The following is a 144,179-nucleotide window of genomic DNA, read 5'->3' as shown; positions in this document are numbered from 1 at the left end:
AGTCTACGATGCCTAGTGTAGAGTATTGAAAGTAACAAACGAAAATATTGTGATTTATATTTGGACATGGGATTCACTGAGTTTGCTGATGAACGTCCACAGTGTGTGATATGTAACAAAGTTTTTCCAATAGTTCTATGTTCCCTGCCAAGCTTAGACGGCATTTCTCAATTCAAAAATTCACAAATGAAACTGCAGACTACTTCGAAAGAAAAAGTGACGAACTCCATGCAGTTCAGACAAAATTTTACCTCGTGTAAAGCAAACAACGAGAAAGCACTGAAAATGTCGTACTTGGTTAGACATGACCAGGCTCTTGCTGGTAAACCTCACTCTTGCTGAAACTCTTATAAAACCACTATTAGTGAAGGTAGTGAAGTACATGGTGGACGAGAAAACTGCAAACTTGATTTCCAGTGTGCCCTTATCAAATAACAATGTGCATGATCGAATCCAGAATCTATGAAAAGACGTAAAAATATCATGATTTCCCGTATCAGTTAAACGAAATTTTCTTTACAACTTGACAAATCTACGGTCGTTGTCGGATGAGCTATGTTAATGATGTTTGTGCGGTATGAATTTTCAGGTTCTTTCATGAAATATTTTGTTCTGCAGCCATTGCCATCCTCTACAAGTGGTACTGAAATTTTGACTTCTTCATTGAAAACTCGATACCATGGGACAATTCCATTGACGTGTGCACAGATGGCGCAAAGGCCATGATAGGTCCTGTTGCTGGCGGTGTTACAAGGATCAAGAAAGTTTTAAAAACTGAACAAGTAGTCACTGTGTACTACACCAACATGCCCTCGCAACGAAAAAATGCCAGCGTTATTAAAGCAGGTACTAGACAACGCCGTCAAAATTATCAACTTTGTTAAGGCACGACCTTCGCAGTGTAGGCTACTTAAAATCCTGTGTGAGATATGGGAAGTTTACACAAGTCATTGTTAGTAATATTACACACAGAAGTGCGATGGTTGTCGCGCGGTAAAGCGTTGTCCCGATTACATGAACTTCGAACGAAAATTTCTTCACTTTTGAATTACCAGAACAGTTTACTAGCAGATTATTTGAATGATCAGGAATGGTTGTATAAATTATATTACTTGGCAGACATTTTTCAAAATTGAATTTAGCACATACATACATACAAAGTAAACGGAAGACTTTCGATGCTGATGACAAAATTGTCGCACTGAAGAAAAAGATAGCGTTCTACATAGAAAGCGTCGACAATAAGGATCTTACGTTTATCATTGACTTCAAACTTCATAGAAGAAAATAACATAACAATGAATCTCTCATTCATAGGAATAATGAAAGAGCACCTTGACAATTTGCTTCAAAATATGAATTCATACTTTCCAAGGGACACTCAGGAATCGATTCTAAAGAAATATGAGTGGATTGTAGATCAATTTCTAGAGATGTCAAAACTAGCAGCCCTCACTGCTTCAGATATGAGGTCCTTATAGACATGGTTTCGAACAGCCACTGTCAGGCATCATTTAAAAGCAAACCATTTCTCGAATTTTTGGGCTAAGTTAGGGGAGGATCTTTTGATATTAAGTTTAAAAGTTAAATTTCTCTCACTGCCTTTGGGTACTGTGTACCTCAGTGAAACGACCTATTCGAGGTACACGGCTACAAAAACAAAATATCGAACTTCTTTGGACACAGAAGAAGATATAAGTCTTCAACTGACTTCTATGACACCGGACATTGAGAAACTCTGTCGCAAGAAACAGGCACATTCTTCACATTAACTTCGAGTGTACATGTAACAGTGTAACATTTTTTTTAAATATCTTAACTACTGTTAATATCATTTTGTAGATTTAAATAAATTATATCCAGTACTTTTTTACTATTGCTTTATATATATATATATATATATATATATATATATATATATATTCATACTTTCCAAGGGAAAGTGTGAAATATGCTTCATAGAACGTAGACAGATAAAACTAAAAAGTAAACATTTCTTGGGGCTCCACCAGAAACTTAAACTTTTGCTTCAAAAAGGGCTCCGTGGCTGAAAAAGTTTGGGAACCGCTACTCTACACATTTCTCCCATCTCCGTTTTCTAGGCGTACAGCCACCTGCGCACGACTGATTTCACTTCTTCATCCGAACCAAAACATTGGTCTCCTAGGAATTTCTTCATTGGTCCGAAGAGGTGAAAGTTGGACGATGTGAAATCTGGACTGTAGGGTTGATGAATGCCGCCTATTCGGTGGTGTTGCAGCGTGTTGCAGCGGTCACTGGTCGGACGAAACGTGCTTCGTCGGCGGCCCTCTTCGAAGAACCTACACCACCTGGAGATGTTGCTATTGTCCAGACAATCAGCACCATACTATAGCCTACACTTTCAATATTTCCCTGTGGATTTCTCTCGGACTTTTTCGTATTGTCCATAAAAACAGATTACACAAGTAGGCGATTATAGCACACACGCTCTCTTTACTCAGTAGTTACCGCTCGTCCCGCCAGAGTGACACCTGATCAAGCCACTGCTGTCAGTAGCGCGTGATTCAAACAACTATCTGTCAACTTCGAATGTCCTAACCGAAATAGTATTCCATAAAAAAATTGTTGTGCGTTACTTTTAGATCCTCCCTCGTATTAGACTTATTTTAAAATTTAATTCCAATTAATTTGAATTTTAGCAATGTTCTAAATTCCTAAAGTACAAACATTATCATCCCTATTTCCTCCACCTCCTGCCCGCGATTCTGTTTTCATTCTGTTATTCAGTCGTTACCTGCAGAACATACACATTCAGTGGTGAGCAGTTTACAGAATATTTGAAAATAGCACTATTTCCAGTACCAAGATACAGCTTCACTGGGGAATGGGAATATGATTATTTTGTTGTTGAAGGAGATAATAAAGTAAATTGCCTATTATGTTCCGTTAAATTTCATTACATGTGAAATTATGATTTAAGACGTAATTTCACAATGCTGCCCATGGTAAAGATTATGAGAAAAACAAACTTACAGTTACTAATTATGTAAAATTGTTGCGTTGCTTATTTTATGGGATTTTGTTTTTATTTGGAATTTTTTAATTTCATAAATAACAAAATGGTTAAACCATTTTTTGCCAACAGTTTCATAAAAAACATTATGGAAAAGTATATACTAGTTGTTGACAATATAAATGTATCTTAATGTGAAACATTTTTGCAGTTCGTAGAACTGCAATGTCTGTGTCAACATATTTTAAGTGAATCAGTGTAACCTAAATCAGCTGCACGCTCGAGGTTGAATGACTATAATCTTGTCTTTGTCCTGCATCTTGTACTAACACAATCTTGTGTGCGGACTTAGCAATCTTATCCTAATTTATGTTTAGAGTGGTGATTGTTTTTACAGCATGAGTTTATGTACTACCCGCCACTGAAGCAAGTTTTTGATTGAGAGCAATGCATGGACGTCAATCGTGTCTAAAAGCTTTGGAATGAGATTGACATATTACTTTCTCCTCCAACTGAGTTCGACATGCCTGTTCTAAATCACAACGTCATTATATTAATGCTGGAATTTGGCTCTTGCCTATATATCACAATCGGTGGTAAGAATAAACATGAGTATATAGTATATAATGGACTTTTTTTTAGTATATACTCTTGTTAGTAAGAATAAAAACATTTGAGTACCTACTCATTTTTGATTACATACTATAACATGGAAGCTTGATAAGAATAAAAGCTAGTATATTCTCATATTTATAAGTTCGTTCTCATGTTATTCTGAGTATGGTTTGTAGCAGGCTCAATTATGAGTATTTGTTGGTTTGTGTTCAGTTTAAAGTTAAATTAAAAAGAAATGGCATAATTTATGAACGATGTAGTGCCTCATGGAAAAATATAGAACTTCAGAAGCTTTTAACGCTTCACAAAAGTGAATGTGAAATTGGTTAAACACGTATTTGTTCTTCATAAAAACATAACCTATAAGAATATGAATGGCTACCAAATTATAAGATTAGATTGTATTGTTAAATATAATTAACAATTACAGTTTATTTTGTAAAATTTGAATTGCAAAATGCAATTATTTGTAACTTTAAAATTATATATAACTGCTCCATAATAAAAAATACAATTAGCATTACTGGAATTCTAGAAATGGATTGAAATGTCTATCCAACAGCCCCTAATGACGAATTCCCAGTAGTATTTTCTTGCTTCCTGAGTTATTAACGTCACTTATCTGATTCACTCTCTCTTTCATATTTATTTATTTATATATTTATTTATTTTATTTATTTTATTTTATTTACTTATTTATTTATCTCTTTATTTATTTAATTTACTTATTTATTTCATTTACTTAATTTATTTAATTATTTATTTATTTACTTAATTTATTTTATTTATTTTTTTATTTAATTACTTATATACTTATTTATTTATTTTATTTATGTATTAATACATTTATTTATTTATTTATTTATTTATTTATGTATCTATTTACTAAATTTATTTAATTAATTAAATACTTTAATTATTTAATTAATTTATTTTATTATTTATTTAATGATTCATTTATTTATTTATTTATCCATTATTAAAATTTACAAAAAAAAAACATAAACCACTACAACATGCAGATAGCACGTGAAAGTCTAGAAAAAAACTGAGCATCACGGTGCAATGTGGTCAAAGAGGATAGGTAACATGAGTATATACTAACTTTTAAACAATTAAGAAGGCTGTAGAGATAAGTATATATTCGCGTTAGGTAGAATGTCTTTATTCTTACGAAAATGAGTATGTTCTAGTGGTTACGAGTATATAATCACAGGAAGTGCTCATACTCAAAAGTATAAACCTTGAGAAAGTACTTGAGCTTTATTCTTACTACCCAATATGTTAATTTCTTCACTTGACTCGCTTGCTATTGTCTATAATGTTCGGCTGAGTCACTTAAAACTACCGCCGTGAATATCTCTTAAAGAGACATGCTAGTGACGTGCTGTTTTCATAAAATATAAGAATAGAGGGGGGCCTCGTACACACAGACTGCGACAATGATTAGGAAGTGTATCTTTTATCAAAAAAATTGTATTCTTTAATGTATACTGGCTTGGCAAAACTAAAAGAGATGAAATTAGAATGGCAATGGCATTTTATTCATACCTCCAGTTAATAGTTAACGCGATATCGCCATTTGAAAAGTCACCGTTCAGGTGTAACTAAAGCTTCGCTATTGACAAGATCACACGATGCATGTATGGTCAAGTGACCATTGTAAAGGATATTAACTGCAAGCAGAACACTTTTGGAATTTGAGTGTTTTTACTTTTAAATTAATGTGTTTTCACTTCTAACATAAATCAGCATTAACTTAAGAACTCATGACAATGGTAACAGAAAACAAAATATTTAGTGAACACAGCAAACACGCATCTTGATTACGAAAGAAAAATTGGCTTACTCACAAATACTGTCCAGAATGATGGTCATTAGCTAAGATACTACAACTTTTCAGTCTTTGATGCAGGGATTGCTAAACATGATGTAGTGCAAATTTCACTGTCACTACTAGGGTATGTACCGTAGATTACTGTCTACCTCGGCCGTAAGTTTGCGTTTATGTTCACATGTTTTGTTCAAAATTATGGTCATTAGCTACAGTAAAAGCTTCCAGTCTTTCACACAAAGATCGCTGCACATGATATAGCATTTCAAGAGAAAATGCAGTACAGGCTGTTCAATTCTGTTTTTCATGTCCTTGTAGACAATTTATTGTAGTTTTCCCCAACAAAAAGAAAATCTAGTGGTGTCAAACCCGGGGAATCGGCCGGCCATCTCAGGTCCTTCGCCCATTTCAAAGATCATGGAACATCTGGACCAGACAAGTTGTATTACATCTTGGATTATGAGCTGGGCATCTATCATGCTGATACCAGATGTCCCTCCTAGTTTGCAACGGGATGTCGTCTAACATCGGTGGAACTTCATGTGTTAGGGAGTTGACATATCTGTTGGATTCGATGGCCCTATAAGATGATGACCTACTATTCCGCATCACATGTTTACACTCCATGGACATTGACGAAATCAATGGGAATTGTTTACTACCCAATTGTGCATGTTTCTAAGGTTGACTTGGCCATGATTTGTTAGTAAACAAGATGCATGGAAAATCATGTGTATCATGTCTTAATTCTCATTCACAAAAATTAACACGATTCTGAAAATCGTTTCCATGTTGCTTCTTGATGAAGAGAGACACGATATGGACGATGCAGAATACGCAGTACACTTGCCTGACTCATGCTATTTACCCTTGCAATATGCCGGGAGCTAATGTGAACAGTAGCTAGGACATTAATTTCACGCTCTTTTCTAGTCACTTTTTTGTTTTGAGATGTTACACTTCCCGTTTCCCTTAGTTGATTAAAGAGTCGCAATTGGCGTCTAGATTGTTGACGTCTGTCTGGATATCTCTCAGTGTACATATTGCAAGAAAGCATGACCTTCTTTCTACATTCTCCATATACTATTAACATAACCCTTTCAGCATTTTAAATAGGCCTACTGTCTTCTCTAGCAACAGTATGAGTTACATGAAATACCACAAAGTACTGACTAGAAGTTTCAACATAATCCGCAATACACCCATAAATATAAACAATAGTTTTTATTTTCTTGTAGTGTAAATAAGCATTATGGGTCATTTGCAGAATTTGTATAACAAATGATGTCCATCAATTCATACCTTCCCATTATTGCATTTATAACGATAGAGTTATAAATTCCTAACAGTGAGTAGTTTCAATACTAATGTAGTAAACGTCACAATAATTATTTCCTTGATGTGAAATATTTCGCGAGAATAAAATAAAATTCTCATAGTAACAGCTAAAATGCTGTGTCCATACTAGTTAAGTTTCTAAAATGGAGCATGATTATGTTCAGATAAAGGTTTGTTTAATAATGTAATTGAGGAAAAAATTAAAGAAACATTTAATATTATCAAAACTTTTTCATTTGTCTCTGAGTTTATATTCCCTTAACTAAGATTGCATAATTACTCTAGTCCAGTAAGTCAGTCAGGTCTGTTACACCATTCTGTTCCTATGGATACACAGTTGAAAAAGAAATCCCACAGATGTCAGCACAAGCCAAGATGATGCACAAAGACCCATTTTACTTTACACTTCTGTTATAAGATCTCAAATGACCTATGGCTGCGAAATCTGGAGCAATGCAAAATTCCAAATTATCAGACGTCTTCATGCTATACAGAGAAAAGTATCCCTAACTATCACTGGTGCAGACTATAGAACCACCAATAAACAACTACAAGACATGCTTGAAATAGAATCATTCTACGACATTATACAGAAATTTACAGAAAACTTTCATAAGGACTTGCTGTACCACCCCAATCCTCTGATAAGAGCCCTGGCAACAAGAGTATAAAATAACAACTACCGTCAAGATCGGTCACCTCAATTAAAAATATGAATGTTCCTGCTTGTTAACCATGTCTGTTAAAGTAAAAGCCTTTTAAGGCTGACACTTATGTACCATACGTGTTCCTGTTAATAAAAAAAAGACCCAATTTGATTGTACTGCTATGTTCACCCATTTTGATTTGGCGAGTTTGTGTGTCATACTCTTGCTTTGTGTTTTAGTCTAAGCGTGCATTTTTACTCTGTCAGATCTGTTTGTGTTGTGTTTTCCACAAATAACAACATATAAAGTCAAGATCAAGAGGACATAATAGTGCACGTGTGCAGTAGTTAAGTTGCTATTTTGAAGATTTTTAAACAAAAAAATTTTAGGTTCGCACAAGCTTGTTTGCTTTGTCATGTCTGTTACCTGTCAGATCTGTTACTCCGTCATGTCTGTTACATCGTTCAAAACAGTGCTGTAAAGCCAGGTGAGTGTACAGTGGCTGATTACTATGGCAGAGACATTGCACTACATTAATACATGCAGAATATGCACTAAATAGTACTTTAATTTTGACGTTCTCAATCGTCCATTTGTTATACAAATTTTGCAAATGACCCTAATATGTTATTATTGAAAACCTTAACTTAGTGCTAGAAACACACTTTCCGATCGCTGTTGAAATCTCTGTATGGGCTACGTTTGTATTTCCATTCTGTGGGAAAAGAGAATCAATTGCACCTCTCGTTTCGGCAATATTCGAGGTGGCAGTTTTACGTGATTCACCAGGTACAGATTGCTTCATTTGACTTGCTCGTCTGTTGATCACAATATGTTGACTTGCTTGTTATGCCACATGTAGACTATGTTTGTGTTTATCCACAACTCGGAACCAGGCTCAGACGGGACTACAGAAGAAACTGTTAAAATAATGACGACTGGGGTATCTCATGATTAGGGCTGGAAATTCGTACACCGAACCTATGAAGTTAACTATGTCGCGTGTTATGCAAATAGTGTTGTGGTACAGAGCATTGTTATGCTTGAACCAAAACATTTTCCAGTATAGTCAGCTGACTAAAACAAATAGGGTGTAACACACATTTCCGAAAGCGACTCTCATTCTCTTCTTTGTAGAAAATGGTGATCCATTTCAAATAAAAATGAATGGTGTACTTAAGTGTCACTAATTTTGTTGCAATGTACAACTGTGTACATTTGGAAATTGTCAAATACGAGTACAAACCAGTTTCCATTGCCATTCAAACAAGAGACTGTTCTTTCGATATTACACAATATTACTGGTGCGCATTTGAAATAGTTTCTATTATAATATACGTACCTATGTTGGAAAGAGTGGATGAAGAAAGAATGATGCTGAAACTGATCAGAAAGAGGAAAAGGAATTGACTGGGTCGCTGGTTGAGAAGAAACTATCTTCTGAAGGATGCACTGGTAGAAATGGTGAACGGGAGAAGAGTTCGGGACAGAAGAAGATGTCAGATGATAGACGACATTACGATATATGGATCATATGAGGAGACAAAGAGGAAGGCAGAAAATAGAAAAGACTGGAGAATGCTGTGTTTGCAGTGAAAGGCCTGTTCTTGGGCAGAGCACTATGAATGAATGTTGTGTCTGTTCATTATTCAGTTCATATTGCACTTCACAGTTTTTTCAAGAATACTCTTCAGCTGTCCACACCTGTGGAGTAACGGCTAGCGCGTCTGGCCGCGAAACCAGGTGGCCCGGGTTCGATTCCCGGTCGGGGCAAGTTACCTGGTTGTGGTTTTTTCCGGGGTTTTCCCTCAACCCAATATGAGCAAATGCTGGGTAACTTTCGGTGTTGGAACCCGGACTCATTTTACCGGCATTATCACCTTCATCTCATTCAGACGCTAAATAACCTTAGATGTTGATAAAGCGTCGTAAAATAACCTACTAAAAAAAACTCTTCAGCTTTGTTTTAACTCTGTTATTGTTACCAACAGAATTTAGAGTTTTTTCATAACACGAGGGTAAGTGTTGGAGTCTGCAATTTCCTAGACATATACTTTTCAATGGAGTGTTTAAAATGTGGATTCTCAAGTTCAGATCAGCATCAGGCGCAAGTCAATAATAAAAAATAGAGTGAACCGAAATCGAATCACTAAACAACTTCAGATGTTCGATGTGTCTTAAGAGTCACAATATTTTTGTAAATCACGACGCTTATTAACTTTTATGTTTAAATTACACACTTTACACCATAATATATTTTCGTCTTTGACTGAAAAATAATCATCTCCGAAACCTTTCACAAGCACAAAGTTGCAGATTTTATTGGCGGCATTTTAATACACCTTCACTGAATCACAGATGAACTCTTTACGAAAGTTTTACTTTTTAAACAGAAAAGAGGCTTGCTGTGTCGAAACAACCTGTTAGAATGCAGTGAACAATACAAAACCCGTAGGCTACCCATTAATCTTCGAATGAACAGAGCGCCCTTCAAGCGACGTCTTGCATACGAACCTGAAGATACAATTAACGCCATCCTATAGCCAGTGTGCCTTAAACCTATATCGGCCTCTAGACAATGTTTGGAGTCCAAGCTTCTTTCCCTACTTATGATATTGAGTGCAATAAAAGGTTTCTTTTACATATATTTTATTGTATTATTTATTTATTTATTTAACCTGATAGAGATAAGACCATCAGGCCTTCTCTTCCCCTCTACCAGGGGATTACAACTACAATATTAAGAATACAATTACAATTATAATTACAATTAATATTAAATTTACAAATACAATAAAAATCAAAGTACTAAAAGATTAACTGATTAATAAAAGCTAGACAGTTTATTGTAAAAGTTAAGAAGAGAGAAACATTTCTTTTATTGATTAAGTAAAAATTAAACCTACTCTACGCAGTAAGAAAAGGCTTAATAAGCTTGCTTTTGAACGCTACTAAATTCCGACAGTCTCTGATGTCACTGGGTAGGATATTCCACAAGCGCGAGAGCGAGATTGTGTATGATGATTAATACGATGATGTCTTACGTGTTGGTATGGCTAGTATGCGGCTATTTTGCGTACGTGTGAAGAGATTATGATATGATGACAGGTAACTGAAACGGGAGGCAAGGTAGGTAGGTGTAGAAGTGTGAAGGACTTGGAAAAGGAGAACAAGGGAATGAAAATTTCTACGTTCGTTAAGCCGTAGCCAGTTTAGAGTTTGTAAGGATGGGTTAATGTGGTCAGCGCGACGGACATCGCAGACGAAGCGAACACAAGACTTATGAACACGTTGTACAGTATATATTACAAAAATTAAATGAAAAGCATATTTTGAAATAATGTTTAATTCTAAATACTATATTAATATTGAATAACAATTTAATAGACGATATCACCAATCGATATCTTGTCGATTCAAACAGTTTGACGAGCTAGCGACTATCTACACAAAAACAAATTAACAATCTGAAAATAGGCAAATTTTCATTTGACGCTAATGCAAACATAATAATTGATTCTTCTATTATGAAATTATTATTATTCTTATTATTATTATTATTATTATTATTATTATTATTATTATTATTATCAACCTGAAGGTGGGGGTCGAATCCTAGTGTTACGTTCATCCTAGGAAACTATTACGCTGAAACCCAGCTAGGCGCATTTCCAATCCTTACCAGCTGACTATGCTAAGATTCACTGAATATCCACGTTTCCAAGCAGCTAACACCGCCCATCCTTGGACCAACCCTCTCCGCGTGTCACCAGCTATGGAATGATGATGGACATGAGATCGGATGCAATAACGCTCATGCCTAACGTGGGGAAACTGGAGAACCCAGAGTAAACCCAACAACGACCTTGCCCGCTACAAGAGTCACTAGGTACGGATTTTTCAGTGAACTCGGGACTCGATCCCGGATCGCCTACGTGACTGATGACGTAGTCACCTCAGGGATGAGATATGAAAAAAAAAAAAAATATATATACACATATACAGAGTAATTCAAAACCTCTGCGACAAGCTCTGAGGGGCGATAGATCTAACAATAAGGAACTCTTTTTGTTAAACAACCTATGTCTTTTGACGCGTCGTTTCGAAGTTACCGTTGAAAATGTTTTTGCGCGGGCGTACGTCAATGTACGCGAATGTGTGCACCCCTGTTTGTTTGTTTGTTTGTTTGTTTGTTTGTTGAGATGTTTCTAAGAGACGAGAAGGGTTGTTGTTGTTGTTGTTTGTTTCTTTGTTTCTTTGTTTGTTTGTTTGTTTGTTTAAGTTTAAGTTTAATGTTCAATACTTTTTCCTTTCAGTTCAGTTTAATCATCAATTGAGAATGGCTATCTACGCGGTCTTCCATCAATGCGCCGGGGACGAAGAGACCCATCGTCTCGATGGCGCTGATAAAGACGAGCAAACATTGTGTGGTGAGGGTGATTTCTGTTTTGAAACTGTTGTTGGTACATTGGAGAGCTCTTCTTCCGTTTCCGCGAGCCTCCCCATATCACATTACCATGTCTGCTAACTCGGGAAAAGTGTAGAGATCCATTCTCAATTGATGATTAGACTAAACTGAAAGGAAAAGGTATTGAACATTAAACGTAAACAAACAACAACAACCCCTCTCGTCTCTTACAAACATCTCAACAAACAAATAGGGGTGCACACATTCGCATACATTGACATTCGCCCGCGCAAAAACATTTTCAACGGTAACTTCGAAACGACGCGTCAAAAGACATAGCTTGTTAACAAAAAGGGTTCCTTCTTGTTAGATCTATCACTCCTCAGAGTTTGTCGCAGAGATTTTGAATCACCCTGTGTACGGGTTCTATCTTATTTCAGAAGTAGTTCTCGTAACCTAACATTAAACAAACGACGAGACTCCCGTGACATGAGGTTAGCACGACACAAGACATCACATTAACAACGGACAAACATGTATGTCCTACACAGATTCGAACCAGGGATCGTAGCCTTCCCGTACTGTCAGAACACTGTTCCTTAATCACTGCAGCTCAACACAGATCAAAATAACTGTATGCTTTAGAGCAGGCATGTCCAAACCCTGCACACTGTGCAGTCGCGCACATTGTGCACTGGTCTGCGTGCAACGTGCAGTTACTATTCCCCTACCTGGAGGGAGTGAATCGGCTTGGAGGGCTGTACAGTACCTATAGTAGCAGTCTAGCTCTGACAGCCGTTGCAGTAGGACGTGTCCAGCATCGCGTCGGGTCTGAGCAGGCAAGCAGCTAACATTAAGTGGTTGCAGCATACACGATGTTGTATATTTCTGTGTGTGTGTACATATACGCATAGTAAGTTAACATGGCAACAAAAGTTATTCGGCAGCATACAATCAAAGCAACATTTAACAAGGATCAGCAACGTCCGAGTGTTATGGAAATTCATCAATGGATAGCAGTCGAGTTAAATGTACAAGAAGACGACCTACAAACAATTCAACTCGTAAGTAAACAACATGCTGTTTATTTGAAATTTAAAACGTCTACAGTGTATGAGAATTACCTGAAACGTTACGAAGGGTCATCAACCTTAACCTTACAGAGTGGAGCTAGAGTTGACGTTACGCTTTCCCCAGCGGAAGAAGAAAGTACTGTCGTAAGAGTGTTAAATATCCCCCCTGAGGTGCCCAATGAACGATTACATAATGTTTTCCAAAATTATGGGAAAGTAAAACAAATAGATAGTGAAAAATGGTCGTCGCGATATCGATTTCATGTAGATGTAAATATAGTTATTAACAAACCGATCCCATCCACCATTATAGTAGCTACATACGAGGCGTATGTGACGTATCCAGGCCAGGAACAATCATGCTTCATCTGTGGCGGATTATCCCATCTGCGGAACACATGTCCTAACAGAAACCTAAAAGCGAAAGTCACTGTTGCCCCTAGAACTGTCTTTACTATGAGTGACTTGTTTAAAAATGCCGAATCGGCGTCGAGATCAACAGTTTCGCTCAGAAGTCATACTAGTCAACAAAAGGAAAATGACGCATCCGATAACCTTAATGGGAATGATGACGTCATATCACGTCCATCTGACATTATGGAGACGGAACACCAAATTGACAAACACAAGAAGTCTCGAGGGGCGGGAGCTAATGGGTTAACAACTGAACAACATCGGGAACATAATACTCGCGACCATGAAAAGGCAGAGCAAAATCCAGGGACGACACCTCTTCCGGTGAATTCTGAAACTGATTCTGCAGATGAAATTGAAGGAACCCGTGTAGATTCCGATCAACAAAAGGCAGATGACGGCGCGCGTGTTCAATCTGAGTTGAATTCTGACTGCGGTAACGAACGTAAGTCATCAAGTAGTAATCAGTCAGCTGTTAAGAACGACTTACAAGGCGGTAGTACATCATTTCCATTAGAGAAGCAATCTAGTGCACATATACCTACACAACTTGAAGCGGAGCAGACGTGGAGTGAAATGATGGACGCAGACGACACCAGCCACAGGCCCACTTCTACTCAACACAAGGACATAGCCGCGCAGAAGACAAGCAAAGGGGGCAACAGAGCGGGTAGGTTACACCCATATAAGCATGAAGGCAGCAAGTTGGGGTTTCCTCCTCTGCGAGTAACAGATTAATATCTTGCACTTAAGTTATCATATTGACATACCTAAGATACAAGTTTACCCAGTTCGACATATTTCACCATGCCCCATTATAACCCATTCTGGTTTAAGAAAGCTCATTCCTTAGGATTATTAAACATAATTCTCCTTTCCTTAATCCCTTTCTATATTTATTTCTCATTCATGACGGATTTCATTAATATTCTTACCTTAAATGTCAATAATATCTCCTCTCCCCGTAAAATTAAGTTATTATCACAAGGCCTTCGCAATATGGACATCCAGATTGGTTTACTGCAGGAGGTCGGGACTTCCGACCTTAATAGCATATTTGGTTATAATATAGAATCCAACGTTCTACCCGAAGAGAGAGGAACAGCTGTAATGATTCAAGATCACATTCCATATACAGACGTAATTAAACTTCCCGATGGAAGGGGAATAGCACTTAGAGTAGCTAATATCCATATTGTGAATGTGTATGCGCCCTCAGGCTCTCAGAAACGGCGTGAACGTCAGAAGTTTTTTACGACTGATATAACACCACTTTTAGCATGTAAAAATGAACAATTAGTATTAGGAGGTGATTTTAACTGTGTCTTGCAGGCCTCCGACACTACCGGAGAATATCATCCTTGCCCGGAACTCCAAAATATAATCGATGGTTTAAAACTATTGGACTCATGGAATTCACAGACACACCAAAACTCCCTTTATACATATAAAAGTCATAATTGTGCTTCAAGGCTAGATAGAATATATATAACACGGAACCTGAAGTCCAATCTTCGAGGTACAGACATATGCCCGGTCGCTTTCTCTGATCATTGTGGTTATATAATAACTCTACGAATTCCACGCCTACCCACTCCATTTGGCAGAGGAATATGGAAGCTTAACACAAGCATATTGAAGGAAGAGGATTTCAAAGATGCTTTTGAACACAAGTGGAAAATATATCAAAGCCAGAAGTCGAGGTATTCAAATATTTTAGATTGGTGGGTCAACACGAAACAAAAATTAGGAAAATGGATGAAATACTATAGCATTCTTCGACAACAGGAAATAAAAGGACATGAAGAATATTTGTATGGATTACTGCGAGACATATATGCTTCGTCCTCAACAGAACTTCGATTAACTACTTTACTGAAAAAAAGTTAAAGCAAGTATCCTCAAAATTCAACATGATCGTGATAGAGGTACACAGATACGAGCCCGGTCCAACAGTTTGCCAGAGGAGTCGACTTCCATGTATGATGTCATTCGAGAGACGAAGAGGGGGAAAAGAAAATATATTAACCTGATTACTACTGCTGATGGAGTAGCACACACAGCACAACCATCAATACGTTCCGTTTTGTACGAGTATTACAAGAATTTATATACCGAACCGGTTGTTGCGCCAAGTATCAATATACAAGCCAGTCAGAATAACCCGCCGTCAGCTACACTCACAACACGTTTAACCACACAAAATATTTTGGCAGCTATTAAAGCTAGTCCATTGAATAAGTCACCAGGAGCGGATGGAATTCCAGTCGAGTTCTACATTGCTTTTTGGAGTATAATCGAGCGGGAAATGGTAGAAATAATGAATGCTATGATGACATCTCCTGCTATTCCCAGTGATATCTGTTTGGGAATAATGCTACTTATACCTAAGATTGTGTGCCCAAAGACAGCTCTAGACTACCGTCCCATTACTCTCCTGAACAGTGACTACAAGATATTTATGAGGTGTATGAAGACACGTTTGAGTACAATTTTTCCGCATATAATAGGACCTCATCAACAATGTTTAGTAGCTGGCCGAAACATTCTCAACGCTACATGTGCAATTCGTGATAGCATCAGTGTCGCAAAACAAAATCAACGAAGTCATATACTCATATCCCTTGATTTTGACCATGCTTTTGATAGAGTACGGCATAATTATCTACTACAACGAATGATGGAGTTAAACATAGACCCAGTTTTCATAGCTTGCTTACGCAATATAATGGCTGTTAGCAATTCAAAACTTTTAATAAATGGACATCTTACACAAGCCTTCCCTGTGGAAAGATCGGTGCGGCAAGGTTGCCCTCTCTCTCTATGCATCTCTTTGCTCTCACCTTGGATCCTTTATTACAGAATTTTTCCTCGATTTACCCTACGAACACATACTATTATTCGAGCTTATGCGGATGATGTCACTATAGTTGCAGTTGACGCCACCATTTTGCCAATAATGTATCAATGTATACAACAGTATAGTCAAGAAACGGGAGCTCAATTAAATGAAAAGAAAACGAAGGCTATGTACATCGGAAAAGAAGACAAGATCCCACTTCCCAGTTGGCTTAGCATTCAGTCGTCCATCAAAATCCTAGGCGTCACTTTCTTCAACGATCTTAGTCAAACAATAAGATATAACTGGAATTCGGTCACTAATGCTATTCGCCACGTCCTGTCTGCACAAAAATTCCGATTCGCCGACTTAGTGAAGCGAGCACAATATATCAATACATACGCTTTGTCGAAAGCTTGGTATATTGCGCAAATTTTACCCATTCCAAGTCTAATTGGAAAGAAATTGCGCTCTGCTACAGGTTGGTTCCTGTGGAACCGACAGATCCTTCGAGTACCAAGGGATCAGATAACTCTGGCAAAAAATCAAGGAGGTTTAGGAGTTTTTTACCCTTATACTAAAGCACTCAGTCTTTTCATCTACCGGAATCTTCTTCACGTCCAAGGACAGGGAGATGACTTTTCCTTCACATTTTTCTCCAAATGGGTATCCATAACCAAATTAGAGCATCCACCGGATTTACGATATCTCCCAAGTTATGCACCACAAATACGGACTTTTAAACAGGAAATCAGTTACATACCACAAAACATTCCAGCTTCTGTCACTGCTAAATATATTTATAAGTATATGAATAGAAGATTGCCAGCTCCTAAAATTGTGTGCAGTTTTCCTGTGTATAATTGGAAACGGATCTGGAAGAATATACGAAACAGTGTTTTGACCTTTAAACAGCAAGACCTATGGTTTCGAGTGGTCAATGATATATTTCCATCAAACAGCAAATTATACCATATCAGATTAGCCCGAACATCACTTTGCCCCTATTGTCAGGAAGAGGACAATCTTCAACATCGCTTTCTTGGGTGTCCGAGGACTAAACAATACTGGGAAACTACAATTCAGGATATTAGTGACATGGCGCATATCCCTGTGACATATATAGATTTAAACTTTGTACTCAAGCCAATTTTTATTATAAACCGAAGACAACACAGGCAACTATTGTGAAGCGATTAGCACTTTGTATGGAAACAATATTGGATTAAAATGTTAAAGCAATGTCGATACACATATATAGCAATAATATAATAAAAGTAAGAATATATAAAATTGCAATATGTAAAAAAAAAATAGTAGCAGATCAGCTTTGGTTTCAGTAACACAGATCAGTACGGGTGCTCATTGAGCTGTGATTGTGAATACGTTATGGAAAATAAAGTGAGGAGTCCACAGATATAACGAAGAAGAGAAATCACGAATCATATAACATAACTGTTACGATGTTTTCCTCAGCCAACAGTAATTATTTTAAAATGAAAGGCTTTCATCATATCATGTGGACCTAATAGTGATATGAGAATTTAAATCAAAAATGTTATGTTTTATTTAACGACGCTTGCAACTGCAGAGGTTATATCAGCGTCGCCGGATGTACCGGAATTTTGTCCCGCAGGAGTTCTTTTACATGCCAGTAAATCTACTGACATGAGCCTGTCGCATTTAAGCACACTTAAATGCCATCGACCTGGCCCGGGATCGAACCCGCAACCTTGGGCATAGAAGGCCAGCGCTATACCAACTCGCCAACCAGGTCGACGAAATTTAAATCATATTAGTAAAGTTCTCAAAATATGATATTCGCCAGCTCTTATTTCTTAATTAGTACTCTCACGGCAAGACAAACCTGACAATGATGTTGTTTTGGAGTCTGTACTAACACAACCATCAATGGTTAGACGACTTACAACTTTTACTCGATAAGCTGAGAAGTGATGAGAATATAGTGAGTAATACATGTGAGGGTCTTGAGGTTGTAAGGGAAGGAAGAAAGCAACTATTTGTAAGGCGGAAAAATGTTCTGGAAAAATAATACATAATGGCAATTTTCCACCTCACGTTACTATATTATCTTATATACTTACGTTAATAAATCTTTAAACCTAACATAAAGAAAATGTCCTCGCTTCACGAAGTACTCTTTTAACTCAATTCAGTAACGCTCCCAACTTGCTAATACTTGCTCTCAACGTTTTCCAAATAAACTATATATAAATTTAAATTCAAGCTTAATTTATCCAATTTATTAATAATAATGTGAATTTATATTAATATACAGCAAGGAAATGATTCCAGTGTAAAAGCCTCTCAATGTCCTATTGCATGTAATTGCGAGTAAAATATTTTCTTTCTTAGCATTTGTGCACCAATGGTCCCAATAATGCTTGAGGAACAATGAAAGAGTATTACTTTGAAATAATCAGTACCTACTACGTAAAATAAAAATATTGTGTTCGTTTTTTGTTGTTTCGAAATTACTGCAATATTTATATTTTCTTCAAATACTGTATAAAAATCATGTAAATAAATTATTCTTTACAAACGACTGCTTTGTGAATTATAACTGAGTGTCTATTGTTTATTGTGTTACAATTATTGTCAAATATAGACACTGACAATAATTGTGTCTTTTCCTTCTGCTAAGTATGTTTATAATGTCCAAATGTCAATTTAATTGAACACTAGAAGCGCAGAATAGATTCTTGTACATCCCTCCGGCTAAGAACTGGTATGAGCAACACATGAATGACGCAATCTGCACAAACCGGCGTTCCGCGCACATACACTGCACTTTCAGTGTCTGATTTTTGACATGCCTGCTTTAGAGCGTGGCTGCAACATAACAAACACCCTTTAAATGATTGTGTTATTATCACTATGAATATCAATATTAAAACGAAGAAGGAATAATTTGAGAAAATAAATTCCGATCGTAGCTGTTAGGAAATGTGCTGACGTCCAGAGCCAGCATCGCATTTACCTACTGCGGATATAAACTTGAACTGTGTACTAATATTTGTACCGATATCGACCACAGTACGTCAGTCACACTGACAGTAGGGTTAAATATGAATCATGCACTGTAACGTCACAGCATCCATTATGATGATGCCATACAACCTAACGCATCTACTCGTAACTATAACCTACATTATTCTTAGACACGGTTCAAGTACACAAGACATTGCAACAGAATATACAAGTACTTTGAGTTTGCATTAAGTTTGATATCAGCAACTGACAACTTCACTCCTTGTTTAGTCTAAACTTTTACCGGTACCTGCAAACGAGCAACATCTTCCAGTTATTGCCAGTGAGAAAACAAGTGAAGTATGCACTGAAAAATGTGTTACGAAGAAACATACTTTCTCGTTATACAGAGTGTTTCAAAAATACGGGGCATAATTTCAGATATGTATTTCCCACATGTAGACAATCAAAATAGTTCATTACAACATGTGTCCGGAAATGCTTTATTTCCGAGTTATGGCCTTCACAACATTGAAATTCACCGGAACGTTTTTCTTTCCGCAGGTCGTTGCCGTCAAAGGAGACATTAAGAGAGAACTCTGACAGTTCATTCCCAGGCGAAGGTTACATTCAGTGTTGTGTAGGCGTTAGACTGTGCGACATGTATTCAAATCAAGAGCTGGCAGATATACACTTCATGTACGGTAAGGCGGACGGCAATGCTGCGCTGGCTCGTCGTTTGTACCAGGAGAGGTACCCACAGCGACAATGTCCAGATCGGAAGACATTTGTACGTCTCCATTACCGTCTGTGCGATTATGGAAAACTTAACTCTCCTGGTTTGGGAAGGGGACGACCAAGATCTACAACTCCAGAAGTACAGGAGGAGATTCTGGAGGCTGTGAACATAACTCCATCTATCAGCACACGAAGGGTAGCGTTGCAAGTCAATGTTCCTCATACGACTGTCTGGAGACTGTTGAAAGAGTATCAATTGTATCCTTATCATTTGCAACGTGTACAGGCCCTGTCACCAGCAGATTACCCTGCACGAGTTAGGTTCTGTCAGTGGTTCTTGCAGCAGTGTGGTGTAAATCCGAACTTTCCTGCCTTAGTATTATTTACAGATGAAGCACAGTTCACACGAGATGGCATAACAAATTTCCACAATCAGCATGTATGGGCGTATGAAAACCTACGTGCAACTGTTCCATCTCATCACCAGGTGCGGTTCTCCCTCAACATGTGGGCCGGTATCATTGGTGATCGATTAGTTGGACCCCATGTACGTACTTGTAAACAGACTTACGGGGCAGGCTTACACAAACTTCCTGGAAAACACCATACCTCATGTTTCAGAAGACACTCCACTGATCAATCGTCAACACATTCACTTCTTGCATGATGGCGCTCTTGCACACTTCAGTCGTACGGCTCGCCGGTACTTGGATCGAAGGTTTCCTGATCGATGGATAGGTAGAGGTGGCCCAATTGCTTGGCCTCCACGCTCACCTGATCTGAACCCTCTCGATTTCTACTTGTGAGGCCATTTAAAATCATTGGTTTATTCGTCTCCGGTGCTTGATTTGGAATCCCTTCGGAATCGAATTTTGGCATGTTCTGAGGGCATACGCAATACTCCTGGAGATTGGGATCGTGTTCGCAGGTCAATGAGACATCGATGTGAGGTCTGTATTCAAGCAGGAGGTGGAAATTTTGAACATCTTCTGTAATGACAACGAACTGTGGAAAGAAAAACGTTCCGGTGAATTTCAATGTTGTGAAGGCCATAACTCGGAAATGAAGCATTTCCGGACACATGTTGTAATGAACTATTTTGATTGTCTACATGTGAGAAGTACATATCTGAAATTATGCCCCGTATTTTTAAACACCCTGTATACAGGGTGATTCAGACCACCCGTAAGTCATTTATTTCGGAAACTAGTGCATTAAAAATTTCGAGAAAAAATATTTATCACTAAACCATATATGATCTATCACTTGAGCTTAATTTAATCAGTCAGCTCTTACAGGAAGTAGGGTCAGTGGCGTATCACTTTAAAATTTCAAATGGGAGTCTGGGTCAAATAGGATATCATTTGATAGAGCTCTTCAAAACAAACAACTTTCATAGGAAACGTTTTTATTAATTCATATTCTTTCAATGAGAAAACGTACGAAAACGCAATGGGTGATTCGGACCACACGTAAGTCGTTTATTTCGGAATCTAGAGCATTAAAACTTTCGAGAAAAGAAATATTTATAACTAAACCACATGTGAACTTTCATTTGAGCTTGATTTCATTAATCAGCTCTAACAGGAAGTAGGGTCAGTGGCGTATCACTTTAAAATTTCAAATAGGAATCGGGGTCAAATAAGGTACCATTAGATAGAGCTCTTCAAAACAAACAACTTTCATAGGAAACGTTTTTACCAATTCCTACTCTTTCAATGAGAAAACGTACAAAAAGATAATGCCATCAATTTTCAGAAATGTTGCAAGACGAAAATGTAAACAAAACCATTAATGTTGACATTTTACTGAAAGACTGGACAATTCCATTAATTTTTATAAATGTTCAAACTGTCTGCCGTTCTGAGCAGCACACACCCGTACTCTTCTTCTAACACTGTCAGTGACTCGTAACACTTCGGCGTGGTCAAGTGACTGGCAGTTCTTCCGGATTCGCTGTTTTATGTCACCTCTTAATGTGGGACAGTCTTGATAAACGATATTTTTTAATCGTCCCCAAAAATAGAATATTGTCAGGTAAAATTCGACGGTTTCATCGCTGTATTCTTTGCACAGATGAAGCGATATTCAAGAGCAATGGTGATGTCAATATCCATAATGTTCACTACTGGTCTCAAGTCAGACCTCTCTGACTGAGAGAAGTGGTACAACCAGCATAGATGGAGTGTTAATGTCTCATGTGGCATCTTCGGACACCGAATGATTGGACCTTATTTCTTTGAAGGTGCTCTGAATAGTGTCATGTATGTTGACTTCCTGAAGAACATCCTCAACCAACTTTGGAGGACGTACCACTGGCAACACGAGTAGTAATGTGGCTTCAGCAGGATGGTTGACCAGCTCATTTCTCTTTGGTGGCACGTGATATAGCCAATCAGCTCTTCTCTGGGTGATGGATTGGGAGCTGCGGTTCTGTGGCATGGCCAGCACTATCTCCTGACTTCAATCCTTTGGATTTCTATTCTTGGGGACGGTTAAAAAATATCGTCTATCAAGATTGTCCCACAATAAGAGATGACATAAAACAGCGAATTCGGGAGAACTGCCAGTCACTTGACCACGCCGAAGTGTTACGAGTCACTGACAGTGTTAGAAGAAGAGTACGGGTGTGTGCTGCTCAGAACGGCAGACAGTTTGAACATTTATAAAAATTAATGGAATTGTCCAGTCTTTCAGTAAAATGTCAACATTAATTGTCTTGTTTACATTTTCGTCTTGCAACATTTCTGAATATTGATGGCATTATCTTTTCGTACGTTTTCTCATTGAAAGAGTAGGAATTGGTAAAAACGTTTCCTATGAAAGTTGTTTGTTTTGAAGAGCTCTATTAAATGGTACCTTATTTGACCCCGACTCCCATTTGAAATTTTAAAGTGATACGCCACTGACCCTACTTCTTGTTAGAGCTGATTAATGAAATCAAGCTCAAATGAAATTTCACATGTGGTTTAGTTATAAATATTTTTTTCTCGAAAGTTTTAATGCTCTAGATTCCGAAATAAACGACTTACGTGTGGTCCGAATCACCCATTGCGTTTTCGTACGTTTTCTCATTGAAGGAATATGAATTAATAAAAAAGTTTCCTATGAAAGTTGTTTGTTTTGAAGAGCTCTATCAAATGATATCCTATTTGATCCAGAGTCTCATTTGAAATTTTAAAGTTATACGCCACTGACCCTACTTACTGTTAGAGCTGACTGATGAAATTAAGCTCAAGTGATAGTTCACATGTGGTTTAGTGATAAATATTTTTTCCTCGAAAATTTTAATGGACTAATTTCCGAAATAAATGACTTACGGGTGGTCTGAATCACCCTGTATTTAACGAGCGTCTTAATAATTCAGTTCCATTATTATGCTCGAACCATAATACTGTTTATAGTATATTTTCTTGAATTGTTATTCAAAAGACATAGGCCTACGTCATTGAAATCATTCAAATGCATCCAGATAATATCAACTTCTGTTTTCTTAATTAGCAAGGGAACCTAAGTTAATGAAATCATATAATATGCATCCAGATAAGATCAACTTCCGTTTTCTTAATTAGCAAAGGAACCTACGTAATTTAAATCATTCAATATACATCGAGATAAGATCAACTTCCGTTTTCTTAATTAGCAAGGGAACCTACGTTAATGAAATCATTCAATATGCATCCAGATAAGATCAACTTCCGTTTTCTTAATTACCAAGGGAACCTACGTTAATGAAATCATTCAATATGCATCCAGATAAGATCAACTTCCGTTTTCTTAATTAGCAAGGGAACCAACGTTAATGAAATCATATAATATGCATCCAAATAAGATCAACTTCCGTTTTCTTTAATTAGCAAAGGAACCTACGTCATTGAAATCATTCAATATGCATCCAGATAAGATCAACTTCCGTTTTCTTAATTAGCAAAGGAACCTACGTTAATGAAATCATTCAATATGCATCCAGATGAGATCAACTTCCGTTTTATTAATTAGCAAAGGAACCTACGTTAATGAAATTATATAAAATGCATCCAGATAAGATCAACTTCCGTTTTCTTAATTAGAAAAGGAACCTACGTCATTGAAATCATTCAATATGCATCCAGATAAGATCAACTTCCGTTTTCTTTAATTAGCAGAGGAACCTACGTCATTGAAATCATATAATATGCATCCAGATAAGATCAACTTCCGTTTTCTTAATTAGCAAAGGAACCTACTTTAATGAAATCATTCAATATGCATCCAGATAAGATCAAGTTCCGTTTTCTTTAATTAGCAAAGGAACCTACGTTAATGAAATCATTCAATATGAATCCAGATAAGATCAACTTTTGTTTTCTTAATTAGCAAAGGAACCTACGTTAATGAAATCATTCAATATGCATCCAGATAAGATCGAGTGAGTGAGTGAGTGAGTGAGTGAGTGAGTGAGTGAGTGAGTGAGTGAGTGAGTGAGTGAGTGAGTGAGTGAGTGAGTGAGTGAGTGTACATCTACAAATAAAATTTCGGTTCGTCAGGTTACTGGGTCGAATCCAGCAAGCTCAGATTGTAATCAAAATATGGCAATACAAAATTTAGAATTAAATTCTTTTTAGATTTAGCAATAAATAATTTACATTTTAACTGCCTCATCCTTTCGAGAGAATATATGTGATTCTTACATATTATATGTCTCTGTAAATGCCTCCAGAGTATGAATAGGCAAGTATTACCGTAGGAAAACATGACCTTGATGAAATTATGGTGATGTGCTGTGCAGCCTACATAAACAAAAATGATTATATAATTTTCCATTGCCTGTCTATCAGATCCAGATCTCTTGGACTGGAAAGAGACATGAAAACAGTTCCTCCACTGAAGCGATACCACCAGTCGACAAGTCGTCCTAGGTTGAATTCTCTCTCCCTCCCATTTATCGACTAGGAATATCTTTCCTCTGTAAAGCAGTTTACAATGGTCCCCAAGGACTGCTTCCGCCGAAGCCACATGTGTTTCCAACATTACAAATACTGCAAGAAGTGCCTGAATTCATTTCGCCACGCATCTACACCTATTTTCTTTCCTGAAAAATGTAACTGAAACTTGTTGCATGCAGACGCGAAAAGGAGTATTGCGTTTCCATTATTTAGAGTCCTCTGTGACCTGTAAACAGGGGTCGTTGCATCATTATAAACTTCTTGTTTACGGACACCGTTATATAAGATATTTATACAAATTTTAAAACGCCAGTGCTTCTGCATCACAAAATGTTTTATATCCTTCCTTACAAGTTTAATTGACGAAGTACTTAAACAGAAAAGCATTTCTTAATCTTTACAATACAGTCATTCTCTAAAGCAGTGTTCCGCAACCTTTTTATACTCACGGCACACCCTAGATGTGCTTAGACTCAACACGGCACACCAAAATATTAATTCCCTCAGAAACATATGATGTGACTCTCTTAATATAATTACGTAATGTAATGTTGTTGTTATTATTATTATTATTATTATTATTATTATTATTATTATTATTATTATTATTATTATTATTGTTATTGTTATTATAAAACAGAAATCGACTCTTGCATTTCTCAAGAATTCATGAACTTTAATTCACTGTAGAAAATACGCATTTTTATTACTAGTATTAAAGTAAATAACTTTACTCATATCTTCAATGTGATTCTTCGGCCTGCTTAGCTGCACACAGGTGGCTGATCCGTGGCGGAATCGTTAACAGTGCAAGCCTCATTTCTTATCGATGGATTTGAGTCTCTCCCTCTTTGATGTTTTAATTTTCAGTTAACGTCGAGAAGCCCAGTTCACAAACTTATGTAGTTGAAAATGGCAATAACATATTAACTGTCGTCTCGAAGATAGCCGGGTATTCAGTCCTTATTGACAACTAAAATGTTTCCAAAGGCACTTCGAGAAGTTTTAATTTCAATATTCTGTCTGCTTTTAAATCTGCTAGTTCCTCTTGTACACGTATATTATTCAGAAGATGTTTTGAATTCACAACGAATGAATCACGAACCCAGTAAAAATCTTGAACAATCTCTCCGAAATAATTCTTGAACTTCTGCTGCAAGATTACTAAATGTTCTTTAAGTCCATCAACACTTTATTACCGTCAGCAAGGGGCCATACAGTTCGGAACATCTCAAACGACCCATTTTCAGGTATTAACAAGTTTCAGCTGTTATGTGTGATTTTTTTTTCGGAATATGTATGTTAAGTAGTTCTTGTGTTAAATTTTAACGTACCTTGTTAACATGTTCGACCTATTTTGGGTCATCTTCGGAACTGGTCGTTGTTGGTGTTGGCGCCTCTTGTTTCCTGTGTGGGTGCGTTCGTGGTGTAGAGTCAAAGAGTGTATGTGTTCTGAAATTGAGTTGTGTGTTGAGAATTTCGTTGGGTTGTGTTTTCGTGTGTCTGTATATTTCATATTGTTCTAGTGTGTTGAGTTTCTGGCTTTTTGGTTGAATGTGCATTATTTCCATGTCTGTGTTGATGTCTCTGTAGGTGTGGTTGGCATTTGTGATGTGTTCTGCATATGTGGAGGTGTTTTGTAATTTTGTTATGGCTGTGATGTGTTCTTTGTAACGTGTTTGAAATGATCTGCCTGTCTGTCCTATGTAGAAGTTGTTGCAGGTGTTACATTTGAGTTTGTATATGCCTGTGTGGTTGTATTTGTTTGTTTGTGTTGTTTGTGTGTTGAGATGTTTTTGTAGAGTGTTATTTGTTCTGTATGCGATGTTGTAATTTAATTTCTTGAATGAGGTTGCAATTTTATGTGTGTTTTTGTTTTCGTTTGTTAGTGTGATGTATTTTTTGTGTTCTTGTGTTTGTGTTGTATTCTTCTGTTTTTTTTTTGTGGTTTTGTTTTGTCTTACGTATTATGTTGTCTATTATGTTGGGGTTGTATCCGTTTTCTTGTGCTATGTATTTGATTGTGTTTAGTTCTTCGTTGTAATCCTGTTGGTTCATTGATATATTTTCTTTTTTTCTTTTAACGATAAGTACTTTTTTTTTAACCTGTACAGACATCGTCATGAGCGTCACTTGTTTTTTTTTTTCTTCCAACAACCGACGATAATAATATAGGCTACATCTTTGTTTGACAGAAAAGAATGTTTTGTTACCAAATGTCGTTTAATTTACTGGGAACCATAGCAGCATTACTGAGATTTTCAACACACACAACACACTCGGGGATTGGGCATGTTTTGTCAACACACCATTTCGCGTCACACCTTTCATCTTGTGAAGGCACACCAGTGTGCCGCGGCACATCGGTTGCTCTAAAGCAGTGATTCCCGAAGTGGGGGTCATGCAAAGAGTTGCAACATAATTTACAAAATAAAATAAACACGCGTTATTAATAAGTTATATTTATGAATATAAATATAAACAACGCTAAAAATAAATCTAAAATAATGTTTCAGCATTTATCAAATAAAAAGTAATGCGATAAATGTGCCTGTGTTTCAGAAAGTCTGGACTCGACACACAGCGATATTCACGTTCCAGGAGATTTCTCGCTTTTCTTTTCATGATAATCATAGACGAGAAACTTATTTTGTTTAAACACAAAGTTACAAATATCAAAAACTTAAGAGCTTCTTGCATTCTTTTAATCCAAATCGGTCAACGCTCTACAAGTGTTTCTTCGTCACACTCTTTTTTTAATTTCAGCTAGTTGAACGCAACCACCCAGAAATAGATTCAGTGGCTGTCCTAATTGTTTTCAGTTTATTCTGGAAATACTCAAAAGGCTGTTGTTTGAAACTGTGCAAACTGTGACGCGCGTATCGGATCGCAAGAAAGTGGAAGGGCAATGCCCTAAATGGGAACCTAGTTACATTAAAAAAATTTACATTAATATCATAAATAACTAGTGATAATTTACACAGTAACAAAAACACAACAAGACTAGTAAAAATAACATAACACAGAGAGAGGGCACTTTTCCCCAACACCGAGGAGGCGGATAACATGTAAACACTAAAACCGTACTAAAAATATTTCCGTCCTCTTAAGAGCGGAAGGAAAGGCAAAACTTAACACCTAAAAAAAGAGTGGCCTAAAATGTTACACGAAACCCAAATGTCGACGTCACCAAACCCCATAATAACGTAGTAAGAGCTATTCCATATGAAATCGATCAGTAAAAAACTTCGCATTTTTTTAATACTCTAATTTTTTCCCTACTTATACAAGGTGCTGAGGGGAGTGCATTTTCAAAAATATACTATCGAAATTCAAACGGTTTTCGTATTATTGAGCGACAAATTTAGCGTATTTTATAAAAACAAGCCTCTTTCAGCGCTCAGAACTCTGGAACCGTTTACTGCAGAACATTGAACGAGAGCTTATTTTGAAGCTGACATTTGGTAGGTTATGATAAGAAGTAATCCTTATTTTTATTGTATACAGAGAGAAAGGTAATCTGATTTTACTTACTTTTAGGCTTTTTGGCCATATGTAAAAATGTAAAAAAAAATATTGAGAAAAAACCTTGCATTATTAAGAGGGATTCGGCATTCTTTGCTTAGTGGTATGGCAATAAGTTTCGAGGGTATTAAATAGATTATTAAATAGATTGCGCCTAGACTTGAACGGCGCAGTACCGCATGCACTGACCGAGAGCTGAAGATAAGCGAGCGTTGGGCGTCATTTTACTTCTGTGTTTATGAAAACTTGTGATAAAGCTAGTCCAGCTATGCGCTACTAAACGAAACATCACGTGTTTATGTCTTCTGACCTTGCTTGCGTAGGCTAGCTCCCGCCTCACAGTCAGCTGGTTAGCTCACACGCTTACTATTCATTTTCTTTATTTGATTTTTCAATACTTTCTTATCAACGGTGCACCAGTAAAAAATATGTGTTTATTTGTACTTTCAATGCGGAATCTAACCATATATTTTAAACATATTTTTTCGTGGCCAAAGGCGTCTTAATGAAGAAAAACCTAAATTTCTCCATTTCCATAAACAGTAAGAAAAACTGTTTACATGTCAATATAAACTTTAACTTCTCAGCATCAAAATAAAGCATGATTTTGATCATTGCGTGAAAGGGTTTCGGAGCCACAACAGTTTAAAGTTGCTAATTTTATGAAAATACGATAAATTTAAATATTATTAATTTAAACACTATGAAATTCTGATGCCTCAAACTTTGCACAAAGCATTGTATCACAGTTGTCTACGGACAGAAAAAGTTTCATTGTATTTTAAAATTGCAAGGTCAATTTTCTCTATATTTCGGTCGATTTGAGATGGAATAGTCCGTAAGTATGATACATCAAATATGGCGTCGGACAATGGAAATAAAGTCTTCACTATGTGGAATAATTATTAGTCCTCACACACCCGGTAAAGGGTACCCAATGTAAAATAGATGGCGTGACTTGTTCCAACAATCTTACGAGTTTCCAGAGAAGTTCCATACGACACACGGCTGCATGATGTTGCCGTCCGCTGCAGTGAAGCACGTCTCTCACAGAAAACGCGTGTTGTCGTTCTTTGGATGATACACACTGATTTTAACTAAAATTACCTTTGTTTTCGATTTTACAGGAATTTGTATTTTTGGAATGGGGTTAAATACCGGCACGGAAGTGAAGGGTCGTAAATATAAGTCTCGCCCAACATTAGGTCGCGCCTTCAAAAAGCAGGGGAACCACTGCTCTAAAGAAACACTTGAATATACCCGATTCAGCTCCAAGTATTATTAACATCAATAACAAAAACTACCTCTGATCGAAGTTCTGGCTGATATGTACACCAAATACAGGGACATCATTTTATTTTTACTAACATTTCTAATATTAACCTGGCTATACCTTGGGATTTGAGAACCGGAAACACCGTTTGCTACCCCCTTCCACGACTGGAGTTCGATGATACTGGCGTAAAATACAAACAACTCACTTCACTAGGTATAGGAGGGAAGAAAAGTAGTTCGTCCATTTACGTAAACTAGGAAATATCGCGATTTTGAGTTTGATAATTTTCATTAGGTTTTTGTTTAATGAAAATACAGTACAGTATTAACAATGAGTGTTTTTATTCACGAACTGAGCTTTCCATGCCAACGTATTCATAATGCAGTGTATAATATACTGTCTACAGCACATTAGCTTACAATAAAGAGAATGAAGTTAAATTGAAAAATAATCATAATATGGATATTTAAACACATTTTTGAAAATAGTAGCCGTTCATTTCGATACAGGCTTCAGTTCTTTTGTGTATATTATCGCATTACAGACTAATGTACCTAATTCCAATTAGGCCTACCAGTTTCGTCCTTCGTACTAGTAACTCATGTTGAAATAATTTTGTATCTACTCTACAAAAGAGTACCTTACGTACTGTAAATTCAATCTTCACTTCTGCCCGATCCGAAAAGATAAAATTACTCAGACATGCTATCTACTGTCCGTCCAAGTGATTTTGTCGCAGAGTCGTAGAAAGGGAGGAAATCACGTGACAGTTAATTACTTAACGAGGCCCTTTTATTCAAGTTATTTTAAACAGTAGTATAATATTACGTAGACATCCAATTCCTAACAGAAATTAAAGTTTTCAGAAAAGAACAAAGACAGCCCAGTCACTAGCCGAGCAGAAGTGGGTGAGGGAAAACGGGATGCGACGTAAGCAAACGGACGACAGTACCTGTGCGAAAATATCGTTCAATATTGAAAGTTCTTTCGTCACTGGAAAACGCGAACGTATTTCTGGAACGTACTATACTCACTAACTCAGTACTGCTTACTTTGACTGCGTACGCGGCCTTGGTTCTGTGTGGAGTACGATTGGAAGTTTACTAGTAGAAGAGGTGGGAGTGAAGTACATTCAAAAACTCAGGTACAATAAAAATTGAAGTAAAAATAAAATGATGTCCCTGTATATTAGGCAATACAGTACATCTCACTTGACGATATGTCAGAGGAAGAACAATTTTATTGCTTTTATAATCTGAAATCTGATTAGTGTCACATGTAAGTAGTCAGCGATGTATCCAATGGAGGGGGAAAGGAACTGACCACCCTATCCCATTATCCCTTGGCCTAGTTGCCTCCTGAGTGATGCCTTGTTAGTGTTACTTGTGGGGTCCAGATCTGTCTTCGGACAGTTCATTAAACAAAACAACAAGAACTAGAAATAAATACACTGTAAATTGTGCTTTTTTTTTCAGAAAATTACCCACTATCTAATGTGAAACACTACTTCAAATTGAATAATAATAATAATAATAATAATAATAATAATAATAATAATAATAATAATCGTTTCTTTACTCTGAGGACGTTTTACTCAATTATGATACAGAGAGTCAAAATCATAATACTGACTGCAGTGATGAGATTTCTCAGAAAAGTTACAAGCTGCACAAGGAGAGATGATATAAAAAAAGAGATTTACATAGCTTGAGAGAGGAGGAGGAAGGGAAATAATACTTACTTACAAATGGCTTTTAAGGAACCCGCAGGTTCATTGCTGCCCTCACATAAGCCCGCCATCGGTCCCTATCCTGAGCAAGATTAATCCAGTCTCTATCATCATATCTCACCTCCCTCAAATCCATTTTAATATTATCTTCCCATCTACGTCTCGGCCTCCCCAAAGGTCTTTTTTCCTTCCGGCCTTCCAACTAACACTCTATATACATTTCTGCATTCGCCCATACATGCTACATGCCCTGCCCATCTCAAACGTCTGGATTTAATGTTCCTAATTATGTCAGGTGAAGAATACAATACGTGCAGTTCTGTGTTGTGTAACTTTCTCCATTCTCCTGTAACTTCATCCCTCTTAGCCCCAAATATTTTCCTAAGCACCTTATTCTCAAACACTCTTAATCTCTGTTCCTCTCTCAAAGCGAGAATCCAAGTTTCACAACCATACAGAATAACAGGTAATATAACTGTTTTATAAAGTCTAACTTTCAGATTTTTTGACAGCAGACTGGATGACATTTATATTTGTTACTGTTGCTCCAAGATATTTGAATTTTTCAACCTCTTGGAAGGATAAATCTCCAATTTTTATATTTTCATTTCGTACAATATTCTGGTCGCGAGACATAATCATATACTTTGTCTTTTCGGGGTTTACTTCCAAACCAATCTCTTTACTTGCTTCCAGTAAAATTCCCGTGTTTTCCCTAATCGTTTGTGGATTTTCTCCTAACATATTCACGTCATCCGCATAGACAAGCAGCTGATGTAACCCGTTGAATTCCAAACCCTCTCTGTTATCCTGGACTTTCCTAATGGCATACTCTAGAGCAAAGCTAAAAAGTAAAGATGATAGTGCATCTCCTTGCTTTAGTCCGCAGTGAATTGGAAACGCATCAGATAGAAGCTGGCCTGTACGGACTCTGCTGTAAGTTTCATTAAGACACATTTTAATTAATCGAACTAGTTTCTTGGGAAAACCAAATTCAATAAGAATGTTATATAAAACGTCTCTCTTAACCGAGTCATATGCCTTTTTTAAATCTATGAATAACTGATGTACTGTACCCTTATACTCCCATTTTTTCTCCAATATCTGTCGAATACAAAAATAGGGAAATAATATGAATGATAAAATAGAGGAACACAGAAACGTTGCAGGCAAATCACAACCGAAAGCTAAAAATATACCACTAATAACATTGTATTATTCGGTTTAGAAGATTTCGTCATCCAGTCTGCTTTCAAAAAGATGAAAGTTAGGATTTATAAAATAGTTATATTACCGGTTGTTCTATATGGTTGTGAAAATTGAACTTTGACTTTGGGAGGGACATAGAGGTTAGGAAAATATATGGGGCTAAGAGGGAAACTTGACCAGCTTGCCTTCGTGGCAGCTGGCAGGTACAGTATGCTTTCTCCCTCTCCCTTCTGCATGACGGTACATATTCCGATATACTTCTTACCCGTTACCCATTTCAGCGAGTGCTGACGACCACTGCTTCAGACGGTCATCTGCGATGCTTCTTGCAAACAGGAGCGGATATCCTGACATTGAAATGACACGGTATGTGGAAGTACAGTAGGTCTACTGTCGCTGAAGGGTATGTGGAGGAATCCCTAGAATTCAAGAAATCTTATCCTAAGGGGAGGAGAGAAGAATTCTGTGGAATATGTTGCTGATTCGTCCGTAGATTCTGGAGTCTTCCATAATTCAACCCATGCAGATGTGAGTTCATCTAATGTCCCTAATGTGAGCATACAAAATTGCAGTAATTGCAATGTTTCAATAACATTTCGTTAAAAAGCTTCATTAGTTTTATTCTGGTACATAGAAAAGGGTGTTATAAAAGTATTGCATAAAATAACTTACTTCATAACGTTGCTTACGAGATTATACAAGCTTGCGCATAGCGCTTGAAATACGGGTCTGAAGTGGTTCCCTCGTAATGCCAATTCCGCCGCTCGGTGCGCTGTTCTATACTAATATTCATAGCAGAACACTTAAATGGCATTGACATTTGGGGCATTTAAAGGACTCGCCATTGCTTATTAAATGCTTCGTACAATATTTTATGGATAATAGACGTAATTTCCAAACTTCTACGTCTCAATTATATTACAATAAAAGGCTGTCATTCTTGATATTAAAAGATATTACATACCGTATTATAAACTAAGGTACTACCTTTCTATTGTTTAATTCATACACCTTACCTTTTCGGAAATAATGAAAGAAACTTAATACATTTTACATGAACACTGTAGTCTACCCTTTTCACGTATTCATTTATTATTATTATTATTATTATTATTATTATTATTATTATTATTATTACAATGAATTATGGTACTTTATTATCTTCCATTTACCTGACTTCATAATTTAATCATTTGTAAGTAGGCCTAACTTATCTCTTTCTTTTTTTTTTTTAATATATTGACGTTGAAGTGTTATGATTTTTACTAAAGCAAACAACAGTCACAATACATGATTAGTACAAATGTACGATTTTTCTTTCACAACTTGCAGCGGTGAAATAAATATCTGCTGATTAACCTGTTACTTACAAATGGCTTTTAAGGAACCCGCAGGTTCATTGCCGCCCTCACATAAGCCCGCCACCATCGGTCCCTATCCTGTGCAAGATTAATCCAGTAGTAGGTAGCAATAGCAAATGCTATGATATTTTAGTGTGTGTAAACAGTTTTTAAATTAGGAGTTAGAATTAAATTAATTAGGAAGTTAGACTGCAATGAGGTAAAGTACCCAAATAAGAGACAGGGCCCTAATAAGAGATACCTTGTTATCTTCTCCGGTATAATTTGCCATCTCTCGACAACTATGGTAAATCAATATTTGTGCTTCTAAGGCATCGTGTTCTTTGTCTAACCTCAGTTGAAAGTAAGCAACGAAGCTGAGAACAAGAAAAGTAATTTTTCATACTTTGAACTTTTTACTGGTTTTTGTTAAGGAAGAAAACAGCAGGTAATGTAAGCTATAACAAATTTATTATTAATTTTATAAAATTGCTAGCAAAAAGTTGCATATAATAAGGTAGATTGATAATAAGGAAGATAATAACTTATGACCTTGGGTAGCTATTTAATTTTTATTTACTCCGTTCCCTAAGATACTTAGGGGTCCTATTAAGAGATAGTATCTCTTATTTAGAACCTTTATTTGGTATTATTATGATGCTCACCTTTGAGAGTTTATGAAAAGCGTAATGCTTCTAGTCGTGTCAGTTTGTCTCCCAGCAACTACATAAGAATCAATGAAAGATTAATTGAACTATTAATTAAAATGAATTAGGTCATTCATTAATTATCCATTGTCCTCAATTATTCATTACAAAAATTACCAATTGAAATGATTAAGTTATCATTATTAATGACTAAAATTAATTATTCATTGAGATGACAATAATATCAATAGCTAAAGTCAATTAAAATCAGCTAGTTCGACAATATTTACCTTACTTGAAGATCAAAACATAAGTGCTTAATTCGTAAAATATTTTCTATACATTTCAAATAAAAATCTTGTATAATTATTAAAACTATTAAATTTACTTGTAATTCCTGATTTCGAAAATTTCGTTGGACATGTGTAAATATCGCCACTACAGCCAGTGCCAGCGTTTGTGGCGCGTGTTATTGAGTAAAAAGCCAGTCAGTGAGCACTTGTTGCCAGTGTAGCTGAGAACGGTAACACCCAACACGTCACGTAAGCAATCTGCCAATCACAGTTTCAGTCTTGTTGCCCATTGACTGTGTCAAAGGCAAGACACTCGCACTTTGCGTTTCTGGGATGTGTCTTTGAGTACACTGACCAGTCCACTGACTGGTCAGTGTGCTCAAATATCTGTGGCATCTGTTGCCACTTCGGCCGAGAGTGGTACCACCTCCTAAACAGATGTGACGTAAGCAATCTGCGAATCACAGTTGTGAGCTTTAATGCCCACAGAGTATGGCAAAGATAAGTTACTCGCTTTCAGCGTTCCTATTACTTTTTTCACGCGCCAGAAACGGTGACTTTGGTTATACCACAGTTAGGCCTACAGAAGCAGCAGCAGCAGCAACCACCACCTCAAGAGCCGTAAGCTTCAACCAGTGGGTAGTCGCATGTAAGGTCATCCAGGGCAGGAAAAGGAGCTATCATAATATCAGTTCTGATAAGAAAAAAATGAGAGAGAGTTTAGATAAGGAAAATCAAAGAAAATACGGAGCTCGCAAGAAGTTGTTCGAAAAACTACAAAAATCACATAAAAACTCAGTCCAAGAAGCACTGCTTGAGTTCGTCCAGTGATGAAGAATCCGTTGTGGTATTGGAATTAATTAACTCTAGTGACTCAGAATATGGAGAAAATTATGATGATGGAGAGTGCTTGTTTTGCACTAAATTTTTTTCAGAGGACATCTGTTGCCACTTCGGCCGAGAGTGGTACCACCTCCTAAACAGATGTGACGTAAGCAATCTGCGAATCACAGTTGTGAGCTTTAATGCCCACAGAGTATGGCAAAGATAAGTTACTCGCTTTCAGCGTTCCTATTACTTTTTTCACGCGCCAGAAACGGTGACTTTGGTTATACCACAGTTAGGCCTACAGAAGCAGCAGCAGCAGCAACCACCACCTCAAGAGCCGTAAGCTTCAACCAGTGGGTAGTCGCATGTAAGGTCATCCAGGGCAGGAAAAGGAGCTATCATAATATCAGTTCTGATAAGAAAAAAATGAGAGAGAGTTTAGATAAGGAAAATCAAAGAAAATACGGAGCTCGCAAGAAGTTGTTCGAAAAACTACAAAAATCACATAAAAACTCAGTCCAAGAAGCACTGCTTGAGTTCGTCCAGTGATGAAGAATCCGTTGTGGTATTGGAATTAATTAACTCTAGTGACTCAGAATATGGAGAAAATTATGATGATGGAGAGTGCTTGTTTTGCACTAAATTTTTTTCAGAGGACACCAGGGCTCAGGGGGGGGGGGGGAGAAATAGATTCAGTGTTCAAAATGTCGTCGTTGGGCACACGAAGACTGCAGGACTGATGATGAACTTTTCGTTTGTCTAACTTGCTCAATACAGCGAAATAAGAATTGTGTCAATTAAAGGGATCGGCAAAATAAGTGCAATCAACTTAAAATTAAAATATAGAGATCGAAATTTAATATTCTATCATTTTTCTTTCTCTAGCAAAATATTAACGTTAGCTATAGTAGCCTAAATAAGATTAGTACATTCATGTCCGATTTGACCGACTTTGTGTTCTTTTCGTTTATTTTATTTTATTGGGTTATTTTACGACGCTGTATCAACTTCTGAGGTTATTTAGCGTCTGAATGATATGAAGGTGATAATGTCAGTGAAATGAGTCCGGAGTCCAACACCGAAAGTTACCCAGCATTTGCTCGTATTGGGTTGAGGGCAAACCCCGGAAAAAATCTCAACCAGGTAACTTGCCCCGACCAGGATCCGAACCCGGGCCACCTGGTTTCGCAGCCAGACGCGCTGACCGTTACTCCACAGGTGTGGACGTGTTCTTTTCGTAAACCATCTTAATTTCACTTGGAAAAATGACAAATAACAGAATTTCTGTTGAGAGGAGTTAGGTCACTGTTGCACTGACCTCTTCAATTTTAAAATGTTCCTGGATTTATTAAAGTATCTGCAGGACTTCAAAATGTTATATATTGCTTCAATTTTCAGTCAAATGATGATAATTTTTGTCCATGTTCAAAAATAATCTTAAATAACACAAGTATCTCTTATTTGGAATCCTTTTTCAAAACATCAGTATTTCCCAGTTTTATTTTTTTTTTTTTTATAATTTAAAATAATAATAAAAACTGACTAAAATTTGTATTGTCAATTCTAAAAATAGACGAAATGCTGTATGTATTCCCCTCATTCAGATTAAAAATGTCTATTCCCATCCTCATTTATAAGCAGTTAAAAAAAGTGTATCTTATTTAGGTACTTTACCTTATATGTGATTAGAAATGGTTTTCGAATTTGACCATTTCCCAAAACATAAATAAATATCTCAGGAATCTCAGTGACAATATTTTTTAGAATTTGCCACCCATAGGCACATGCGCATCTGCTCTCCCCGATCCCCATTTCATTTTTAGTAATGTCTGAATCTCGCTCCCCTGAGCTGTTTTCTGTCGTCACTCATGACTTGTCAATTTAATGAAAACATAAAGTAAAATTTTCGATACACCAAGCAGTGATAATTGTACTTTATCACAACGAATAATTGTAGTAATTATTATTTATTTATTTATTTATTTATTTATTTATTTATTTATTTCTTGTAATGACGTAATAATATTTGATTTGGCTTGGAGGATGAGGGGAGTACGTTACACTAAACTCGGCATGCTCAACATTAAAATCGCATTGCTGCGTATGTTGTATCCAGTGACGTCGTCAGGATCAGAGCAAGCGGTATGCGGACGGGTGCGAGATTTAAAAATGGGGTGCGAGCTGTAAAAATGTGGTACATAAAAAATCCAAAATGTTCTTTCATGCACTTGCGCGCATACTATACATCTGTTTATTAATATTATTATTATTATTATTATTATTATTATTATTATTATTATTGTTGTTGCTCATTACATCCATTACGATACACTATGGGACGTAGTTTTTTTTCCCCTTCTAAGAAATTGTTTGTTTTAGTTCTTCAAAATAATTTATGCCTAGTATTTTGTTAATAAATTGCCCTTTGGGGTGCGGAAAGGGGTGCTCCGATTTTTATGGGGTGCTTGCGCACCCTTTCGCACCCCCCTAGCGACGTCCCTGGTTGTATCCTAAATAATGCAAATCGTATATGTGTCAATATTCAGCAGTAATAATTAACCATTGTCGTGGAATATTTCGCCACTATAAATGATGATGGTAAATCATACTCTTTTCCTCGAATAACGCTACTGATTGCCTTAAGGCATGACAAGCTAAGACCCATATTAATTTGATTTTGATGATGATGATGATAATAATAATAATAATAATAATAATAATAATAATAATAATAATAATAATAATAATAATAATAGTCTGAAAGTAGCAAAGCCGGTAGTTCACTTTCAGCAATTATAACAAATTAGAGAGAACGAAATCTGAAGGAAAAACACGGAACTGAAAACAATCAACTTGCCAAAGTAAATGAACCATATGAATAATGTAGTTTGGAAGTAAAATTTTTAATTCAACAAATTCAGACTTTCGGGAAACAAAATTGTAAATTTCATTAAATGACGCTGAAAATCTGCATACTGATATTTAACAAGTCATCAATAAATCTCAAATAAGACTGTAATATGCTTGGCATATTTATAATTTTCGTACTCGATCAATAATGCACAATTAATCAAACTATTTTCACGATACACAATGCTTAGTAATGGAACTATTCATCATTTCTTAGTGCAGCGAGGCGAACCTAGTGGCAGAAATTGTCATGACTCTCAGAGACCTACTCTCGATCGTGCTATGCGCCAGCTTGTAAGCTTTCGTAAGCAACGCAACGCTTCATAATATGTATTATGTTGCTATGGAATCTTACAATCTATACTAATAATAAATCTGTAGCCGAAATTTTTCTGGTAATTTTCGATTTTCCAAAAATAATTGGTCCTAACATATACAATTAACCACCCTGAAACCGAAAATCGCTTTTTTGAAAATTTTGTTTGTATGTCTGTCTGTCTGTCTGTCTGTCTGTCTGTCTGTCTGTCTGTTTGTTACCTTTTCACGCGATAATGGCTGAACGGATTTCGATGAAAATTGGAATATAAATTAAGTTCGTTGTAACTTAGATTTTAGGCTATATGGCATTCAAAATACATTATTTAAAAGGGGGGTTATAAGGGGGCCTGAATTAAATAAATCGAAATATCTCGCTTATTATTGATTTTTGTGAAAAATGTTACATAACAAAAGTTTCTTTAAAAATAATTTCCGATAAGTTTTATTCCTTGAAAAATTTTGATAGGACTGATATTTAATGAGATAAATGAGTTTTAAAATTAAAATAACTGCCATCTAAGGCCGTGTATTGAATTAAAAAACAAATGGCTTCGTCTATAAGGGGCCTTGGACAGCAACAATCGAAAGCTATGAAAGATAGCCTACAGATAATGTTTCTGTGTTTGTATGAAGTAATATCAGAAGCTAAATTAACCGATTTGTATAATTAATTATTAATTCACCATTGGAAAGTGTAGTTTCTCTAGATGGACATAATGCAATAATGTTATTACAGTAACTTCTGAGTGAATCGAGGACAGGTAAGATTAAAATAGCTTCTTATGCACAGAAAACTTGATAGGCTATTCTGTACATTCGTTTCCTGTATTTCCTAAAATAATTTTTATGACCAAATGAGTGGTCTCTGGATCAAAATGATCGCATTTTAATTATGCAAATACAATTTAAATTAAGTAACATAATAAACGATTTATCCTTATATCAAACACGAATGTTCCCTGAATCAAATGTCCTATTTTAATTATGTAATTACTTTATATTTATTTCTAACGGGTGCAGCGGAGCGCACGGGTACGGCTAGTAGAACAATAAAGTCAAACTTTTGCAATGTAAAATTGCCAACTGAAGTTCTTCTTTTGTAACATTAGTAGATAATAAAACAAATGAAGTAGGTTTCTGTAATTATATACGAGTAAATAATTCCCTGTGCATACTCGTAAGTAAATGAAAATGTAGATATACAATTTACCGAAAATGCCTTAGTTCCCGGGTACTCAAAAAAAAACTGTTTTGCTTATTTGGTTATTTAACGCTGTATCAACTACTAGGGTATTTAGCGTCGACGGAATATTCTATGATAGTGAGATGGAATTCAGCGAAATGAATCCGAGGATTCGCCATGCTATCACCTGACATTCGCTTTATAATTGGGAAAAAAACTACTGAAAAAAACCTAACCAGGGATGAAACTTCGGTTTCCTCCCATTCCTGTACCTCATATCACTTAAATAATCCCCTCAATTAACCCACTAACCTTGTGTGATGTGGGGCGATATTGAAGACTGGCCCAACTAGGTAATCAACCCAGGGTTACATTAATTTTACAAAGCAGTTCATGTAGATATCCTTAAGCCCCGACATTTGTATCTCATCAAGTCTTCAGCTAGAAACGTAATTCATTAGACAGTAATTTTTATAAATGGTAGACATACCTTAATTTTACAAACTAAATTCCACAAATATCTTAACTCCTGAATCGTTTGCCTAAATAATCCGATTGAAAGTATAAATAATTATTTTAAAGCATTTTTGGAGATACAATGTCTATACCATTTCACTTATCACATGAACTTTTATAAGTATACAAACGAACTCGATAAGAAAATCATTCCATCCCATTTGGATTGAATTGCCATTTAATTATTTTAATATAAAGATACGTTTTACCAAAATAATTATACTTCATATATATTTCCGGATGAATTGGTTCATTTATACTGAATACAGACGTGGACAAATTATTAACAAAATTGACGATTTTTATGATAATTCTGTGTACAAAATTTGACTTTTAATTTAGACTACAGTTAACAATTTTGCAGATTTCTATCATTACAATAGATAGAAATATGCAAAAATGTCAACTGTAGTTTAAATTGAAGAGTCAAATTTTGTAAAAATATATAATAAAAATCTTCATATTTTGCTAATAATTTGTAAATATGCAAAAATGTCAACTGCAGTTTAAATTGAAGAGTGAAATTTTGTAAAAGTATAAAATAAAAATCTTCAGTATTGCTAATAATTTTGAAATATCCAAAATGTAAACTGTAGTCCAAATTGAAGAGTCAAATTTTGTAAAAATATATAATAAAAATCTTCAGTTTTGCTAATAATTTGTAAATATGCAAAAATATCAAATGTAGTTCAAATTGAAGAGTCAAATTTTGTAAAAAAATTATGCAATACAAATCTTCAATTTTGCTAATAATTTAGAAATACGCAAAAATATCAACTGTAGTCTAAGCTGAAGAAACATATTTTGTAAAAATATGTAATAAAAATCTTCAATTTTGCTAATAATTTGTCCACGTCTGTATGTAGGAAATACGAGTACGTCCAATATTTTAAGATAAATGGACAGACAGACAGACAAACAGCATGCAAAAAACACTTTCTGGGTGTCTGAAGAAACCAAAAACGTATATTTCTATAAATCGACTCCGGTAATTTCCTAGTACCCGGTACTCGTTACATAGGCCAGTTTTACACCAATCCTAAACATATTTAGTATAACTTCTTGCTTGTGGGCCATCCCAAATCCCGACCTAAGGGCGCCAGTCCTTATATACCCGTCAGTCAAGGCCTCCTGACAAATAAAAGCAATTGACAATAGATATCTCAGTCGTGACCTCATAAAATATCCTATCAATTGAATAATTAATCTTGCTACGCACAACATTATTATATTATCCATTTCAGCGAGTACTGACGACCACTGCAAAATACGACAATTTGGTCCAGGGAGCATTCTCTTTTGGCACAAGGATGATTTATGTAACATGTTTCTAAATTAGTCTTTTAAATACCGGTACATTCCTTAATAAATCACTGAAAAAAGAAATGTGAATATAGGAAGTGGAGAGAGTATGAAATTATTATTTTTTGGCACATCATTTTTACGTAAATAACGACAAATAAAAAGGGATTTTTAGCAAGTACGTGCACTGAGTTTGTGAAATGCGCATCACCATGCTTTCCAAAAGGCACTTTTCAGTGCCTGACACCCCGACTTATATTTTATGTGTTCTTTCTTGCTTTAGGGGGCTCCGCCCCCTAAAACCCCTCTTGGGGACTTGGCCCCCAAACCTTCATGCAATTAATTTATAGTCATTAACCGGTCCATCACATTTGAGTTGAAGGTACGAATTACATTTTATAATGTGTTCTTTCTTGTTTTAGGGGGCGGAGCCCCCTAAAAACCGCTGTTGGGGGACTTAGTCCTCAAACCCTCATGCAATTAATTTATAGTAGCCTAATAAACCGGTCCATCACCTTTGGGTTGAAGGTACGACTTATATTTTATGATGTGTTCTTTCTTGTTTTAGGGGGCTTCCCCCTGTTGGGGACTTGGCCCCCAAACCTTCATGCAATTAATTTATAGTAATTAACCGGTCCATCACCTTTGAGTTGAAGGTACGAGTTACATTTTATAATGTGTTCCTTCCTATTTTAGTAAAAACCCCTGTTGGAGACTAGGCCCCCAAACCTTCATGCAATTAATTTATAGTAGCCTAATTAACCGGTCCATCACCTTTGGGTTGAAGGTATGAGTTACATTTTATAATGTGTTCTTTCTTGTTTTAGGGGGCTCTGCCCCCTAAAAACCCCTGTTGGGGACTTGGTCACCAAACCCTCATACAATTAATTTATAGTAGCCTAATTAATCGGTCCATCACCTTTGGGTTGAAGGTACGAGTTATATTTTATGTGTTCTTTCTTGCTTTAGGGGGCTAACGCCTATTGGGGAATTTGCCAACTTATACCCAACTTGGCGTTTACTTACCTGTATCTGTGTAACCGATCCGTCATCACAAAAAAAGTATTATCACATCATACGTTACCATGACGATCACATCAGTTAGGCCAAAACTGACGTAAGTAACGAGTACCGGGTACTAGGAAAATACCCAAAAAATAAAACCAACATTTCAGGGTAAATTCGTCACAAAGAAGATTCGTTATAAATATAAATTCAGAAATCTGCTAAAATAAAATAGTGCACTTACTTTTCTGCTTCTGAAAGCAAGAAGTAAATTGTTGGCAGCACCGTAAAACGAAAATTTAATGTCGATTTCGTCCCGTGTTGCAGCTAAACGTCTCTTCATAAACAACTCAACTCGCCCCTATTCCTACAAGTTGAAACCAACATCTTATCCCAAGTCCTGTGATGTCAAATACGTTCGCGGAAACATTATAAACTCCACATACAGTTTATATATTTCACGAAAAAGCGCTATTTTCTCAATTTCAGTCAATAAACAAACGATAAAATACTAATATAGTTCACACGGCACTTCATTACTAGGAATACCGTCGCACACGCTGCTCTTCAACTTCCGTTCTGAAAACCAATTATTTTATTGGTTGATTCCTAACGATCCCTAGCGGAAGAATCCGAACAGTTACATTTCCTTACAGACACATAAAAACAATACAGTTCAGCGATCTTAATCACTCCTCGATCACAAGACCAGGGACCAACTTGTGTGACGTCATACAAGTGTCTTGGGTAACGTTGACATTCAGTCAAACAGTATAACAATCCTCTGCTTTAAAATTATTTGTAAAAATAATGCTGTCAAAATCAACTTAAGACTTAAGGAATCACCTACAAGACTCGCAATGTTTTTAAGTCCTCACTTCCTCAGCACATGGCATGTACTATACGTATTCCATTCACTGCCATGCAGTGGCGGACGGTGGGTTTGAAAGTTGAGGAGATCAAGACGTGACTGATGAGAGTTTGCATTACATGTATTAAAATTATAAGGCCTGTGACGTACCTCATTACCAAGCGCAGAATTTAAAGATTTTAAGAAACTAAAATTAGGTTTTCCACTCTGTGTTTTAGGACTTATTTAGGATTTTAAATCTTATGTTTAAGAATTTGTATGATTTTACGGGGGAAAAAATAAACAACATACTGTTAATATATTACAATATTCTTAGAGTTACATCCAAATATCCGTTATTATAGGCCTAAGATTGTAAATCTAAAAAGTAGCCTGATGATTCACTTGATGATGGAATGTTTTATGGAACTATTTACCAATATTATTACACATTAATAGTCTATTATGTTACAACAATGTATCTTTATTAAATTATTACACCCTCAAACCAGTCATTTAAGTAGTGTTCCTGATATGAATTACGTATCTTTAGGCCATTTTAAGTCATAACCTATGAATTTGGTCTTTTTAGGTCATATTAAATTTGAGAATGTTACTCGTTGCTACATAAAACGAATAAGGAAAGCAATATTTCGAGAGTAACGAGATAGCAACAAGATTACATAGCCTACTCGTACAGCAAATTCACTCGACGATCCTCTTCCTTCGCAAACCGATCAATTAGGTCACAAGATACTGAACAGCTGCTACTAAAAAAAGCTAGAGACAAATCTGCATTGTTTAAATAAATATATCTCGTAACATAAAATAAAAAATAACAGGAACACCCACAAACAACAGAAAAATCTACGAACATAAAATAATTTTTTTACGCACGGAGAGAAAACTAACAACACGTGACTCAGTTTTATAAAACCAAGAAGAAAGAAAGATAGAGAGAGAGAGAGAGAGAGAGAGAGAGAGAGCTTGCCAATACAGCCGAAAGCAGCCGTGACTAGCAGCTATACTATAGTCCCGACGCTGTTATTTCCGGCGTCACACCGCCTCTTTGCTTACGTCTTAGAAAGTGAAGGCTCTATAAAGTCTAGGTAGGTAGTATCGTTCGCAATTTTTGTTCTTACGTTGCCGAGCTACCATACGAGGGATCTATTTGCCACACCGTTAAACATTATCATATCGTAGCTCCTATGATCAAACGCAGTGTAATTCAGCAAATAATTGAGCGGCAAATAACGTCTTCGTGTGCTTTCTGCGAACGCCAACGAAAGAGCTAAAATGACGGGCGATTATATTAAGTATTTATCGAGCCTTAAGAAATTAATCAGCGAATCACAAGACGCACACGTTTAAATGTAGCCGACCTGCAACGCGATTGGCTGCCGGAAATTAGAGCGACGGGACTATAACAGTACAGTTGTTAGCGATGGGTAGGCCGTCTCCAATTCGGCTCCCCTCGCGCGTTCTAGTTAAGTTTAAACACTCGCCTAACCAGCTATCTTATTGGTTGAACTGCTGTTGTCATGGTTACCGGGGAGCAGCGTGATGTAGCTGTCTCCTCTCGCATAGACACAGCAGGCTGCTAGATGTCGACTATAAAGGTTACAGCGCTGTTATTTTTCGGTACGAATTATGTGTACTATCTATAGCGAGCGGGCAACACCAACTGGATGTGGTCGACTTGACGTAACTTACATCTTAGTCATAATGAATAGTAAAATTAATTTAAAAGGAAAAATGTCCGTCATTTGCTATAACTTATTGATCTTAATTCAGCTGGGATTTATACTGTCATATTGTATTCTGGTAAAATATTAGGGGAGGCACGGCCTCCCTTGCCTCCCCTGAAAATCCGCCGCTGCTGCCATGACGTGTGCTAAGTCAGCGACTCAGCGTGTTTAACTACGAATGTAGGGAATCCAGGTTCCTGCTGTGGTAGTAAGTTGCTCGGTCAAGTTCCTCCGAAGCGTTTACTGTACTCGGAGACAGATACAGAGAAAACACTTATTTCTTCATTAATTCGGATTCATTTCGCAGTCATTATGACCATCTTCAACCTAATAATAATAATAATAATAATAATAATAATAATAATAATAATAATAATAATAATAATAATAATTTTGGCATTTTTACGACGCTGTATCAACATCTGGGTTATTTAGCGTCTGAATGAAATGAAGGTGATAATACCGGTGAAATGAGTCCGGGGTCCAGCACCGAAAGTTACCCAGCATTTGCTCGTATTGGGTTGAGGGAAAACCCCGGAAAAAAATAAGAGTTTTATTTGACCCGGCAGAGTTATGACGATAGGGCCTTCTCTAGTGCCCAACAAGGAGTAAAATGTCAATACAAAGAACATTACAAATATACGAAATAAAATACGTAAAACTATAAAGAGATCGCCATAAAACAATGTAAATAATAAGTCAAGATAAATGACACATATATAACATATAGAAAGAAAAAAGCAGAATAAAATGTAAACAGTAAAAGAGAAATTCGACCTTTTTAGGTCTAAATACACACACTCACGGAGGTCTTAAAATATCCTAGTCCCCACCATCATCAAAACTATTACGACTGTTACAACTATAAATAGAAAATTCGTCTGTTCGTGTTGTTTCAGTCAATTTACGAGTAGACCTAATAGGCCTACATGAGGTCAGTACGACCAAACATACAAACCAAACAAATATTTCTGCGCTAATAGTATTCACATCTCGATTTGAGGGCAAAACATAATACTGTGCCTACAGGACATAATAGGCGGGTACTTTGTTTCAACTTTCCGTGGCAGAAATGGATATTCAAATTCTTACAAATCTTCCCATGATAGTGATGGTGGTGGTGATGATTTCTTTAGTTAGTTATTTAACGACGCTGTATCTACTATTCGGTTATTTAACATCGATGGGATTGGTGATAGCGAGATGGTATTTGGCGAGATGAGGCTGAGAATTCGCCATAGATTACGTCACATTCACCTTACGGTTCGGAAAAACCCAACTATGTAATTTGCTCAAGCGGGAATCTAACCCACGCCCGAGCGCAACCTCGGATCGGCAGGCGAACGTCTCAGCCGGCTGAGTTACGCCGGTGGCTATGATAATGATCTGGTATGTCCAATCGCGGGCCGCATGGGTCCCTCAACCAGATCACTCATGGTCAGTTGCCGAATTTGTAATTATTTAAAAAAAAATAACACAAGACCTCGATCTTATCACACGCGGCATGTAGCCAAATTTGTAGGTAGGTAATTAAAAAGATGAAGTATTAAAATAATATAATTCTGTTAAAATTGCATCTTTCCAAAGCCCTCTCCCCACATTTATCTCCTCAAACGGTCTGAGTTGTAAGCCCCCCCTTCCGTCTCCTCAACGGTCTGAGGTGTAAGCCCCCCTCCACCGTCGAGAGGGGAGTGAGTTCCGTTGCTTGACATATCCATGGAGGCCGGCCGAGAAAGTCAGCAGCTTCGGACAGCCGCCGCGGGCGCGATCTGAAAACCAAATAGGACAACCAGAAATGAAGAGGAGAGGATGGTATGGAAGAAAAGAAGTGGCGAGAATGAATGGGGTTTCATACGCCTGATAAAGTTACCTGATATTCATCCACAGGAGTCAGGGAAAAACGCCGAAAAAACCTCACCCAGGCAACTTGTCCTAAGCGACGAATCGAACCCCGCCACGCTAAGTTCGGGAGCTAAGACGCTACCACGAGACCACAGTGTTGCTCTTCCAAACTAAGGGGCAGTTGACTGCTGAATAAACTCCAGACCGCAGTCCTCCCTTTCATTTTTTCCAAACCACTAAAATAAGTTCCGGCGCCCATAATTAAGTTATGTCTGATCTCCCTACTTCTTTAAAGTCACTTACAAGCGTGACCAATCATACTTTGAGTTAGATATTTTCAAACGTGCGTGTACAAAAATTTAATATTCCGAATTTCACTTTTCGACGCTGAGGGAAGAATTAAGCTTCGCCTGTAAATTAAAATGTGACAAGTAAAATCACAGCTTATTTAGCAGAAAATTGTGTGACGTGTTTTAAACAGAATATTAACCAATCTTATTAACAGGTGGGGATTATGGCCTCTATTTGTTGATGCAAAAGTTTGTGCAAAAATAGTTGTGTGGAAATGAAATAATTTTATTCATCTGTACACTTTATTTAAGTGTGTTTATCTGTACATCTTACGCATACTGTATTCACCTGACGTTGTTTACGTTGTCTACTTACAGTATTCCATTCACTGCGCTGTCTGAGGGATGGGGACAGGAAACTACACTAAATCAATGCAGACAGCGTAATGTGTAACGGACATGGTCGGTCCTGATATGCACGTCTGTAGACAGCAGTGTATGTGTACAAGTTGCAGTGTCCAGTCGATCAGTCCTAGTGAAATGGAGTACACGAGAGCGGAATAAGCAGACCTGATTTTCGAATACGGATGAGCCAATGGGAACAGTAGACAAGCTCACAGATTGTATCGGTGCAAGTAACCACGTAGGAGACATCCGGCCCATACCATCTTTCCACGACTGTTGCAAAGGTTAAGGGAAGGAGGGCACGTGGTGCCAAATTACAATTACATTTCCACACAACTATTTTTGCTTATAACTTTCGACTCAGTCATTTCCGGACCAGGTTCCTTATCTCAAATTGATACATGTGCCCTTCCCCATCATCCCTGAAAGTTTGTAAAACCAGCCTGGAAACACCCTTATATAAGATCTCGCGCTCAGAGGGGTGGAGTTTGGGGTTTGAGATGGCCTACAAACCACAAGTCATGCTAGAGAAGTTTGTTTGTTAATTATTCAATATGGAGTATTGTGGACTACATAGAACTGTTACCTATTGAGTATACATTACCGTTGCTCACCCAAATACGTAATTAAGCAATAAAATATGTACTGTTATGTTACTGAATAATTAATACCGGTACTTAATATGTGCTGCGTGTATATTTGTAAAATTATTTCATCTCTGACTTTCATTCTTTCATAAAAAAAACGCAACGCAAATCAGACACCAAATTTCAGTACGGTACCTCCAAATAGCATTAAATTTAACTGCAGTACACAGTTAATTATCAGTTTCGACAGTATATAAAATAGATTCCTGAGATTGCCTCATACAAATACACATACACTCTCTTTATAATATAATAATATTTAGTATATTATAAACACATATTTTATCATCCGTATATTAATCCGATTGTTGTCCAAGGACTCCAAGACCGCCTTAAATAAATGCAGTCATTTGTTTTATCTTTATTACTCGTATTTTAATCTGACCCGGCCATAAAAAGCAATGTTATTTTAAAAGGGTAATGCCATATGGTAATGCAGAATTCCTGAACGGAAATCTTTTTTTAGTAGGTTATTTTACGACGCTTTATCAACATTTTAGGTTACTTAGCGTCTGAATGAGATGAAGGTGGTAATGCCAGTGAAATGAGTCCGAGGTCCAACACCGAAAGTTACCCAGCATTTGCTCATATTGGGTTGAGGGAAAACACCGGAAAAACCTCAACCAGGTAACTTTCCCCGACCGGGAATCGAACCCGGGCCACCTGGTTTCGCGGCCAGACGCGCTAGCCGTTACTCCACAATTGTGGACATGAAAATATTATTTACTTCGGTACATCATAGTAATATTAATCCTACCAAAATTTTGCATAGAATAAAACTAATCGGAAATCGTTTTTAAAGAAACTTTTGTTATGTAATATTTTTCATGAAAATCAATAATAAGCGAGATATTTCGATTTATTTACTTAAGGCCCCCTTATAACTCCCTTTTAAATAAAGTATTTTGAATGCCATATATCTAAGTTACAACGAACTTAATTTATATTCCAATTTTCATATAAATCGGTTCACCCATTATAGCGTAAAAAGGTAACAAACATCCAGACAGACATACATGCAAACAAAAATTTCAAAAAAGCGATTTTTCGTTTCAGAATGATTAATTATACATGCTGACACCAATTATTTTTGGAAAATCGAAAATTATCAGAAAAATTTCGGTTACAGATTTATTATTAGTACAGATTATATAAAAAAAAAAAGTATGTTGGTAACGGATGTACTCCGATAAGTAAGTTTTTAATTTGTTGTGGGGGCTCTTGAATCTCAGGAGGAACAACTTTTACAACAGCAACATAATCTGCTTGGCTCATTACCCAATGTTTTTGCATTGCATTGACTGCATACTAGCCATACCCGTGCGCTCCGTTGCACTGGTTAGAAATAAATATAAAGTAATTACATAATTAAAATAAGACATTTGGTTCAGGGAACATTCGTGTTTGATAGAAGGATAAACCGTTTAATATGTTACTTAATTTAAATTGTATTCAAATAATTAAAATGCGATCATTTTGGCCTAGAGACCACTCATATAGTGCAATGATAATTCCTTTAACATGTTTCTTATTATTTGTTATTACATCCAAATAATTAAAATATGATCATTTGATTCAGAGAACATCCATTTTTGGTGCAAGGATAATTCGTTTAACATTTTTCTAAATTAGTCTTGAATGCATCCTTTAATAAATCACTGCAAATTAAGAGTGTGGATTGTGTACGAAGGTAATTTTTATGTTGACCTCACTGTGCATCTTTTTTTTTTTTGTTAAGTTTATTTTATTAACGCCTTAACATCTATGGTCAAGTCGCGTGTTTAGAATATGTGGGTATATCAGTAGGCCGTTTTTACTCTTGTTGAGTTTCTGTTTCTATTGTGTGTTGTAGATGGCTTATTTTCTGTGTTGTAGATGGCTTATTTTCATGTAACTGATTATAGAGTTTGATTAATGTTTTTGGTATTGGTAATTAAGGCGGCAATGAATCATGGCATGTATCTTTCCAATCCGGCAAGGGAAATCATGAAAAACCCCACAATCAGATTAGTGAGCCACGGGGTTTGAACCCGGAACCTCCCAAATGCGTGTATAAACGCTCCCGTCTGAGCCAACTCGCTCGGTTGTATATCACTGTTTATGCAAATAAAAAAATGAGGTACCCTACATAAATATTAGTTTAAGAAACACAGAAAACTAATATAGGTAAATTATTAGCGCAGGAATGCCATTTCATGACACCTTTTAAAATAACTCAGCTCCAGTGAGCTCTATGCTAAAATGCTTATTTAGGCCTATTATGGGTTATATTTTTGGTCCAGTAAAATACTCAGCTTTACGACAAAACTCTTAACTATTATGTTCTGTGAACAAAAATAAACTGAAGTGTATAAAATTAAGAGTATTTATGTGGACCAAATAAAGTTGCAATAATCAAGTTATACAATATTTCGATAGAATATAAAGTTTTCTGTGCATAAGAATATATTTTAATCTTACCTTTCCTCGATTCACTCAGAAGTTACTGTAATAACATTATAGCATTATGTCCATTTAGAGAAACTGCACTTTCTAATGGTGAAATAATAATTATAGACCTATAAATCGGTTAATTAGCTTCCGATATTACTTCATGCAAACACAGAAACATTCTCTGTATACTAATAGCTTCCGTTTGTTGTTGTCGTCCAAGGCCCCTTACAGACGAAGTCATTTGTTTTTATTTCATTACAGCCTGTTAGGTGGCAATAATAAACGCATTGTTATTTTAAAACTCATTTATCTCATTAAATATCAGTTCTATCAAAATTTTGCATAGAATAAAACTCATCGGAAATCATTTTTAAAGAAACTTTTGTTATGTAACATTTTTCATGAAAATCAATATTAAGGAAGATATTTCGATTTATTTAATTCAAGCCCCCTTATAACCCCCCTTTTAAATAAAGTATTTTGAATGTCATATAGCCTAAAATTTGAGTTACAACGAACTTAATTTATATTCCAATTTTCATATAAATCGGTTCAGCCACTATCGCGTAAAAAGGTAACAAACATCCAGACAGACAGATATACATACTTACTTACTGGCTTTTAAGGAACCCGGAGGTTCATTGCCGCCCTCACATAAGCCCGCCACTGGTCCCTATCCTCAGCAAGATTAATCCAGTCTCTATCATCATATCTCACCTACCTCAAATCCATATTAATATTATCTTCCCATCTAAGACAGATATACATACAAACAAAAATTTCAAAAAAGCCATTTTCGGTTTCAGGATGGTTAATTATACATGTTAACACCAATTATTTTTGGAAAATCGAAAATTACCAGAAAAATTTTGGCTACAGATTTGTTATAAGTAATTATTATTATTATTATTATTATTATTATTATTATTATTATTATTATTATTAGTATTTAAACAGGCTGCTAGTAACTGGAATGAATTTTTGAAGATGGTAGGCCGGAAAACCACTAAAAAGGCAAAGTCTGAAATATCAGTGTAAGCAGTGATTTTTATCTAGAGAAAAAGGTGAAACTCTGTAAAAATTATTAGAGCGGACGGGGGACAACCAACACTGTCCAGTGCACAGGAAAATCAAGACCTAAACAGAGTTCAGAAAAAAAATCATGTTAAAACATAAACATAGGATGAAGTTTAAAAAAATGGTCAGAAAACCAATTTTCGGCTTTTTATGCGAAAATATTCCTTGGGCACTTAGGGAGTTGATAGTAAGAGGTTTTATGATTCTACGTCTTCTTTGATTTTTATATGGCTCTGTTCCTGTTCAGTATTGTATCCCTTTGTCGCAACTACATTTTTAGATGTCTGTCCATGCGCATGCAGTTTTCACCAAATTCAGTGAAAATATTCGTACGTGTCCATCCATATACTATCTAAGATCTAACATTAAGAAATCTTAAGTATTTTAAGAATTAGGAGTTAAAAAATTATTATGTAAATCAGAAACAGAAGTTAAATGTTTTTTTTTTTTTAACTTATTGTGCCTCAAATAACCGAGATATCGTAAATTTCTCAAAGTTATAATATTACCTGTGAATCAGGGTCCTTATGAAAAAAATATGAACTTGCTGTATTTAAATATACTTGCATAAAACATTTTGATTATATTACTTATTTTGCATAATTAAAACAAAATTGCTTCGATACTAGCCGTTCGATTGAGCTGAAAATTTGCATACACCTCATACTTCATCAATCTAACAAACAGTTTAAAAATGAAATAAATTGAATTAAAATTGTAAAAGTTTCAGGACTCAGTTCTAGTGTCCATTAACCCTTATTTATTTTCAAATCATAATGCAACTGTCAGAATAAAAACACATTAAATCTATGTTCATATAAACTGTCTCAATTTGAATTAACAAAATAAAAATTGGTTTGCAACAAAACATTTACGAAACTACATACAGGTAACCAAAGTTTTCCGTAGCATAGCCATTTCTTCAATATTTTGTCCTTTCTCGTTACGCTCTTCCTTATGATGTCTGTTGCAGTTTGACGGCCTTTTACCAACCAAGATTTAATTTACGGCAAGATATTCGAACATTTCTCTGTTCCATGATGAGAAATATAACAAAGAAAGGCCAGAAAAAAGCATTGACTGTAAGATAAATTATATGAAGAAAAACTTCTTGAGGTAATATAAAATAGGAAGCTAATGTGGTAAGAACACCTAAATATGTGAATTCACAGTAAAAACTTAAGTTTGTCATGTAGAAGAAAAAAGGAGAGAAAAAAGATCAAAGGAGCAATAGATGGCTGGATGGATGGATAATGAGGTTAGACAAAGTATGGCTTACCATGGTTGCTGAGGGAATTGTGAAGAATGAAAAATATTATTTATCTTCGAATGAAGGAAACTTGGTGAATTGTACAAATTTCTTAATAAAAATGTAATATAGACCTATTATGTAGCCTAACATAATATTACATTATATTAGTATAAAAATACAAGAGTATTTATTCAAAAGCATGCATAATTATTTCCTAATGACGATATAAACTTCTATCTCAGTGTGAATTTGTCATGCAGTTACTCATGTGAACAATAATAGAACATAAGTAGGCCCAGTATAATCTCTTTCAGTCCTGGTTTCCTTAGGCTGGTTCCACTGTTAAAAAATCCTCAAGAGTTCCCTTTTCCTCTTCATCCCCTATTTTCATTTACTGTCCTTTTTCTTTTCTTTCATCAGATGTATACGAAAGGTTATGAACCCACACAAGCATTGAAGTCTCCGTCATTCTTAATAAAATGCTGTTCCGATAACACAGAATTACACAAAGTTGTCATATAATAAGATTAAAGTTTCTTCATGTACAGAATCAGTGTTTTACATATTGTGTATGTATTTCATTCTTAGGTTAGCATGTACGTAGCTCGTTCATTCTGAAAAATAGTGACCATTATAATTATTTTGACCTAAATTACTAAGAACGACTGACTTTCAACAAGCAAAAGACTGTTCTAAACAAACGAGTCTTGCTACTCGTGATGTTAGCAGGTTCAAGCCTGGCCTGCAATGTTGCCGAGCGGGATTACTGCAAGACCTTGTGTCACTGTGAGACCCCTAAGTCGATTTGGCATCGCTGCCAATCATGCTGGTTGGCTTCACTTAAATATTCCGTGCCTTATAGCAGATTACACCACTCAGCTTCATTTGTAAAGTAGCTTGTATTCCTATATTCTTTTCTCTCTTGTAACATTGTGATACATAACCACTGGTTGATTACTTCAGACTATTTTTCATGGGGTTAAGAGGTGGGGAGACTGGATAAAGTTAATAAACAACATATCTTTTTCTTTTTGCGGTAATGCTTTCCACTTTAATTCAGACATTATTACTATCGATATTATTATTTCTGCGAAATGACTCCAAGAATAGGCTTAGTTGAGAAGAACTGTGATTTTATTAATTCATATTTCAGACACAAAGACCTTGATGTCCTGTTTTTATCCAAAGTCTTTAAAAGATTGTACAACCTGTCAATCTTTCATAGATAATGTCAGCATTCGTATTCCTCCGAAAGATATGAAACTAACAACTTTCTTTCTACAATAAAAATTCTAAAAATCTTACCGCATGCATTAAAACTGCTAACTTGTATGGTGATGCATTTTATCGATTTATTTTATGAATTTAGAATTTGCATTAACTGTAAATTTTTTATCGTATTATTATTATTATTAATATTATTATTATTATTACTATTATTATCATCACCATCATCATAATCATCATATTTTTGTACATTATATAACTCTTCTGCTAACTTTTTATTCACTAATCATTGTTGGATGGCACAGGCCTATTACTACAAATAAATGCAGTATACAACCTAATAATAAATAATAATTTTAATTGGTTATTTTCCGACGCTTTACCAATTGCTATGGTTATCTAGCATCCGAGTAAAATGAAGGTGATAGTGCAAGTGAAATAAGTCCAGAATCCAGTGCTAAGTTATCCAGCATTTGCTCTTGATAGGTTAGGGGAAAACCCCGAAAAAATCTCAACCAGGTAACTTGTCCCAGCCAGAATTTGAATCTGGGCCCGCTTGTTTCACGGTCAGGCATGCTAACCGTTACTCCACAGCAGTGAACAATAAATAATAATAATACTTACGGCTTTTAAGGAACCCGAAGCTTCATTAATGCCCTCACATAAGCCCGCCATTGGTCCCTATCCTGTGCAAGATTAATTCAGTCTCTAAAATCATATCCCACATCTCTCAAGTTCATTTTCATATTATCCTCCCATCTACGTCTCGGCCTCCCCAAAGGTCTTTTTCCCTCCAGCCTTCCAACTAACACTCTATATGCATTTCTGGATTCGCCCATACGTGCTACATGCCCTGCCCATCTCAAATGTCTGGATTTAATGTTCCTAATTATGTCAGGTGAAGAATACAATGCGTGCAGTTCTGTGTTGTGTAACTTTCTCCATTCTCCTGTAACTTCATCCCTCTTAGCTCCAAATATTTTCCTAAGAACTTTATTCTCAAACACCCTTAATCTCTGTTCCTCTCTCAAAGTGAGAGTCCAAGTTTCACAACCATAAAGAACAACCAGTAATATAACTGTTTTATAAATTCTAACTTTCAGATTTTTCGACAGCACACTGGACGACAGAAGCTTCTCAACCGAATAATAACAGGCATTTCCCATATTTATTCTGTGTTTAATTTCCTCCCGAGTATCATTTATATTTATTACTGTTGCTCCAAGATATTTGAATTTTTCCACCTCTATGAAGGATAAATCTCCAATTTTTATATTTCCATTTCATACAATATTCTGGTCACGAGACATAATCATATACTTTGTCTTTCCAGGATTTACTTCCAAACCTATCTCTTTACTTGCTGTAAGTAAAATTCCCGTGTTTTCCCTAATACAGTGCGTTTGTAGCTCGGCCGGATTGTTTCGTGGCGGCCTTGGACTGGGTGAAGATTGGCGTGCCTGCCGCCAGAGTTACACGTAAACGACCGGCAAATCATGGGTAACAGACTTTGCTACTCTTCTGCAAAAATCACATCAATACGAGCAGGTTGAATTGTTGTTTTATTTGATCTGTAATGTTCTCATTTTGGAAATTTAGAAAATGAATTGTTACATAGGCCTACAGCTAGAAGGCACTAATTTAACAATCTCTGCATCTGTAAATGGCTTAATTTCTGCCACATTATAGGATGCTTTATATTATTATTATTATTATTATTATTATTATTATTATTATTATTATTATTACTATTATTATTATTATTATCACTGTATTTTACTGTTATTGTTATGAAATCATGAACTGAGAAAGCAAAATAATTTTTATCACTACAACTCAAATGTTCCAAAAAATATGGTTTTACATTATCATGATTTTTACAAGTGTTAGCAGTATGACATGTTGACTTGTATAATATAACTTGCACATGTCTGAAATGCTTGCAATTTTTTGTTCTATAGTTCTTTTTGCAGGAACATTTCATCCGTGGCAACTACCAACAAAAGTTATCCTCACCAAATTTGTCAAGTTTCTATATTTTCTGGAACATCTTTTTCTGTCACTTTGGACAAAAATAAGTGATTTGGTTTGTTCTGGCTTTCCGTATGCATTAAATATATGCTTTTTGATAGGTACATAGATAGAATGCGGGTTTTCGTAAGGTCGAGGATCAATGACTGGTTAGGTTTGGTTTGTTCAGGGTTTTATTAGGCTTTCACATACACTTTCTGATAGGTAAATAGGTTTGCTCTGGACTGTAGTGAACTACAGATTGATAACCAGGGCGCAGAATTTTATGTGCTAAAAATGTGGAAATTATTTGTTTTTATGTGCTATAAATCTAAAAATATGTACCAAAAGCTCGAAAATATGTGCTACAAATTTTCTTCAATTTTATTAAACTCTACATCTTACCGGCATTGCAGTGTGTAATGAACACCATTCTCAAATTCTCACTTGTACAGGAATGTCTATTATCACGAAACAAGGTCTTGTAGCGTGAAAATGTTCTTTCCACATCGCATGTTGTGAGCTTGGCGTATTTTAATGAAGCCAGTTGCAGTCAACATTTGGAAACACAGTACATATTGTCTCGTAAATACGATGCAAGCAATGAACCACATACACATGTATCAGGTTGGGGTAACTCACACTCCCATTGCAGCTTTCTTCATGTATGCCGCTCCAATGGTAAGAAAGAGAAGAGCACGTTATCGTAGTTAATTCCACCTGGCCATATCAACTCCATCATTTCATTAAATAATCTAGCTAAGGAGGTACATGGTTAGCAGCACTCATTTCTTGGCAGTTGAGAAGGAAAGACAAAGAAATCGCGAAAATATGTGACTTTTATTTGTTTCAAAATATTTGGTTTTATGAAATTTCATTGACAATATGTGATGTAACGACAAAGAAATCCCGAAAATATGTGAGTTTTAACTATTTATTTCAAAATATTTGGTTTTGTGAAATTTCATTGACAATATGTGATGTAAAGACAAAGAAATCCCGAAAATATGTGAGTTTTATATCTTTATTTCAAAATATTTGGTTTTATGAAATTTCATTGACAATATGTGATTTAAAGACACAATATGTGATACTCTTAGGGGAGAGTCGGGTAGTATCGGACATCGGGTAATATCGAATAGTGAGTTTCTTTCGTCTACCACACGATGATAGTACCTGATTGACATGGTTACGTTTCAGTAATGTCGCATAGAGAAACATAACCATGTCATTCAGGTACTACCATATGGCGGTAGATGAAAAAAACGCACTGTCCGATACTACCCGATGTCCGATACTACCCGACTCTCCCCTATACTTTACAATAGTAATAATGTAACACACGAAGACATTCTTAAAAGTTTCAATAACCTGCATTCCAACTTAAAATTTACATGTGAGACAGAGTATAATAGATCTATAAATTTTTTGGATTTGAATATAGCCATTAAAGGATCTAAATTTTGCTACAACATTTATAGGAAACCTACAACTACTAATCATTCCATTCAATTTAATTCTAACCATCCCTACACACATAAGATTAGTAATTTCCGCTTTCTAATAGACCAGTTACTTAAAGTCCCATTAAACAAAAAGAATTATCAGGCTGAATACCAATACATTTTAAATTTAGCAAACATCAATGGCTTCAATAAGAAACACATTACCAATTTGATAAGGAAACGTAAGAATAAACTTAAACCAAAAACAAAAACTAATAGTACTTTAATAAGTTCTAACAAAAAGGTTAAAACCACCAACTGGAAACCCATGATATTCTTTGGAAATGTTTCATACAAATTAGGTAACCTTTTTAAAAAGGAGAAGATTAACGTGTCCTTCCGTACCAATAACAAATTGAATAATATTATTCCCAACAACCTACAAAACCACAATAAATTTGCCAATAGTGCGATCTACTTATTGCAATTTAAAAATTGTCCCAGCAAATACGTAGGCCTAGGCCAAACTAAAAGGAACTTTCGCACTCGCTACAGAGAACACGTCTCGGACTTTAAATTCAATAGGAATAACTCAAAATTTGCCTCACATCTTATCAATCAAAATCACGATCTCATGGGCATAGAAGATGCTTTGCAGGTTCTAAAAATTATCAATGATCACAATTACATGAATGCTGCTGAAGAATTATATATTAGCACTCACTCTAATAATAACAATAGCCACCTGCTTAATGAACAATATCCAAATTCAAATAACCCGCTGTTTAAGATTATACAGAATTAACTTCTGATCATCTACTAGTCTTGTCGGGTATGCAGTTTTCTTTGTAAGCTACTTCTTAATGTAAAGGTCAGTCGTGCCGCCGCTCTAATCAACTCCAGCCAACTCTTTCAACTCTTGTAAGTAACGTTCTATACGATCTTAAATAATACTTTCAAACAATTTTGTTCATACCATCCTTGCTAATTACAAGGTTTTATCCTGTCACCATTACTCAGCAAAATGACCGCCCTATTAGTAGCATCTTTAATCTGATTTCCAAACTGCTACCGCAATACTAGAAGAGGTTTTGCCGTCCCCCTCATCATATATGCTTTCTACTATACATAATTTTCTACATACAACTTGATGGCTGCATCACTCAATTTTATTAACTGTTTTAATTTTATATCCTACTTTTAACATTATTTTAACTAGTTAAGACCAAGTGTTCATTTTGTTAACATGTTTCGTTCGACCTGAAGATGACAATATAATTGGCAAAAACGTTTGTCGATAAAATATACGTAATGTTAATTTTGTCATAACATAAATGTTATTGTATTTCTTACTGTTAAGTATTGACTGAATTACATTCTTCTTTCATTTAAAATATATTAAAGTCACTGGGGTAATAAATCAAGATTTTAAACCATTACGAATACATAAACACTACACTTACTTACTTACTTGTGGCTTTTAAGGAATCTGGACATTCATTGCCGCCCTCACACAAGCTCGCCATTGGTCCCTACCCTGAGCAACATTAATCCAGTCTCTAAAATAATATCCCCCCACCCTCAAATCCATTTTAATATTATCCTCCCATCTACGTTTCGGCCTCCCCAAAGGTCTTTTTCCCTCTGGCCTCCCAACTAACACTCTATATGCATTTCTGGATTCGCCCATATGTGCTACATGCCCTGCCCATCTCAAATGTATGGATTTAATGTTCCTAATTATGTCAGGTGAAGAATACAATGCATGCAGTTCTGCATTGTGTAATTTTCTCCATTCTCCTGTAACTTCATCCGTCTTAGCCCCAAATATTTTCCTAAGCACCTTATTCTCAAACTCCCTTAACCTCTGTTCCTCTCTCAATGTGACAGTCCAAGTTTCACAGCCATATAGAACAACCGGTAATATAATTGTTTTATAAATTCTAACTTTCAGCTCTTTTGAGAGCAGAATGGATGACAAAAGCTTCTTAACCGAATAATAACACGCATTTCCCATATTTATTCTGCGTTTAATTTCCTCCTGAGAGTCATTTATATTGTTACTGTTGCTCCAAGATATTTGAATTTTTCCATCTCTTCAAAGGATAAATTTCCATAAACACTCTACAAGATTCTTGCCAGACATATTCTAACATGGGATAGTGAGGCATGGACCATAAGGAAAACAAATGAGAAATGTTTGACAGCGGTGGAGATGAAGTTCATGAGGAGAACCACAGAGGAGACATCAACATGGAGGTTTAGTACATTCAACATTCGAATTGGAAATCCCACATAGAACAGATGCCCCCGAGCAGAATACCTAAATATATTCTGTCCTATGCTCCACGAGATCACAGGAAATAGGGACGTCCTATGAAATGTTGGCAGGAGACCGTAACGGATCCACTAGGTCTAACTAATACTTGATCTGCAAATGATAATGATATAATATGACATCAAAGACAACATTTGGATTCGATAGTGAAGCACAATAAAAAACATAAATAGCGCTTAAAAAAAAGTCCAATCAAGTTAAGTTTTACAACAAGATTTACCATCAAAATAGCGATGACACAAAGAAAACAAATGTATAATACCGTGCCGAAATTGGCATAGAATTAAACTGACTAGAAAACGTGGTAGGAGTCATTCAAAAAATCTATGAAAGTACCTCTTAGAACGAAGTTAATAATATAGGCTTCAGAAGAGAAGAGGCATCACGATAAAGGTAAGGAGGAAGAGAAGAAGGAGGAGTGAAGAGAAGGAAAATGGGAATAGTTCAGCAACTAGTTTTACTACAAAATTCCCATTAAGTTTAATAATCATACTAAAATGATCATAATCTTCACCTCACAGAAATGTTTTGTATGTTGCTTGTTTATTTAAGGCATCTGTTGTTTCGTATTTCCCAATGTCACTTTCTTGTGTTTCCCAAATCCTAACATAATTATAATGAAATAGCTACACTTACTGAGTACCTAGACAGAATTCCAAACTCATTTTCATAGTGAAACATAGTGGAACACTTATTGTCAGCAAATAGCTGGATACACTACGAAGATAGACAGATTTAGCAGTTTATAAGTTTTTTAAGTGAATAGAAAGCTTAAACAATCCTTTACTTACTTACAACAAATGGCTTTTAAGAAACCCAGAGGTTCATTGCTGCCCTCACATAAACCCTCCATCGGTCCCCATCCTGTGCAAGATTAATCCAGTCTCTATCATCATATCCTACCTCACTCAAATCCATTTTAATATTATCCTCCCATCTACATCTCGGCCTCCCCAAAGGTCTTTTTCCCTCCAGTCTCCCAACTAACATTCTATATGCATTTCTGGATTCGCCCAAACATGCTACATGCCTTGCCCATCTCAAACGTCTAGATTTAATATTCCTAATTATGTCAGGTGAAGAAAACAATGCGTGCAGTTCTGCGTTGTGTAACTTTCTCCATTCTCCTGTAACTTCATCCCTCTTAGCCCCAAATAATTTCCTAAAAACCTTATTCTCAAACACCCTTAATCTCTGTTCCTCTCTCAAAGTGAGAGTCCAAGTTTCACAACCATACAGAACAACCGGTAATAGAATTGTTTTATAAATTCTAACTTTCACATTTTTTGACAGCAGACTAGATGACAAAAGCTTCTCAAACGAATAATAACAGGCATTTCCCATATTTATTCTGTGTTTCCTCCCGAGTGTCATTTATATTTATTACTGTTGCTCCAAGATATTTGAATTTTTCAACCTCTTCGAAGGATAAATCTCCAATTTTTATGTTTCCATTTCATACAATATTGTGGTCACGAGACATAATCATATACTTTGTCTTTTCGGGATTTACTTCCAAGCCTATCACTTTACTTGCTTCAAGTAAAATTTTCGTGTTTTCCCTAATTTTCTCCTAACATATTCACGTCATCCGCATAGACAAGCAGCTGATGTAACCCGTCCAATTCCAAACCCTGTCTGTTATCCTGAACTTTCCTAATGGCATACTCTAGAGCAGCGTTTCTCAAAGTGTGTTCCCCGGAACCCCGGGGTTCCGTGAGCAACTCTTAGGGGTTCCGCACAATTCCTTATGTGAAATTATTTACTTTTTAATCTCTAAAATATAATGTTATAAAAAAACATGAAAAAGAATAAGAACAGAACTATAACTGTTTATTCAGCCATTCTATTGACTATAATCAGACAACAATGGGTACCGTTTACGGCAATTTAATCATTAATGCACATTGTTGAAATAATAATAATAACTTAAGTGTCTGCAGCTAACACATTTTTCAACAATAATGCACAGGTGTAAATTGTATACGAAATTAATTGAAAGTTCTGTGAAGGATATTTCGCAGATTTGTTTTGACGTTCCTTCAAGAAAGCACAGGAAATTTCTTTTGGAGAAGAAAGAACATTATTTTGAAGTTCAAGGTGAGTTATGTGTTAATTTTGTGTCTCAACGTTTATTTAGTAATATTCGAAAAAGGCAAATGTTTTAAAGAAAAATTGTGCGAGTTTTGTCATCTCTCTTCAGGATTGTGTAAATAGAGGGCAAGACCGATTATTGCGCTCTACGTCATCGTATTTTTAATACAGAGTGATACTGATCCTAACTCTACTTTTTTAAATACAGAGTGACACTGAATCATGGATCGGTGGCTTAAAACAGGATCATTAAAACAATCAACATCCAAGTGTGCCATTATAACTTCAACAATCCCTAAACAAGTATGTGGGTCTGATGAAGGCGAAATGGAAACACCAGGTTTACAAAATAGCTTCTCGTCACCTGAAAATGTGAAGGAGCCAATATCAAAAACATAACATGAACCTGTAATTAAAAAACGTAAACATAATGAGAGTTACTTAGCCTTGGACTTCATGGATGCTAAAAATTGCCCTCAGTGTGTAATATGTGGCAGAATTTTACCTAATAATTCGATGGCACCTTCAAAATTACGTCGCCATTTTGAAACAAACCATACTCAGTTTCATGACAAGAATATTGATTTCTCTGATAGAAAACGTCGGAGTTACTAAATTCACAAAAGTTCTTAGCTCAGTCATCTTATAGTACAAATATCATCTTATAGTACAAATGAAAAAGCAACAGAGGCATCTTTCATTATAAGCTACAGAGTGGCTCAGGCAGATGAGTCCCACAAAATAGCCGAAAAATTAATAACACCCTGCGCAATTGACATGGTTAAGTGCATGATCAATGAGAAGGACGCTAAACAATTATCTTCCATGCCGCTTTCAAATGACACAGTGGCTCGTCGCATTCAAGATATGGCAGCTTACGTCAAGGAAGAATTAAACCGTCGGCTGAGATCATGTCAATTTGCACTAGAGATAGATGAGTCAAGTGATGTAGCAGATCTGGCAGTTGTACTAGTGTTTGTCCGTTAACAATATGGAGGTGCTATTGAAGAAGATATGCTAATACGTAAACCGCTGCCAGCTAATGCAACAGGATCTGAAATTTTCAGACTTGTTAGTGAGTACTTTGAAGAAAATCATATACCCTGGGACAATTGCGTTCATGTCTGCACGGATGGTGCAAAGGCAATGGTTGGGAAAACAGTTGGTGCAGTATCATGCAAAAAGTCAGTTGCAAAAAATTGCAAAATCAGTCCTTATATTTTGCACCGTCAAGCTTTGGCCATATAAAAAATTCCAGTGTCCCCCAAAAATATTCTTAAAGAAGCAGTAAAAATCGTTAATTTTATCAAGTCCAGAAAACTAAATTCAAGACTCTTCAAAATAATTTGTGACGACATGGGAAGCCTTCATAAATCTCTGCTTCTCTATACAGAAGTGAGATAAGTTTCTCGTAGAAAAACTTTAAGTAGACTCTTCGAACTTAAAGCTGAGGTGATGGCTTTCTTCATTGATCACCATTTCGAGTTGGACGATCGTTTGAGTGACAGTCAATGGCTCTTGAGATTTGCCTACTTAGCATAATTTTTGTGCTAATATATTAAATGCAGAAAATAAAATCAGAACTTTCAAGAAAAAATTGCAGCTCTGGATGAGAACTCTAGCCGGCCGTGAATTTGAGAGCTACCCTGCTTTGAAAGATTTCCGTGAGGAGAACGAAGAAACTCTTCGAGAACTTGATGAAATCAATGAAGAATTTGTAAAGCATTGGGAGAATATGCGCGACAATGTAGAGCAGTATTTTCCAGAACAGGAAAGTGAAAACAATTCTCAAAACTTGAGTCAAAAATCCATTTGATATCAAAGAAAAACCCTTCTTCCCTCGCTTCTGAAGGATATGAAGCATTACTGGAAGTGACGTCTGATTCATCCCTGCAACCTCGGTTTAAGAATCTCCCTGTGGTGAATTTTCGGCACAGCCTGAGAAGAGAGTACTCAGTTTTATCAAAGAAAGCTATCACAATTCTACTTCCTGTTGTAAGCATTTACCTATGTGAAACTGGGTTTTCAGTGTAAACGTCTATCAAAACTAAATACCGAAACAGACTGCATGCAGAACCAGACATGAGACTTTAGCTTTCCAACATTAAACCCGGTATTAAAGAAATATGCAGGCATAAACAACAAAAACATTCGTCTCTCTGATCTATTTAAATAGGTGTTTCTTCTGAAAAAAAAAAAAAATTAAGTACCTGAATTTTAGTGTGAATTTCAAAACAGTGTTAACAATGCAAGCGGATTTAATTTAATTTATACTTGTTATATATTTACTGACAAAAACATGTTTAATGTTTAATGTTAGTGGTAAAACTAAACCAGGATTACTAATCTTTGTAATAACAGCAAATATAGTTCAACAATATTATTTATAATTTTTAAATATGTATAATATGTGACATCAATAAAAATGTGTAATGTTAGTGGTAAAAATACATTTTGTAATTTAATATATATATATTATATAATATATATATATATATATATATATATATATATATATCACTAATATTCCACTGGGTTCCACAGTTCTATTTTAGCTTTAAAAGGGTTCCGTAGAAAGAAAAGTTTGAGAAACGTTGCTCTAGAGCGAAGTTAAAAAGTAAAGGTGATAGTGCATCTCCCTGCTTTAGCCCACAATGAATTGGGAAAGCATCATATAGAAACTGACCTATACAGACTCTGCTGTAAGTTTCACTGAGACACATTATAATTAATCGAACTAGTTTCTTGGGAATACCAAATTCAATAAGAATATTAAATAAAACTTCTCTCTTAACAGAGTCATATGCCTTTTTGAAATCTATGAATAACTGATGTACTGTACCCTTATACTCCCGTTTTTTCTCCAATATCTGTCGAATACAAAAAATCTGATCAACAGTAGATTTATTACACCTAAAACCACACTGACGATCCCCAATAATTTAATCTACATACAGAGTTAATCTTCTCAAAAGAATATTGGACAAAATTTTGTACAATGTCAACAAAAGTGATATTCCTCGAAAGTTACTAGTTAGTCTTGTCCCCCTTCTTAAAGATAGGTACGATTATGGACTTCTTCCATTGTTCTGGTACAATTTCCTTTTCCCAAATAGCAAGTACAAGTTTATAAATTTCGCTAGATAATGCGCTTCCACCCTCTTGTATTAATTCTGTTGGAATTTGATCGATACCTGGAGACTTGTACTTTTTCAGATTTTCTATCGCAATTTCGACTTCTGAAAGTGTGGGTTCGGGTATAAATGGCTCAACAATTTGTATTTGAATTTCATCCTGATCATTTCTTAATCTTAAACAATCTTTAGGATCAGAAATTTCCTTTGCACACATTATTGAAAACGTTCATACCTTGATTCTATGTCATGAAAAGAATACATTTCTTTCCTAACCAAAAGAAGACTTGCTGACAATAGAAAGGTACTTTATTTCGTAATAAATTCCAACCATTAAAAAATTAAGATACACTTCATATCATACCAAAGATTCCATTCTTAACTCAAAATGTAATTAACAGTATTAAAACTCGTATTAACACGCCTATAAAATGCCTCTTTAACAGAAACTGTTCAACACACACACCTGCATCATTTCACACCATGTACAAGTTATGTGCTAAATTTCATTAATAAACAGAATAATGAACAGAGACAGAGCTCTCAAATCTGAAACTGCTTAAGTATATGTTAATCTTTTTTTTAACATTTAACTTTTCCATATACACAAATTATTCAGTGATTCAAAATGTTATGGAAATCGGCAGTTCATTTGATACTTCTTGTTAAGAAAACATTAAATGGGTTTAGGTTTTTAACAAATACACGTAATTGGCAAATATAACCACTCAAAGTGAAATTAAGCAGCAAGTATTGATGTTCGTTTCAGCCTCTCTAACTGCAAACTTACGAAACAAACGCACTAAGTCTCTTCACATATATGCTTTTGATTCAATGTACAGAGTGGAGCATTTATTGAGATCCGAGATAGAGGTCTGCCATCTGGCTGAGGAGTGGCTAGTCACTAGTGCGAGGCAGGGGCGTACACACACGGACACATTACGTCACATCTTTGCTATCTACTCGTATGTCAGTAATCAACATTTTCAATTATAAATAGCTGTTCCAACTCCTCAAATTGTGACATCGGTACTGCTGAATTGCACAACTAGTGTGTTGAAGTAAAATCCAAGTTTTTCACTGCTGTGGTTTCTGATCAAGTCATGGATGGAAAAATGAGGATCTTTGTGAATAACAATTTCATAAAAAGATGTGAACAATTTATTGCAGTGAATGGTGGACATTTTGAGCAACGAATATGGGCTAGATAAGTACAAATTCTACAACTCTTACTGTAAGTGTTGTATCAGTGCTGGGGATATATGGAGGGGACTGGCACCGCCTATCTCCGATCACGATAAATGCGTCTCACTGTACATCGGTATGACATGCGGTGAGTATGATACAATTACCAACATCTGCCCTTATCACCAGTCAGAAATATAATATTCTACCAACCTCACCTTTAATGTCATTTTAAGTAAACGATTTCAAAAGATAACATCGTGAACACTACTAGACAATTACAGGCTCCATTTGGTCCATAGCGAATTTTCTCTTGACTACATGTATCTTCTTATTAGACAGACAGATTACGTAGCAGTGGTCATCATACACAACTGTAACAAGAGAAATAACGTGACTTCATAAAAAGACTTGGAGAACTCTATGACTTCCTACAAATTATTTTTCACTGCATTTATAAATATAACAGGGTCATTCCATAGTGACACACCTAACATTTTTCAAGTAACTAACTCACAGGATATTTAATTAAATACTTAGTAGTTCATGAAAAAGACATTATTGTCTTTTAACATAAGTATTCCTAAATATGAACACAAATTCTTAATGAAAACGAATAATTAATAATGTAAAAAATATGAAATATTGTATGGTGTGACACATGAACATTCTCTTGCCACTTGATTTATTACCAAAATGGAAAATGTTCATATTATTGTGTCAAATGACATAAATGCATTCAGTTGTTTTTCAAACAATTAAGACATTTGTGTAGTACATGTAACTGCTAAATCACAAACTTGACAAAAATTAACAGTATCATTAAGAAATAAAATATTGCAAATATGTTGTGACACACGAACATTTCTATAATGTTATTACTAATTGTTTTAAGTGCACTATAATACATAATTTCTTATGAAAGACTTACACAATATGCCTACAGTTCTTATTATATTAAACAACACTAGATTACATTAAAATACACTTTTAAGTTTAAAATATCCATGGTTGTTTACAACCATATGTGGTGATATTTCCTGTGTAATGTCATGTGACGAATACACCAATATGTTAGCCATTTGTAGTACTTCCCTTCCTTGGACATCACAGACACTTTAAATTCTTCGCCACCACAAGCTTTTGTAACTTCACCCGTATATTTGACGTCATTTTTTTTACTTGGTCATTTAATGACACTGTATCAACGACTAGGTTATTTAGTGCCAATGGGATTGGTGATAGCGAAATGGTATTTGGCGAGATGAGGTCGAGGATTCGCCATAGATTACCTGACATTCTCCTTACGGTTGGAGAAAATCTCGGAAAAAACCCAACCAAGTAATCAGCCCAACTTAAATTCTTGAAAATACTATTAAAAAATGTTCAAAATGTATTAACATTTATATCAATAGAACAACTAATACAGATTTAAAAAGGCCTACGTTATAGAATTGCTAAATGATACCCAGGGTAAGTTAATTAATGTTATTAAATAAAACGATTTTAAATTAATATCAGAAATTTAGTACCATTTACCTAATGTGCAAATAATTACGCAAATTTATTTATACATAGGCCTAGTATGGTGGTTACCTACTTACCATAAAAATATACTGTATAAGCTTGTTTTTTTATATGAAATGAATTAACATAAACCAAATTTTGTAAGTTTTTAATTCAAGGAATTAAAAAATAATAAATATTTTATACAAACTTTAGGCATAAATTAAATGTTTTATGCTAATTTTAGGCCTACACACTATATTTTTACAACAATTGTTATTTAGTCAACTGTCCAAAGACAGGTGTGAACCTCACAAGTGATACCAAGGAGGCATCACTTATGAGACAACTAGGCCAGGAGATAATGGGGTAGCGTGGCCAGTTCCTTTCCTCCTCACAACAGTTAAGGAACACATATTTTCAGAGTGTTTAACCTACAGTATATGTACACTGAAAAAAAAAAAAACGCACACATGCACGCATAAAGTCCAGTTGCAAAACATTTCTCTGTCAGTTGTTCACACACTCCTCCTAATAGGTGCTTGTAGTGAATCTCTTTTTGTTACAGTACGGGAGTTTTAAAAACATTCAGTGGTAGCATTTATAAGTGTACCGGTACTTAAATTGTGTACATAAAGTTGGCTTAAGCATTTATAAGTTGCAATTGTGGTTAGGAAAATAGCTCATTTCAAAATTAAACAAGGATTTCTAGTGTCGGTATCAAAGGAACATTGCCTAATAATGATGCACACCAGAGGTGAACAGGGTTCGTACCCAATGTCCTACTAATTTGGAAAGCTCAGCAGAGATCTGGGGATTATCATTCTCAAATAAACCAAATTATTATTACAAATGCATTCGAGAGAACTTGATTCCAAATTTGGCCTCGAATTCTGTTCTATTTGATAGCATTAGTTAACCGTAATGTTGCGTGAAATTGAACCACCAATTAAAAACCTGTAGTGAAGGAACGCCTTTAAAAAGAAAGGCATTCCTTATAGTGATATCTTGAAACCAATGTTATACATACAAACTTACACAAATGCACAAACTTTTGTTTGTCAAATATTATGTAGGCGCCATTCTTGAAAGTGCCAGGCATATTTTACTTAGACTTCCCTTCTATCATCCTGAATTAAACCCAATCGAGAACATTCGGTCCCTAGTAAAAATATAAATTGTAAATTAAATTCAGTGACAGAAATTTAACAGTATGACTGAAGTAGATTGGTGTCCTGCATGTGAAAATTTTAAAAAATTTGAAAAGGATTATATGAAACGTGAGTTATTGTTCAATGATGTCATAGCTCCCATTATCATAAACCTCGGTCGTCATAAACCTCTGTCGTATCAGTGATGATGATGATGATGATGATGATGATGATGATGATGATGATGATGATCCAGCTGTGACAGGATAGCAGAGCTTGAGGACTCAGAGTAGCAGCTCAAGTTAAGAGGTCAATGTTTTCAATTAGATGTTTAGCACGCACTTGCTGCTGTTTGCACTCTATCCTCCCTCCTCCCAAATGACGTAATCAGGCTTTCATATCTTCCGCGTGAGCTGTACTTTAACTGTCTTTATGTCATCAATGAGTTTTCTAAATTATCCGGATTGTGCCTGGTCCTGTTTGAGCCAAATAAACGGGGTTCTACTGCAGTTATTGTCATCGTCGTCATCATGTCAGCATTTAGACAAATAAAGCATCTGTTCAAACTCTAAAGTATAGTTATTACTGTTACTCAGGAGAAGCAGGAATGTAACCTTTATGACCAAACTGCCGATTATGGTAAACATTCCAGTAGCCAGGTTATTACTGTACTACTCATGCCGAAAACATTATTTCCAATAAGTGTAAGGAAATTGAAGGATATTATTATTATTATTTTAATAAAGAAACTATTAATAACTGCTTATTATGTCTCGTGACGAGAATATTGTACGAAATGGAAATATAAAAATTGGAAATTTATCTTTTGAAGAGATGGAGAAGTTCAAATAGCTTGGAGCAACAGTAAGAAATATAAATGATACTCGGGAGGAAATTAAACACAGAATAAATATGGGAAATGCCTGTTATTATTCGGTTGAGAAGCTTTCATCATCCAGTCTGCTCTCAAGAAATCTGAAAGTTAGAATTTATAAAACAGTTATATTAAGCTTACCGGTTGTTCTGTATGGCTGTGAAACTTGGACTCTCACTTTGAGAGAGGAACATAGGTTAAGGGTATTTGAGAATAAGGTGCTTAGGAAAATATTTGGGGCTAAGAGGGATGAAGTTACAGGAGAATGGAGAAAGTTACACAACGCAGAACTGCACGCATTGTATTCTTCACCTGACATAATTAGGAACATTAAATCCAGACATTTGAGATGGGCAGGGCATGTAGCACGTATGGGCGAATCCAGAAATGCATATAGAATGTTAGTTGGGAGGCTGGAGGGAAAAAGACCTTTAGGGAGGCCGAGACGTAGATGGGAAGATAATATTAAAATGGATTTGAGGGAGGTGGGATATGATGATAGAGAATGGATTAATCTTGCTCAGGATAGGGACCAATGGCGGGCTTATGTGAGGACGGCAATGAACCTCCGGGTTCCTTAAAAGCCAGTAAGTATTAATAACTGCTTAATCTTGTACGAAGTGTAATTAATAGCTTAACTTCTTACTTCCTAAGAACAAGAGCAATAACCAGCAACTGACGAAGTTTGCATATCTTTTAGTTAACAGTATCATTAACGCATCACGTAATGTAAGCATTCATATCACCAACATATTTCCCCTTGCCATTTTACCCTGCACTCTTCTTCATAAGCCATAGATCCATCTTCTTACAGACTTTCACTGCTTCCATAGTTCAACACGCTAATATGAAAACACAAGCCCCTGCCTCTACTCAAGTCTTATCATACCCCCACCCTTTTCTTACCTCTTCACTTCCTTAGAAGCAAGCAGATTATCAGCAGCAGACGTACACTTGTGTGTAGGATACTGTATTTCGAAGTTTCTCTTTCAAAAGAGAAAACAAATTTTAAGAAGCATGGGAGGAACAGTTTTTCTTCCTTGATGGCGAAAATATGAGGTGCTTAATTCGTTGTAAAATGTTAAATAGAGTATAAAACGGCAATGTACAATATGATATTATTATTCTTCTTGACATAGAGAGCACCACGCCCTTACCTGTAAGCTGAATATTTTTTAATAAACAAACTATAAAAAAGCATCAGCTTCTATGTCTTAGTCAGGGTAAAATGCTTCGGTGCTTCTTTGACCACTGTAGCATATTTTCACACTTCATGAACAACCAGGTACGTTTTTGGGATTTCAAAAGTGTACTGACGTAAAGTGCATGTTTTCTTTCATGGTGAATAAGAAAATATATATTCTTTTATTAATACTACAATAATAATATGTCACAAAACTAACATAATTCAATTTAAATCCTGTCCAAATTCAACCTCGCAAATTTCTAGCGTAATAATTAACAACAGATCCCTATTAGAAACAACAACCAAATTTCTTGGCTTAAAAATCGATAATGTGTTAAATTGGAAAAATCATATAAAAGAAATTACCCCCAAACTAAATTCAGCTTGTTTTGCTATTAGATCTATGCAAAAGATAGTAAATATCAATACCTTAAAAACAATATACTTTGCATACTTCCACTCGGTAATGAGTTTTGGAATAATATTCTGGGGAAATTCCACAGATAGTAACAGTATATTTCTATTACAAAAAAGAGTAATTAGAATAATGGTAGGTGCCAAATCTAGGGAATCTTGTAGGACTATTTTCAAAAAACTACAAATAATGCCCATGGCTTGTCAGTATATATTTTCATTAATAATCTTCCTCGTATGTAATCGTGAAAACTTTGTAACTAATTCAACAGTTCATAGCATAAATACATGTCAAAAAATTGACTTTCATACTCCATCGGCAAGTCTATCGTGCTATCAAAAAGGAGTGCGTTATATGGCACTAAAAATTTTTAATAGCCTTCCTATGGATATAAAAAATGAAACTCAAAACATAAGATTATTTAGGGCCAAATTAAAGAAGTACCTAATTTCTCACGCCTTCTATTCTGTAGGTGAATTCATGACATTCAATAACGCTTCATGAAATTGATACTAAAACTATGTGTTGTACTAGTAGACTATATTGTAAACCTTGTCTGTATATATTTCATCTAGATTGTGACTATAAATTAAGACTTTATAATAGTATTAAGGTTTTTTGACTTGTTCCATATTCTAGCTGTAAGCAATGTATGAATACCATGGAATGTTAATAAATAAAATACAATACAATAACGAATAAATTGGGTAAAAGTTAACACGGATGAAGTGTATGTAGCTAATATTATATTGTTTTTGTTTTCCATCTCTGCACCTCCATTCTCTGCATTATCTGAGGAGGTACTCACTCCACCATTCTCACTGAGATAGTCATATGCGGGTTGCATTTCTATTACGACATATTTCGTGACATTTGGCAACCACTGCACTATGGGACATGTTATCGTCATTCACTCTACAGTTGTGCCCATACCATTTCCCTCTACATAATTCTATACTCTGACCTCTGCTTTCAAAGTTCAACACATTACGGGATATGCTATCGTCATTCACTCTACAGTTGTGCCCATACCATTTCCCTCTACATAATTCTATACTCTGACCTCTGCTTTCAAAGTTCAACACACTACAGGATATGCTATCATCATTCACTCTACAATTGTGCCCAGACCATTTCCCTCTACATAATTCTATACTCTGCTTTCAAAGTTCAACACACTACGGGATATGCTATCGTCATTCACTCTACAGTTGTGCCCATACCATTTCCCTCTACATAATTCTATACTCTGACCTCTGCTTTCAAAGTTCAACACACTACGGGATATGCTATCGTCATTCACTCTACAGTTGTGCCCATATCATTTCCCTCTACATAATTCTATACTCTGATCTCTGCTTTTAAAGTTCAACACACTACGGGATATGCTATCGTCATTCACTCTACAGTTGTGCCCATACCATTTCCCTCTACATAATTCTATACTCTGACCTCTGCTTTCAAAGTTCAACACACTACGGGATATGCTATCGTCATTCACTCTACAGTTGTGCCCATACCATTTCCCTCTACATAATTCTATACTCTGACCTCTGCTTTCAAAGTTCAACACACTACGGGATATGCTATCATCATTCACTCTACAATTGTGCCCAGACCATTTCCCTCTACATAATTCTATACTCTGACCTCTGCTTTCAAAGTTCAACACACTACGGGATATGCTATCATCATTCACTCTGCAACTGTGCCCAGACCATTTCCCTCTACATAATTCTATACTCTGACCTCTGCTTTCAAAGTTCAACACACTACGGGATATGCTATCATCATTCACTCTACAACTGTGCCCAGACCATTTCCCTCTACATAATTCTATACTCTGACCTCTGCTTTCAAAGTTCAACACACTACGGGATATGCTATCATCATTCACTCTACAATTGTGCCCAGACCATTTCCCTCTACATAATTCTATACTCTGACCTCTGCTTTCAAAGTTCAACACACTACGGGATATGCTATCATCATTCACTCTACAGTTGTGTCCAGACCATTTCCCTCTATATAGTTCTACTTTATTGATAAGTTTCAATACTCTTAGTTCTTCACGAGTTCCTAACTTAATTTCTTCATTTATTCATCATAATGTAATCTGCACCAACTCTGAAGAATTTCATTTCTGCCATTTTCAATATTCTCATTGAATCTTTATTTGGAGCCCAACATTTGGAATCATATAACACAGCTACCATCACTTCATAGAATTTAAGTAGGGTTTCCTCACATTCTTTCCTTGCTAATGTTCTCTTGATTATACTACATGAGTGTTGAAATAGATTTATTTTGTTATTCATAACATTTGGAATCATATAACACAGCTACCATCACTTCATAGAATTTAAGTAGGGTTTCCTTACATTCTTTCCTTGCTAATGTTCTCTTGATTATACTATATGAGTGTTGAAATAGATTTATTTTGTTATTCATAACTTTCTATCATTATCTATGAAAGCATCTAAATAATTAAAACTGATTACTTATTCAATATAAATATTACTCAGAAGTATTTTTGTTTTTACTGAATCTTTTCCATAAAATGTCACAATTTTCATTTTCTGTGATGATAATTATTACCAAGTTATATTCGGCAATTACTTTGCTAAAGTGATGAATAGTTCTGTATTTACTGTACACTACTTGGTGTTTTGCCACTACTCCATATCTCGTCTCACAAGAATTAAGAGCTGTGACACAGATAGTAATATGATTTATTTTATCTGAGAAATTTGAATGTATTCAGTCATTCTGACATCATGTTACTTAGTTACTTACTTACTGGCTTTTAAGGAACCTGCAGGTTCATTGCTGCCCTCACATAAGACCGCCATTGGTCCCTATCCTGAGCAAGATTAATCCAGCCCCTACCATCATATCCCAACTCCCTCAAATCCATTTTAATATTATCCGCCCACCTACGTCTCGGCCTCCCCAAAGGTCTTATTCCCTCCAGCCTCCCAACTAACACTCTATATATATTTTTGGATTCACCCATACATGCTACATGCCCTGCCCATCTCAAACGTCTGGATTTAATGTTCCTAATTATGTCAAGTGAAGAATAAAATTCATGCAGTTCTGCATTGTGTAACTTTCTCCATTCTCCTGTAACTTCATCCCTCTTAACCCCAAATATTTTCCTAAGCACCTTATTCTCAAACACCCTTAACCTCTGTTCCTCTCTCAAAGTAAGAGTCCAAGTTTCACAACCATACAGAACAACCGGTAATATAACTGTTTTATAAATTCTAACTTTCAGATTTCTTGAGAGCAGTCTGGATGATAAAAGCTTCTCAACCAAATAGTAACACATTTCCCATATTTATTCTGCATTTAATTTCCTGCCGAGTATCCAAGATATTTGAATTTTTCTACCTCTTCAAAGAATAAACTTCCAATTTTTATATTTCTATTTCGTACAATATTCTGGTCACGAGACACAATCATGTACTTTGTGTTTTCGGGATGTACTTCCAAACCTATCTCTGACATGTTACATCCACAAATAATGCTAAATAAATGCATGTCCCTCAGTGTGGCTCCAAGTACGAGTAGTAGCATACAATGGACTGGGTTACATTTCCAACTGACAAATGAAGATTTGTGTCTAAAAGCACTGACCTTGAGCCATGCTGACCACTATGTCTAATGTTGTTTCAGGGGGTCTAAATGAAATGCTAAATTCAAGTGGATGATATATTCACTTCATTTTCATGAACTTGATTAACTATATCACTAACTACAAATTATACCTTACTCATACATTTCAACCAACCATGTGATATCATATAGAGAGACTTTTCTTACGCGAATTAACTCTTCCATTTGGCATAATGGACTCTACAGAGTCGCTTACGCTTCCTAGGTGACTAATGTTAAGTTACAATTTCAATATATATGACATGGTGCCATTACCTACAATTGGTGAAGATTTACCTTTGTTCAAAGTCAGAGCTATCCTGGCACAATGAACACAGAGTAAGCAACCCTTTTAGGTGACTTGCAATGAGTGTATTATATGTAGGAAACGTACTGTGTTACCTATATCCCGAAAGATGCAACCACAGTAAAGACCTTACCTTACAGCACTGATATTTTATACTTAGCAAAAATGTATTACATTAATTTCTGAAATACATTTCTTGTTCTTCAATACAAAACGTGATCGGGCACAAAATACTATGTATTTAAAAACAACAACTGGAATTAATTTATTAACTTAGCCTACATTGATTAGAATTACAATACATATTATAAGATTACTGCAATATCGTGTGTAACTAGTTAGCGATGCATCCAATGGAGGGAGAAAAGAAAACTGGCCACCCTACCCCATTATTTCTTGGCCTAGTTGCCTCATGAGTGATGTCTTGTTAGTGTCACTTGTGGGGTCCAGAACCGTCTTCAGACAGTTGACTGAACAATAACATGTTAAACAGGTGTGAGAAAAATAATAATTGAGAATTGGCTGCTTCACTAAACATCATCAGAGGAAAGAATTAATTGTAGGTTGGTCTCCAATGTCTTCAGATGTAGTGAGCATCTAGAACCTTGTTGAGCCCTGCTAGAGTGGTAATATCCACTTCCGTTTCTGGGATAAAGATAGTTGTAAGAAGGAATCCATTTTTCCAATAACAGGATGGTGATGTTAAAGTAGAATTTCGACATGGGAGAGATATGGCCTGTAAATGTTGTATAGAGCCGTCTTATTCACACACAGCGTACTATTACAGGCTATCAATCAACACTGCAGGACTCTCGACTTCATTTGCCTGCTGCAGGGAGCGATACTAAGGATTTTATTGCCTTTAGAACACCCATCGCCCTTTTCTCAGGTTTGAATCCATGAAGCTCTGACCCAATAAGAAACATGGCAACCTCTCACTATCAAGAATTATCAGTAAATAACTATATTACCTTACTTACACGCAGGAATTTAATAAGACAAATAATTAAAAATAAATAATAAAAAAGGTAATTTGTTCAACTTTCACTTCCATTAAGAGTGGAATGAATTCCGAGCAAATGTAATATTTCCATGTTTAATTTAACATTAGAAGTAAAAGCAGTGGCTTAGTTGAACCAGAATACACTGGAATGTCATTCCAGAAAATGAAAATGTTTGCATGTCGGAAACATGATGATGCCAGTATTTCTAAATTGGTAGGGTGAGTTGCTGTAAATATTTTTTTTGTAATTAAATCAACGAGTAAAAGTATTAATATTAATATTGCTGTGAAACTGAAAACACTTTGTTCCCATCGTATGTAAAAAAGGCCTCAAAATTAGTATGACTGTTAAATTCAGATTATAATTGGGTTCAAAGGGTAAGTTTTCATACACATCAGCATGTTGGCTTCTGGTACATCTCTTGACACCTAACACTGTTAATAAAGGTCTGCACCTTCCTTTCAAAAGTCCCTCAGAGACTTCGCGACAAGTTAGGAACTGATTTCTGCTTTCTTGATTCGAACATCAGAGCCACTTCAGTTCATGTGCTTCCATATAAACAAGGAAATTTGTGTGAGAAAAGGCTACAGTACTCTTTTACCTGAAATCCTCTCCTTCATGAATAGCATTCGTTTACACGTCAGTGCGCAACATAGGGCCTTCAGCTTTGCTTCCTTTTCAAAGGAAACAATACAGAGAATATTTCATCACCTTTAAAAATCCAATGGCAATGGCCAGGTCTAAACTGAACAAGAATGTACCTACTAGACTATGAATGTACAATCGTAACTGCCTGATGTTTTAATACAATATACCTGAAATTCGTTTGAAACCCTCCTCTTGCATAGTTGTGTCAACTTTATCAGTCAAAGTGATCAGACCATAAATGATATTTGCTACTCTCTCATCATTCTCCAGTTCTCCACCAGACTGTAACATGAAAGACAAAGTGACCAATTTTTAACAACGTATACAAATAAAGTTAGTTCTGTTTCCTGCAGAATGATACAAATACACATCTACAGTAGTCTGCAGGAAGCTCTGTGCTCCATCTCAATGCGACCAGTAAAATTGCTGCTAATATCACACATAAAATAAAGACTCTAGAGTTATACCTATTGTTCTAATCATAGGTGCCGAATACAAGGGTGCTCCAGGGCTCAAGCACCCAACAGATATATTTAATGATTTTTGAACTGAAATTAATTTCGATTTTAATCTTCATGCCACAATGGGATGAAAAAATAATTTTCATGGATGGGCTTCACAAAATAATATAATCTATTCAATTTACACAATGCAATTTTAAAAAATCTGCGTTAGCTATTGATAGAGTTCTTTTCCAGGGAAGATTAACTACCCTACCACCAATGCACCAGTGTTAAATTTGCTTATTTAATGAACCATTATCTCTAGAACTACTCAAGATATATTACGACGTTTATAGGATAAAGATACATGCTTCACATTATCAAGAAATATAATTAGTAAAAAAATTAGAATAGTTTAAATAATGCTGATTTCACTGTTATTTTGTATGCAAATTCCCAATTTTCTCAGAAACTATAAATGACAAAAGAATGAAATTTTAAACACATGTTGACGACAATACAAGAATGAAATGGCCGCACAATAAGAGAAGTATATCTATTAGTTTGTTCATAATAAATAAAATAAAATCAACATTAAAATTTTTTTACACATGCGTTTTTTTTTTACAGATCTGCGTCCATTTGTCCTTGTACCTTTATCCTGTAAAAATTCAGCAGTTCCTGAGATAATGGGTCACTAAATAAGCAAATTCAATATTGGCAGTATAGGGTAGTTAATCTTTCCTTCACCGCAGTGTACAGTAGCATTCATTAGTATTCTCAGTTGAAGTCATTATCGACTTACATTATCATCTTATTACTCTCTTAGAGATTGCTCTAGAAACTAATCCAAAATTTGCAACTCTTTTCTATTGCGTACCAAAGAGCTACAAAAACGTTTTGTTACAGAAGGGGTTTCTTCCTATTAAATGATTTGAAATACACTAAAGGAGCTCCTTGCTTAGGCATGTATCATGGTGTGTTCCTTTGCTGACAAGGAGTTAATGTTGCAGCTTCTATATCCAGTAGTAAGCTGAACGAAATGCAGGCGCCAAGAATTTATTTTTACCGATTTATATCAGTGCTACAGCGTGTGCATCTATTGAAAAAATTAAAAATCAGCACCTATGGTTCTAATGTATGTACAGTAGCGGACACCGCCGGGGAAAAATTAAATGTCCGTTATTGAGAAGTGTCCGCTATTTAGAAAATCGTTAGTATGTACTGTATACAGTATATTAAAATTTCTCATACATATTCAACATTATATTTTACAGTACAGTACAGTACAGTACAGTACAGTAGACAGTGAGATTGTTTACAGTATTCATCCAGAGAGAAATCGTACCAGTAAATGTTTTGTAAATGAAATAAACATCAGTCACTGTACCACTTCACCTCACACAAATAAATCTAGAATTGTTGACTTTAAAATAACATCCTTGTCTTTCAAAATTTCACTAACTGAGTTTTTCCCACATTAAACTTTGTGGCCAGCTCACGAACACTTCATTTCTCCTTCTCACTATGCTTTACAATATCCACTTTCTCTACTAGTGACAAACGTTTACGTTTTTGTGACATTTTTAATGTGACTGTACTTCCGAACACTCAACTTGACAAACTAAGAAAGTACGGACTGCTCACGTACAGTATCACAACTAACAACTGTGCTGCTTACCTTCAATAAAGTACAAGAACGTTCAAATGCACGATAATGATTGTTGCAAAGAATTCAGTTAGAATTCCGTTTAATTTACAACCGTCTTTTTCTTCTTTTTTTTTTTTTCTTTCACGCTGTCCGTTATTTGGAAGTTTTAATTGTTGTTGGGAGATACATTTCAGTGTCTGCATCCGTTATTGAGAATGTCCGCTATTTGGAAGAATTTTATCATAAGGATCAATGTTATTTTGCAGGGGAATTTTTAAATGTCCGCTAGTGAGAGGAGTCCGTTAAGGGAAGTTTCACTGTACTACAAATTTATGTACCTATTTTAACAAAGATATTGTGTATAAATAAATGTTTATTCAAAATTAATGGCATTTAAAGGACCGAATCCATTAAGTAAGACAGTCATCAACAACAAAACAATATAACAAGTGAATACATTCAAATATTTAGGAAATTTGATTTCATATGTGGCAGAAGAAGATAAATCTGCCATAAATTAAACAATTATTTGAATATAACAGGCATAATAAACAATAATTCTTTGTTGTTTGCTAATGCTCTGAATTTGGGATTTCTTCCATTTTCCATCTAGCATCCCAAACGTACTTCATTAATACTACTAGGTTCAAAAAGTTCCCGGAATTTTACTACCATTTTTCGTATTAATATATAACAAGGGATATTATACATTTGTTTTGTTGGTAACATTCATGATGTCATTTCCTTAAAGTTCGTTGATAATGGCAACTATTGGTTTTGAGTTGTAGGCATTTGTTTATCATAGTGTTTTGTTTGTTCGTCGCATTTTGTAATTATGTCCACAGAGCAAAGTACAAACATCAAGTTCTGTGTTTTGCTGGGGACATGATCAGTATGGCTGATGAAGATGGTGATTTCTTAAACAAAATGAAACTGGTGCTACTTGTACGACCCAGTCCCAAAACGACAGTCATCTGAGTGGAAATCGAAAACATCTCCTCGGAAGCAAAAATTTCCTAGGGACACTTCCAAAGGCAAAGTTATTTTAAATGTTATGTTTTATTTAACGACGCTCGCAACTGCAGAGGTTATATCAGCATCGCCGGATGTGCCGGAATTTTGTCACGCAGGAGTTCTTTCACATGCCAGTAAATCTACTGACATGAGCCTGTCGCATTTAAGCACACTTAAAGCAAAGATATTTTGGAAGTTTTCTTCGACTCTCAGGGTCTCATGCACCATGAGTTCATTCCAGAAGGTCGTACTGTAACGAAAGAATTGTACGTAGAAACCCTCCGTCGCCTCTGGGACGCAGTGAGAAGGAAACGTCCAGAAAAGTGGGTAGAAAACAACTGGTTCCTTATGCATGACAATGCACCTGCTCATCGCGCAATTATTGTAAAGAATTTTCTTGCCAGGCACAACATAACTGCTTTGGATCACCCACCATACTCTCCTGATCTCTCACCACCTGATTACTTTCTGTTTCCCCGTCTGAAAAGTCATCTGAAAGGACGGAGATTCAATGCTGAAGAGGTTATCGCAAACGCGACGAGAGCACTAAGACGGGTTTCACAAAATGGCTTCCAGGCCTGCTTCCAGGAACTCTACACGCGTTGGCAAAAGTGTGTTGTTGCGGAAGGCAACTATTTTGAAGGGAATGCTGTAGAATAGTGTTTAAGGTACGTTGTTTCTATGATGCTAGCAAATTCCGGGAACTTTTTGAACCTAGTATGTATATCTCCTTGGACTTCAGTTACTGCTTGATTTATAGTAGATGTTCTCCATTTGTTACAGTATCTGGTTGTTTGCAGATGGTGCACTGGAGTGAGGTGTAGATGTAGCATCTATTAATTATCTTTAGGCACTATACAGGTGATTGACAAAGTCAATATAAAAAAGGCAGTAAATAGTACATTGTTAAAAAATAAATTACATATTGACATTACATGAATTAAAATTTTAAAATTCATCAATTGAATAAAAAGAATGCTTTACTAACCATGTGATTACTCTAGTTTTATAAAGCTTTACTATTTAAATGTTTTAAATTTTCAGTCAATTTATTATAAAATTTAGGTACAAAGTACAAGTAACTATTCTGGGTCCCCTAATTAAGATCTTAACTTCGGATGCTAGGAGTATAGGTAACTGAAGTAAAATGTACTACATCATAATAAAATAGATAGGCCTAGATATTAACCATTCAGGAAGCCCTTGTTACCAAAGAAGCAGTACGTTTAAACCACAGAAAATCAGACTATTGGAATTATACAATATACTTGCTAACTCCACACTTTTATATTATGGTAGTGAAAACTGGACAATCAGGACAGAAAATGTTTCAATAGGTCTACTCGTGAAAATTCAAATAAGATATACGTCTTAAATTAAATTTTATAAACATAATTCCTTTAATGGACTTCAGACATAGACATTCTCTCTTTGGTACACGAGAGAGAAAAGCAGAACATTTTCTAATTTTCTACAATGCCCTGCAAAACCCAGAAGTCTGGTAACCCTATTAGCTACATCTCTGGAGGAACAGCTCTGGTGCCCAGCATACCATAACTATACTTATTAAATTTACTGAAACGAATTTAACTTTCTATTGCCTCCAGATTGGTAACTGTAATTTTCCCACACTTTCTGCTACATGCATGCTCATTCGGAAATGTTATATAAATTCATTATTGTACCTATGCCTATGTACAGTATTTTCAAAATAGTTTTCAATTTTAGGCCTCTCACTTTATTTAAATAATTCTAATATAAGTAATTCATCATCACTGGATAAATATTCCATGTCATCACTCGAACTCCTCATACCAGACATCTGTGAAAGCAGAAATATAGAGCAAAAATGATGATTATATAGTAAACAGCTTAATTAAAATTTTAGAAGTACTATGCAGAAATATAATTATGGCATTACAGGAGGGAGGGGGGGGGGGGGGAATTCTGAAGCCTGTGACAATTCAATTCCCAAATTGCATCCTATGGTCCCTAAAAACTGGTAACATCCAGTGCCGGATTTACGCCTAGGCAACCTAGGCAGCTGTCTAGAGCGGCATTTTCTCTTCCTTCTATATATATATATATATTTGTTTTTAAAATACCGTACTTGTTGTGAATCTTTTCGGAAGTTTGTTCTTGAACAACTTGTGGAAGTCGGATATAGTTTTGTTATCGCATTGTCGTGGTGAGAGTAAAAGGAAAGTCTGCACCTGCATAATTATGTATATTGTAATGCCAGTATCACGTTATTGTACTATGAAACTGCCTGTATAAACAAGAATGCATTGCTGCAAATCAAATTGGATGTGTGTTTATTATATTACTTACTTACTGGCTTTTAAGGAACCCGGAGGTTCATTGCCGCCCTCACATAAGCCCACCATTGGTACCTATCCTGAGCAAGATTAATACAGTCTCTACCATCATATCCTACCTCCCTCAAATCCATTTTAATATTATCTTCCCATCTACGTCTCGGCCTCCCTAAAGGTCTTTTTCCCTCCGGCCTCCCAACTAACACTCTATATGCATTCCTGGATTCGCCCATACGTGCTACATACCCTGCCCATCTCAAACGTCTGGATTTAATGTTCCTAATTATGTCAGGTGAAGAATACAATGCGTGCAGTTCTGTGTTGTGTAACTTTCTCCATTCTCCTGTAACTTCATCCCTCTTAGCCCCAAATATTTTCCTAAGAACCTTATTCTCAAACACCCTTAATCTCTGTTCCTCTCTCAAAGTGAGAGTCCAAGTTTCACAGCCATACAGAACAACCGGTAAGCTTAATATAACTGTTTTATAAAGTCTAACTTTCAGATTTTTTGACAGCAGACTGGATGACAAAAGCTTCTCAACTGAATAATAACAGGCATTTCCCATATTTATTCTGCGTTTAATTTCCCAATTTATTATATTATCGCTATGAATAGTAACCAGAACTGTCAGTTACATTTACAATATAATATATCGTCCACAATACTATTTAACCACTTTCCAGCATGTGCACTATATAATTCGATATGAAAGTTTCATTCTACAAAAAGTTGGAGTTTATTTTTCAATTTACTTTATATTTCCTATCGAAGTAAGAAATACTCGTAATAATTATACCACCAACAAAACACCAATGCTTAAAAATAAAGCACAGTTTGCCTTTCACAAATCAATTTTGTTTCAACAGTGATAAGGTTTGAACATATTTCTTTGCATCAAGTCTGCTATGCTTTGTCAGATCGACTTTGATGACATCATGAATGCTTTCTCTGGGAAGAAAGTGAGAAGGAAATATTTATAATTCAGAAGTTAGAAGCATGTATTTTGATTCCAGTAATTTATTGTTTTCTGAATTGTAACATTTCATTTAAAACTAATTTAAACTAAACATGACCTATATAATAGCTGCTTATAAATTGTTTGCGAAGGTTGGGGGGGGGGGGGGGGGGGGCAAATTTTAGCACTGCCTAAGGGCGGCACTATACCTAAATCGGGCCCTGGTAACATCAATATCTCTGCATAATATGTCTGTATTTATATTATGACAGACATTTGAAAAGAAAAGACCATTAAACAAACACAAAGTAAGTTAGGCCTAAAACCAATTTTTATTACATTTAAACTTTAACTGCAACCTTTATTTATAATCACCACGAAAATCAGGCATTTATCATAGCGTGGCACGAGCTTATGAATGAATGCCTTTATTAAAGTAACCTACTGCCAACGAAGATTGCAAATTCTTCACTGCTATTTTTGGCTATCACTAATGAAATGCCTATGCTATTCACTGAGATCAAGATTGGGACTGTATTTTGGAAGGTTGAATATACTCTAAGCAGCTCAAGAACATCACTTGAGAGACAAGTCTTTTGTTTTTTGTTTGTTTTTTTTATAACGACTGTCTACATTTTGGTAGGATGTCATAGTTACCTTAAACATTAAATGTGATTCTTTGCTCCAACAATCAAATGGAAACACTTTTGCTACCTGAAGCCAAAAATCCACAAACTTTGGGTTACAAATGACTGACAATTTCTTTTTATTTAGGGAGAAACATTAGATCTGTAAGCCTTGTATAACTGGTGATGAATTTCTGTGACAAGAAGATTCTTTTGTATGAAGCTGGTAGGATTTTCAACCAGCAACAAATAATCAAACGAGCTCTTAGAGTGGCACATAATTTTAAGAGTTGTGCATACATAATCCTATTCGGAACTCTCGATTATTGGTAAATGACTAATGGTAAAGGTAAAGGTATCCCCGTAACATGCCATGAAGGCACTTGGGGGCATGGAGGTAGAGCACCATGCTTTCCATGACCTCGGCACTAGAATGAGGTGGTGTGGTCAGCACCACGCTCTGACCGCCTTTTACCCCCAGGAAAGACCCGGTACTCAATTTTATAGGAGGCTGAGTGAACCTCGGGGCCATTCTGAAAGTTTGGCAACGAGAAAAAATCCTGTCACCACCCGGGATCGAACCCCGGACCTTCCAGTCCGTAGCCAGCTGCTCTACCAACTGAGCTACCCGGCCGCCTGTAAATGACTGATACGGACATATTTTCCAAATGAGTGAATATGAATAACATGCAACAACTTTCAGAAATGACTCAGAGAACCTACTGTATACAAGTACTTTGAGATAGCGAATGTATAAGGCCAATCGAAGTCACTTCAAAATGTAAAGTGTTATAAATATTATAATAATATTTGAGGTAGGAAAAAAACATCACTGTGCTGAACAAACAATAGAGTATTTCATTTGTCACATTTTGTAATTTTTTCCACAGTTACTGTTTTGTTAATTAAAACATAAATTATTTTATTAGTAGGCTATTGATACAAGAATTCTGAAATTTCAAGCCATAGTTCTATCATTAAATGTTAGAATACAGCTCGGCCAATACTATTATGAAAGCATACAGAATCTTTATCAATGTCTGACAAAATGTAGAACACACAATTTAAAAGAAGTCCCAAGTTCCATCTGTAATTACGAGGTTTAATCTGGAAACTGGTTCTGTTGCTGATAAGAAATCTGGAAGATCAAAGAAATCAACGATGTCACTGCAGCTGAGGTGCTTCAGACAAGTAATGACAGAAGTATAAATAATTATTATGGAATTTGTAGTGCTGGTCAGGTGTCCAGGCATCTTCAAATGAGTTATAGCACAGTTTGAACAATTCTACGAAAACACTAGGCTATGTCTGTATCTATATAAACTAATATATCTACTAGTGTTCACACTCAAGCAGGAAAGATATGATTAATTGCTACATTTGTGCTACCAGAGATTCAACGAAATAATCACTGTCACTGCAACTGAGGTGCTTCAGACAAGTAATGACGTAAGTATAAATAATTATTATGGAATTTGTAGTGCTAGTCAGGTGTCCAGGCATCTTCAAATGAGTTATAGCATAGTTTGGACAATTCTAAGAAAACACTAGGCTATGTCTGTATCTATATAAACTAATATATCTACCAGTGTTCACACTCAAGCAGGAAAGATATGATTAATTGCTATATTTGTGCTACCAGAGATTAAACGAAATAATCATTGGCTGGTCAAAGTTTTCTCAACAGAAGAAGCATGCATTTTTCTTAATGATGAGATTAACACATGTAATTATAAAATATGATCTGAAAATTACCTCCAGGTTTTAATTCAACGTCGTCTTCATGATTTGAAAGCAATTCACCATTGGTCCATATTACTTCAAAGAAGACAACAATGGAATAATAGAGACTGTCACAGTAATGGGGAATGCTACTACAGTATGCTACAGAACTTTGGTGCACTGCCCCACAATTACACGGATCTTTGGAAGTCGTGTCATTAGTAGGCACTTCCAACAACACAGCCTCCACTATCTCCAGAATTTTCGTTGTGGAGTTACTTTAAAGAACGAGTTTTCGTGGCACCCAACAACCCTAGAGCAACTGAAAGATGTTATCTCAAAATATTAGGAATATTGCAAGACAATGTCTGCAAAATGCTGTGCGTGGTGCTACAGGAAGAATTTTCTTTTTAAGATAATAGCGGACATATTCCCAATGTTTTACAAATCGTTTGCCCGAAACAGTGATTCTTTTTTATCTCAAATACTTTGGGTCACAATGCAAGTTTCTGCAACCGATATGTATAGTAACAAATTATTTCTTTCAGCTTTCTGCTTCTCAAAATATTTCCCCTTAAATTTTATGCATGTGTCCATCCGATAGACCCAGTCATCAAAGCACTGCACTCACTTTTCCAGAGGCACTTCAGATAGCAGTTCGTTGAAGGCCTCAATCGCAGTTTCTGAGGTATTAAAAAAGGACAATCCCCCACCCCCAATTCCTTTTTAATGGTTGGGAACAAGAAGAAATCGTATTATTCCATATCAGGACTGTAGGACAATGAGTCATTAATTTCACACTTTAAGTGACCAAAAAGCCCACAATCTGTTCCGCAGTGTGGGATGATAAATTGTCATGACAGAGGATGATACGGCTTCGCAGTTTTTCCAAGACTGTCAGTAAACAAATGGTTGTATACCACTTGTTTATGAATCATATGACGGCCCTCCAGTGGAACAGAGATGATCACGACCAGAATGAGACAACCATTTTCTTCTCAGTGCTTCGGCCTCTTGTGATTTCTGTTCGCTTATCTTCATCTGGGAAGATCCATTGTGCCAACTGCAGTTGATCTCCTGGCTCATAACAGCAAATCCATGTTTCGTCACTAGTTAAGATGTCAAAAACGGAATTTGACGTGCTTCAATTGGATTTTTTAAGCATTTCCGTGTACCAATCAATATGTGCTTCCTTCTCAGCTTCTGTCATACGTGGAATCCACCGAGCATCCTCACAGCAAGATGGTTATGGAGGATCTTTTGTATTGCACTCCAAAGATGTTCTAATCTCGGCATAAGTGATTCATTAATAATGGTGCACCGATATTTCTGTCATTGATCCCTGTAGCAGGCTGATCCTTGCAGAAATCATGGCTATTAAGTACGTCCACATTTGAATTCCGCAAACCAATTATACACAGTCCTTGCTGATGATGCTTCATCTCCAAAAGTATTCTGAAGTCGTTGCATGCATTCCTTTGGCATCAGTGACGATTTAAGATCATAAAAAATCAAAGAGCCATTTTGTAAATAACTCCTACAAAACTTGGAATACCAGTAGTCAAGAACTCAAATAATGTTTGTACAATACGTACGTGAATAAAATGTTAGCATCACTGCTTTGGATGAAGTATGTAATTATATAACCAACTATCAGAGCGAAAACAAAAAGTTATTTGATATACAATAATAACTGCCTCCCACTGGAGGTAGCCCAGAAGGACTCAGTATACTCTCCTACATGAATTTTACAATATTAAATGTTTACATAAATTTTGTAAATAAACATATATGAATTATAAAGTGAAGAAAAAAAATTAAACAGAGTGAATATGATGACTCAGAATTTGGCAAGAGCGTTTCAAAACTGAAGTTATGATGTCAGCAGTAAGTGTCTGTGGTAGTTCAAAAGTCTTCCTGAAGCTTTCAAAGAACTTGGGAATCACACCACGAGCTACAATAAGAAGACCAATCACCTCAATGTCTTCAACCTGGTATTTTGCTTTGAAGTAATCAACTGTTGATCTTTTCTTGATTGACATCCTCCGGCTGGCTACTCCCCGTTTCAATCCTTATAGTAGGATCAATTATATAACCTTTCTTGGTAGTCTGGGAATACGCTATGATGTCAATATGTCTAGAGGAGCCATTGGTAGCAAGGCAAAAGGCTTCCTCTTCTACTGTCCAAGACTTTTTTCTTAAAGCAGTTGCAATTAAGGATCGAACATGATGGTGTCTGGCATTTCGGAGGAGTAAACCTCTGTTACACTGACCTTGGACGTGGGCAAGGGTTCCAGCAATGGCCTATGTTTCTGCTAATGTGGACTCCATACAACTTCAGATGGCATTTTTTATATTTTCAATCATAGTTTTCTACATCACCACTACCACTAACAATCACTACTTCATGGATAAAAACAAATACTTAGACCTAGTTATTCGTTTCAATTTCCTGTCCTTTTCCTTAGAATTGGAATTTGCTGTTCTTCGAAGAGGTTATAGTCTTAAACAAAATGTTATGTTTCCTGAATTTCCAGAAACCTTACAGGCTATTAAAAATATGAAGTTTGAAACCGTAACCCTTGGGCCTACAGGAAAGCACTTCACTCTTACACCACTTGGAACAACTATTAGCTATACGTGGTTGTGTAATCAATTTGTCATAAAGCCAATGCTTGTGACAACACAGGACAAATATAAGATTCTCAATGGAAGAAAGAAAATTTCCACATTTCATTACTTTTTTTCCCCCTAACACCATGCATTGTTGTTCAATGGATTTGTCAGTCATCACAATTCGTCACCTCAAGTGGTATAGTAAATTCGGTTACAAATCTAGCATACGGTACCTAGAGTATTGAAAAAATTAATTATGAATATTTCAATTTTACCTCAATGTACAAGACTGATTTGCACAGAACAAGGGGTAATTATTTAGAAAAACACCCTTTTTTTCCATTCAGAGGTAACATTGTAGTATTTTGAGTGTATTTTGAATGCTGAATCCATGATGTAATTTTTATTTGCAGCAAATGACCGGAACATAATTAAAATTAATTGTTAATTATTGACGAGAAGTCGTTCATATGTCGTTTTTACGTTAACAATAGTACGTAAATACTTTCGATAGGGGCTGTAAAGCCTTGGTGTAGGATAGTATTTACCCTAGTACTTTATCTTGAATTAGACAGGAGAAACTATGGCGGTAAGTTGTTGAGAAGTTTTTTAAACAGTCGTAAAATTTTCTAGATTGTGCACCGACATAAGTCCTGACTTTCTTCTGTGATCGTTTATGCCAAAAAATAAACATTTCAATCGTTTTAACACATGGGTAATTTGCTAGGAGACGTCGTTGCATATAGACCACTTTTACACTAAACCTAACCTTAGTGTATACAACGTATACTAAAACACTAACCTAACCTAACGTAACCTGTCACAGATTAAGGAAAAGGTTAGGTTAGGTCAGTTTAGGGTTTTAGTATATCTTGCAAAAACAAATTTTAGGTATAGTGTAAAAATAGTCTATATGCAACGACGTCTCCTAGCAAATTACCAACACATGAAAATATATCGGAATTGAAGAGTTTCAGAAATATAGGCCTAGTAGAAAAATGGGATGCTTTCCAAAATAGACCTATACAGAACAAGACAGACTAAAACGACTAATGAACATTTTTTTTTTTTCTAAGAATACTAACCGAAATAACAGCACCATCTTCGGCCAAGAGAAGGTATCCTACTTGATCTGGTATCCTTTCCAAATTCAACATTTTGGCTCTTCTTGATCGCACACTGCAATAGTTAAGAAATTGTGAAGCATACGTCTTTGTATCCCTTATTATATACCACAATTGAGCATCAGGGAAAACTTCAGGATTCCGAGATCATCTCAACATCGGTACGAATTCCAAAGTTTGAATTTTAAGTTATTTTAAAACACAAATAACTTACAATTTAGTTAAAAAAAACGGTATCACTTTTATATCCTCCACTCCAAAATACATGCAATTCTGTGTTATAATAATAACTGTAAATGCTTATATTATGACTACAATACAGTGAATCGCAATACCATACATAACCATGCAAATACAACCGATAAAGCTAAAGTACCTCAAATGTCAAACCTTCGACTCATATCACATGACAATTAGTTGTCGCAGCACATGGACAGTTATTCACTTATTTATTTCAGGTTGACCAAAACCAACGAGTTAGAAAGAGAATAATAGACCAAAACGACTGGAAGACAACATTCTAAACTGTCATCGGAAAAAGTCCGTCATATTAGTAATAGCATAAAAGAATGCTTTTAAATTTATATAAAAAATGATTAATTACGGATATTATACTGTACATAGAACTGTTTGAGTGTCATTCAAATTGTATACATCTTTATAATCTAAATGTAAGCGCAATATTTTCTAATTGGGTTGGCAAGAGGAACAGTAGTTTACGAAATATCCACAAGATGTCACTAGCTATCGTAAAACTACCATCATCTATTAAGAAAATATATTATGTTTATTATATATATTTTCTCTGTTGCGACTCATGTCGATAAAGCAATTTTTTTAATAGTAAAGTTATTTATTTTACGACGCTTTATCAACTGCAATAGTTACCTAGTGTCTGAGTGAAATTAAAGTGATAATGCCAGCGAAAGGAGTCCAGAGTCAGCACCGGAAGTCCCCCAGTATATTTTGCTCTTAATGGGTTGAGGGAAAACCCCGGATAAACCCTCAAACCAGTTAACTTACCCCAACTAGGAATCGAACCCATGCTGGCTCGTTTCATGGTCGGATATCGATGGCTAAGGTGTGATACCTCGTTAGGGTTACTATCCGTCCGGCAAAAGGATATGTCCTCTTTTTTTTTATCATTTTATCCTGTCTGGCAGGCATTTAAAAAAAATTGAAATGTCCGGCATTTCGCATTTCTACTAGAATTAATATAAATATTGATTAATGTGCGATATTATGCATAGAATATCTAAAAAAAAAAAAAAAAAATGGTGAAAACCTATGAAACAATTTAACTGCTTTCAATGGTTGAAGCTAAAGCATATAAAAAAATAAAATATGGTGACCTATTGACATACATTGAATTCTTACACTCTAAAAATGTCACTATTCTTAATTCTAAGCCATTTTATCAATTTTATTCTGCATTGTACAAAGATATGCCAATCAAGTTAATTTGGACAAAGATTTAACTTTAGATAAACAATGCACAGAGGGCCAGATATGAAATCTGACAGGAAAAAATTATAATGAAGTCACAAATGCATCTGATAGGCATTATATTAACTAATATGTTATTACAAATTAATATATACATATTTATGGCTAGATAGGGGTAAAATTAATACCGGCACGTAACTTTTTGTTTCTTCAATTATGATTTCTTAAAGAATAGCCTAGCTATAAAATTACTTTATCTACCACAATGTCTTAAAATAAAACTGGCATGTCCAAAGTTTGTGTAAAGTTCTAACAGTCATAGTCATAATCATTATCACCACGATCTTCATCGTTGTTGCAGCTGTCTGTGTTGCTGTCATTTTCTCCTTTGTCACGGCATTTGCTCATTCCTTGCGACCTTTCCAGAATTTTTGGTTCACTTAATAATTGAACTGCTAAGGGCAAAGATTTTTGTCTTTTCTGTAATAAAGGAGAAGCATTTGAGATCACAGGATCAGAACTTAATAAAAGAAAGTTCAACACATCTCTAATGTTGTCTTGTCACGATGTTTTTCGTGCATGTCCTTCTCTATGTCTCCTAATTTGTTTGTTTCCAGCTTCTTGAGTTTCTTCGGAGAGCATTCCAATTGGTAATATTGCAGAGCCCTGTGTATAAGCACTTTGTGCACATTGACTGGCATAAAGTACCACAGGTAAAATTTGAAATATAAATCTCTTGTTTTAAAAGCAAATGTATCAAATTTCTCTACATCAACTGAAAAACCACTCGATATTGTGCGCAGAATAACAAAGAAGTGTCTGATTAATTGTTCGTCGATTCCTGTAAGTGATGCAGATTTAACTGGCTCACTGAACAGTATTGCCGTCATTAGAGTTTCCAACACTTCCAGGCTTTGGTTGGTCAACAATCACTCCCATTTCAGTACGAAAGCTTTCTATTATCTCCTGTTTTCTTAAAGATACTTCTTTTTCTTCTAGTTTTCTCACCAGCCACTTTTTTATGACAAGTCGATAAGCAATGTGTAAAAGGCATTCAAAAAACCTGACCCAGGCATGCAAAGGAGAAAGTCCAAATCCATAGTGGCTGCAGTCCTATGTTTCTGTCCTACAACGAATGTTCATTGTTTTGGGGGTAACGCCACAGATGTAGCACTTTTGCGCTGAAGTTTCTGTCACAGAATTGCACATTTTACCGTCAACCATTGTGAATACTAGTTAGGTTTACCATGAGAAGAAATTCTATAGAAGGACATGAAATCTAAAATAAGAGGACATTGCTGAAAAAAGGACTTTTTAAAAATTGGTGTGAACAAAATTAATGATAAAAACAATGGCTCACCTTAGTTTTCCTCCAGAAACTCCTTGAATTAGTGATGGCAAAGGGACTTTGATCTTATCAAGTTCACAGTTTTTACTATCACTTTCATGACGGCCTCCGTAATTGCAGATTTAGCACAATGTGCCTTTCTGTGCAGTGCACAATTTTGAAATTATCAGGAGAGATTCCCATACCTGCCTGAAATTCCCTTATTCTGCCTATAAAACCAGTTGTTTTCCTATCATTGCAGGTGCACCATCGGTCACAATACCAACAAGTTTCTTCCAATTTAGTTGGAATTTGCATTCAATATTCAATAGTGCTTCAAATATATCTTCCCCGCAGGTTTTATTTTTAAGGGGGTACAAGATCCAAAAATTGAATCAATGGCCCTAATAAACACAGCTAACTGAGCTGTGTCACTTCTGCCCGTTCTTTCAGCCAAAGCCAGAGAAAACCATAAACAGTTTTGAAACTTTTCAGAAAGCTATTCCTCAATGTCAGTAGCCATTCCTACTACTCCGTTGACAAACTTACTGCCATGAACGAATGTAACTGATGGGAACAAATATCTTGTGCAGCTAAAGGCTGTCTGATGTATCTTGTCTCACTGTGAAAAGAGAGAGAAAGGAGATATATCTTACTTCGTCTGTGTTGTTATGGCGATGGGGGAGTGGAGCGGTGCCGTCCATCCATCCAGTGGTGGAAGGGACTAATTGATACATTCTGTAGCACAAAATAAAATAACAAAACATCTCTCTTCGTACTGTGTAGTTCCGTCACTGAGCTTGTCTTTCAAGAAACTGAGTTCCGACAGCCTGTACAATAACAAGGTTTTGAAAGGAATCCTGAAAATTTACATCCCTCCTATAATCTCCACCCTCATTTGAAGGGACTTGGTTTTATTGCTACTGAGACAAGATAAACCTTACCAGGTATAATATGACACATTCTTTGATGAATGACCTTAGTGTTTTAGAAATGTGCTTCGAGATAGTGAAACCAATCCTCATTATTTTCTCAATTTGTTTTTCAGACGGGGTTTCATTTAGTCTATGTTTATAGTTGCTTTAGGCATATTTTGCTGGCTACCGGGGCTACCGGCGGTAGCCCAATGAAATTACAAAAGAAAAAGTTTATAATATAACATAATGTAATAATTTTGTATTATTAGTTTTACCATAGTAATTAAAATTAAAGTAATTGTTAGATATATTTTGTGTAATAATAGGGTCAGCGGTAGCCCAAACCCTTTAACCAGTATACGCCACTGATTTCCTCCAGTTTCTTCTTCCGTTTCTGTACCTTGTAAAAAAAAAAGAAGTTAATAGCTCAATATTAAAGCATACATTGTTACTAGTGATGGTTACAAACACTGGAAAACAATAATTTATTATGTCTGAAAGTACATGCTTCCCATAGTTTGCATGATGAGATTTGTTAAAATGTCTTTTAACATTAAAGTGAGAAACATAGTTGAATTGCATCGAGCTGATCAAACATCTGATTTTATTGTTATCAACAGAAAAATAGTCCTCCTCCCAATCACTATGAAGCATGCGACGTCGGTTTGAAGACCTCATATTGCTACCTCTGCCAGTGACAGTGTATAGGTACGTATTGCGATGTCTTTGCATTGCTTTGGGACGCCCGGCCTTCGAGCATTATGGACTCACAATATCGCATCCCTGTTCTAGAAGATAAATGACATGAACATGTATATATTTTCCCAGAATTTTTATAACCTCATACAGCACTTATTTTAAAACTATATTTTAACAATAAAATGTCCATGTGTTTTTTAGGCTTTTGGATGTTTCGTGCTCTGAAACTTAACATTTCAGAATTACATACAGATTGAAGCATCATGGCAGAGGTTGTACTCTGTTGAACTCGTTACATCTGGCTACTTCAAACTGAGTACTCAAGTATGTTGGAAATGTTAAGTTCCAGGACACAAGTCTATATATAATACATGTTCGTGTTTCTGAAACAACCACAAACGTGCAAATTACAAAGGAAACCATAGGCATCTATTTAAAATCTTTATTGAAACATAGTGTATATAAAAATAAACATGTTCAGGTACATTTGATGTGAACACATGTGCTTAAACAAGATAGTGACATGCCAAAAACTGTTCTGACATATAATCTCACACACATACAAATTAAGGTATGTATACATGTTATAAAAAATAATTTCTTACCATGATTTGCGAATATTAAAAACCCTTGAAATATTATGAAAATCAGTTATTACTTTTAAATGTAGTAAATTGCCCGAAAATATAAACAATATAAAAATACAGATACTTTAACTTATAAATGAGGTGTAATATTAGTACACGATTAATTCAAGCTGTAGACAACTGTGACATGTTCCCTACATGAAATTATTCAAGAGTCAAGATACTCTTTGAAATTGCTGACAGTTTGTTAAAGTATTTACATAAGAAACAGCACCGTTATGTTCATAAAAGAAAAGAGTTCTGTTAACACGATTCACATTAAAACTGAAATATGACCTACAGTTATTATCATCCTCCCTTCATCACAGTACTGCCATCTATCTGCAATGTGCGGAACCGAATCACACAAGTGAAGTGGGCAGGCATTGGATACACACGTCATATCCTCCTTTCAAGGCCCTGTACAGCACTTTAGAGTGTAGAGAAAATTCCTGCATAATATTCTTTATTTCCTAAGTAACTGGCCACTTCAGTTCTTCAGTATGAGATCATGATAAAAAAAAAAGTACTTCTCTTTATACAATCATAAAAGCACAAATCAGTAGGATTTACATTCAGTAAGGAAAATGCCCAACTTAGAATGCAATTCATACTGCATACTCTGTGTCTGATACTCGAAAGTTCACTAATTTTCTGAACTTCTCCTAAAACCATCACAGGAGAGACTTCGTGTTCTATGGATTTCGGTCTAGCAGAATATTTTACATTTTTTCCCTGAGTGTGAGTGAGGAAGTACACACAAAGTTCCAAAAGTGCAAAATGCAAAAATTTTAAATGCTCACTACATGGAAACTGTAGGAGCTATGTTAATGATTTATTTACAATTAGAGGACAGATGTCGCTTTTTAACAATATGTAAACTGGTTCGACTAAAAGTGTAAGGGGCAAGGGGAAGCACAGTGAAAATGGGTCTTTAGTGACCTTGTCATGATGCTGCGATATGAGTCAGAGCAGATTACATCACTGTGACTTGAGATATGTAAGCAAGCAATACCTCATTCTATCAATGCTATCAGTGGATAAAAATACAATTTATTTGAGCGTTAAATTACGAGAGCCAGTTTGTGAGGATTTCAAACATGCCCAAGAAATTCGGAGTAAAATACCATCGCAACTGACAAGATGCTGAGGGTATTCGAAAAAGGCCACATATCAGAAGTCGAATGAAAACAAGAGTACAGGACCCAGTTGAAGGCCACACGCAAGACACTTCTATCATTAGTAGAAAAGTTTTCCGGGCTATGAGGCCGTGGTCTGTTGGTTGTGAGACCAAACGTTTCGTTCACTGCTGCGGTGAACATCTTCAGTGGTGTCTATTGCTGGTGCGGCTGGTTCTACTGCGTGTGCCGCACATGCAGTAGAACCAGCCGCACCAGCAATAGACACCACTGAAGATGTTCACCGCAGCAGTGAACGAAACGTTTGGTCTCACAACCAACAGACCACGGCCTCATAGCCCGGAAAACTTTTCTACTATTGACGCCGGCCATGAAAGCCTACACTTCTATCATTGCCCATTACTTGCAGTCAAGAATCCATTCCACCTATATCTGTAGAAATTGTGAAATAATTCCATAATCTACAATACACTGTCTTTCAAAATCATGAGGACGAAATCCAGTCAAAAATTCGTTTACAGGTAGGTACTGTAAGGAAAGCTTAAATACAAAACTTTGCTGCCAATATGAACCATAAAACACAAAATAACTTCCAAAAATAATGAAAAATCTGCATCTGCATAGTCTCTTGCATATAGGTATGCACCAGTACTTCATGAACCTTCACTTCTCATCAGCTAGACACGTCATTTTTATCACAATTCATAGTGTTCTGCCTAAGGGCAGGTCTTTCACTGTAAATCCAGCATTCTACAGTCTTTCCTATTTTCTGCCTTCCTCTTCACAATGTATTACTGTTGACAAACAGTATAACACACAGTTCAAGTAGATACTGACCTCGTTAAATTGTGACTTATGTGGAGCACAGCTAGCTTATAATGAATCCATTGTAACATTATAACTAGGTTATTCCAGCATATATACTGTACACAATATTTCAAACCAAAAAGCTGCCATGCTCACTAGTTGCTTCAAGTCAGTAACATCATACCACTCCTCTAAACTCTACATAAAGAAGCAAATGAAGGGACAATACCTCATGAGTTTAGAATCAAAGAAGACAACCAAGCCCTGGAAGACTTCCTTACAGAGCACACCTGACTGGCCAAGACAAGAAGCTGTTGCGAAGTTCCGGCTCCTTCAAGCAAGCTCTGTAATCTGGATGAAGATATGGACTTGATACGTTGCCCGGCTTTTCGCAAAATATTGGGAAGCCAGAATCAGATGGACAATTGATGACTTTTTGTTAATGTTCCATGCCATTAGAGAAATAAATAAATATTTCAAACCAATTATTTGCGTTTTACAGTCTGTCTGATTGACTAAATCTTTTAGGCTACTTGTTATTTTACAATATTTATCCATGTACAGACTTTCAAAAGAGGCTTCGATTTGATGTGGAAAGTTCCTTGTCAGGGCGTTGGCAAATTTTCTACTGTATTCACAGTACCATTGAACAAGACCAAATCAAGTGTATTGAAACACATTATTACTTCAATGAATAAAGATGCGGAAAAAAGAGAAGCAATAACCCACACAAGATTGGCTTATTAAAAACTTGCACAAACTATCATGACATTTTGATATTTACTACCAATAACTGTACAGAATGTAATGGATAAATAAGAATAATTTTTCTTGAGATTGCATTTAAAAACTTTAAAATGTGAATAATATATGTTAAGATTATTCCAAAACATAAGTATTGACGAAAAAACGTAATAAATATTCGAGCTATGCTCCAAAAGCTTTATCTTTCATCAGTAGCGGCTCGTGAAGACTCTTAGGCGGAGCCACCCTTATAAATATCTTGACATTTGTTTGTGTTTAATAGTAGAATAAAGATTTTCTATAGAGGAGAAACATCGAAACTTTACTTGGCTTGTTCGTTAATAACAGTCAATATATTTGGAACTGTTGGTACCAAAAGATGTTTTTGAGACAGGTTATACAGCAATAACGGAGGCTCAACCTCTACTCTCCCTTCCGCATAATAGAAACAGGACGGGGTGGTTTCCTAATAGGGTCTGGTTAATAAGGGTACAGCTAAGGCGTAGAGATCTACGCCTCGAGTCGCTGCTAACATTTTCTGGCTCTGAGTTTAAAAAACTCTCCCAGAGAAGAGAAAAGAAACAATGTCTGACAATCCATTCTTGAGGTTACGTGTCTGCTCTCTCATTAATTTTACGGTAGGTCATAGGCCTAATTGGCATTTTAGGGTAACATTGCGATGATAAGATGGAGTTGTTTAGTTATTCGTTGACACAATTGGTATCCCTGGACTCCCATAAAGTGAAAGTTTTTTAAATCTCTGTCAGGGACGGGAAAATAACACAATGGAAATTCTAACGTGCGAATTAGTTTTGGCTTGTCCTTCGTAATACGAGTATCAGTACTGTATGCGGTTGTGAACTTGTGATTGCGAGAACTGTTTGTGAGTGTTTATTTGAGAACAATGAATTGTGTGTGTAGTTTATGGGGGAAAAGTTTGGACCATGAAACTAGATTAAAAGTGAAGGAACTTGGCATGCCTCAGGCTGATCTTAAAATTGTTCAAGAACAAAAACAGTGCAAATCACGAGGGGGTTATACCCGTAGTTTTAATAGAGCATTGTATAATGCACTGAGTGGGTCTGTGGATGTGAAATGAAAAATGCATTCTTTTGCTTCACGTGCCTTGTCACAAATTCTAATGACAGCCATTGGACTGAGACTGGAATTACAGACTTAAAAAAATGTTCATGCAAAAGTAAAGAAACATAATTCAAGTGAAAAACACTTAAATAGTTTCATTGAATTTTCGATACTAGGAAAGGTAGACATTAGGTGTCAGCTAGATAGTGCTTACGGCTAAAGTGTAAAAAAAAATACAATGAAAATGTATCTAAGAACCGGTACATACTAGGAAAACTGATAGATTGCATTAAGTTCTGTGGTAAGTTTGAGTTCGCCTTAAGGGGGCATGACAAAACTGAAAATTCCAACAATCCTGGAATTTTTCGTGGGCTGGTTAGTCCGATGTCAGAAGTAGATAGTGTTCTGAAGCAGCACATAGAAAGAACAGAAAATTGTATGTTCTTGGGTTTCAAAATGAATTACTAGATTCAATTTACGAGATTTGTCTTAATACGATTAGAACTGAATTATCACAGACTGATTATATCGCAATCGATGTTGATGAAACTATTGACAGCGCAACTCTGTCACAGATGGTTTTCATAGTTCGATATGAATTATTGGGGAGTATAAATGAAAGATTCATTAGTTTCGTCCAGCCAAAAAATAATAGTGCGAAAGGTGTAAGTGAAGCCATTTTCAGTGAGCTAGAAAAAATGAAAATAAATGAGATGCCTGAAAAGCTCATTTCTCAGAGTTATGATGGATGTCCAGTCATGAGCAGGAAAAATGGTGGGGTTCAAATGAAGGTCAGAGAAAGATATGAAAGTGCCCATTTTATTCTCTGCTATGCGCATCAGTTAAATTTAATTGTTGAACGCTGCGTAACTGGGAATAAGCAAATGCGAATTTTCTTTAGTAACCTGGAAGGAGTCTCTTCCTTTTTTTTTTCACTCTCCTAAACATGCCGCTGTATTTGACGAGGTTGTAAAGAAACGCATTCACAGTTGCCCTCAATTGTTCAGGTGAAATTTCAAATCATAGTGCGTGACTACGGTACATAAATATAAACTGGAAATTGTGGAGTGCCTGGATAAAATCATTGATGACGAAAGCAATGACTGCAAGACACTGAATAAGGCCATGGGAAAAAGAGTTTTCTAAAAGACGATAATTTCCTATTTTGGTTAGGTTTGTTTAATAAAGTTATGCCTCTTTGTGAAATTTTGTTGAATGAACTTCAGCAAAAACGGATCGATTCTGTAAAAGCAATGAAGTATGTATCTGACTTTGTGTCATCTGTTCAGCAAGTCAGATCTTCACTTGATATATATAGACAACTGCTGGGAAGGGGAACAACCATGTGCTAAACGGTCTCGTTTTATGGACTCTTGGAGGATGTGTGTAAAAGAAGTCTTTGATATAATCACGACTCAAATCAATGATCATTTTCTATTTAGTGATCATCTGTCGGTGGCAAAGTTGTTTGAGCTATCATTATTTTCAAGACATCACATTGCTTTCCCTGATAATGAACTGAAAATAGCTCTTGGTTTGTTTAATTTGAACCCTAAAGAAATGTGTCATGAACTGAATGTGATATATGGCCGAACAGATTTTGTAAAATCATCCGGTGCATTAACTTTATTGAATTGTCTTTATGACAACAATTTGGTGAATGCTTTTCCCAAGAGCGTTAAATTCTTTAACATCATAGTGAGCACACTGATGGGCACCAGACAGGCAGAACAGTGCTTCTCTACTCTAAACGAGTGAAAACTTTCACACGAAAGACAATGAAAGAAGGCCGCCTTTCTGCACTTGCAATGTGTTCCATCGAAAAAAAGCTTCTGGAATAGCCAAACTTCAATGAACTAGTCACTGACCACTTTGCTGTACAGAAAGAGAGAAGGTCCGATTTCGTTTACAAGCAAATGAATTAGGTAAGTCAAGTGCCCGTTAGATATATTATAACAACTTATTGTTAAAAATTTCCAGTTACAGAAATACACGAATAAACAAATAAAAAATAAATAAACAAATATTCATGCTCGAGATCCTGAAAATTTGCCATTTCAGCCTAGAGCCTTCCTCAATTTTAAAACCAAGAGCAGCGACTGCCTTTCATAGAGTTCATTCACACTTGTTTATCTGATGACATTTTTATTTTCTACTTCTGAAAATCTCCTGCCTTAGCATATCATATTTCCTAAAGTAAACATTGTATCCATATAATGGGATAACATTAAAAACACTAAAATAAAAAAAGAAATTAAAAAAAGAAAACCCTAAAATAAAAATAAAATAATAAAATAACTATCTCAAATATGAGATCAGTAGAATCTCCTCAGAAGTATATTCCTCATTACTGGGTTTTCGGTATAATATATGACATCTATTTATGATAGTACATGTTAAAACTTTAGTGCATTTTCCTGTTTATAATGTTTAGAATCTTTTGGTCCCCATAAAAAAGTGTTCAGTGCCATTTTAATGCATGGGAAAACGTGGCAGCTGCTAGGAGTTTTAGATTATAAAGGGGACTCATAATAATAATAATAATAATAATAATAATAATAATAATAATATAATTATAGGGTAAAATCAAATACCTATAGCAAATTTTTGAGCAAAACATTATTCGGTCAAAAGTATTGTTGCTGCCTACTTCGACAATACTGTACTAGCATCTTTGTAGCTGAGTCTCAGCCAGCTAGAGTGCCTCTGTATAAACCAGGAATGCTAAGCTTGGCAAGTGTGCAACAATTAATTTCTCTCGCATGTTTTTTTTTTTTCTCTGAACTTACAAACCATGACATAATAATGCAGCCATTCAAATCATTTATATTTCAATAACAATTTTTATATATTATATTATACCAAAGATTACATATTCCTTTATTAATTTAATATATCGGATATTGTTATATAATTATATAATTTAATAAATGTTATTTAAAAATTATTACAACAACGGAATTTCACCAAACCAACATATTCATCGAACTTTCCAAAGTAAGTGATCGTGTCAGTGAGTCTACTAATTATTAAATTATATTTTCTGTTTTAGCACTTCTCCCTGTTAACTTATCATTAGTAATGAGGTGTTTTTAAAGTGGTTGTGCTAAGTGAAAGAAAGCTAAAGAATGAGAAGAAAGTATTAAGAAAATTCCGAAACTTCAAAGTAAAGCTTATGTACATTTTTCAGAGATTTGGGTTTCTGGAAAATCTGCATTGTAGGGCAGTTCAGAAATATCAAAGTACTGTGAAAATCTTATAAATTTTTATAATGGATATCTTATTCAGCAGAGCTGATATCTGAGTGCCACCACTTCGCTGTATATCTAAAAGTTAATATGAAATCTTTGCAAGAATATGCTGGACATGATCAAGATTATAATGATGCTAATATTCATGACCTATGCAGTTACATGAAAAAATTAGAATATTTTGTCATCATTCTCCAATATGGAAACTGCTATGAGAATTTTTATGACACTGTCTGTAACCAATGCATCTCGAGAACGTTCATTTTCCAAGCTAAAATTAATAATAGATGGATTAAGAAATCGCACAATCATGCTTAAATAATTTAAGTCTGATGAGTACTGAAATGAAATTTGGCAGAGATAGATTTTGAAGACACAATTCACAAGTTTGTCTCCTCAAAGTGCCGAAAAATTTCCTTCCTAGAGACTAGTATATGTGGGAACGAGTGTTAATAAATCTGTGACTGAATGAAGTTCGTCCCTGTGTTCAAAAACAAAGAGGAGATTATTATTATTATTATTATTATTATTATTATTATTATTATTTATCATTATTATTATTTATTATTATTATTATTTTTATCATTATTATTTATTATTATTATTATTATTAATCATTATTTATATTATTAATATTATTATTTATCATTATTATTACTATTATTATTATTATTAATATTATTATTTATCATTATTATTACTAATATTATTAGTATCATTATTTATCATCATTATTATTATTACTATTATTATTATTATTATTTATCATTATTATTATTATTATTATTATTACTATTATTATTATTATTATTATTATTATCATTATCTACATTTCTTTTTCACTCAGGGACCCAATTATTATTTTCTCTGCGACCTATATTCATACCTGAATGTTTCAACGATATTCCACTGTATACAATACAGAGTGATTCAAAAGTTCCGATTCATTTTTATGAAAATGAAGTGTAATGTTTTGCTTTTACAGGTAATATAAACCATGCTTAGTAAATAAGAGAGAATAGCCATAGTTTGTAGACGGTTGAAAGGGTTAACCTATCCTCAGATCCTGGCAGTGTTTTTTGCCGAAATTTCACAAATAGAGCAAATATCAGGCTCTTGATGAACAAATTTCTCAGAATGGGATCCGTACTGGATATAAGATGTTCAGGAATACCAGTGAAATCGGCAGGAACTATTCGCAGCATTCAGAACGCAATTGAATGTAGCCCTCAAGCCTCAACATGCATGGAAGTTTGCCTCATCACTAAACAAGATGTTATTCATCAAGTACTCATGTTCCACAGCCACAGGGAGATTGTAACACATGGCCTTCATCCTCAAGCGCATGCAGCAACGTTTATTAAGCTTAAAGTGTTGGATTCTCCATTGGGATACACCAAGCTCTCTGCTAAGTCTGCGTGTCTGTATGCTGCCCACAGTTTCTGCCGATGTTCATCCAGTACAACTACTGTTTTCAGAATTTCATCAAGATCCTGATATTTGCCCTTGAAGAACCAGGTTTGTGAAATTTCCGCAAAAACATCACCTGGACCTAAGCATAGGATAAATCTTTCAACCACCCACAAACTATGGCCATTCTATCGTCTTTAGTAAGCATGTTTATATTACCTATAAAAGAAAAACATTACATTTCAGTTTCTTGAAAATGGATCGGAACTTTTGAATCATGCTGTATATGCAATTGCATTATTTAATTCCTCTGTAAATTACGTGATTGTTCATGAGCTAAAGCTGACATTTATATGTACTAAAAGTTAATATTTTTAGACGGTATAGTTTATAAACATACAAGCCATGCCCCCATTCTTGTGATTCAGTACTTCCATTTGGTACTGTTAAGGGTGTTTACAAGATGCACTGTCTAATCCTTATTACATTACAAGTTCTCTTTTATTACATTTCAGAGTCTTCTGAATCAGGCTTAAAAATCCTCCTAACAATACCACATTCACTCAACTATACTCGGTGTCATTCTTAGCTCTTACTACATATAAATCTCAGCTTTATTCAGGACTGTGTGCATGTATATATATATATATATATATATATATATATATATATATATATACTTACACACGCATAATATGTTTAATTTCACTTTGCAATGACTGTGATCCAACATTACAACAGTCATTAAGTACATTCAGATGTAATTGCACATATCATTTTGTTTTAACATTTCAATGATATTACGAAATCAAACTAGACGAAAATATTTGTAACTATATAGTCTGAATTGGCCGTCATTATAAAAATATCGCCTTTCACAGATCTGGAATTGATAAAAATAATCCCTTTCGTCCAAAAATAATTTCATTAAGATGCAGAAATTAAAATATTGAATTTTTTCACATTTAAATACCTCCTTCCCTCACTTTAAATCCTGAGTGAAAGTATTAAAATAACTAACTATAATCTTCCTCCAAACAAGAGGATATGGTACATCAAAGAAACTAGCACTTCTTTTTGTTACAAAAATTACATGCTTCCCATGAATGCGTGTTTTGGTTTGTCTTACAGATTATCTCAGTTGTCAGCTTCTTTCTCAGCCTCTTCAACAAACTTGACGACAGCAGCATTTTTTGACACACTCTCCCCAACACTGCAGTTGACCTTCTCCACCTGGCCACCTCTTGGAGCACGAATAATATACTGAAACATAAAACCCTCAATTAATTTCAATGAAGAATCTCATACTATAATCATATTTTAGTTGGTTATTTAGCGACACTGTACCAACTTCTAGGTTATTTATCATCAATGGAATAGGCAATAGCAAGACTATACTTGGAGAGATGAGGCCGAGAATTCGCAATAGATTACCTGACATTCGTCTTAGGTTGAGGAAAACCTCGGAAAACCCCAACCAGGTAATCAGCTCAAGAAGGAATTGAACTCTTGCCTGAGTGCAATTCTGGATCAGCAGGCGAGTACCTTAACCGACTGAGCTATGCAAGTAGCTCACTGTAATGATAATTCATCATTAAAATTTCACAGATACAACAATATTACAAAGGTTCTGGGTTCAATGCCAGGTGTTGGCGGGATATTTCTCACTACCATAACTTCCAGAATGGCCCTCTGGACCCACACAGCCTCCTGTCAACTTTTGTATTGGCTCTTTCCAGGTTAAAAGGCGTCGGATCACATCACCTTATTCTAGTGCCAAGGTCATGAAAACATGATGCTTTACATTCGTGTCCCCCATGCACCTCTATGGCATCTAAAGGAGATACTTTTACTTTTTTCTACAACACTACAAAGATATCACAATGCAAAAATGCAAAAATTAGGTTTGGACACATAATATGTCATAATATGCAGTTGTTCTCGATAGTCAAAAGGAAAATAAAGTTATGAGGTCTGTGTTGCACATTTATGCTTGTCTGGTTCCTGAATCAGAGGACAGGCAAAAATTACTGGTTATCTCTTGTTCACTTTAAAATTCAATTCTGTTAGTCATTATTCTCATTTACCAACTTAGCATCACAGGTAATAAATTTCATCTAACAGATGCAGTGATCATAAAACTGGCTGCAAAACGGTATTTGTCGAATACAGGGGGGGAGAGCCATTAAAGGCTTTAAGGAACCAACCTGGACAAATACCCAATGTCCCATCCCTACCTTCCCGTTGTGCAGCTGTTAGTAAGCATAATTTTACAAGCTGAATAAAGGGAGGGGCTACTCATCAATTAGCACTGGTCAGCTTGATGAGTTAATGACTGAATTTGGTATAATTTTCCTCTATTCAATACCTAATTCCCTCTTTATCCTTTCCTATCCAGTCCTCTGACTGAACTCTTACTTTCTTCGATCCCGACGGCATTAGAGCATTCGAGGCCTAGGGGTTCATTTCACTTTCCTTCCTCCTCTTTCTACTTTTCTGTTCCTAGTGCTGACCTGCTATGGCACTAAAATCGTCCTCCAGTGGCTTAAGGAGGGAAAGCTGGTGATCAACAAGATCTCCCAACTAGGTCCAATGCACCCGTCGACCAACAGTAGGTGTGGTCCTCCAGACATTCTGGGGGTTGTGTGTGAACGAAGTAGCCACCAAAACGTTAAAATATGGTGTTCACTTAAATCGGCTACAACTTGCCATTTTCACTTCAAATCAAGAAATGGATTCAGAACATCTCAAAATCTGTGCGTCAGTGGCTAACCATGACAATATCTTTGAAAAATATTGGAGTGCAAGAGGTCAAATGACTTTATTGTCAAATGCCTGCATTAGAAAACAACAACATGATCATAAAACTTCAATTCTCTAGTCTAGAAAAGTCCAGCAAGGTCTTCACGTGGAAGTATTACCAACCTCAACCCAACCTAACCCACCGACTGATCCACGACCAAGCAAGCAAGCAAATTTCAAGAAGTTCAATTTTTATCTGGTTTCTTCAATCTGCAATTATATATGTATTTAAAACTAACGAAAAAAAAAAATGTTTTCTTCTGAAGATGAAGAATGATTTTGGGCAAGAGCACGCAAGTGTATGTGATACCTACTTCCCAAATAGTTAACATCTGACATCCTGTGACGTAACTTCACTTATGAGAGCATACCTCCATCTTCATAGCAATAATGACGAGAAGGGGATCTCCTAGCTTAACAATGTCTCCTGATCGCACAAACAACTTCTCTACTACTCCAGGCATTGGAGCAACTGCTGTGTCACCACCTGAAGCTCCACCACCAACCATCTGCTGTGTCATGAACTTTGGGACTGGTAAGGAAAATCGGCAGCTGCCGTCCTGTAAAGTATACCAAGACATCTTGTATAAAAGCATGCATAATAATAGAAATTTGCACAATGGTGCATGTGGATACAATAAAAGAGAATAAAAACATTTTCTGACATAACTAAGAATTTTCAAGACATAATATTCGCCTAATATTGAAAATGTTTACATCATTTGCAGACATAACAAAACAGAAACAACAAAAACAATTTTCTTGAAACTTTTCAAGACAACATGAACTTAATATTGTATGTGACTGTGTGGGAAAGATGAAGAGTAAGGAAAGGAAAGAAAGAGAGTGAGTAGGTGAGTGAATGAGTCAGTAAGAGTGTGAGTGAGTGACGGAGAGAGCACAAGTGGAAAGTTGAAATAAAAGTAGAATTTGTTCTTACTATATCAAAACATGAAAATTTAACTAAATCACATTTTTTTTAAACTCAATAAATATTTGGCAGTCTTCAGTTCCATAATTGCTATGGCAAAGATCAGAATTAAATTCTATGCTTTATTTAATAATTTGGACTATAGTGAATATTTAGCATTGACAGCACTGACCTGCGGCAATCTTTCAGGGTGGTCCTCTCAAAATCAATACATTTAAGTAAAGGTTGAGAAGATTAGACTGACAATGTAATTTGTAGGTGCAGTGTAAATATCTAAGTTGTGTCATGTAATTAATTAAGTTGATATGTAATTAATTAAGATATGTAATTAAGTTGATATGTAAATAAATTAAGGTGATATGTAATTAATTAAGATGATAATATTACCTATTACGTAATTAGTTAAGGTAATATGTAATTACTTAAATTGGTAATAGTTGGGTGAAATAAGTTAGGTTTACTTTTGCTTATTGTAAGCATTATTATAGCATAGTTTTTATTTATAGTCCTAGGTTTATTGCATCTATTTATTTATAGTTAGAAGTAAATTTACGTTTATTTTGTTACTGTAATTATTGTATTATTGTAATGGTATTATTGTATATTATATACCACTGCCACCGGGTGTATACCCAATTGTTGTTAATAAATAAATACATACATACATACATACATACATACATACACATGATAGTTTAATAAAGTAAAAGATTGAAATCTGAAAAAAAAGCAATGAACCAGCAAAGAAACAAACGAATGAATGAGTGGAGTTAATGATTGTTATGTTACATTATCAGATTTTAGGAGACACAATATACCAGTGTAGTAGTCATATAACAAGGCAATTAAGTGAATAATTACAACAAATAAAGTTATAATTAACTTATTTGTTACCTTAGTGAACAAATAAACATCCGTGGGACTGACGACTACACGTGACTTCATCACCTGCTTGTCCACGTAACAGATCATTTCTAATTTATTGTCAGTACTGGAGAGCTTTCCAAATACTTCATGCTCTTTGTCAGCTCCGTCAACTTTAACTAGGTAACCATCAGGTCTTTTATATGTGATCTGTGCTGAAACAGCTGCAACAAGATATCACTACAGCAGTTCGCTTTGACACAAAAAAATAAAAATGATATGGATATATACAGGAAATGAAAAATTAGTCTTGGCAGCACCATACACTTTTAGAATTTAGTTTTTCATTACATACCTTTTTTCCCACAGGTGAATTTGATATTTCGCACTAGCAAATGGTTAAGCCTCATTCCCATTTCTGAAGAAAATGGACTAAAAGGATCACTGGAGGCAGCTGCAGCCTTCTGAGCTTCAAGTTTCTCATTCAGAACCAATGCCAGCACTGCCTGCAAACAGACATTGACATTATCCTGCAGCACTCATATTACACAGGCAACTGTATATCATCGTTGATTTTATGAAACCTCCTATGTGACATTACAGAGCATAATTTTTCAGGAAGAACAAACTATTAATTAAAAAAGAAGAAATACCAATCTATATCACAGACACACTCATTGCTAAAACTCCAGTTGTGAACAAAATTCCTCCATGGAAATGGGTGATTCCAGAATTTATACAGATGGATCTCCAAATCCTAATAATGGGACATCAGGAGTAGGGTATTATATTCCAAAATATCAAGAAAGTTATTTTATACCATGTTCATCTTCCTCCAGTCTTGACACTGAATTGCTAGCTATTGATGCTGCTCTTCAGTGTGTTACTCAAATTTCTGAAAAATCTATTTGCATACTTACCGACTTCAAGGGGGCTATATTTAATACAGTAGCGTGCAAATTAATCCGAACATGACATATTTTTACATTTTCTGTCATTGTTGGCCTCACAGTTGCTCATACCGCTTTAATTGACATCTGTAGTACGTGTAATTCCATTGTTGAAGGTCTGTCATTATTTTTTTTATATGTGACATTTTGCCTGTCGTTTTGTACTTATAAGCATTTCAGTTGTGTTGAAGACTTAATACTGCAATCCTGTGCACATTCTGTCGTCTTCACAAATGGATACAATTCCACGAAAATGGTCTAAAATTATAACATTAGCAGAGCATTCTTCTATGACACAGAGGCAAATTGCTGCAGAAGGTCACATCGGTTTGGCTACTGTTAATTCGATCATAAAACGATACAGGGATCCATCAAACCCCAGAAAAAAGGAAACTGTGGCCGGAAAAGGAAGACTTCACCTACAGATGATCGTTTAATTGTCAGGAAAAGTAAATTAAATCCTAGACTAACTGCTGTCGACTTAACCCGCAAGTTAATGGCTACCACTGAGGCGAATATTCACGTCACAACAGTGCGGCATAGGCTTTTGGAAGCTGGACGAAGGGCTCGTAAGCCTATTAAGAAGCAACTGCTAACCCCTGTTATGTGCAAAAAACGTTTAATGTGGGCAAAATTACATCAACACTGGACAGTGAATGACTGGAAGAATGTACTTTTTTCCGATGAGTCTCATTTCGAGGTCCACGGCCACCGTGTTTCTTAAGTACGGAAAGGATCCGAAAAAGTAACAGCAGCTATCTCCAACAAGCACCCAAATACCCCCCTAAAGTAATGTTTTGGGGTTTTTTACACATGAAGGGCCTGGAGCATTAATACCTATCAAGGGAATGATGAATTCTGACAAATATATTCACTTATTGGAAACCAGAATCGTACCCCAGCTGCAAAAATCATTTACGGATGGCAGAGGTGTGTTCCAACAAGACCTGGGACCATGCCATACATCTCGAAAAACTACAGAATTCTTCAACAAGAAGAATATTCAGGTACTCCCCTGGCCAGGCAACTCACCCGACATCAACCCCATTGAGAACTTGTGGTCAATTTGCAAAAGAAGAATGCAAAAAATGGATTGTTCTACAAAGGAGATGATGATTTCTGCCCTCATTGGTGTATGGTTTCGCGATGAAGAAATGAAGAATATTTGTTGGAAATTAGTGGAATCCATGCCAAATCGTCTCAGAGCTGTTATTAGGAACAAGGGAGGCCACATAGATTACTGAGGTATGTCTTAGATCCTTTTTTTATCCCGTTTGAGTGTTTTTGCATCAGTAATTATGTTGTTCGGATTAATTTGCACGCTGCTGTATAATTAAATATGTACCAAACCTATATGCACATAGAATTATTCCAATTCAGAAACAGCTAAGTAAAGTAAGAGAACTCCAAAAGGAAATAACATTTCAATGGATACCTAGTCATTGTGATATACCTGGAAACGAGAAAGTCGATAATATTGCAAAACAGGCAACATATTTGCAATCAAGACCTCTTCAAGTGATATCTCTATCCAGTGCTTTTGCTTCAGTAAGGTCTCATTTTACAAACCTATGGATCAACTATTGGCTCTCTTCTGACAAAGGAAAGATTTTACAGTCTGTACAAAAGAAACCAAATGACCTGAAAATGTACAAAAACTTGCCCAGACATGTTCAAACATTTTTAACAAGAGCCAGAACAGGTCACATTGTCACTCAATTGTACTTACACCGATTTCACATTTCTGATAATCCTACTTGTCTGTGGTGTAATAATCATGATGAAGATCTGGAACACATTCTTCTATACTGTGCATCCATAAACCGCAAAAGAGATAAATTAAAATCATCAGTACCAGTTGCAGAAGACACAGCCCTGCAGTATACATTGACTACACCCCAACTCTGGCTACTAGCAACAGGCATCTATAATAAACACGGATCAAAGTACCCCTCATTTCTCATGAAAAACAACAACTGAATAGACTACAGTGGACTATAGTGGACTTTATGTTGTCAGCGAACAGCTGAATACATTAAGAAGATTGAAACTATTAATTAAACATCAATAGGCATACACTGATCCTCGATGATATCATCATATTCACCAATGTTTTCTATCGAATTATCTAATATTCTTATGTAGGGCTATTGATATTTAATTACTTTTTTCTTCCTCCTGAAAAAATTATACTGTGTACTGTCACATAGGAGGCTTCATAAAAATCAACGACGATATGACAGTATGGTTTAAAGCAACTATACATTCAGGGAGCATACCACAAGTCAAAGAGCTATTGTGTCGCTTTCCATGCAGGATATGTAATAAGTCCATGTGTTTTGGTTAGACTTTTGCAGAGTACTGCCATTCTTTTCCTATAACTCCACAAATTCTTCATTAACCTTTTCGCTGCTTAGGCTGTCAGAGTAACGGCAGACAAATTCATCACGTACGTATCCTTACATCACCCATCACTCCGATGGTACAGGTGATGCAATAGAAACAAGGCTTCCAAAGCATAGAATGGAATCTCTGAACGTGGTTTAACTCAGAGTATATTCCCCAAGTTTCATGTGTATATTTAACCTACAAAATAATTTGTAAAAAAAAAAAAAATCAGCAGTTAAAAGGTTAAGCATTATCATCTTTAGTAAGTAAAATTTATTCCACAATTCTAACTCTTAGACAATGAAATACAGTTGAGGCAATTTTAAAAGAAGAACACAATGAATTCAGACCAGGATGTCCGACAAGAGACAACATACTCATGATAAATTTATAAATATAAGAAGTGAATACAGTGAAACCTCTCCTTATGGACACCTCCAAGATACGGACACTCCTCATATACGGACAGATTTTTATGTCCCAACTGAAATAATATAGAAATAATGATAAATTTAACTCTCGTTTACGGACACTCTCAGACACAGACACGGACAGCTGTTTCACAGTCCTAAAGCTTGCTTTACCTCCTGACTGCGGACAGAACTTGGATTTCAAGACCTAATGTGTTACAAAAATGGAAAATTTAGTTTTGAGAACTGTACAGAAATTCTTTAACATGAAAAAAAGACAACAAGGGTCTGGTAGGCTACCCCTAGCCCAGCTGGCTATCCCTTGTTAGCTGGAAGCAGGTGGATAAACAAAGTCAAAAAATTTAACCTGTCTGATAGGTCCAAGATTTCCGTGATCGTGAAATTGTATTCGACACATGGTAGGGTTAGTAGGATTATTCTCTTCACTTCAATCAGCTGTTCGGTTTCGAGAGACATGGCACCTGAATGTAAAGGTTAAGTTGAAAACTGTAAATTACAGTGCTGCGTAACTGTAGACCTAGAATAAAATTGCATGGCACAGTACTGTATTTTCCTTTTTCGGTCTTATCTACTGTAGTTCAAAGTTGCAAAGAATTTACTGTAGTATAGTAGACTGTATTTAGAACTAAACTACAGTAATACATTTCATTTAAACATAAAGCGATACATAATGCATATTATAAATTTACTGTTAGATTAGGGAGCCTCCCTCCCAATAAAAGACACCTCCCAGATGCAGACAGATTGGTTTCACTGTACATCTGGAAACTCACATAGCTTTTAACGTGAAGCACTAAATAAAGTACTGTACTGGCCCAAATATAGTACAATGTTTTTTTTTTTTTTTTACATAAAAACAGCTGTATGAAAACCATACTCATATAATAGCAGCGTAGTCTTTTTCAGTCATAAAAGTACTTCTAGTCTTTTTTAGTCATAGAAGTAGTTGTAGCCTTTTTCAGTCGTAAAAGTAGTTTATTTGTAAGATTCACAGACTGCCACCATATGTAATTCTAAAATGGAAAACCCTTCCTAAAGAGCAATTACACGACAGGAATCTTAATTTGTTATTCTTTTCGTGGTAACACGACTGAAAAATCATAAAGCAGGTAGCAGAAGTAGACACTGATTTAGTCATTGTTATTCCAGGGGGGATGGCACCTCAGCTTCAAGTGTTAGATGTTGCTGTTAATAAATCCTTTAAGGATAACCTAAACACACACAATAATGACTGGTTCCTTAAAAGAGGTCATGCTTTAACCAAAACAGGCAAATTGAAAAAACCAAGTGAATAACCACAGCATGAAGTAGAATTAGCAGTCAGTCAATTGTGAAGGGTTTCAAAGGTGCTGTACTTCTAATAACATGGATCAGTGAGGACGATTACCAAACTGAAGAAGGAAATGATGACGATGATGATGATGATGAAATCCAGAAGTGATAACCAGAAGAGGACGTTGCTAAAGAGTGAAACTGGAAACTTGACAATAGCTTTAAACATGTACAATACTTTTTTAATTCTATAACATTTTCAAAGTGTAGGTAGTATTATATTGGGATAGTTTAATTTTTCCATGTAGAACATCTGAAAAATTGTGACTACTATTATATTATTTTGACAACGCACTAGATTGGAGCCAATGTGGTAAATCAAAGAAAACTCTAACCCAGAAGTTGACATGTGTACACCTTTGGTGGGCTCCCATTCAACAACGCTACATGAATATTTCTGTGTTGTATTAAGTACTAGCTGAAATCACCTATGTTTTCCTTTCTGCTTCTATTTTTAATTAAACTGGTTGTTAGACTTTTCGGAAATCTCTGAAATCCAACTACAGACAACCAAAACGAATTGTCTTTCCTAAGCTTTCCTCATCCCTAAAAGGTTAATCTTTCCATAGCGTCATGTACATGAATTAATGAACTTCTTAGCCAAATGTCTGCCAGGGTTAACTCAATTTAATCACCTGTAGATCAAGCATCGAAAAGAAAACATTTCGCCATGTGCCTTACATTCACCTGTTTTTAATTTATTCATTCACTCATTTATTTATTCTGATGTAGTTAAGGCCATTAGGCCTTCTTCCACACCGCCAGAAATACGAATAAAATAATAGAAAATGAAACTATAAACAAAATTAAACCAAACGAAAATATATGTTGTTGTTTTCTAATGCCAGGCATTTGACAATGAAGTCATTTGACCTCTTGCACTCCAATATTTTTCAAAGATATTATCATGACCAGCCACTGAAGCACAGATTTTCAGATGTTCCGAATCCATTTCTTGGTTTGAGTTGCACAATGGACAGTTAGGGGACTGATATATTCCAATTCTATGCAGGTGTTTGGCCAAACAATCATGGCCTGTTGCCAATCTAAATGCAGCTACAGACGATTTTCGTGGTAAATCGGGAATTAACTGTGGATTTTGATGCAGAGAGTTCCATTTTTTCCCTTGGGATTGTGTTATTAAATTTTGTTTCTTGAAGTCTAAGTATGTAGATTTAATAAATCTTTTCACAGAGTAATACGTAGATTTAGTAACAGGTCTGTAAGTAGCAGTGCTGCCCTTCTTTGCTAAAGCATCCACATTCTCATTTCCCAGGATTCCACAATGGGATGGTATCCATTGGAATACAATTCTTTTATTGAGTGATATTAATTGAGAGAGCATTTTAGTTATTTCTGCTGTTTGAGATGAAGGTGTGTGTTTAGAGACTATTGATAGAATAGCTGCTTTGGAGTCTGACAATATAACTGCATTCCTAAATTTATTGATGTGGCATACAAGATCCCTGAGACTTTCCCTTATTGCAATGATTTCACCATCAAAACTTGTTGTTCCATATCCAAGAGATCTATAAGGTGAGAAGAGACAGCACGTAACACCTGCACTGGCACCTTGTTCTCTGGAGATCAAGGATCTGTCGGTGTATAAATGAAGCCAGTTTTGTGGAGGGTACCTAATATTGTCTCTAAAGACAATTGTTTCAGTATTTCAGTGTTTACTTCTTATTTCAGTATTTCTTCTGTTAAATTTAGATTATATTCTATATTTAATAGAGTTAAAGAGTTTGGTTTAATTTGTAAGTTTTCTTTTAAATTCGGGATATTGATTTTCTGTTTTAATTCTTGAACAATGGATATGAAACTTTTTTGAGTTTTCAATCTACAGAGAGGACTGTATGAATGCAAATTGTTTTCTGGTAATCTGATAAGTTTTTCATATTGAATCAGTGCTTTTTCTTCTATTGTCATTTTGATGCTGTTACTGTTAGTTAGGAATCTCAAAGAATCTATTGGAGTTGTTTTGATTCCACCAGTAATGAGTCTGAGAGCTTGGTTTTGAACATATTCTATGTCGTTTATGAAAGGTGAAGTAATCAAAATTTCTCCGCAGTATGTCAGCACTGGCTGTATAAACATTTTGTATGTAGTGTTCAAAGTATTCCTAGAGCATCCCCATTTCTTTCCTGCTAGTCTTTTTAGAAGGGAGATTCTTTTACGAGCTTTTTCAGAAATGTATTTCAAATGGTTGCTCCATGTTAACTTACTATCGAAAATAACTCCAAGATATTTGGATTCATAAGTCCTAGGTAGGTGTTGGCCATTGTATTGGATATTGAATTCTCTTTCTTTTTTACAGAGTGAAAATATTTGGTAGTTACTTTTGCTTAAATTGAGTGTCATCAAATTTGATGTATTCCATTCATGTAGTTGATTTAGAGCTTTAAGAGCAGAATTTTGAATTTTGTCAAACTCTAACCCAGAAGTTGACATGTGTACACCTTTGGTGGGCTCCCATTCAACAACGCTACATGAATATTTCTGTGTTGTATTAAGTACTAGCTGAAATCACCCGTCGTTACCTGTGTTTTCCTTTCTGCTTCAATTTTAAATTAAACTGGTTGTTAGACTTTTCGGAAATCTCTGAAATCCAACTACAGACAACCAAAATGAATTGTCTTTCCTCTATATACAGGCTACAGTCACACAACCTAGATTGTCTAGATTTTGGCCTTCATGATGTATCAACAATGTTATTTCATTTCGTGTTATTTTCCACGGCCTCATGGAAGTCGATGTTGAATACAACAGACAATAATAAAGAACAATTGACTGTATAAGATTGCATTTTAATATTATACATGAATGTTTGATTGTATTTATTTTTACTTGTTATCTTTTTAATTAATTTAACGTCCATTTGTCCGATTTTAATGTAGCCTATGTTCTTCTCCTGATTATGAAGGTTACATATGAAAACTTTGGCAAGTATCGGTCAAAGCGTGTAGATTTGTAGAGAGTACATACATATATACATAGCCACATTGACTTTTATATATAAGAGGATTGATACTAAAACTTTGTGTTGTACTAGTAGACTATATTGTAAAACTCTTCTGTATATATTTCAACTAGACTCTGACTATGATTAAGACTTTATAGTACTATTAAGATTTTTTTCTTTCGTTTGACATGTTCCATATTCTAGCTGTGAAGCGATGTACGAATACCATGGAATGTTAATAAATACAATACAATACAAAAGGCAGCACTGAGCACGAAGTGTGCAGATATGTGAGTGACCTGCAGCCAATCAGTGGTGGATTTAGCCAAAAGGGTGCCACTGTAATAGCACAGAATGTGAAAACTCAATCTAACAAAGCCAGATGGGAAATGACATCTGTTTGTCCATCAAATAGAAGATCAATAATTCTCTATCTGCTTTATAACATGACGTTATATATATATGAACTTTTGCACTTTTATGCCATACTGAATCAGTCTTGAGTGCGCCACTGCCTACTGGTTTAACTCACAAAATGTTTTGACTAAAGACTTTCTACAATGATTGTATACTCTCGTGCAGAAAGCAGAGTTGCAAACCACTATTCTAATCAATACTACACAGCATTTAAGACAAGCTATTTAAAGCATAAATAAAAGCATATTTGTTTTGAAAATAGAGAAATATCCAAGCCAAAGTCATATATTCTGTAAGATCAAAACTAGACTTCACTCTTTCACCAATATTACTTCACATAAATAACATAATCAGACAATGGAATGAAGAAGTGAGTCAAGGAATAACTTTATATACCAATGACCAAAAAGAAAATTATGATAAACTGTAAGAAAATAACATCAAGATCGTCGTCATCATCATCTTCTTCTGCTCCTCCTCATTTCAGGACCTGTTCCATTTCACCTTAGATCAGTCGTAAAATTTTAACTGTGTTTTGTTTGTTCTTGTTTTACTCAATGTTCGTTTTAATACTTTACATATGCTTTACGATTTCGTTATTTTATTTGTTATGCCATAGTTTTAATTAACTGTCAAGTTCAAGAATAGAATAAAATTAAACAACATTCTCTTGTCTACACTGAATGAAATGATATTGTGATTTGTAATGTTTACCTGTACAATCATGCTGTCCGAAGGAGACTTCTCTACTAAAAGTTCTGAATGATGGTGATCTATGAAATTTGTATGGACATGTCCCGAAATAAATTCTCTATGGTTGCACAAATCTATCAAAAAGTCTACATTAGTGTCCACACCAATTATCTGCGAATAAACAAACAAAGAACATATAAACATATTAAAACATATTATTATAAACATATTAAAAAACGAGTATATACTTAATGGTGAATTAATTACTGATGGATGAATGATAGTATGAATAAAAGAATCATCAAGTAACGAAGAAAAAGATCAAATATTAATTTGTACAGGCATAAATGAACAATAATTATATATAGAAAAAGAAATGGATGAGTAAATTAATAAAGAAATAAATTAATGTAAAAATATAAATAACTACACAAACAATATTAAATACAGAAACCTTTTTTTTTGCAGATGTCACTAGTGCATTTTATATTACTGACTCCATTGAAGAACTGTTTGAAAAGTTTGAGGCAGACATTATTACTCTTGAAAACTGTAAGCACAAATAAGCTTTCTTTGAATTTGAATAAAACTCTCTTACTATTTCTCTAATCTTCTTTGTATTATATTATTCCGAAAAAAAAAATTGAAGTTTAACGATTCTATAATACAAAAAGCTGCATCAGTTAAATTTTTTAGCTTTGACTGTTGATGAACATTTAACATGGGTTAAGCATATTTTAAGGAAGCTTTTAATAGAAAAAGGAACATCTTCTGCGGACCTCTGGAGAAAGAACTAAGGAAGAGGCTAGTGAAGTGCTTTGTGTGGAGTGTAGCATTGTATGGGGGAGAAACATGGACATTACGACGAAGTGAAGAGAAGCGACTAGAAGCATTTGAAATGTGGATATGGAGAAGTGAAGTGTGAAGAAACAAAGCTGTGTTTGGAGTGGATGAAGAAAGAATGATACTGAAATTGATCAGAAAGAGGAAAAGGAATTGGCTGGGTCACTGGCTGAGAAGAAACTGCCTTCTGAAGGATACAATGGAAGGAATGGTGAAAGGGAGAAGAGTTTGGGGCAGAAGAAGATATCAAATGATAGACGACATTAAGATGTATGGATCATATTATGAGGAGAAAAAGAGGAAGGCAGAAAATAAGAAAGACTGGAGAGTGCTGGGTTTGCAGTGAAAGACCTGCCCTTGGGCAGAACACTATGAATTAAAAAGTATATTTTGGCTGTCTGTAACAAGACTGCTCCAATTTCTGGTATTTTTAAGACTTAAAAGATCTTTGCCTATATCTTGTTTTTTGAATGTATATTAATTATGCTTTTATCCATTCTAATTTGATGCATATGTCATTTATTTGGAGACATAACAAGAAAACTGCTTTGAGACCTTTGCAAATTATTCAAAATAGAGCTTTAAGAAATCTATTACGTTTTCATTATTTGACTCCAGTTAAATATCTTTATCAAGTTTCCTTCCTTCTATCAGTTGAATTAATTATCAAATTAGGTGCTGCTATTTTCATATACACAGTTATTAACAATTTAATACATAGTAATATTACATTTCAGTTTAATAAAGATATACATACTTATTCAAAAGACAAAAAGAAAATATATTTTTTTCTTAGCACGGCTCAGTAACTTATGGTATGAAAGGGATTAAGCATTTTTTAATCACAACTTTTAACCAACATCCTTTAAAATACAAAATTTTACCAAATTCCAGTGTTTTAAGTGTTTAAAAAAACGTTTTTGGGAAGATCATTTATTTTAATTCTCGGTTGATTTATTTATTTGGTGGTTTCAAACTTTTTCTTCATTCTCCTCAAAACTTTATGTTACCTTACTGTTTGTTCTTATTCTTCCTTGGATTTATATTTTCACCAGAAATAGTGTCGAATATACTTTCTTTCTTTAATTCTTGTGAATATAACCCATATTTAGGGACTATACAAGAACATATACATATGTTGTACAATATAATTTAAGAAGTCATGAAACTACAGTCTGTGAAAGATATACAGTACAATATCTCGAAGCTTAAATTATATCCCTGGCACTTTAACTTGTTCTTTATCTCGAATATTTATTTTTATAGTGTAATATACAGAGCAACTTGTCTCATTCGAAGGTTTTAATTCGAATCTTCCACCGATTACTGTCGAGATATCGAGGTTTGTAAATAACAAATAAATAAAAATAAATAAAACAGTTTTGCGACAGTAGTGTATACAATAAATGAAAATGAGAGTGAAAAATAAAATACTCTGAGGAGATCTGCCTCCTGGTCACTTTTTCGAATGCAGATACTACTAGATTTAATCCCAATCAAGGTCCACTCCTTCAGCTGAATGACTGCTATAAATGGGTGTACAAAGAAAAATCACCAGTTGTCTCACAACACATATTATAAAATAGTCTGAAGTTGTATTTCACCAAAAGAAGACAAGTTCGTATAGTTACTCACATTGTATTCAGCAAGTTGGGCTCTCATCTTCATGAGAGCATCAGTTCGATTCTCACCCCAAACAACTAATTTTGCAATCATGGGGTCATAGTGCACAGACACCTCATCTCCCTGTCGTACACCTACACAAAAATGGTCCAAGTATAAGATTCACTATACAAATTCTTTTAAGAGAACTTGTGCGTGTATGCATGGAGAAAAAAATAAATAAATAAATAAAAAAATAAATAAAAAAAATAAAAATTTGCTAACATTTAAACTGCATCTGCACAAATAGTTAGTCATAATTTAAACAATTTTTACTGCCTTATAATGGATCATTTAGGAATATTTTAAGGTGTGACACACGATTTTTCCTTTACTCACTATTACATTATATATATATATATATATATATATATATATATATATAGAACAATTAATTTACTTTCATGATCGTGCCTTAATAATTATTATTATTATAATTTATCTATATATATAAAATTTGAACTGGTAATGGAAATTAAGGGAAAACAACTGAACAGATTTGTCATTTTGAAGCTTGGCATCCAAGGATTTTCAGAAAAATAGTAACTTTCAGTGAAGTGTTAGTTTTCCTATATAATTTTCCTATTTTCCAAAATCCATCTTTCATCAGTTTTGAGAACTAGTAAGTATTTCAGAATAAAACAAAACACACACTACAATAAACAATAGGCTATTACACGAAGGCCATGACCTGCAGGGTTGCTCACATATTTAGAGCTCAAATTCAATTTGTTATTAAAAACTTCTAGACTTACTAAAAATAATTTACAGGTCTGACTCTGCGGTGTGTAATTTTCTGGGTACAGCTGTGTATTGGATATTAAAATCTACAAAACTTGAGGTGGTTTGATCACATTATTACCATTAGAAATGAAATATTATTATAGTTAATGCCATGATGTGACTATTTTTCATTAATTGTACATATTAATGCTATATTGATGATATTGTGACAGCGACGTGAGATTCGAACTCATGACCAGCGGGAGATTCGAATCTCACGTCGCTGTCACAATATGAAAGTGAAACGTTTAGGGGTTATGTAAGTAGATGTAGAGAATATCTTAAATTAGATCTTCATTTCTATAATTTATTGAGTGGCGGCTATATAGTATATAAACTACAAAACTTACGTAAGATAATAATATTGTTATTAAAAATCAAATATTTTATAGTTATTAATCAAGTGGGGTTGGATGTTTTTCATATAGGCCCTACTTAATGACGATGTGGTATAGATATTTATATGCGTCATTCTCTTCAGTATTGGCTCGAGAGAGCGCAAAAATTATAGTTCCTAAGAAAGACCAAATGGTATTACTTACTGATAAAATAGAAGCCTACAAAATTATGTAGTCTCCCGATCACTTCAGCAAGATCTCTTAGCAGGATAAAATGATTTTACCCTCTACATTTCAAGCCCTACATGCAGTAGCTATACCAAGATGCTATGTCTATTGTTCGAAAGCATAGCAAACCTGACATTTTTTTAACTTTCACCTACAATCCACAATGACCTGAAATAGCTATTGCTTTACTCCCACATGAAAAACTCACTGATCGTCCTGACATCATTACTTGCGTTTCCGCGTTGAAACTCAAAAACTGAAGGTGGATAGGTTCAAGAAAAAGTATTTGGCATTAAAAAAAACCATTCAGAGGGAGTATGTTTCATTATTACGGAAGCAAATAACTTTCAAAATGTCTGGTATTCTTCATTGAAAATAAATCTGAAAAATTTTTATTTGAACGTCTAATGAACTTAGTTTGCAGCATTTGCTGCACAAGCCACTAGTATATATATATATATATATATATATATATATATATATATATATATATATATATATATTTTGTATTCCAATCTCAAGACATAATATTCACTAGCAATATGTTATGTCCCAAAGTTGCAAGAATTAAAACATTTTGCAAATGTCTGCCAAGTCCACAGCCATAATAGCAAAATGTAGTATCCCACATATTTGAGGGTTACAACATATTGCAGCTATGCATAACGTGGCCCTCCGAAGTGGTGTGCAATTTGAAAATGGGTCACAGTCCTGCCATCTATCCTCAATATGCGGAACCCGAATCATACAAAGTGTAGTGGGTAGGCATTAGACACACACACACACACATATTGCAGCTAGCCAGTTTGTTGGTATCTGTGGCAATAATGCCAGTAACAAACCATTGGCAATGGAAAATATTTACTGATATTTCATATTACAGCAATTTGTAAATTATTTTTTATACAGAAGTGGAATAATTATTGGTTTTCTGTTTACTGTACTGTGAAAGTTATTGTATGGTTTCCAAGTTACACAGGATGTAAAAAAATTATGTTACAAGGCTCGGTGGTAGGTAGATAGGTACCATCTGATCATATTTTGTTAATAAACCCATGTCCAGAAACACTTTACGTGCTAGCATCTCTGAATTGTGGAAGAGGATGTAGGCAGTACGGATCACAAAAGCTAGGAAAGAAGTACAGAAAAGGGGGTTTTCTCCAGGTACTCCGGTTCTCAATAATCATCATCATCATCATCATCATCATCATCTGTGGTGCACTCTGGATACTCCCTACATTTCTTGGCATTAGTGACATGTATGAACTGCTCATAGAGTTGGGAAGAATAATGACAAATTAAGGACCCTGCCCTTGGATTAGAAATATTTTAGTAAAATTCCACATTCGAATTGTTTCTGACATGTCTGTAGTCGAATTTTGTTCATATTCAGTAAAAATGTGTTAATTCATTTGAAAAGCATGCAAATTAACTGTCAGGCCTTTTCTTTGAAAAATAAAAATTGGTTTATTTCAATCCCTAAGATAAAAGAGTGAATTATTTCAAATCAGTTTTAATGACATTCTTTCTTGAATTTATATTTTCACCAGAAATAGTGTCGGATAAAACATGATAGGTCATACATTTCCAAAAATGTATACTTCAAAGTAATAATTGTTAAAATCCAAAACGTGTCACACACCAGAAACTTTTTTGGACATGAATTGCAGAGAGTAGATTACTCAGCAGTAATTAATGTAGTGTTAGTGGCTTTTTCATTTTATTTCAGAGCTTATATTAGCATTGAAGCTTTAAGATATGGAACAAGTCAAAATTTTACAACATAATTTTTTGGTGAGCTGTAGTGAGATGAGGCCGAGGATTCGCCACACATTACCTGGCATTTGCCTTATGATTGGGGCAAACCTCGGAAAAAACCCAACCAGTAATCAGACCAAACGGCAATGAAATGAGATGAGGCTAAGGACTTGCCATAGACCACCCAGCATCCACCCCATGACTGGGTAAAACCTCGGAAGAAACCAACCAATCAGAACAAACGAGGGATCCAACCCAAGCCCAAAGCAGCAGGCCAATGAATCTGCCGACTGAGTTTAACAGATAGATCATCAATAACAAATTCTGCAAGCTGTCTTTAGTAAATTTTCGTATACAGTAGCAGATATGTATTTTACTATCACTAACTCACTATACCACCCACCACACCTTAGCAGTGAGATTGTGAAATTGTATCTTTTTGATCAAATGCGTTCATAACATATAACTAAATATTATTGTTTCTAATAAAAGACACTCAAACAAGCTTCCTCTAACAATAAGTCATTATTGCCTTTTCCATAACAAGTTATAACATGACAAAAGAATGTGCATACTACATATTAAGATACTAATCAACACATTAGACATGTGAATTTTAATTTTTGTATAAGCAAATGCCATCTTTTTTTTTTTTTTACCTGTTTCCACACGAACATCTGTGCTTGGCAATGGTGTAGACAAATAATGCAGTGGTCCAGCACCAGGCATAAAATTGTTATTTGGACTTTCGGCATAGATACGGGCCTCGAATGCATGACCTCGAAGTAGAATTTCCTCTTGTGATAATGGAAGTTTCTCTCCACCAGCCACCTGTGAAATGTAGTTTCTCTCTCAAGAACATTCCTAGGAAAATCTCTGTGTTACTCTTATTCAATGGTTCAGCAACAGGACAGTACAAGCATTCACACTGAGGAACTAGGGATTAGTCTCTGAAGCTAGCTATTCTCAGATTTCCGCAGTTTTGGCAATTGCTAATTTTTCATTTAATGTCCCTTTTCAATTACATACATAATTCAGGACGAAAATATTATGATATGATTATAATGAAGATGTTAATATGAATGACAAAAGAAATTGAATACATGGAAAAAGTCTAACGCCAGAGTCATTTTGTCAACCAATGATCATATTATATATCATATAATCTGTCCAGAATCAATCCACATCACTTACGTTGAGGAATTCAAAACTGATTAAACTTGATGCTCTTCTTCTGTGGGTATACTGGTTTATAGTCTCGTTTCACAGAATAGTAATTATGTAATTAACTCCCCATTTCAATCAGACTATTCAAAAATGCTCAAATAAATTAGTAACTATAATTACTATTTTCAATCCATTTTCAAATATTCAGAGACAATCAGATAGTGAGTATTATAATTATTTTTGAAGTCCTTTTTCAACTATAGAAAATATTCAGATACGAACAGATAATAAATACAGATATAATTATTTAAAATCCATTTTCAAGTACAGAGACACTCAGACAATGAATGTAGTTATAATCATTATTTAAAGTCAATTTTCAATTACACAGACTATTAACCCAGATAAGACTGACGTCCTACATATAGGTCACCGGACATTTCACACAAATATGATAATAACATTGACTATGACAGACTAAATATAAGAAAAAAAATTGGAGGCAATTTATAACACATGAAGATTATGGTATCATGATTGCCGACTATGAAAATCTTACACAGCAATGTTAAAAAAATAAAACGTCAGGGTCCTATATATAGAACGTCAGTCTTATCTCAGTTAACAGACGATCAGATAATGAATGTAGTTGTAATTATTATTTAAAGTTCATTTTCAACTACACAGACTATTAAGAGACGATCAGATAATGAATGTAGTTGTAATTATTATTTAAAGTTCATTTTCAACTACACGGACTATTAAGAGATGATCAGATAATGAATGTAGTTGTAATTATTATTTAAAGTTCATTTTCAACTACACGGACTATTAAAAGACGATCAGATAATGAATGTAGTTGTAATTATTATTTAAAGTTCATTTTCAACTACACGGACTATTAAGAGACGATCAGATAATGAATGTAGTTGTAATTATTATTTAAAGTTCATTTTCAAGTACACAGACTATTAAGAGACGATCACATAATGAATGTAGTTGTAATTATTATTTAGAGTTCATTTTCAACTATACAGACTATTAAGAGACGATCAGATAATGAATGTAGTTGTTGTTGTTTTCTAATGCCAGGCATTTGACAATGAAGTCATTTGACCTCTTGCACTCCAATATTTTTCAAAGATATTATCATGACCAGCCATGTTCCGAATCCATTTCTTGGATTGAGTTGCACAATGGACAGTTAAGGGACTGATATATTCCAATTCTATGCACGTGTTTGGCCAAACAGTCATGGCCTGTTGCCAATCTAAATGCAGCTACAGACGATTTTCGTGGTAAATCGGGAATTAACTGTGGATTTTGATGCAGAGAGTTCCATTTTTTCCCTTGGGATTGCGTTATTAAATTTTGTTTGTTGAAGTCTAAGTATGTAGATTTAATAAATCTTTTCACAGAGAAATACGTAGATTTAGTAACAGGTCTGTAAGTAGCAGTGCTGCCCTTCTTTGCTAAAGCATCCACATTCTCATATCCCAGGATTCCACAATGGGATGGTATCCATTGGAATACAATTCTTTTATTGAGTGATATTAATTGAGAGAGCATTTTAGTTATTTCTGTTGTTTGAGATGAAGGTGTGTGTTTAGAGACTATTGATAGAATAGCTGCTTTGGAGTCTGACAATATAACTGCATTCCTAAATTTATTGATGTGGCATACAAGATTCCTGAGACTTTCCCTTATTGCAATGATTTCACCATCAAAACTTGTTGTTCCATATCCAAGAGATCTATAAAGTGAGAAGAGACAGCACGTAACACCTGCACCGGCACCTTGTTCTCTGGAGATCAAGGATCCGTCGGTGTAGAAATGAAGCCAGTTTTGTGGAGGGTACCTAATATTAATTGTCTCTAAAGACAATTGTTTCAGTATTTCAGTGTTTACTTCTGATTTCAGTATGTAGTTGTAATTATTATTTAAAGTTCATTTTCAACTACACAGACTATTAAGAGACGATCAGATAATGAATGTAGTTGTAATTATTATTTAAAGTTCATTTTCAACTACACAGACTATTAAGAGACGATCAGATAATGAATGTAGTTGTAATTATTATTTAAAGTTCATTTTCAACTACACAGACTATTAAGAGACGATCAGATAATGAATGAAGTTTTAATTATTATTTAAAGTTCATTTTCAACTACACGGACTATTAAGAGACGATCAGATAATGAATGTAGTTGTAATTACTATTTAAAGTTCATTTTCAACTACACGGACTATTAAGAGACGATCAGATAATGAATGTAGTTGTAATTATTATTTAAAGTTCATTTTCAACTACACGGACTATTAAGAGATGACCAGGTAATGAATGTAGTTGTAATTATTATTTAAAGTTCATTTTCAACTACACGGACTATTAAGAGACGATCAGATAATGAATGTAGTTGTAATTATTATTTAAAGTTCATTTTCAAGTACACAGACTATTAAGAGACGATCACATAATGAATGTAGTTGTAATTATTATTTAGAGTTCATTTTCAACTACACAGACTATTAAGAGACGATCAGATAATGAATGTAGTTGTAATTGAGGGACTGGGTGGAAGAAGAGCATTTTAGAGGATGTGTCCTTTTTGAGTAAAACGCTTTATTGTGTTCTCTGATCTGTTATGCATATGATCACCAAGTTGTAGTTCAGTACTGTGATCGTAGAGGTCAGGAGTACCCAAAATGTGAAGGTGTGCATAGATAACATTATTACAGTTTAAATTTTCAACATCAATTTTCTCAAAATTTGCATTTGAGAGAAGTGCCTTTCTTGCACCCAACCCCTCATTGGGAAGTAGAACTTTCTATCATGTTTGTATTTCATTTTATTTAACGTCTTTTACAAATACAGAGGACATTCAGAGACAATCGAATGACAATTGTAGTTCAAAAGGACGCATTTATTTGGGTTTGCTAAGTTTCATGTAAACCTTTTGAACTACAAGGATATTCAAAGAAAAAGAGAAGATATTTGAAATGGAAATTCCTTAATTAATTTCCCTTTTCATTGCAAAAGCAATTCAGAGACGACAAGATAACTATAATTCTTGGGAATATATATACTGTATTTCTTTCACGTGTTAAAATTAGGTGACTTGCTGTTGACTAGTTTCAACCTGTTGTAGGTTATCTTCAGAACTGGGGTTCCGGGTTTTCGCGCCTTCTGATTGTGCTTCCTGTGGGGGTGTGTTTGTAAAGTGTAATGTAGAGTCAAATAGTGTGTGTTCTGAAATTGAGTTGTATGTTGAGAATATAATCGCCCAGTTCTGAAGATAACCTACAACAGGTTGAAACTAGTCAACAACAAGGTACCTAATTAATTTTAACACATGAAATAAATACAGTACCGGTATATATTCCGAAGTGATATAGTGTTAGAAGTTGTGTAATCAAGATGTATAATTCTTGATTTACTATTCTGAAAAGAAAAGATGACAGTCGAAACTGTAATTCGTTATTATCATGTGTTTCAAGCTACATGGAATATTTTGTGACAATGACACAGTGGTGAATGAAAACTGCAGAAACACCTAAGTACTCATAGAAAACCTACCATCTTGACACTATGGTCACATCAAATTTGATTTCTTTTCTTGATGAGAAATCTTAGGGTACCTAAATCTGCAATAAATGCGTCCTTTTTGACACAATTCAGAAGTTTAACAAGACTTACCTTGAGCTGCCATTCAACTAGATCAGTATTGGTGATCATCTCTGTAACGGGATGCTCTACTTGCAGACGAGTATTCATCTCCATGAAGTAAAATGCGTGGGTACGGCGATCAAGGATAAATTCCACTGTCCCTGCCCCTACATAGTTCACAGCTTGGGCTGCTCGTATTGCTGCTTGTCCTAATTCAGCCCGTAGTGAACTGGAAACTGCAGGCTACAAAATGCCACACAATTTGAGATTTCATATCATTTTAAATTGTAGATGTAATTGAGACATAAGATAATTTTAATTGTAATTTCTTATCAATTGTCTCCTTTTAACTATAGAAGCTAATCAGAGATGATAAAATTGTAACTGCGATTCTTTATCATGTATTCCTTGCGAACTACAAAGGTTATTTGGATATAACAAAATTATAATTGTATCTGAAATCCATAATTTAAAGCTGTTTTTAAGCACAGAAGCTATACAGAGAATGACGAAAGGGGGGGGGGGGAGGAAAAAAAGGAGAAGGTAAGAGAAAAAGAGACGGGACAAATGAAGTGAGGGGATATGGAGGGGAGGAACAGAAAGGATGGGAAACAGACGAAGGGGAGTAAAAGAAGGGGATAGAGAGAGAAAGAGGGAGGAAAGGAGAAGGACATAAGAGAAGGGAGGGTGGAGAGAGAGGAGAGAATGTTTTAACTTTTGAAAGTAGACAGCTTCACAGGCTATCTACAATGCTTCTGGCATCCGAATGTGGAAATTATGTGAAATTCCCTCTGCTAGTCACCAATTCTTCACGAAGACTTGAATTCAATTTCACTGTGGGCACACAAATTTGGATTAAGGTTAAACCCAGAGAAATCACAAGCAATGGTAATGGGACATAATCGTCTACGAAGCACTCTTGATAGTAGTACTATACCACATATAATACTGAATGGGATTATTGTTAAATACAGTGAAACAGTTAAAAATCTTGGCATTTTTATGGATAGCGATCTAAATTGGAAGACTCAAGCAACACATATTTGCAAAAAAATATTTTCTCAACTTCACTCCTTGTTTCATATGAAAGAATTTCTACCACTTAGTCTAAAAAAGAATCTTATTCAGATGCTTGTAATGCCCCATTCTGATTATTGCGATTCCTTGCTAACTAATGTAAGTTCACTCTTAGCTGAGAGACTACAACGTGTTCATAATGTGTGCATACTCCACTGTCTCTTTTGTTTAGAATCATGCATACTTCTACTCCAAATTATCTGTTATCGCGCTTTCAATTTCTTACAACTCTTCAAAACCGACATCAAGCACTTCTTTCTTTCCCTCATCATAGAACGTCTTTATACTCATCTTCCTATACTGTAGAAATACCTCGTCTCTGGAATTCATTACCTAATGACGTCAGGGACTGCCGGACTTTATCACAATTCAAAATTAAATTGCAAATTTTGTCTTATTTAATGCTTTTTAGGTATTGCTAGAAGTATTGATTTGTGTTTTTTTTTTTCCTTTTTCTTTTTTAATCTAGATTAAAATTCCAAGTTTCTTGTTTATGTTAGTTAATTAGTTAGGATACAATTAATTATGATACTTAATCACTCATTTAAAGTTTGTGTGACTGCAACCTGTGTATATTTTTGTGTGGCTTTACTTCGTTTATAGTGTTTTTTCTCTCTCTCTTTATTTCTTGTGTAGCTTTATTTTGTATATAGTGAATTTTTTTTTTGTTTATTTCTATTATTGTATTTGTATTCCTGGTGTTGTGGAAGAGAAGGCCTGATGGCCTTAACTACACCAGAATAAATAAATAAATAAATAAATTCTCACTTTCGGTTTTACAAATGCTCACATTTAAGAAATGAAATTCAAATCAGTTGAATTAGCCAAATTCACAAATAATTTTGTCGGCCATGTTTGGAGAAATTTGAAACAAACTAATATTCTTGATATTACTGTATATGCAACTTACAGCTGGGGCTTCTTCAATGATCTTCTGATGTCTGCGCTGGACACTGCAGTCGCGTTCAAACAGATGAACGTAGTTACCATGATGATCTCCAAAAACCTGCACTTCAACATGTCTTGGTTCTTCGACAAATTTCTCAAGAAGCATTGCTTGATCACCGAACGATTTCAGAGCCTCTCGTCTTGCTGATTCCAGTTGCGATTCAAATTCAGATGCTGTGAAAGCAATTCTCATACCCTGCAAGGAAAAGGTATAATACATTATATTTTAAGAAACACACGACATTTCATCAATTCTTACTAACTATACTGGCAACAGCAGTGTATATACGTTATACGTTGCAAAAATAATTAGAAATTAGAACATAATTTTTCTGCAACTGTCTCTTAACAAATGCAACAAACATTAAAAAAAAAAAAAAAAAGTATGAATCCTGTTTCCTTATGCAGCATTTTACAACTACAAGTTGATTTTATAATTCCATATTTAGACTGAGTAATCTAAGTCATGATGACACAGTTATTTAAAAGAATCTGACACACAATGATTTCTGAATGATAGTTCTGATTTTATTTGAAAACTTATTAATTAATAACCCTGCACACTCGCAATCATACAAATTTCCAGACTCTTAGACACCCAGGAACTTTCCTTCTTCAAACAAACTGTTCTTGGGGAATCGAATCAATGACCTCCAGCATGCTGACCACCAGACCATGAGGCAGTCAAAGGAAAACAAAGACTAATATTGCATATCCATGGTTCACAGCAGTGTTTTGTATTGGAGTTAAATCACTCGCTTGAACTCGGTCGAGTGTCGCACCCTCGAGTGAGATACGATCGGTCGTGATACGCTCGTAATAAATAGAAGCACAGTACAAGGTCATCTCACCGACATGTCTTATCTTGTATGGAAGGCGACAGATAAGATACACATATGTTTTGCTCACATGGTAAAAGTAAGGCTTTATTTTCTGTGTTTATGACAAACGTTTAATGGAACAGTCAATGGAACGTACCAAAACAGGAACATGAAGTTATAAATAAAATAGTATGACAAACTTCGATATACAGTTATTATTGCTAAATAATAATTATTCAATATTTGATTTACCACATATAATATGATAGGTCCATACATAGTGTTCCGCCTATATATTGAGACAATGTAGAAACGTTTTACAAAATATTATTGATATAGCAGTAGATTTATAACAATATTAGTACAGAGATAACATCACAGAAATATAACAAAACGAATAATAATGTTGCGCAACTGTTACAGACGCAAAGATTGATACACTAATTATTAGAGATTATTATTATTACTAGAAAACTTGATACGGTTCTTGCATTATCATGATTGTGTTCTCCATACGTTTACATCCAATAACATCTATCAGATGTGGCAAAAACAAAATCACTCCTGTGTGGGGGGAAAAAAAAAAAAAAAAAAACATTTACTTACAACATTTATATTACATTTTAAAGCAAGTTTTGTAGTTGTACTATGGAGAGGTTAGTTAAACACTGCAAAGTTTTGAAATGATAAATATCTATGATGTTACTACACAGTTCATCACTGTAACAAGAACGAATGTCTAATGCTCGGCTTATACCGTTAGAGGAATTATCGCTCGTGACAATTTTACTCATCATGCATGTGCGCTACCTATCGGATTATGCTATGAACTACTTGGCGCTCAACCGAAAACATCCAATGCAGACCTCCGATTCACAGTGTGCCAGGCCACAAAAACGAAATTCCCAGCTGTGTCCTGAAGAATGAAACAAAATCTGAAAAGCATATTCAAATTGAAATTAAAAAAAAAAGATTACACATTCTTCGAAATCAGTTGTATTTTGCTGAAAGTACAATTTATTGCAATAATATCTATTTCTACCCTTAATTCGCAATAATGAAATTGGCTTCAAAGGGCTGCAATATTGTGATGAAATATACAGAAAACTGAAAAAAGGAGCAAAAATTTGTTGCATTTATCACGATTGTGATATTTTCATGCCTTACCTATATACATAATAATTGGAATACTCAGTTTAGATGCAAGCTAATATAAATAAATATGTGTATAGTGTATATACATAAACATTATTCCTGTATTTTATCATGCTGGAGACAAGAAAAGCTTTAACTTGTACATAATCAGAAAATTTAAGAGAAACTGCCTGTACCTTTCCTCCTCCACCACGAACTGCTTTAATCATTACAGGGAAGCCAATGCGTTCAGCTTCTTCTTTCAATTTTGCTGTAGACTGGTCATCTCCATGGTACCCTTCAATTACAGGTACTCCTGCAGCTATCATTATAGATTTTGAAGTGCTTTATAACATAAAAAAAAGATGATAAATTATTACAAAACAACAAATGAGAAACCATGCATACATTTACCAAAACATGTTTTGAATATCTGATTTTAAATTTTCACGTTGCTTGAAGCAGCCTGGAAAATCCTTCGTATTTCGGATTTCCTTCCTCATTTCATCTTTACATTTATAAAGCAGTAATACAAATAAAACACTGTCCCTTCTCTTTTAATGGATGTCAATAATATATATTCATAACGAGCAAATGCTGGGTAACTTTCGGTGTTGGACCCCGGACTCATTTCACCTGCATTATCACCTTCATCTCATTCAGACGCTAAATAACCTAAGCTGATAAAGCATCGTAAAATAACCTACTAAAATAAAATAAAAAATAAATATATTCATAACTGGTAAACGAAAGAAAAACCATGAGAGTGCATAATCATATTTTCTCGAAAAATTATTTTTCAGGTGCCTTTTTCATAAAGGTAGAATTAATAATTTACAAGTTGCAAATAAATTTTTTGTGATGTATGAAGTTGTATTTTTGAGATCCACACAGTAATGTACCAATCTTGTATTTATTATTATTATTATTATTATTATTATTATTATTATTATTACAGCACAAAAATCAAAAGTAATGGCATTTTTAGGACAAGACCCAGTGAGAAGTAAGATAATACACAATAACCAATGCCTCGAACAAGTGCAAAATTTCAATTATCTGGGTTGTGAAATATCTTATCAAAATGAAAAAGATGTGAACAAGAAAATTACCAAATTTACACAAATTCTAGGAATAATAAACAATACATTAAAAGCTAAATTAGTACAAAAATCTACAAGAATAAAAATATATAATACACTAGCATTACCCACCCTTCTATACGGAAGCGAGATTTGGACATTAAAGAAAAAAGACATGAACAGAATCAAAGCAACGGAAATGAAATTTTTCAGGAGAACAGCAGGATATACTCTTTTAGACCGAAAAAGGAATGAAGAAATTTTAGAACAATTAGAAGTAGAGTCAGTAGAAGAAAAAATCACCAGATACAAATTCAATTGGCTAGATCATGTAAGAAGAATGGAAAATTCAAGAATCCCAAAAATTATGATGCAATATAAACCTAGAGGACATCGTCGACCAGGAAGACCGTTAAGAAGACTGCTAGATGGGGCCGAAACAGGTCTACAGAGGCCTAATTCGTGAAGGCTGATGATGATGATGATTATTATTATTATTATTATTATTATTACTACTACTACTACTGTATTATTATTTATTTTGTATATTACTAACAGACCGTTATTTATTATTAGTAAATAGTAATCTTACATATTTTTGTACCATACAATTGAATGAAAGTATGCGTTTTGTGGTTGCTAAGCAAGCAGTGTAGTTCACGTTGTACCTAATCGACGTCTAGCTGATAGTGCTTAAAACAATCACCTTCTTTTCTTTCACTGGTAGGAAAATCTATGTAAGTTTTAAGTTAGGCCTACTAATTTTGGAGAGCAGAACAAAGGAAAGATCACGTTTATCTAATAAATATTGAGTACAGATATTAAAAACCAACTGTGTAAGTAGCTTTCATGGAACACAATAATTTCTCTGATTGTGTTAGTCACAATTAATTCATTACCTGTAATTATTATTTCATACTTTTAGGAAAATTACTCCAGATGATTATACTTTGGGGTACTAAGTAAAATCATAATGAGAAAATTCCCTGCAAAAGAATGCACAAAACACGCACTTCATCTTTCTCTTATCAAAATGAGTTCCACCACACCAGCACTCATAAGCAGCAACACTTCACCACCCAGTTTCACAAAGCAAACTTCAAATATTTTGTGAAATAAAGAGTTACATTTACAGAATTATTTATTTGTTAGACATACAAGGCATTCAAAAAATTGAATTAACATTGTTATTGGTTTTCATTTTTCTTTTTTTTAGTATTAAGAAAGTATATAGGTTTTGCCTTTTCTCTTTCTTACTTAATTTTACCCGTAAAAGTTACTTTTAATACACAAAACTCCATATTGTAATTCAGTAATTTTATGAACTATTATACAAAACTAAACGCAAGATAAAACAAAACTTTTTTGTATATTAAATATTTAAATTGTAGAAATTGTATTTAAATAATAATATATCTATGTGTAAAATTATAAAGTGTGTAATGTAAGGGTTTAAATGATTACTTGTATGTACTTTGTCTGTGAACTGTAATATAATAAATATCATATCATATACCGAACTAAAGAAGAAAAATCGCTGCATTTAAATTCTTTAAAATCAAAAAATGAAAAATAAATAATGAAATATAATTCAAATTACCAAATCTGAGTAGTTTACTTTGCATAGAGTTTTGTAAGAAATTTAAATAAAACAAATAACTACAATTTATTACATTATACACAGTCATTACTAGAGCATTAGTTGCAATACTGTTCTTAAGCAGTAAAAGATCATTAATAATGACAGCTGAGTGGTTCAATTTATCAGGATATCATGTACGTGATAATCTAATAAGGAAACTGTTAGTGAGCTCATGAAGAAACCTCCCGTCAATTTGTGAAAATTGTTAAATCTCCACAACAGACATACAAATATATAAAAAAAATATACATCTTGATTACACAAGTTTAACACTTTTATCACTAAAGATTTGGTAAATTTGTTATATAAAGAACAAGCACAGACCTCACTAGAAATCTGAAGATAACCAAAACCAAAAGGAAAGTTGTTTATATAATAAATTTACCAAATCTTTAATAAAAAGTAGCTGCCTATATTAACTGTAAGGTTGCGAAATAAAAGCTTGAATAAAATCGAGTCGCCCCTGGTCTCGAGTAGGTAGTAATTGCTCAGCTGGTGCAGGACTCATCTTGGGCAGCAATTCACACAACTCAACTATTCTCTCCACACATATGGGCAGTTTTTTTAATGCAATACATTCCAAATATGTTTTATATGTAAATGTTTATCTGCTGTGCGCAGTTTTTGGCATGACCTCATTAACAGTTAATTAGCTTGGAATCGTACAAATACTAATTTAAAGATAAAAATAAGAACAGTACTTGCTAAATTGAAACAGTTACATACGGGCTATTCCATATGAAATCGATCAGTAAAAAACCTCCCATTTTTTTATACTCTAATTTTTTCCCTATTTATACAAGGTGCTGAGGAGAGTACATTTTCAAAAATATACAGTACTATCGAAAGTCAAACGGTTTTCGTATTGTTGAGCGACAAATTTTGCGTATTTTATAAAAACAAGCCTCTTTCAGCACTCAGAACTCTGGAACCATTTACTGCAGAACATTGAACGAGGGCTTATTTTGAAGCTGACATTTGGTAGGTTATGTTAAGAAGTAATCCTTGTTTTTATTGTATACAGAGAGACAGATAGTCTGATTTTACTTACTTTTAGGCTTTTTGCTAATTTGTAAAAATGTAAAAAATATTCAGAAAAAATCTTGCATTATTAAGAGGGATTCGGCATTGTTTGCTTAGTGGTACGGCAATAAGTTTCGAGGGGATTAAATAAATTATTTTCACATGCCTGGACTTGAACAGTGCAGTACCGCACGCACTGGTTGAGGGCTGAAGATAAGCGAGCGTTGGGCGTCATTTTACTCCTGTGTTTATGAAAACCTGTGATAAAGTTAGCCCAGCTATGCGCTACTAGACAAAACATCACGTGTTTGTCTCTGGCCTTGCTTGTCTCGGCTAGCTCCCGCCTCACAGTCATCTGGTTAGTTCACACACGTACTATTTATTTTCTTTATTTGATATTTTCAATACTTTCTTATCAACATACCATCAGTAAAAATATGTGTTTATTTGTATTTTCAATGCAGAATCTAACTATATATTTTTTATATTTTTTCCTAGGCAAAGGCGTCTTAATGAGAAAAAATCTAAATTTCTCCATTTCCATAAAAAGTAATAAAATCTGTTTATATGTCAATATAAACTTTAATTTCTCAGCATCAAAATAAACCATGATTTTGATCATTGGGTGAAAGGGTTTCGGAGCTACAACAGTTTAAAGTTGCTAATTTTATGAAAATACGATACATTTAAATATTTTTAATTTAAACACTATGAAGTTCTGATGCCTCAAACTTTGCACAAAGCATTGTATCACAGTTCTCTACGTACAAAAAAAGTTTCATTGTAACTTATTTAGAAATTGTAAGGTCAATTTTCTCTATATTTCGGTCGATTTGAGATGGAATAGCTCGTATGGTAATAGAGTGAGCATAAGAAAATGAATATTAAATGCTCAAATGCTCTTGAGACGGAGGCTAAAGTTAAAGAAAGAGGAGAAGTAGAAGAAGAAAGGGGAATGAGAAAGAAAATCACAAGGAAACTGAGGAACTACAGAGTAGGATCAGCATAAGTGACAGAAACAGAAGAAGTAGAAATTTCTAATACTTTCTGTCTCTACATTCAATACTGTTTCAAAGTAATCATATGTAGTATATGTAAAAATCTTCCAAATAAATTCGTAAGTTCTCAGAAATCACCTTTTAATTCCCATGTCTCTTATAGCACTGGCTGGTGGACCTATGAATACAATCTTTGACACTTGACATAATTCTGCAAATTCTGTATTTTCTGACAGGAAGCCATATCCTGGATGTATGGCCTCACAACCAGAACGTTTTGCAACATCAATAATCTTGTCCCCTCTCAGGTAACTTTCCTGGGATGAAGGTGGGCCAATATTGTAAGCTTCATCAGCCTTAAAAAATAAATAAATGTTAAACCTGATAAATCACAATTATTACTGTCTTTTAAAACACTCTTCAAAATTATGAATAAAAGTTCTTTGGATTATTTCCATTGATCCTGAGAAGTTAGCAAATGTATATCATCTATTTAAATACTCGGCACATTTGCTGTTTGGATGTGAAGCACAATTTCACCATAGAATTTTTAAAAATTGAAAAATTCACTTTGCTTTTACTATACATCACAGTGTGACTGATTTTATATTTATATTTATGTACGTTCAAAAATCGCGCCGCGATGAACAATTGACAAACATAGCGTCGGTGAATCCACTTCTTGCATTGCGAATTTCTATTTCGCTTGCTATGGTTACCTTAACAACAAAACTCCGATACATTTAAGTTCTGTGCCAGTGAAGTGAGCTCGATTTTCCTCCTGTTAGTGTTTCACTCAGCTATGGTTACCATGGCAACAAGGCTACACCCCTCACCCCCGCTTTGGTCGGACGTGAAATAGTAGAAGAGACAAATTCACAACATTCTGCCAATCAACGACAAAGGGACTATTCAGGGTAGCCAACTCTAACAATGAAAATTACAGAAATTTAAAAGCGTAAAATTAACTTCGCCCATAGAATAGTTACAGGCCTACCAAATGAATATATATTTGTAATTTTTTTAACTGTTTTGCTAAAGAAGCAAGCACGAGTCTTGAGAAAAGTGGAAATATAATGTAAGAGGAATTGAGAAAACATGGCTATCATGTTAGCGTTGTAGGTACTACTGTAGCCTATATACAAAGTTAAATTTTTCCGCGGTTTCGTGAGCAAGTGTCCATAAAGATCGCATTGTGTGAATTGTAATACTGTTTTCTCTACTGTTCTTATTACATTAATTATTAGGACAATTTTAAATAATTATGGTACGAGTAATATTTGTTCATAAAAATCAACGTACTTTAGGGATTTGGGCTGTTTATTAATAAATTTATCTGTGGAAAGAGGTTTTTCTTATATGAATCGCATTAAAAACTATTTGCGTAGTTGCATGTCACAACAAAAAGTCTCGTCAATCACAAATATTTCTACGCAGATGCAAATTATGCACAAAATTATGAAAAAATCAGCCTTTCCACAACGATGTTACTGATAAATTTGTTGCCATGAACAGACGGATTCAACTTGTCTTTAAAAAATTGGTATGATTATTTATTACGGTTAATTTATGATTTTATTATTATTATTTATTATTATTATTATTGGGCAACTACTAAATATACATAGGCCAAATAGAAATGATCAGGACGAAATTTAAATACAAACTGCTGAGCCATTCATACCGGAACCCACACTTTCTGAAGTCGAAATTGCGATACAAAATCTGAAAAAGTACAAGTCTCCAGGTATTGATCAAATTCCAGCAGAATTAATACAAGAGGGTGGAAGGTCATTATCTAGCGAAATCTATAAACTTGTACTTGCAATTTGGGAAAAGGAAATTGTACCAGAACAATGGAAGGAGTCCATAATCGTACCTATTTTTAAGAAGGGGGACAAGACTAACTGTAGTAACTTTCGAGGAATATCACTTTTGTTGATGTACAAAATTTTGTCGAATATCCTTTTGAGAAGATTAACTCCATACGTAGATAAAATTATTGGGGATCATCAGTGTGGTTTTAGGAGTAATAGATCGACTATTGATCAGATTTTTTGTATTCGACAGATATTGGAGAAAAAATGGGAGTATAAGGGTACAGTACATCAGTTATTCATAGATTTCAAAAAGGCGTATGACTCGGTTAAGAGAGAAGTTTTATATAATATTCTTATTGAATTTGGTATTCCCAAGAAACTAGTTCGATTAATTAAAATGTGTCTTAGTGAAACTTACAGCAGAATCCGTATAGGCCAGTTTCTATCTTATGCTTTTCCAATTCACTGCGGGCTAAAGCAGGGAGATGCACTATCACCTTTACTTTTTAACTTCGCTCTAGAATATGCCATTAGGAAAGTTCAGGATAATAGGGTTTGGAGTTGAATGGGTTACATAAGCTTCTTGTCTATGCGGATGACGTGAATATGCTAGGGGAAAATCCACAAACGATTAGGGAAAACGCGGAAATTCTAGTTGGAGCAAGTAAAGCGATAGGGTTGGAAGTAAATCCCGAAAAGTCTAAGTATATGATTATGTCTCGTAACCAGAATATTGTACGAAATGGAAATATAAAAATTGGAGATTTATCTTTCGAAGAGGTGGAAAAATTCAAATATCTTGGAGCAACAGTAACAAATATAAATGACACTCGGGAGGAAATTAAACGCAGAATATGGGAAATGCGTATTATTATTCGGTTGAGAAGCTTTTGTCATCTAGTCTTCTGTCAAAAAATCTGAAAGTTAGAATTTATAAAACAGTTATATTACCGGTTGTTCTGTATGGTTGTGAAACTTGGACTCTCACTTTGAGAAAGGAACAGAGATTAAGGATGTTTGAGAATAAGGTTCTTAGGAAAATATTTGGGGCTAAGAGGGATGAAGTTACAGGAGAATGGAGAAAGTTACACAACGCAGAACTGCACGCATTGTATTCTTCACCTGACATAATTAGGAACATAAAATCCAGACGTTTGAGATGGGCAGGACATGTAGCACGTATGGACGAATCCAGAAATGCATATAGAGTGTTAGTTGAGAGGCCGAGACGTAGGTGGGAAGATAATAGGTATTAAAATGGATTTGAGGGAGGTGGGATATGATGGTAGAGACTGGATTAATCTTGCTCAGGATAGGGACCAATGGCAGGCTTATGTGAGGGCGGCAATGAACGTCCGGGTTCCTTAAAAGCCAGTAAGTAAGTATTATTATTATTATTATTATTATTAGGCCTACTATTACTATTATTATCGTTATCATCATCAATGGCACGTATTTTAAATATACCGGTATTTAATATACATGATTTTTGTTATAAAATTAGAAGTCGACCTAACACTGCTTCACACACCTTTTACGTCACGAGCTGCCACTGATTCAATGTCCTTTATTTACTATGCAGATGTAGGGAAGGACATAAACATTTTAGTAAAAAATACTGATATTATTTCGAAAACTGACATCACATTCAGTTAAGACGCAACTTTTGTTCTAAAGGCCATCAGATCTTCTTGGGAATTATACCGCATAGGCCTATAAGTATCTTTTCAAATTTTTTGACGAAATTACTTTTAACCTAAACTATGCAGTAATACTTCATCATGTACAATAATATGAGCAATTCCCTTCTTCCCAGACCTCTACCTCTGTTGAATTAAACATCTATCATACCATTTCTGCATGCATGGAATTAATATCCGCATCGCTGTACACTGCTACTGTCTGCACTCCTAGTTTCTTGGCCGTCCTCATTACACGACATGCAATTTCTCCTCGGTTTGCAATTAAAACTTTGTTTATTCGGGCATGGTTTGTAGCTCGCCGGCACTGTTGTGTCTGAAGAAGTATACTGGAACATAATAATTTTATAGTAATTAATTATACTTAAACTGACTTGTTATATAAAAGGTATTATTAAGTAGAGATCTTATTTCTAGTATTAATACACTCAACTATGAAAAGTAATTTTTTGAGAAAATGTGGACTAACTCTTAATAAGTAAAAAACAGAAAATAAAATGAAAATTATTTAGTCAGCAAAAGAAAAAGATAAATTTAATTTTACTCCCTTCTATCACAAGTAACGTCAACAAGTGTGTCTTGCTCTTCCGAAGAAAAAGATGTTAAGTTTTTCGTAACATTATTCAAAAGGATTCCTTATCCAGGAGTTTCCAGGATTTGATGCAGGAAATTAATCTGTGAAACTTGTCATTAAATGACACAGGTGCTCAGTGATGTTTCACTTCTTTGTCAGTGGGCTCAAGAAATGTCTTCAAATGTAACTTTTCGTTTTGCAAAGGAATTTTGAAATATTACATTTGTTTGCATCAAATTGGTTTCTGTAAAATCAAAGGACAGAACTAATACTTTTTTCAATCATTTAGTATCATAATACATTGCTCTCTTAAATTGACTGAACATATAGAGAATTAAATCAACGGTTTGCCCAAAACATACTATCAAATTTTTCACATAAAACAATTTTTTTCTCGAAAAGGAAACAAAAATGAGCAAAATTGTTTTAAACCTTTTTGTTTGAAATGTCTCAAGGAATAACACCTTGAAATTAATGACATTACTTATGGTTCACCCCATATAGACCGTATGTGGAGACTAAGAGGAAGGTGGAAAATAGGAAAGATTGGAGAATGCTTGATTTGCAATGAAAGACACGAAACTATGAATGAATGTGAAACAATTTCAATATGTGCTTCATTTTATCGCACTAATGTGGTAGGCCCTAAAGTAGTTCATTACGACATCTTTATTAATGTCATAAAATTTGACATTATGTATCAGAAGCAGATAAAATTAGATTAACAACACATTTTCCTTCACAAAATACTCCCTACTTATGAACTTTTCATATACTACCGATGATTTTTGTTCCACCGCAAAATAAGATTCCTATTTGGCCTATTTAGTAAGCCTACACATAAAATAACTATGTAAAATAATATACAGACACCACCATCACACGAAAATTATTCTGGAATATAGACCTATTTAAATATTTCCAGCATCATATAAACTACAGATGTTTTACACTTCATTTATTACACATTTTTTTATTTCATGTAAATTACAATTATTTTGTTGAAATTTTATTTTAACTAATTTGGAGTATTTTTATCATAATTATATAAATTATGTTTAAAAAAAACATTTTGAGGATATATTTATCCTCGTTTTTGTGGAAAGAGGAGGATACCTACTGGTTTGGGTAGTCATTCGGAAAAATCAGCTGTAATGTTAATAACAGCCTCTAATAATAATTAATATAAGTTGGCGCATGTATATACAGAGGGATAATGGACCTGGCATCCACATATTTATGAAGGTGCAGAGAGATAATGGGCATGACATTCACTCGTGTCATTTTCTGCACGAATCACTAGACACTCACTTGTGTCATTTTCTGCACGAATCACTAGACATTAATCTATCTCCTCATTAAATCCTATCCAAACTTATCACTAATAAGAGTGGGGCTACTTGTCACTAAAAATCTCATCAAATCTTACCGAATCTTTTAAGTGAGAGTAAAGCTGCTTTCTGTACCACTAAGCTGTTTCATCATCAAACTAGGCCTATATCAAATCTTATCATTGACAGTAGGGCTACTTGTCACTAAACTATCTCCTCATCAAATCCAATCTAACTTTGTTGCATCAATGACTAGTCTACTGACGGGTCTACTAGTCCTTAAAAATGAGGAGAAGGAGGAGGAGGAGGAGGAGGAGGAGGAGGGACGGATAGAGAAAGGAAGTCCCTCAACGCTCGTTTCACCAAATTTTACCCAGTATGAACGACACAAGTTAACGTCACACCTATTATCCTTCTGTACGTTTATGTACATGAAAGTATATTAACTGAGTTATTTTTTACAACTAGGTTATGGATGACATTTACCATTTAGTGACTATCTTCCGCCAACTTCTGTGATTAGTTAGGTGCATGATTAACAACTTGATCGATTGTATGTAAATATTTGATTATTACATAAATTATTTAAATTACTAATGATGCAAATTACAACTACACATGGACTCTTTACATTCAGATCATGTATCTTCTTCTTGAGAATCACTGTAACTATATGCTGAGACTGTATATAGGCCTAATTATTGATTAAAACTCTCTACTAACACCCGCAGTTCACCTAAACACGTGCCACACCGGATATCATATATATCCATAAACACCTTACGAACAATTAAACATGTCATCCAACCATGTGTTCACCACCATGCGCCATCGACAGTGTTGCCAAACACATTTCGAATTTCTCTACGATGCTAGCAAAATTTCCCCTTTTTAAGTCAAAATTGTCTTCAGATTTTTTTTAGAAATAATTTATGAACATCAAATCATTGTGTTGATATAAAGAAAGTAAGAGAAGTAAAATAAATAAATAAATATATATATATATCACCAGTCGTAGAGTAGATTAATTTTTTACCTATCGTAGTTATCTTTTACATAGTTGCCGATTGCTTTGAAATATTTGGGGGGGGGGGGGGGAGAGAGATTGGACACTTTTTTTTTGTACAGAGGAGAGCCCCGAAGGCTTACACTGCAACCTGTATTTACCAGTCCTATTCGTGTGAATGATTGGATAGCTGAACGGTCACGCTCTTATACAAATAAGTAACAGCATGGCGCACTGTGAACTTAACCCGGGCTATTGTATGGATGATGATGATGATGATGATATGTGAATTAATGATGGTGAAATGAGTCCGAGGTCCAACGCCGAAAGTTACCCAGCAATTCTGCTTCAATTGGTTGAGGGGGAAAAAACCCCAACCAGGATTTGAATCCAGGCCCGCTAGTGTCATGGCCAGACGTGCTATTACTCCACAGCAGTGGGCAGACTCCATCTTACTGTTTCTCAAAATTTTCCTTACAAATTTTACAGAAACTAACATCGTCCGATTCTTCATATAATGTCCATGGTAATTGCTTTTCTCTCTCTCTTGTATGGAGGAGGAACCCGAAGCCTTACACTGCAGCCTGAGTTTATTTTGCTTACCACTCCTATTCTGTGAATGACTTGGTAGCCTAGTCCAAGATGGTTGAAAACTAAGGTCGTGAAGTCGGCTGGCAAAGTGATGGCTACTGTCTTCTGAGATCAAAAGGATGTGTTGCTGGTCGATTTCTTGGAGAAGGGAGCAACAATAAATGCAGATGTATACGGTGCAACATTGGAAAATTTATGAGCTGCCATTAGATGTAAACGTCCTGGACTGCTCTCAAAGGATGTGCTTACTCTTCCACGATAATGCTCGGCCACACACTGCCAATGCCACTCAAGAACGGTTGCTACATTTTCGGTGGGAGACTTTGAGACATCCACCATACAGCTTGTTCTTGCACCGAGTGATTATAATCTCTTCCCGGCATTGCAGGATTGTCTTGGAGGGCACAGATTCCATCAAAACAGCAATGAAACACTGGCTCAACACAAAGGGCACCACATTTTACGAGAGTGGCATCGACAAGCTCGACCAACGATTAGACAAATGCCTTAATCACTATGGAGACTATGTTGAAAAGTAGTGTTGAGCGTAGAGCACAATGTGCAGTGTTTTATGTACAAAATAAAATGTGAATATTAAAAAATATGCCTTGTAAACTTACTTTTGGGGCGTCCTTCGTATATTTATATATATTACAATGTATTTTACTCTA

At 35.1% G+C, this 144,179-nt stretch overlaps 2 protein-coding genes across 3 annotated transcripts; both read right to left on the bottom strand.

The window, feature by feature from the left end:
• Window positions 1-65,981: 65,981 nt before the first annotated feature.
• Lamtor4 (Late endosomal/lysosomal adaptor, MAPK and MTOR activator 4) lies at window positions 65,982-90,628 on the bottom strand. 2 transcript variants are annotated; one of them, XM_069812738.1, is made up of 4 exons: window positions 90,473-90,628; window positions 90,058-90,151; window positions 77,794-77,908; window positions 65,982-67,249 (listed from the first exon to the last, which is right to left on the bottom strand). In XM_069812738.1, the coding sequence occupies exons 2-4, from the start codon at window positions 90,127-90,129 to the stop codon at window positions 67,146-67,148; spliced, it is 291 nt and encodes a 96-aa protein (XP_069668839.1). In that variant the 5' UTR covers window positions 90,130-90,151; window positions 90,473-90,628; the 3' UTR covers window positions 65,982-67,145. The 2 variants fall into 2 exon arrangements, with proteins under 2 accessions (XP_069668839.1, XP_069668837.1); XM_069812736.1 differs by lacking the exon at window positions 90,473-90,628 and adding an exon at window positions 90,311-90,466.
• A 13,396-nt stretch (window positions 90,629-104,024) lies between these two features.
• Window positions 104,025-142,732, bottom strand: Mccc1 (Methylcrotonoyl-CoA carboxylase 1). The gene is made up of 13 exons (XM_069812735.1): window positions 142,398-142,732; window positions 140,158-140,335; window positions 136,625-136,842; window positions 131,939-132,086; window positions 129,749-129,982; window positions 127,792-128,004; window positions 123,587-123,758; window positions 119,794-119,915; window positions 117,337-117,486; window positions 108,498-108,648; window positions 108,173-108,366; window positions 106,719-106,907; window positions 104,025-104,808 (listed from the first exon to the last, which is right to left on the bottom strand). Exons 1-13 carry the CDS (start codon window positions 142,442-142,444, stop codon window positions 104,683-104,685), a joined length of 2,142 nt encoding a protein of 713 aa, XP_069668836.1. The 5' UTR covers window positions 142,445-142,732; the 3' UTR covers window positions 104,025-104,682.
• Window positions 142,733-144,179: the final 1,447 nt, after the last annotated feature.

This window comes from Periplaneta americana, chromosome 16, assembly GCF_040183065.1.
Source record: "Periplaneta americana isolate PAMFEO1 chromosome 16, P.americana_PAMFEO1_priV1, whole genome shotgun sequence".
NCBI classification, from domain to species: Eukaryota; Metazoa; Arthropoda; class Insecta; order Blattodea; family Blattidae; genus Periplaneta; species Periplaneta americana.
This window is presented reverse-complemented; position numbering and strand designations above follow the sequence as displayed.

Bases quoted from the DNA above. Each gene is read 5' to 3' on its own strand.
- Lamtor4 (XM_069812736.1), bottom strand. From the start codon at position 90,363: ATGTATTTTGGAGTGGAGGATATAAAAGTGATACCGTTTTTTTTAACT. The intron at 90,152-90,310 runs GTAAGTTATTTG...TAACTATTGCAG, and splicing joins CCGTTTTTTTTAACTAAATT to TGTGCGATCAAGAAGAGCCA. The intron at 77,909-90,057 runs GTTAGTATTCTT...TTCATGTTACAG, and splicing joins AAGATGGTGCTGTTATTTCG to TCTGGTGGAGAACTGGAGAA.
- Mccc1 (XM_069812735.1), bottom strand. From the start codon at position 142,444: ATGCACCTAACTAATCACAGAAGTTGGCGGAAGATAGTCACTAAATG. The intron at 136,843-140,157 runs GTATGATAGATG...TTATTTTTTAAG, and splicing joins ATTCCATGCATGCAGAAATG to GCTGATGAAGCTTACAATAT. The intron at 106,908-108,172 runs GTAACAAATAAG...TATACTTTACAG, and splicing joins ATGTTTATTTGTTCACTAAG to GACGGCAGCTGCCGATTTTC.